Source organism: Ambystoma mexicanum, chromosome 10 (genome assembly GCF_040938575.1).
Source record: "Ambystoma mexicanum isolate Mex_15411 chromosome 10, UKY_AmexF1_1, whole genome shotgun sequence".
NCBI classification, from domain to species: domain Eukaryota; kingdom Metazoa; phylum Chordata; class Amphibia; order Caudata; family Ambystomatidae; genus Ambystoma; species Ambystoma mexicanum.
This window is the reverse complement of record NC_090932.1, coordinates 1,682,848,552-1,682,992,730: the sequence shown is the minus strand read 5'-3', so window position 1 is coordinate 1,682,992,730 and position 144,179 is coordinate 1,682,848,552. Positions and strand designations below refer to the sequence as shown.

Below are 144,179 nucleotides of genomic sequence, written 5' to 3'. Positions count from 1 at the left end.
TAAGGGTAACACTTGGCAGGAGTTAGCACAGGTGCCTTCACTAAAGCTCACACTTGCCAGAAGTTAGCACAGGAGCTTTCACCAAAGCTTACACTTGGCAGGAGTTAGCACATGTGCTTTCACTAAGGGCTACACTTGGCAGGAGTTAGCACAGGTGCTTCTACTAAGGCTCAGAATTGCAGGTGGCAGATGGTAGCAAAGGAGCATTCAGCAAAGCTCACACTTGCCGAATGTAGCACAGGTGCTTTCACTAAGGGTCACACTTAGCAGGAGTTAGCAGAGGTGCTTTTACTAAAGCTGACACTTGGCATGAGTTTGCACAGGTGCTTTCACCAAGGCTCACGTTTCGCAGAAGGTAGCACAGTTGCTCTCACTAAGGCTCACACTTGGAAGGAGTTAGCACAGCTGCTTTCACTAAGGGTCACACTTGGCAGGAGTTAGTAGAGGTGCTTTCCCTAAAGGTCACACTTGGCAGGAGTCAGCACATGTGCTGTCTCTAAGTCTCACACTTGGCAGAAGCTAGCGCAGGTGCTTCTACTAAGCCTCAGAATTGGCAGATGGTAGCCCATGTGCTTCTAAGAAGGCTCACACTTAGCAGATGGTAGCACAGATGCATTCAGTAAAGCTCACACTTGCCAAATGTAGCCCAGGAGCTCCCACTAAGGTTCACACTTCGCAAGATATAGCACATGTGCTTCCACTAAGGCTCAGTCACACTTGGCAGGAGTTAGCACAGGTGTTTCTACTAAGGCTCAGAATTGGCAGATGGTAGCACAGGTGCATTCAGCAAAGCTCACACTTGCCGAATGTAGCATGGGTGCTTTCACTAAGGGTCATACTTGGCATGAGTTAGAACAGGAGCTTTCACTAAGGGTCATACTTGGCAGAAGTTAGCACAGGTGCTTTCACTAAAGCTCACACTTGGCAGGTGTTAGCACAGGTGCTTTCACTAAGGTTCACACTTGGCAGGAGTCAGCACAGGTGCTTTCACCAAAGGTCACACATGGCAGGAGTTAGCACTTGTGCTTCCACTAAGGCTCACACTTGGCAGGAGTTAGAACAGGAGATTTCACTAAGGGTCACACTTGGCACGAGTTTGCACAGGTGCGTTCACTATGGTTCACACTTAGCAGGAGTTAGCACAGGTGCTTTCAATAAGGCTCACACTTGGCAGGAGTTAGCAGAGATGCTTTCACTAAGGCGCACACTTGGCAGGAGTTCGCACAGGTGCTTTCACTAAGGGTCACACTTGGCAGGAGTACGCACAGGTGCTTTCACTAAAGATCACACTTGGCAGATGGTAGCACAGATGCATTCAGTAAAGCTCACACTTGCCGAATGTAGCACAGTTGCTTTCACTAAGGGTCACACTTGGCACGAGTTCGCACAGGTGCTTTCACTAAGGCTCACACTTGGCAGGAGTTAGCACAGGTGCTTTCACTAAGGGTCACACTTGGCAGGAGTTTGCACAGGTGCTTTCACTAAAGCTCACAATTGGCAGATGGTAGCACAGGTGCATTCAGTAAAGCTCACAATTGCCGAATGTAGCACAGGTGCTTTCACTAAGGGTCACACTTGGCAGGAGTTAGCACAGGTGCTTTCATTAAAGATCACACTTGGCAGGAGTTAGTACAGGAGTTTTCACTAAGGGTCACACTTGGCAGGTGTTCGCACAGGTGCTTTTACTTCGGCTCACACTTGGCAGGAGTTAGAACAGGAGCTTTCACTAAGGGTAACACTTGGCAGGAGTTAGCACAGGTACTTTCACTAAAGCTCACACTTGGCAGGAGTTAGCACAGGTGCTTTCACTAAGGTTCACACTTGGCAGGAGTTGGCACAGGTGCTTTCACCAAAGGTCACACTTGGCAGGAGTTAGCACTTGTGCTTCCACTAAGGCTCACACTTGGCAGGAGTTAGAACAGGAGATTTCACTAAGGGTCACACTTGGCACGAGTTCGCACAGATGCTTTCACTACGGTTCACACTTGGCAGGAGTTAGCACAGGTGCTTTCAATAAGGCTCACACTTGGCAGGAGTTAGCACAGATGCTTTCACTAAGGCTCACACTTGGCAGGAGTTAGCACAGGTGCTTTCACTAAGGGTCACACTTGGCAGGAGTTCGCACAGGTGCTTTCACTAAAGTTCACACTTGGCAGATGGTAGAACAGGTGCATTCAGTAAAGCTCACACTTGCCGAATGTAGCACAGGTGCTTTCACTAAGGGTCACACTTGGCAGGAGTTAGCACAGATGCTTTCACTAAGGCTCACACTTGGCAGGAGTTAGCACAGGTGCTTTCACTAAAGGTCACACTTGGCAGGAGTCAGCACAGGTGTTTCTACTAAGCTCAGAATTGGCAGATGGTAGCACAGGTGCATTCAGCAAAGCTCACACTTGCCGAATGTAGCACGGATGCTTTCACTAAGGTTCACACTTGGCATGAGTCAGAACAGGAGCTTTCACTAAGGGTCACACTTGGCAGAAGTTAGCACAGGTGCTTTCACTAAAGCTCACACTTGACAGGAGTTAGCACAGGTGCTTTCACTAAGGTTCACACTTGGCAGGAGTCAGCACAGGTGCTTTCACCAAAGGTCACACTTGGCAGGAGTTAGCACTTGTGCTTCCACTAAGGCTCACACTTGGCAGGAGTTAGAACAGGAGATTTCACTAAGGGTCACACTTGGCACAAGTTCGCACAGATGCTTTCACTACGGTTCACACTTGGCAGGAGTTAGCACAGGTGCTTTCAATAAGGCTCACACTTGGCAGGAGTTAGCACAGATGCTTTCACTAAGGCTCACACTTGGCAGGAGTTAGCACAGGTGCTTTCACTAAGGGTCACACTTGGCAGATGGTAGCACAGGTGCATTCAGTAAAGCTCACACTTGCTGAATGTAGCACAGGTGCTTTCACTAAGGGTCACACTTGGCAGGAGTTAGCACAGGTGCTTTCATTAAAGCTCACACTTGGCAGGAGTTAGTACAAGAGTTTTCACTAAGGGTCACACTTGGCAGGTGTTCGCACAGGTGCTTTCACTTAGGCTCACACTTGGCAGTAGTTAGAACAGGAGCTTTCACTAAGGGTAACACTTGGCAGGAGTTAGCACAGGAGCTTTCACCGAAGCTTACACTTGGCAGGAGTTAGCACAGGTGCTTCTACTAAGGCTCAGAATTGCAGGTGGCAGATGGTAGCACAGGAGCATTCAGCAAAGCTCACACTTGCCGAATGTAGCACAGGTGCTTTCACTAAGGGTCACACTTCGCAAGATATAGCACATGTGCTTCCACTAAGGCTAAGTCACACTTGGCAGGAGTTAGCACAGGTGTTTCTACTAAGGCTCAGAATTGGCAGATGGTAGCACAGGTGCATTCAGCAAAGCTCACACTTGCCGAATGTAGCATGGGTGCTTTCACTAAGGGTCACACTTGGCATGAGTTAGAACAGGAGCTTTCACTAAGGGTCATACTTGGCAGAAGTTAGCACAGGTGCTTTCACTAAAGCTCACACTTGGCAGGTGTTAGCACAGGTGCTTTCACTAAGGTTCACACTTGGCAGGAGTCAGCACAGGTGCTTTCACCAAAGGTCACACATGGCAGGAGTTAGCACTTGTGCTTCCACTAAGGCTCACACTTGGCAGGAGTTAGAACAGGAGATTTCACTAAGGGTCACACTTGGCACGAGTTCGCACAGGTGCTTTCACTACGGTTCACACTTGGCAGGAGTTAGCACAGGTGCTTTCAATAAGGCTCACAGTTGGCAGGAGTTAGCAGAGATGCTTTCACTAAGGCTCACACTTGGCAGGAGTTCGCACAGGTGCTTTCACTAAGGGTCACACTTGGCAGGAGTACGCACAGGTGCTTTCACTAAAGCTCACACTTGGCAGATGGTAGCACAGATGCATTTAGTAAAGCTCACACTTGCCGAATGTAGCACAGTTGCTTTCACTAAGGGTCACACTTGGCACGAGTTCGCACAGGTGCTTTCACTAAGGCTCACACTTGGCAGGAGTTAGCACAGGTGCTTTCACTAAGGGTCACACTTGGCAGGAGTTTGCACAGGTGCTTTCACTAAAGCTCACACTTGGCAGATGGTAGCACAGGTGCATTCAGTAAAGCTCACAATTGCCGAATGTAGCACAGGTGCTTTCACTAAGGGTCACACTTGGCAGGAGTTAGTACTGGAGTTTTCACTAAGGGTCACACTTGGCAGGTGTTCGCACAGGTGCTTTCACTTAGGCTCACACTTGGCAGGAGTTAGAACAGGAGGTTTCACTAAGGGTAACACTTGGCAGGAGTTAGCACAGGTACCTTCACTAAAGCTCACACTTGGCAGGAGTTAGCACAGGTGCTTTCACTAAGGTTCACACTTGGCAGGAGTCGGCACAGGTGCTTTCACCAAAGGTCACACTTGGCAGGAGTTAGCACTTGTGCTTCCACTAAGGCTCACACTTGGCAGGAGTTAGAACAGGAGATTTCACTAAGGGTCACACTTGGCACGAGTTCGCACAGATGCTTTCACTACGGTTCACACTTGGCAGGAGTTAGCACAGGTGCTTTCAATAAGGCTCACACTTGGCAGGAGTTAGCACAGATGCTTTCACTAAGGCTCACACTTGGCAGGAGTTAGCACAGGTGCTTTCACTAAGGGTCACACTTGGCAGGAGTTTGCACAGGTGATTTCACTAAAGCTCACACTTGGCAGATGGTAGCACAGGTGCATTCAGTAAAGCTCACACTTGCCGAATGTAGCACAGGTGCTTTCACTAAGGATCACACTTGGCACGAGTTCGCACAGGTGCTTTCACTAAGGCTCACACTTGGCAGGAGTTAGCACAGGTGCTTTCACTAAGGGTCACACTTGGCAGGAGTTAGCACAGGTGCATTCAGTAAAGCTCACACTTGCCGAATGTAGCCCAGGAGCTCCCACTAAGGTTCACACTTTGCAAGATATAGCACATGTTCTTCCACTAAGGCTCAGTCACACTTGGCAGGAGTTAGCACAGGTGTTTCTACTAAGGCTCAGAATTGGCAGATGGTAGCACAGGTTCATTCAGCAAAGCTCACACTTGCCGAATGTAGCACGGGTGCTTTCACTAAGGGTCACACTTGGCAGGAGTTAGAACAGGAGCTTTCACTAAGGGTCACACTTGGCAGAAGTTAGCACAGGTGCTTTCACTAAAGCTCACACTTGACAGGAGTTAGCACAGGTGCTTTCACTAAGGTTCACACTTGGCAGGAGTCAGCACAGGTGCTTTCACCAAAGGTCACGCTTGGCAGGAGTTAGCACTTGTGCTTCCACTAAGGCTCGCACTTGGCAGGAGTTAGAACACGAGATTTCACTAAGGGTCACACTTGGCACGAGTTCGCACAGATGCTTTCACTACGGTTCACACTTGGCAGGAGTAAGCACAGGTGCTTTCAATAAGGCTCACACTTGGCAGGAGTTAGCACAGATGCTTTCACTAAGGCTCACACTTGGCAGGAGTTAGCACAGGTGCTTTCACTATCGGTCACACTTGGCAGGAGTTTGCACAGGTGCTTTCACTAAAGTTCACACTTGGAAGATGGTAGCACAGGTGCATTCAGCAAAGCTCACACTTGCCGAATATAGCACAGGTGCTTTCACTAAGGGTCACACTTGGCAGGAGTTAGCACAGGTGCTTTCATTAAAGCTCACACTTGGCAGGAGTTAGTACAAGAGTTTTCACTAAGGGTCACACTTGACAGGTGTTCGCACAGGTGCTTTCACTTAGGCTCACACTTGGCAGGAGTTAGAACAGGAGCTTTCACTAAGGGTAACACTTGGCAGGAGTTAGCACAGGTGCTTTCACTAAAGCTCACACTTGCCAGAAGTTAGCACAGGAGCTTTCACCGAAGCTTACACTTGACAGGAGTTAGCACATGTGCTTTCGCTAAGGGCTACACTTGGCAGCAGTTAGAACAGGAGCTTTCACTAAATCTCACACTTGGCAGAAGTTAGCACAGGAGCTCACACAAATGCTCACACTTTGCAGATGGTAGCACAAGTGCTTTCGCTAAGGGTCACACTTGACAGAAAGTAGCATGGGTGCTTTCACTAAAGGTCACACTTGACAAGAGGTTGCATAGGTGCCTTAACTAAAGTTCACACTTGGCAGGAGTCAGCACATGTGCTGTCACTAATTCTCAGACTTGGCAGAAGCTAGCGCAGGTGCTTCTACTAAGGCTCAGAATTGGCAGATGATAACCCATGTGCTTCTAATAAGGCTCACACTTAGCAGATGGAAGCACAGGTGCATTCAGTAAATCTCACACTTGGTGAATGTAGTCCAGGAGCTCCCACTAAGGTTCACACTTCGCAGGATATAGCACATGTGCTTCCACTAAGGCTCAGTCACACTTGGCAGGAGTTAGCACAGGTGCTTCTACTAAGGCTCAGAATTGCAGGTGGCAGATGGTAGCACAGGAGCATTCAGCAAAGCTCACACTTGCCGAATGTAGCACAGTTGCTTTCACTAAGGGTCACACTTAGCAGGAGTTAGCAGAGGTGCTTTTAATAAAGCTCACACTTGGCATGAGTTTGCACAGGGGCTTTCACCAAGGCTCACGTTTCGCAGAAGGTAGCACAGTTGCTTTCACTAAGGCTCACACTTGGAAGGAGTTAGCACAGGTGCTTTCACAAAGGGTCACACTTGGCAGGAGTTAGCACAAGTGCTTTCACTAAGGCTCACACTTGGCAGGAGTTCACACAGGTGCTTTGACTAAAGCTCACACTTGGAAGGAGTTAGCACAGGAGCTTTCACTAAGGGTCACACTTGGCAGGAGTTTGCACAGGTGCTTTCACTAAGGCTCACACTTGGCAGGAGTTAGCACAGGAGCTTTCACTAAGGCGCACACTTGGCAGGAGTTAGAACAGGAGCTTTCACTAAGGGTCACACTTGGCGGGAGTAAAACAGGAGATTTCACTAAGAGCCACACGGGCAGGAGTTCGCACAGGTGCTTTCAATAAGGCTCACACTTAGCAGGAGTTAGCACAGGAGCTTTCACTAAGGGTCACTTTTAGCAGTAGTTAGCACAGGTGATTTCACTAAGGGTTACACTTGGCAGGAGTTAGTACAAGTGCTTTCACTAAGGGTCACACTTGGCAGGAGTTCGCACAGGTGCTTTGACTAAAGCTCACATTTGGCAGGAGTTAGCACAGGTGCTTTCACTTAGCTTCACTTTTGGCAGGAGTTAGCACAGGAGCTTTCACTAAGGCTCACACTTGGGAGGAGTTAGAACAGGAGCTTTCACTAAGGTTCACACTTGGCAGTAGTTAGCACAGATGTTTTCACTAAGGGTTACACTTGGCAGGAGTTAGCACAGGTGGGTGTTTTCACTAATGGTCACACTTGGCAGGAGTTAGCACATGTGTTTTCACTAAGGTACACATTTGGCAGGAGTTAGCACAGGTGTTTTCACTAAGGGTCACACTTGGCAGGAGTTAGCACAGGTGTCTTCACTAAGGTTCACACTTGGCAGGAGTTAGCACAGGTGTTTTCTCTAAGGGTCACACTTGGCAGGAGTTAGCACAGGTGTTTTTACTAAGGGTCACACTTGGCAGGAGTTAGCACAGGTGTTTTCACTAAGGGTCACACTTGGCAGGAGTTAGCACAGGTGTTTTCACTAAGGTTCACACTTGGCAGGAGTTAGCACAGGTGTTTTTACTAAGGTTCACACTTGGCAGGAGTTAGCACAGGTGTTTTCACTAAGGGTCACACTTGGCAGGAGTTAGCGCAGGTGGTTTCACTAAGATTCACACTTGGTAGTAGTTAGCACAGGTGTTTTCACTAAGGGTCACACTTGGCAGGAGTTAGAACGGGAGCTCTCACTAAGGGTAACACTTGGCAGGAGTTAGCACAGGTGCTTTCACTAAGGTTCACACTTGGCAGGAGTTATCACAGGTGTTTTCACTACGGGTCACACTTGGCAGGAGTTAGCACAGGTGTTTTCACTAAGGGTTACACTTGGCAGGAGTTAGTACAAGTGCTTTCACTAAGGGTCACACTTGGCAGGAGTTCACACAGGTGCTTTGACTAAAGCTCACACTTGGCAGGAGTTAGCACAGCTGCTTTCACTTAGCTTCACTTTTGGCAGGAGTTAGCACAGGTGCTTTCACTAAGGGTCACACTTGGCAGGAGTTTGCACAGGTGCTTTGACTAAAGCTCACACTTGGCAGGAGTTAGCACAGGTGCTTTCACTAAGGGGCACGCTTGGCAGGAGTTAGCACAGGAGCTTTCACTAAGGCTCACACTTGGGAGGAGTTAGAACAGGAGCTTTCACTAAGGTTCACACTTGGCAGGAGTTAGCACAGATGTTTTCACTAAGGGTTACACTTGGCAGGAGTTAGCACAGGTGGGTGTTTTCACTAAGGGTCACACTTGGCAGGAGTTAGCACATGTGTTTTCACTAAGGTTCATATTTGGCAGGAGTTAGCACAGGTGTTTTCACTAAGGGTCACACTTGGCAGGAGTTAGCACAGGTGTCTTCACTAAGGTTCACACTTGGCAGGAGTTAGCACAGGTGTTTTCTCTAAGGGTCACACTCGGCAGGAGTTAGCACAGGTGTTTTCACTAAGGGTCACACTTGGCAGGAGTTAGCACAGGTGTTTTCACTAAGGGTCACACTTGGCAGGAGTTAGCACAGGTGTTTTCACTAAGGTTCACACTTGGCAGGAGTTAGCACAGGTGTTTTCACTAAGGTTCACACTGGGCAGGAGTTAGCACAGGTGTTTTCACTAAGGGTAACACTTGGCAGGAGTTAGCACAGGTGCTTTCACTAAGGTTCACACTTGGCAGGAGTTAGCACAGGTGTTTTCACTAAGGGTCACACTTGGCAGGAGTTAGAACGTGAGCTTTCACTAAGGGTAACACTTGGCAGGAGTTAGCACATGTGCTTTCACTAAGGTTCACACTTGGCAGGAGTTAGCACAGGTGTTTTCACTAAGGGTCACACTTGGCAGGAGTTAGCAGAGGTGTTTTCACTAAGGGTCACACTTGGCAGGAGTTAGCACAGGTGTTTTCACTAAGGGTCACACTTGGCAGGAGTTAGCACAGGTGTTTTCACTAAGGGTCACACTTGGCAGGAGTTAGCACAGGTGATTTCACTAAGGGTCACACTTGGCAGGAGTTAGTACAAGTGCTTTCACTAAGGGTCACACTTGGCAGGAGTTCGCACAGGTGCTTTGACTAAAGCTCACACTTGGCAGGAGTTAGCACAGGTGCTTTCACTTAGCTTCACTTTTGGCAGGAGTTAGCACAGGTGCTTTCACTAAGGGTCACACTTGGCAGGGGTTTGCACAGGTGCTTTGACTAAAGCTCACACTTGTCAGGAATTAGCACAGGTGCTTTCACTGAGGGGCACACTTGGCAGGAGTTAGCACAGGTGCTTTCACTAAGGGTAACACTTGGCAGGAGTTCGCACAGGTGCTTTGACTAAAGCTCACACTTGGCAGGAGTTAGCACAGGTGATTTCACTAAGGGGCACACTTGGCAGGAGTTAGCACAGGTGCTTTCACTTAGGGTAACACTTGGCAGGAATTCGCACAGGTGCTTTGACTAAAGCTCACACTTGGCAGGAGTTAGCACAGGTGCTTTCACTAAGGGGCACACTTGGCAGGAGTTAGCACAGGAGCTTTCACTAAGACTCACACTTGGTAGGTGTTAGAACAGGAGCTTTTACTAAGGTTCACACTTGGCAGGAATTAGCACAGGTGTTTTCACTAAGGGTCACACTTGGTAGGAGTTAGCACATGTGTTTTCACTAAGGTTCACATTTGGTAGGAGTTAGCACAGGTGTTTTCACTAAGGGTCACACTTGTCATGGAGTTAGCACAGGTGTCTTCACTAAGGTTCACACTTGGCACGAGTTAGCACAGGTGTTTTCTCTAAGCGTCACACTTGGCAGGAGTTAGCACAGGTGTTTTCACAAAGGGTCACACTTGGCAGGAGTTAGCACAGGTGTTTTCACTAAGGGTCACACTTGGCAGGAGTTAGCCCAGATGCTTTCACTAAGGTTCACACTTGGCAGGAGTTAAGACATGTGCTTTCCCTAAAGGTCACACTTGGCAGGAGTTAGTATAAGTGCTTTCACTAAGGCTCACACTTGGCAGGAGTTAGTATAAGTGCTTTCACTAAGGCTCACACTTGGCAGGAGTTAGCCCAGATGCTTTCACTAAGGTTCACACTTGGCAGGAGTTAACACATGTGCTTTCCCTAAAGGTCACACTTGGCAGGAGTTAGTATAAGTGCTTTCACTAAAGCTCATACTTGGCAGGAGTTAGCACAGGTGCTTTCACTAAGGTTCACACTTGGCAGGAGTTAACACATGTGCTTTCCCTAAAGGTCATACTTGGCAGGAGTTAGTACAAGTGCTTTCACTAAAGGTCACACTAGGCAGGAGTTGGTACAAGTGCTTTCACTAAAGCTCACACATCGCAGGAGTTAGCACAAGTGCTTTCACTAAAGCTCACACTTGGCAGGAGTTAGTACAAGTGCTTTCACTAAAGGTCACACTTGGCAGGAGTTAGTACAAGTGCGTTCACTAAAGGTCACACTTAGGAGTTTGCATATATACAGCGACACAAGCAGAGACACACGCATACAGCTTCTGTCAATCATTCACACGGCGCCCAGCAAAACACGTACTCATGTAGATGCACATATTCATATATACAGCAACACAAGCAGAGACACTCGCATACAGCTTCTGTCAATCATTCACACGGCGCCCAGCAAAACACGTACTCATGTAGATGCACATATTCATATATACAGCGACACAAGCAGAGACACACGCATACAGCTTCTGTCAATCATTCACACGGCGCCCAGCAAAACACGTACTCATGTAGATGCACATATTCATATATACAGCGACACAAGCAGAGACACACGCATACAGCTTCTGTCAATCATTCACACGGCGCCCAGCAAAACACGTACTCATGTAGATGCACATATTCATATATACAGCAACACAAGCAGAGACACATGCATACAGCTTCTGTCAATCATTCACACGGCGCCCAGCAAAACACGTACTCATGTAGATGCACATATTCATATATACAGCGACACAAGCAGAGACACACGCATACAGCTTCTGTCAATCATTCACACGGCGCCCAGCAAAACACGTACTCATGTAGATGCACATATTCATATATACAGCGACACAAGCAGAGACACACGCATACAGCTTCTGTCAATCATTCACACGGCGCCCAGCAAAACACGTACTCATGTAGATGCACATATTCATATATACAGCGACACAAGCAGAGACACACGCATACAGCTTCTGTCAATCATTCACACGGCGCCCAGCAAAACACGTACTCATGTAGATGCACATATTCATATATACAGCGACACAAGCAGAGACACACGCATACAGCTTCTGTCAATCATTCACACGGCGCCCAGCAAAACACGTACTCATGTAGATGCACATATTCATATATACAGCGACACAAGCAGAGACACACGCATACAGATTCTGTCAATCATTCACACGGCGCCCAGCAAAACACGTACTCATGTAGATGCACATATTCATATATACAGCGACACAAGCAGAGACACACGCATACAGCTTCTGTCAATCATTCACACGGCGCCCAGCAAAACACGTACTCATGTAGATGCACATATTCATATATACAGCGACACAAGCAGAGACACACGCATACAGATTCTGTCAATCATTCACACGGCACCCAGCAAAACACGTACTCATGTAGATGCACATATTCATATATACAGCGACACAAGCAGAGACACACGCATACAGCTTCTGTCCATCATTCACACGGCGCCCAGCAAAACACGTACTCATGTAGATGCACATATTCATATATACAGCGACACAAGCAGAGACACACGCATACAGCTTCTGTCAATCATTCACACGGCGCCCAGCAAAACACGTACTCATGTAGATGCACATATTCATATATACAGCGACACAAGCAGAGACACACGCATACAGCTTCTGTCAATCATTCACACGGCGCCCAGCAAAACACGTACTCATGTAGATGCACATATTCATATATACAGCGACACAAGCAGAGACACACGCATACAGCTTCTGTCAATCATTCACACGGCGCCCAGCAAAACACGTACTCATGTAGATGCACATATTCATATATACAGCGACACAAGCAGAGACACACGCATACAGCTTCTGTCAATCATTCACACGGCGCCCAGCAAAACACCTACTCATGTAGATGCACATATTCATATATACAGCGACACAAGCAGAAACACACGCATACAGCTTCTGTCAATCATTCACACGGCGCCCAGCAAAACACGTACTCATGTAGATGCACATATTCATATATACAGCGACACAAGCAGAGACACACGCATACAGATTCTGTCAATCATTCACACGGCGCCCAGCAAAACACGTACTCATGTAGATGCACATATTCATATATACAGCGACACAAGCAGAGACACACGCATACAGCTTCTGTCAATCATTCACACGGCGCCCAGCAAAACACGTACTCATGTAGATGCACATATTCATAAATACAGCAACACAAGCAGAGACACACACATACAGCTTCTGTCAATCATTCACACGGCGCCCAGCAAAACACGTACTCATGTAGATGCACATATTCATATATACAGCAACACAAGCAGAGGCACACGCATACAGCTTCTGTCAATCATTCACACGGCGCCCAGCAAAACACGTACTCATGTAGATGCACATATTCATATATACAGCAACACAAGCAGAGACACACGCATACAGCTTCTCTCAATCATTCACACGGCGCCCAGCAAAACACGTACTCATGTAGATGCACATATTCATATATACAGCAACACAAGCAGAGACACATGCATACAGCTTCTGTCAATCATTCACACGGCGTCCAGCAAAACACGTACTCATGTAGATGCACATATTCATATATACAGCGACACAAGCAGAGACACACGCAAACAGCTTCTGTCAATCATTCACACGGCGCCCAGCAAAACACGTACTCATGTAGATGCACATATTCATAAATACAGCAACACAAGCAGAGACACACACATACAGCTTCTGTCAATCATTCACACGGCGCCCAGCAAAACACGTACTCAAGTAGATGCACATATTCATATATACAGCGACACAAGCAGAGACACACGCATACAGCTTCTGTCAATCATTCACACGGCGCCCAGCAAAGCACGTACTTATGTAGATGCACATATTCATATATACAGCAACACAAGCAGAGACACACGCATACAGCTTCTGTCAATCATTCACACGGCGCCCAGCAAAACACGTACTCATGTAGATGCACATATTCATATATACAGCAACACAAGCAGAGGCACACGCATACAGCTTCTGTCAATCATTCACACGGCGCCCAGCAAAACACGTACTCATGTAGATGCACATATTCATATATACAGCAACACAAGCAGAGACACACGCATAGAGCTTCTGTCAATCATTCAGTGATTGACAGAAGCTATATGGGGGTGTGACTGTCTGCATGTATATATGACCGTGTATATATGTGCGAGTGAAGCGTTCCAGTGGGTGTCATGTACATGATTGAGAGAGGCTGTATGGGTGCATGAGTGCTTGTGTGAAGGTGCATGTTCATGTGTGTGTGTGTGTGTGTGTGTGTGTGTGTGTGTGTGTGTGTGTGTGGGCTTGAGCTTAAAGGGGGCATTGGAGAAGGGGAATACCAAGGTAAGAAATGATGTTCTTACTGACTGCGTGAACATGTTTTCTCCCCTCTATTGCCCTGAGCCAATGCCCCCTCTAAGCCCACACACACTCTCACATTCAAATACACATGCACACAAGCAGTTACACACCCATGCAGCTTTCTTAATCATTCACATGACACCCACTAGAACACTTCCTCATGCAGGCACACACAATCATATATCTGTGTGAGTGAAGTGTTCTGGTGAGTGCCGTGTGGATGATTGGGAGAGGCTGTATGGGTGCGTGACTGCTTGTATGCATGTGTGTATGAATGTGTGTCTGTGTGTGGGCTTGGCCTTGGAGGTGGTATTGGTGCAACCGTGGCAGCTCCTCCATAATGGGCTAGGGGGTGCTGACCCACTGTCACCCCAGCCCATTATCGAGGAGCCAGGAGGCAGCCCAGTGTAAACATTGCGTGCTCCCGCAGCTGTAGAAGACATCAAATTGCCTGTGGCGTACAGAATAACCGAGGACTGAACACATACATATATATATACACACACATTCACACTTAAAGGGATAGTTTGGTCTGACGTTTTATTGGCCAAGTGATCGGGCATGTATTTTAGATCATACATCGATCGTTCTTAAAAAAATATCCAATCCAATTTACCTGAGCTTTTCTCACTTTAAAACTTGCGAAAACGACGGGTCGGGTACCACAATCTTTTGCTAATCATATCCGTTGATCCATCCAAGTTCAAGTGCCCTTGCAGCACTATTTCAGATCACCCACCCCTACCGCTGACATCACTAGACGCTCATGCCCCATTTCACAACGCCATTGCATGTCCTCTGTGCGCAATCTATTGACGTGTCTCCATGGAAATGACAAGACGCCTCGTTCCTCGACAACTGTAAACAAAACCTTTCTGATCACATAACGTTGGAGTTTTCTTTTCCTTCGTTGCAGTGTATTTCATTTCGAGCTTCCCTGACTTGTTACTGCTCTGTTCAGCTATCTGCCAAGTACGACACACTGAGAATCAGTACTTATACTGCCTAAAAGGATTAACTCAGTAGTTGCTTTTCATTTCTTATATTACGGACAGATGTCTTTACCAAACCATATTTAAACATGTGTCCTTACGAACGTTTAATGTTTGAGCTATTAATCTTGTCTTTTCATGATGTGTTCTTGTAACATGGCTGTTTCTTCAATTGTCTTTCTTTAACATTCAATGCTAATGGGAAACCTCTTTTCTTTACTGTACACAAACAAAAACTTTTTTATTTACCACCCTGTTGATTCTGTGCTTCTCCACTATTCAGGAACTGTGGCAACAATACAGCCCTAAAAACGATCTAAGTAGTAAGACCAAAGCGCTACTCCCTTGTTGTATGTATTTACGGCCTAAAAACAATAATCCCTAACCGTTTGTCAAGAGTTTTTCATAAAGAGCAGTAGCAAAACAAATCATCAAATGCTTGATATATAGTTGATGCTTATTTCTTTTTAATGGTTAGCGAACGCGTGTTTCGATCTGAAACCACAAGTCTTCTCCAGGGCTACATTTTGCCAATACCAAACCAAAGAGGAATTTGAGTGATACCTATGAAACATATGCAAGACATAATATTCGATACATTACCAAATATTAGTATGATTGCATTTCCCATTGTATGTTGCATCCAGGTGTTGATTCTTTACGAGGTTGGTGAAGAAAGGAAATATACTTTGAGAACTAGCACTAGTTAAGTCCACCCTAAGGCATCATTATTAAGGTAGAATAGCACAACTAAAAAGAGTGCTCATCCCTGTGTCTTGTATTCCAGCAATGTTCTACATGCACACAGTGTACATGTGTCTATCAACACTGCAGCCCTTTTACAACCTCTCGTCAAAAAGCATGCGTTAAACAAGGACAGGGGAAAGTCCCATTACTAAGGTATGTGGGGCAATCTTAAAATTAAATAACCCAACCAAAATGTAGCCACTTAGTATTGGCACTTATCATTACAAGAACAGCAGTGTGCTACCTTACTCTATCAAAGACGCCATCCCAAAAAGGAGGCTATAATAGAAATCGCTATCACATGACCTTAACTTAATGTAACCTTAGTAGTTACTCAATTCCAAAATGTGTCAGTGGTGGTTCTACCTCAAAAAAATCAAGACTCAATGATGGGAATTGCGCCTTCCCAAAACTGTCCTGTAAATGCATAATATGAAACATTATATATTAGAAAGCTCTATGGCAAATAATAGGTGTATCAGGAAAACAAGTCTCAACAGAAATTACCTGTGTGCAGGAGCCTAGCTGCTCACTAATGATTGTGCAAAGTTCTAATTAGTACCACATGATCTGACGGGCTTATCCAAAACATCCAATATACGACCTATAAATGAACCAGAACACACTAGTGACCCCTTACAACATAGAATAATAAATTGATAGCTAACAATCACCTAATATAACCAACATGGTAATAGAATACCTTACCTTTCAATAATTGGGTAAGGTCACAAAGGTCAACATGAATCGGTATATTTCCTTTATTCAATGCTCCTTTATTCTGAAAAACATAAATAGGATAACCATCCCTCAGTCACCATACTATGTCCAAAAATATCAAATGGATGTTACCTGATTCTTAAGATAATTAGTGGTACACATAAAATCCACTGTTAGAAATTAAAGAGAGTGTGAACCGGGTAGCAGTCATCCATCTAGTTCCTCAAAATGCCTGAAGTCAACTCACTCTTATGATGGAGCGCCTTCCCTCCATCTACGGCAAATATTTAGCCAAATGTTCTTAAAAAAAAATTGCAATGCAACCTACCCAAGTTTTTCTCATTTCAACACTTGCAAAAACGACAGTTCGCGTACATCCATCTTGTGCTAATCTTATCTGTTGATTCATTTCCCTAAGTTCAAGTGCCCTCGCGGAACTAATTCAGATCACCTTCTGTGCGCAATCTATTGACGTGTCTCCATGGAAATGCCACTACGCCTCGTTCCTCGACAAGTGTAAACAAACCCTTTCTGATCACACAACATTGGAGTTTCTTTTTCCTTTGTGTCAGTGTATTTCATCTCAAGCCTCCCTGTCTTGTTACTGCTCTGTTCAGCGATCTGCCTAGTATATATTATGGATAAGTGTCTTTAAACGTGTCCTTGCGAACCTTTAAAGTTTGAGCCCATTAATCTTGTCTTTTCACAATGTGTTTCTGTAACATGGCTGTTTCTTCGCTTGTCTTTCTTTAATATTCAATGTTAATGGGAACCTCTTTTCTTTACTGTATACTAACAAAAACATTTTTTTTATTTACCTCCCTGTTGATTCTTGTGCTTCTTCACTATTCAGGAACTATAGCAACAATTCAGCCCTACCTGTACGAGCCCAAATATTCAAAAGAGGAAATCCTTGAAAGAGAACAAAGTCGAGCCGATGTAGAATCATATGAAAGTCATGAGGATCAATCGCCGGATCCTGAACCCAGTCACATGGAAGACATTTCCACCTGGTGTATCTGCCATCGTTGTGAGCTTATGCCTCCTCTGGTGGAGAACTGCTGTTGCAGAGAAAACTCTGGCTGCTTGGCCTACATTGCCGAAGAAGACACACCACCGCTATGCGTTACCGAGCTGCATGACTTAAGGGCCTCCTGTTTTACAAGATACGTGTCGCGAATGATGATGCACCTTATGCATGAACTTCGAGCCACGGTTCTCCCTCGCAATCAAAGTAAAGAGTACGTTCACTCTATATATGTTGTGTGTTTGATGATCGAGGCGGCTAACATAATATGTGTTAAAGATGGCGTCTCTAGGGCGCAGAGTACCTGAACTTCCGGTAGTTGATCGTGGTGAGGTCGCCAGGCTGTCCGACAGGTGACTGTAGAAAGAGTAACGCGAGAAACCGGTGCAGCCCTCTCCCTGATGTCAACAGGGCTAGGGGTGGACCAGTTCCCAATGCCACAAGTGAGTTCCTTCCTGAGACTCGTGGCACTGAGGCAGTCAGCAAGGTAGAACTGCGGACTGTATGCTGGGTCAATAGTAGAGCAGAGTAGAAAGTCCAAAACTGAGGCTGCAAGGCTGAGGGTAGGCAGCAAACAATTGGCAGATCAGGGATGAAAGTCCAGAACAGGATAAGGCTAGGTTGCAGGAAGGCAGAGGCAGGCAAGGCTGTAACAGGCAAGACTGTAGCAGGCAAGGCTGTAGGGCTAGGCAGTAGCAGGCAGGACTGTAGTAGGCAAGGCTGTAGGGCTAGGCAGTAGCAGGCAGGACTGTAGCAGACAAGGCTGTAGTGGGCAAGGCTGAAGGGCTAGGCAGTAGCAAAGCAGGCAAGGCTGAGGGGCTAGGAAGACCAACCCCAAGGAAGGTGAAGGGAAGGAGGAGCAGGAACCAACAAGGAAATCTGGAGCTTCAGAGGGCTGCAGGAGCGAAAACACGATCCGTAAACAAACCGCGTTGAGATGCGGTGAGCTTCAGGATTCCATCCCTTAAATAGGGCCGGCAGCACTCGGGAGGCTTGGAACGCAAGCCGTGCTGTCCCCGAGTGCTGCCGTGCCCAGAACGAGGCTTGGGAGGCAAGCTTGAGGCTTCCCAAGCGTCTCGTGGACCGCGCATGCGCGTAGACCAAAACGCGGCCTTCCGCGCATGCGCAAACCCCGAGACACGGAAACCCCGGAAGCGCCGAGTGCCGCCGACAACCGCGGTCCCCCCAGCCGGTATCGGGGATAACAGCGCCAGGATGGGGCACGCCGGGACCCATAGGTGCGCCCCCTCCGACAGGTAAGTGAAGTGGTAACACTTTGCCCCCTCCCAGAAAGGCCAGGAGCCCCAGGTTTCCAAGGAAAGCGGCGATAGAAATCACGGATCAGGCGGGGAGCATGCACAAAACTACGTGGTTCCCACGTTCGATCACAGGCTGGGTAGCCTTTCCAGTCCACTAAGTACTGGAGAACCCCTCACCTAATGCGAGAATCGCAAATTTCCTGTACCTCAAATTCGGGGGACCCCCGGACTACCACAGGTGCGGGACGAGGGGAAGACCGGCCAAACGTGTCAACCACGTAGGGCTTCAATAGGGAGACATGGAAAACCGGATGCACTTGCCATGTATGAGGCAACTGCAAACGAAATGCTACAGCAGACAGGCGCTTAGTAATCTTGAAAGGGCCAAAATATCGGGGAGCCAATTTGGTGGGCAAATTACGTATGGGAAGATGCCTGGAGGACAACCAAACCAGATCCCCCACCTGGAAAGCTGGTTCCGGGGTCCTCCCCTTATCAGCCTGTTGCTTCATCCATGCCTGTGCCTCCGCTAAAGTATCGCGTGCCAAGGAGTGTTGATCCTGGATGAGAGCGACGAGCTGATCAGCAGTGGGAACCGCACTTGAAGGTACAGGACAAAAGGGTACCAATCTAGGATGCAAGCCAGATAAACAAAAAAACGGACTCAGGCCAATAGCAGAATGAACTGTGTTGTTGTAGGAGATTTCAGCAAAAACTAGATGCGACTTCCAGTTATATTGAGTGGCATTGGCAAAACAGCGAAGGTATTGTTCTAGAGTCTGGTTAGTCCTTTCTGTCTGGCCGTTGGTGTGAGGATGATAACCAGAACTGAGTGCGCGATGAATGCCGAGATGACTGCACAATTGGCGCCAGAAAGATGACAAAAATTGAGACCCTCGGTCGGAAATGATCTTTTCCGGCAATCCATGTAGCCTATATATTTCCTGAAGAAATGCCGATGCCATCTTCGAAGCAGTGGGTATCTTGAAAAATGGAACAAAATGAGCTGCTTTAGAAAAACAGTCCACTACGACCATGATACAGGTATATCCTTCTGATGGAGGGAGTTCCACGATGAAATCAGCCGCAATGGTGTGCCATGGGTAAGGATGAATCTCGGTGGGATGAAGCAATCCCAGGGGCCTCTTTCTAGGAGTCTTCACCTGAGCACACACCGGACAACTCTTTACATAACGGTCAACATCATCGGCCCAGCCAGGCCACCAAAACTGTCTTGATATTACTTCTCCAGTTGCTCTCATTCCACGATGACCACCCACTCGGGAGTCATGAAACCCATGAAGCACAAGAGTCCGAAGTGAGGTTGTGGGGATATATAGCCTGTTCTGGAAGAAAAGCAGTCCGTTATCTTCAGTAATCTGTGAATGCCTTAGGAGTCCTTCCCGATCTGGATCAGAACTTGTGTCTTGTAGAATCCTCTGAAGATAAGGTGACAGTGCGAACAGAAAATGCCTTGGGGATATTAGTGGCTCATCCCGGTACTGACTTCTGGCTTTAACATCCAATGATCGAGACAAGGCATCAGCCTTTAAATTCCGAGTACTGGGGATGTATGTAATATGGAAGTCATAATGAGAGAAAAAGAAGGCCCATCGGGCTTGACGAGAGGTTCGGCACTGAAGAGACTTCAAATACTGTAGATTTCGGTGATCAGTACGTACTTCCACAGAATGCCTGCCCCCAAGGAGATGATGCCTCCACTCTTCAAATGCAGCCTTTATGGCCAACAATTCCTTCTCGATCACTGCGTAATTTCGTTCACTAGGAGTGAGCTTACGAGAGAAGTATGCCACAGGATGTTCCAAATCAGTTTCTGGTTCTTTCTGCAAAAGGACTGCACCGACAGCATAATCGGAGGCGTCGGCCTCTACAATGTACGGCATCTCATCATTAGGATGACGCAAAATGGGAGCAGTGCTAAAGGCTTGTTTTAAGATGTTGAAAGCCTTGGTGGCCTGAGAATTCCAAAGAAAAGGCGTTTTACTGCTAGTTAGTTGAGTCAAGGGAGCCGTGAGTTGAGAAAAGTGGGGTATAAATTGCCGATAAAAGTTGGCAAATCCCAAGAATCGTTGAAGGGACTTCAAATCAGAAGGTTGAGTCCAGTCCTGAATGGCTTGCACCTTGGCTGGGTCCATGAAGATTCCTGTGCCACTGATCACGTAACCCAGAAATTCCATTCTTTTCTGATGAAAAGAACAGTTCTCAGCCTTAACGTACAGTTGGTTCTGGGACAAACGTCGAAGCACCTCTCGGACATGTTCTATATGTTGCTTCAGGGAGACAGAAAAAATGAGGATATCGTCAAGGTACACCCAAACTGATATCCCGATTAGATCGCCAAAAATGCTATCCATAAAACGCTGAAAAACAGCCGGGGCATTACATAACCCGAATGGCATGACCCGGTATTCGTAATGCCCGAAAGGGGTCTTAAAAGCCGTCTTCCATTCGTCTCCGTCTTTAATTCGGATTAAATGATAAGCGCCCCCTAGATCCAACTTGGTAAAAACCTGGGCAGCTTGAAGGGACTCCATGATGCTCCGAATTAAAGGCAATGGATATCTATCTTTTCGTGTGATATTGTTTAATTGACGATAGTCAATGCAGGGTCGTAGGGTTCCTTCCTTCTTTTTCACAAAAAAACAGCGGGAATCCAGCTGGTGATTTCGAGGGAGTGATGTATCCCTTCTTGATGCAGTCTCACAAGTATTCTTGAAGAACCGCCTTCTCAATAAGGGATAAGGCATATACCTTCCCATGAGGTATCACAGAACCAGGTACCAATTCTATAGAACAGTCAAAATTTCGATGAGGAGGCAGTGGTATGTCTTCGGGTTCAGAAAACACTGTTTGAAATTCGGCGTATTCCTGAGGGACAGACGATAGGGAACAAAACCCAGGAGGACCAGTACCCCTCGTGAGAGGTATGGAGGAGATCTCCTTTCTTGACACGCCGGGCAAACAACAATCTTGGAGGCAATGAGCAGAGGAAAAATCCAGAATGCGAGCTCCCCAATCGATGGTAGGATTATGGTGAAGAAGCCAGGGCAAACCCAAGACCACGGGATAGGAGGGTGATCTGATGACATCCAAGGCGATTCTCTCCCCATGTTCTTTAATCTGCATCTGTAGGCCCATGGTTTGTTGGCAAATTGGACCTGAAGATAAAGGAGTCCCATCGATAACCTCGACGGGCAGGACACTTCTCCGGGCGAACAAAGGTATTCCTTGACAGACTGCAAATGTCTCATCTATGTAGTTTCCGGAGGCCCCACAATCCAATAAGCCTAGAACCTCTGCCTCTTTGTTTAACCATGATAACTTGATCCTCACCACCAGTAGAACTGCCGGTTGCATGGGCTGAAACAAGGAGTTGGAACTGGAAAGGACTGAGTACGAATTTGGACCTGTCGTTGCCCTTCCTACAGACGACAGGCCTACTAGTTTTCCGACTTCCTTTGTGGGCGTAGAGGACAGGTACCCAAGAAATGCCCAGCATCCCCACAATATAAGCAAAGTCTTAAACTTCTTCTGCGTTTTCGTTCAGCTTCAGAGAGCAGACCCCTAACGGCTCCCAACTGCATGGGTTCGGGGCTGGGGTCCGGAGACCCGGAATTTCCGGCTTGAGCGTTGGGTGGTCTTGTGATCATCCGTTCAACTCGTCGTCTCTCACCCCTCCGTTCTACCAATCTGTGGTCTATTCGCAACACTTGTTCAATTAATTGCTGTAGGGTGTCAGGCTCTGGAATATGTAGTAATTCGTCCTTGTACTCCTCCCTCAAACCTCTTCGAAACAAAGTCCTTTGGGTTATCTCAGGCCACTGGGAGTCTGTTGCCAATTGACGAAAACGACCAATGTAGGCTATGATATCCATAGAACCCTGTTTCAGATCCATCAATCGATTCTGGGCTGTGGCGGCCAGATTAGGTGATTGAAAAACCTCCAGAAATGCTTTTTCAAAGGCTGCGAAGTCGTTGAGTATGGGGCTATTGGCGGACACCAATGGGGCGGCCCAAGCCAGGGTATTACCAGTCAAATTTCCCAAAATATATCCTATCTTGGCTTTATCGGAAATGAAATAAGAGGCTCTAAAGAGGAAATGGATTCTACAGTGGTTGCAAAATTCTGCCACACGTCTAGGATCTTCGTCAAACTTGATAGGCGTGGTCTGTGACATAGCTCCTTCTCCCTGAGGTGTTGCCCCAGAGGGTTGTGACACCATCTGTCTTAGACCAATGTTCTCTTGACGGAGTGCTGTCATTTCGGCCCGAAGAACTCGCATCTCTTCCCGAGTTCTTGAACCTCATCCATGTCGGAGTCGGAAGGTAGGCGTCTCAATCTGTTAAAGATGGCGTCCCTAGGGCGCAGAGTACCTGAACTTCCGGTAGTTGATCGTGGTGAGGTCGCCAGGCTGTCCGACAGGTGACTGTAGAAAGAGTAACGCGAGAAACCGGTGCAGCCCTCTCCCTGATGTCAACAGGGCTAGGGGTGGACCAGTTCCCAACGCCACAAGTGAGTTCCTTCCTGAGACTCGTGGCGCTGAGGCAGTCAGCAAGGTAGAACTGCGGACTGTATGCTGGGTCAATAGTAGAGCAGAGTAGAAAGTCCAAAACTGAGGCTGCAAGGCTGAGGGTAGGCAGCAAACAATTGGCAGATCAGGGATGAAAGTCCAGAACAGGATAAGGCTAGGTTGCAGGAAGGCAGAGGCAGGCAAGGCTGTAACAGGCAAGACTGTAGCAGGCAAGGCTGTAGGGCTAGGCAGTAGCAGGCAGGACTGTAGTAGGCAAGGCTGTAGGGCTAGGCAGTAGCAGGCAGGACTGTAGCAGACAAGGCTGTAGTGGGCAAGGCTGAAGGGCTACGCAGTAGCAAAGCAGGCAAGGCTGAGGGGCTAGGAAGACCAACCCCAAGGAAGGTGAAGGGAAGGAGGAGCAGGAACCAACAAGGAAATCTAGAGCTTCAGGGGGCTGCAGGAGCGAAAACACGATCCGTAAACAAACCGCGTTGAGACGCGGTGAGCTTCAGGATTCCATCCCTTAAATAGGGCCGGCAGCACTCGGGAGGCTTGGAACGCAAGCCGTGCTGTCCCCGAGTGCTGCCGTGCCCAGAACGAGGCTTGGGAGGCAAGCTTGAGGCTTCCCAAGCGTCTCGTGGACCGCGCATGCGCGTAGACCAAAACGCGGCCTACCGCGCATGCGCAAACCCCGAGACACGGAAACCCCGGAAGCGCCGAGTGCCGCCGACAACCGCGGACCCCCCAGCCGGTATCGGGGATAACAGCGCCAGGATGGGGCGCGCCGGGACCCATAGGTGCGCCCCCTCCGACAGGTAAGTGAAGTGGTAACAATATGCTGTTCCCCAACACCATTATAACTTCGATGGATCACTGACGAAATAATTTTTCAGTAAATTGAATAAATTACTCATTATATTCTGAATCCAAAGTATTCATCTTTAGATTCATCGTCCAAACAAAATACGCTTCTTTCACTTGGAAGTATCTCCCAAACTGTTTTTGCTGGAATGTGCGTTCACATTTCTAATTGATTCCTACTTGAATTCACAATTACTGTCAGTACTTTGCACAAAAAGGTACTTTTTAAAGCATAACAATGTCTTACATTTTACAAGGTAGTGCAAACCAAAAAAAAAGCACTTATTTGGTTCATTCAAGTAAACTCTTTCTGTATCTCTTACACAGGTGGTACAGAGTTGTGGCATATCGTGCCTTTATATGGTGGATTCATGGAAGACTGGGATTTTGTGTTCAATGAGTAATACCAGCATGTGTGGTTCAAGCCATTTGTGATGAATTCCACAGTGACCATGGACAATACCGTGGATTTATACAGACAGTACCTCGACGGCAGAAGTATAACTGGTAGTGTCATTGCCATCCACTTTACTGAACTAAACAAAAAAATAATGAATTAGTTAAACTGAACAGTTGTTAGACAAAAATATATCCAAACATCTAAGATCATCATAAAAGATTGGTGTGCTTTAACAAGTTGGCTGGCTTATCACACTCCCCTCATCCACATCCATCCCCCCTCCGCTATCAATGGCTGTTCGCACATGTGGGCGTGCACTCACAAGGGGGCTGGGAGGATGGGAACAATCAAGGTGCTGAATACCATGTACACCACAAAGCGCTTTTTCGCATGGGGACCCTTATCCACATGGCCACCCCAGGTCCGGTGTCTCCACACTCCCCTTTCAAGACTCCATCCATGCAATCAACATGTGTTTGCATCCTTTGAATGTGTTTTGGGCTTATTGCGCTTGCCTCATCCACATCCATCCCCCCTATGCTATCAATGACAGTTTGCAACTGTGGGTGTGCGCTCGCAGGGGGGCTGGGAGGATGGGAACGCTCAAGGTGCTGAATACCATGTACACCACAAAGGGTTCTTTTGCATGGGGTCTTGTTATGTCAATTGATTGCAGGCAGAGACTCATTGAGCGCTTCAAACACCTTTATTTAAATAGGCTCAATCTCAAAGGAAACTACCCCCAGCCAGGGGCAGCTCAACCGTCCTCCTCTCTTTCATCAATCCATCTCCCTTTGCACTCCAGAACCTAGAAGGCTGAACAGTGACCAGCAACCAGGCTCCAAAGTAACCAAGGCTTGTAAGATGCACAGTCATTAAACTATATACAAAGAGAAGAAAATAATATACAAGACGGTGCAATGTAAATACAATGTCAATGTAATACTTATCCTAACACCTCCTCTCCTTAATCTTCAAAACTGAACTTTGTATAAAAAGATTCAAATAACATATTAATATGTCATTCACTCATCCTCTCCCACTTACACACACACACACTTCTCCTTGAATGACCTGAGAAGAGCCATTCTCTCTTTGTTCCAAATGCTACCACCTTTTACTAACACAGAATAACATAGGTCCTTCACAACCTGTTTGGTCTCAGAGAATAATGAGGCCCCTTTTCGCACTTTAGTGGCAATTTTGACTTTGATCCAGTCACCCTTATTGACTTTGAATTCTCTACAGCTATTATTTTGATCATATCGCTCTTTAGCTTTGGCCCCAGACTCAAATATTTCCCCTCTCATATTCTCCAGGTCCACCCCAACTAGCTTGGATCTACCCATCCAGCCAGGACATATGTGAGAATTGTGTCTTCGTCCTCGCAACACCTCAAACGGGGATATACCTGTCACACTGTGGGGAGCTAACCTGTACTGGAACGTTCTTTCCATCACTGTCCTTATCCAATCTCCACCAGTGGCAACGGCAATCCTAATGGCCTCCATAAGAGTTCTGTTAAAGCGTTCTACACAACCATTGCTCTGGGGGTGGTATAAGGATGTGTTAATCTGTTCTATTCCATGTTTGCTCAGAAAATCTCTAAACTCCTTAGACACAAGTTGCTAGCCATTGTCAGATAAACATTTTCTGGGAAATCCTTCCCTCCAAAATAACTGTTCTATAAATTTTACAGTGCTGTTGCTGGAAATGTCTTCAAATACACAAACTTCAGGCCACTTCGACAATAAATCCATAACTACCAACAAGTAGTTGTCTCTCCCACCTCCAATGTTGAATGGACCCAACAGGTCTAAAGCAATTTCATCCCATGGTACTTGAGGACATTCTCTCACTACCATCGGCACCTTCTGAACTCTGAGTCCTTTATTGCCTTCAACACATTCCATGCAAACTTTGACTTGTACTTCTGTATCTTTATCCACTCCCGGCCACCAAAACTCTGACCTCACTAAACCCTTTGTTCTTGCAAGACCTAAGTGTCCAACATGAGTCAAATCTACTATCAATTTTCTCATTTTAGATGGTACAACCATCTGATGTCCCCTATGCAGATAGCCATTCAGAACCCATAGTTCTACCTTCACTTTGGCAAATCCACACATATCACCACTGCATTTCTTTATTTTTCCATCCATCACTAATGCCAAAATCTTTTGGTAAACTGCATCTTCATAACAAGCAGTATCCCAATCATTCTTTTTTAATGTCTCATGAACTTGAAATATCTCTACAATTTCCTCAGAACACAGAGAATTCTCACTAGTTTGAATTTCTTTCTGGACTTATCTAGATGGGGCATCTGCCACCAGATTACTCTCACCACTAACATGAAGCATTGTGAATTGTAAACCTTGCAACGCAGTTATGCACTTCATGATGTGCCTCGATACTCCTTCCAAACCACCTTTGGTAAAAATCCCAACTAGTGGTTTATGGTCTGTGCAAATCGTGAACTCTCTACCCCACAGAAATCTTTCAAATTTTAAATGCCCCAAATACATGCTAGGGCTTCCTTTTCTACAACAGAATATCTACGTGCTGGTCCTTTCAGTGATCTACATGCAAATGCTACCGTATGCAATCCAATATGATCCTCCTGCATGACTACAGCACCAATGCCATAGTCGCTGGCATCCACGAAAAGTAATGTACGTTTCCCTTCTTCAAAAATATTCAATATAGGTGCATTAATAATGAAAGTTTTTATTTTCTCAAATTGTCCCTTGCACTGATCATTCCATTTAAATACAACTCCTTTGCGAGTAAGCATTCTCATGTTCCTTGACATTTCCAATAAACCTCTGATGAAATTTCCATAGAACTCCACCAGACCAAAAAAAGACAACACATCCCCCTTTGACTTGGGCGCTTCTATCTTCCTTATAGCTTCAATAGCTTCCTCTTTGGGTTTAACACCCTCACCTGAAATCTAATGGCCTAAATAAACCACTTTGTTGCCCTTGAATATACATTTCTCCAAAGCTACTGTAAAACCTGCTTCTTTCAATATATCCAAAACTCTCTTTAGCCGCTCATCATGTTCAACTTCATTGCTCCCACGCACAAGTACATCGTCTTGATAACACATTACACCCTTCTCTCCCTCAAGCAATCTATGAATTATGCTCTGAAAAGCACTTGCCACTGAAACCAATCCAAATGGCATGCGAATGCATCTGAATGGTGTGTTAAAAGCTGTAAGATCCCCAGAATCAGCATGTAATTGCACTTGATGGTAAGCTGATTTTAAGTCTAGAATGGAAAATACTTTAGAACCAGACACTCCCACCAAAAGGTCATCTATTCTAGGTAAGGGAAATCTGTCCACTACCACCATACTATTTAAGTGCCTGTGGTCAATACATAATCTCAAAGACCCATTGGTTTTCTTGACCACCAGTATGGGGCTAACCCACTCTGATGCTTCGATCTTTTCAATCACTCCATCCTTTTCTATTCTCTTCAATTTTTTCTCTACATCTTATCTGAGAGCTAAAGGAATGGTATGCAATTTTGCGATCTTGGGAATAGCACCCTTTTTTAATCAGATTTTACCCCAACTTGTTAGTGGTGGTATCCAAATGTACATCAGTGGTGCCCTCACTCTTCACTGATAGTACTTGCTCTGGATGACTCGCCTCAAGCCTTATTTTTAATTCTGCTTGATCGCTCCATGAAAGTAGCTCCCCCCCTCTATTGGTAACATATATGCTCCCTGTATATTTCCTGTCTTTAAATTGTAGTTCACCTTCAAAACTCCCTATAATCTCTATAGGAACATCCTCATATGCGTTTGTTCTGACAGAATTTTCCCAGAGCGTGCAAGAATCAAACTTCTCCTTCCATACTTGTACACTTATCAATGTGTAATCTGCCCCACTATCTATTAATATTGATACAGGCACTCCTCGAATCAACACAATGGCATAAGGCTTTTTCCTTTTTACCTTGCCATCAATAGCATTCACTGAAAACACTACTTCCCTACCATTTTCACTGTAGAATTCATCCTCATAATCTGCACTGACCTCATGTACTTGTCTTGTACTAGAATAAAATATTTTGCAAAACCGGGCAATATGCCCTCTCCTACCACAGTCATTGCATATAATATGTATTGTGAAACAGTCTTTGTCAAATACAAAGTGTGATAAGCTTCCGCATCTATAACACCTCCTTCCTTGAAGACCCCTGGATGGTCCAGCCTCTATGAAATCTCTAGAGGCATTTGCCTCCTTAGACATCCCTCTGGAATCCTTTACTGGTAGCTATTGCCGACCCCAATCTCTGCCAGCAACAGGCTTATTTTCCTGACAATCTTTAAATCTTTTCCGAATATATGCTGAACACCTTGCAGGTCCCGTCCCTTGTCTTTGGGTAACTTTTGACACCTTTTGGACTTCCCCTTCACTTTCCTCTGACTTGGGTCTGTCATTGGTCACACTGTCTGCCTGAAGCACTTTTATGCATTTTTCTGTGTGTTCCACAGTTTTTGCAATCTGAATGGCCCTGTCCAATGTAGGATTACTCTCTTTCCATAACTCCTTCCTGATGTTGTCATTGGAGCATTTGATCATTAACTGATCCCTTGTAGCCACTCACCAGTGAAACTCTTTCATGTGGAATGTTATTATATCAAACAGCCGAAATTCAGAATCAGCTTTGATCACCTCATTTCTCGTTGCCACCGACGCGTCACAGAGTGTAAACAAACAAATCCAAGATGGCCACCACGTCGTTGGGTCCTTTCCTCTGGGACTGTGATGATGTGCGGCTGCACAGAGAGTAAACAAACAAATCCAGGATGGCCACAGTGTCGTTGGGTCCTTTCCTCTAGGACCGTGATGACATGCCACTGTAGTCACTTGTGGAGCGTCGTCCGTGACGTTGCCTCCACCACCGGTAAGTATGAGCTGGCAACAAACACTTGATGTAAACAGAGCGTGTTGCAACACACGCAGAACCCAAGCCGCCGTCCTGCGGCTTGCCGGGATACCCAAAAATAAAACAATTCCACTGCTAAAACTGGTGGGGTTCCAGGAGCAGTGCTGATGGGCCCAGCGGGGTGCCAATTCACCCCCTTGCGGCTGGGTCTGTCAGGACGTAGCTCCTGCTTTCTCTGCCAGTTCAAGTCTTTTCCGCCGGGTCAGTTGGGATGCTCCTGCTGTCTCTGCTCTCCTTGCCACCCGCCTCATTTTCTGTCCGTGACTTTCCTTCTCTCCGGACTGGGATCTTCCAAAATATCAGCAGCAGCAGTGCTGTTCAGGGACACATTTCCCACATTAGGGTGCTGCACAGCACTCAGCTCCACTGTGGCAGGGGTCATCTCCTAGGACCTCGATCCCATCCTCGTCGGCAATTGTTATGTCAATTGATTGCAGGCAGAGACTAATTGAGAGCTTCAAACACCTTTATTTAAATAGGCTCAATCTCAAAGGAAACTACCCCCAGCCAGGGGCAGCTCAACCGTCCTCCTCTCTCTCATCAATCCATCCCCCTTTGCACTCCAGAACCTAGAATGCGGAACAGTGACCAGCAACCAGGCTCCAAAGTAACCAAGGCTTGTAAGATGCACAGTCATTAAACTATATACAAAGAGAAGAAAATAATATACAAGAAGGTGCAATGTAAATACAATGTTAATGTAATACTTATCCTAACAGGTCCCTTATCCACATGGCTACCCTAGCACCCTGTCTTCCTGCCCCCCCACACAGCCTGCACTTGCCCTTCCGGGCCCCTTTCCCTTGACAAGCCTGGTGGGGTGTGTATCGGGGTGTGTATCGCTACTGAGCCTAATCCACCCCGTCCTCATACTTTGCAAGTGGTCCTCACTCCCTGCTTCCCCTGGAACCTGCCCACCTCCTATTGCCCTGCCCCTCACTCCCACCTTAGCATTTTCCCTTCTGCACAAATCTACACATCCCCCCATCCCCAACCCGTCCCCCCATGCACTTCTTGTTACTGCTCTTGCATGATTCGAATGGCACAAGGCCTTGTAGGACCATTATTGTTTTTTCTTCCCTGCCCCCTGCAACCTTTTTTGTCTTGTGGCACTTTGAAACACCATTTTTTGTATAGGCACTTTACAAATAACCATTAAATAAATAAAAATAAATTAAGTCTAACTTTGCTGAAAAGTAGGAATCATGAAAAGGGGCTGCAGAGAGCTATAGACCAAAGGTTTATGTGCCACAGTGTTAGCCAACATTGAAATGATGAGACGAAGGAATATGTCTTTCCATTGTGCACTATGAACTTCCGCCTGTGGCCTTTGCACGTTTACATCTTACTGTGGAGGACAACCAGGCGCGCATGCATCAATACAGAAATCAATATGATTGCTGAAATAGATATACACAGAAGCCAGTAAGCACTCGAGGCATGCTGGAATTTTGGTGATGTCAACTTTATTTATTTTTTTCGTTCTTCATTGCACGTGTTCCCCCGGCTGCAACAGCCCATCCAGCCTGGTGCGAAATCGCCACTGCACCCCTCCCTTCCCGGTCCATTTGTGCCGTCTCTGTACATTAAACCAACGCTTTTGTATTGGAATTCTGTTTATTTCAGAAAAGTAGTGGGCCAATATGGCCCAAAAAACTGCCCCACACTATTATTATTATTTTTTTCGGAAATTGCCCTATTGAAGTATAGGGAAATCCGAGCCTGTCTGCACCTCACCTAGGGTCGTCTTTGAAAGAATAAGTGCATGTTGTTGGACCGGATGCATATACAGTTAAAATTGAAGTAAATGTTTTCATATGTGGAATACTTCATATTTCATTGTTTTTCACTGCACAGCTTGCCAGTAATATTGTTCAATTTTGTGGCATGTGTTCCCAAAATGAAACTCTCTAACACGCTGTGAATGCTGGACGAAGGGTGCATTGTTATGTGTCCTTGAATCCACTGGACTAACAATTTGAAGGCCAAAATGTGTCGAATACCCACAAAGAAGTGATAAGATCACTACATTGACATCTGATGTGGGAATGTTAAGATTCTGTTACTGAGATCTGCCTTTCGAAGCGGTTGGTAATCCGTCACATAGGGAGAATGGAAACTCAAGACACAATGTGAGCAAAGTTTTAAATAATATTCATGCAAGTGAGGATGGCAAGTGTGCTGTATGCTATATGATTAACGTTGTGACGGATGAATGTTCAATTTGACGCAAATAATAGACATTGTACATGTTAATTGTAACTTAAATTAATAGTTAACATAAATATGTACTGTGTATATACAATTATAAATTGAGGACTGAAATATATTTTTTCATTCATTTTACATAGATATATTATACTGATGTGCGCCTGTCATGGGTAAGGTTTACAGGTCGACGGCTTCTTCAACCGTAATCATCAATAATCATCAACAACGCATCTGTAATAGCCATTTTCTGGGACAATCGCCAGGCACCAATCTGTCCTTTTGTGGTTGCAGTTATAAAGAGCAACATGGCAGCATATAGGTTTTGAAAACGGGCAGATGTGAAAGTGTTGCCTTTAAAATTTAAACCACTAATTTCTTCTCTGTAATGGAACGCCATGTGCACCAATCAGAAATCAGCGATTGAAGATAATAACTTTCTGTGTAGACTGGGATTAATCGATCTCTGAATGGAATCAGCATTATAAGATCATCGTTCACACTTACACAAAAAATAAGAACTATGCAATGTTCACTATCTAGAACCTCGATTGGAAAACGTTAGCCATATTTTCCTGGACGTAATTACCTTTTTTCAGCGTTATGTAAAAATTAAAAGTACTTGTTACGCTCCGGCTATTGCTGTTTTCTTCAAAATAAACAGCTTTTTTTTATCATTTTAGTGAAAAGAAACACAAGTTTTGCGTCTGTTGTGGATGTGTGTGTTTATGTTCCTGGTTCTGCGTTAGATAACGTTATCACGTTGGTGATGACAGTGTACGTTTGGCTACGGTGCCCACTAGCGTCATTAAAATAGGTGGAGCTCATCATGAGCGTCTAGTGATGTCAGCACTAGGGGCGGGTGATCTGAATTAGTGCCGCGAGTGCACTTGAATTTAGGACGATGGATTAACGGATAGGATTAGTACAAGATGGTGATACCTGACCCGTAGTTTTAACACGTGTTATAGTGAGAAAAACTTGGGTAAGTTGCATTGGAATTTTTTTAAGAACGATCAATGAATGATCTAAAAACCTGCCTGATCGATTGGGCCAAGAATATTTCTGGCTGAACTACACTTTTAATGTGTATTTGAAGCCCACCCATGTACACAATATTCCCTTTTATCCTCTCCCATGAAGATACACAGTGAGTGAGTGCTTACATGTGGGTAGACCAAAAAGCTGGCCCCTTTTTAAGTCACAGGAGGCCTCTGCATTCATAAAATTATTCAAGCAATCGCTAAACTAAGCAAACTAGATCTACAAGTGAAACCTCATCACATGGCACCACCTCCCACAAATCAGACATTTATTCATGGAAGATCACTGGAATATAAAGTTCTGCCCACAAGCCTTCATTGCAGTCCAGAAGCGCAAGTCCTGTGCACAAGGCAGGACCAGAGCGCACTCTTCAAGGCATGACAATTACACACCGGCTATAGCACATGTGCCTTGATATCTGGGTCCACTTATCTACTGCACCCCCATAAACACACCCCCATTGTCCGATGGATCGGGTTAACATGCAAGACCAAACACCTGAAGAGACAATGCGTGCATGACCTGCTCAGTGGCACAGCATCTCATGGCCTTGGGGGCCTGACTGTCCCCTCTCACCTACAGAGCTATGATGAGAGATTACCTGTGATAAGACAGGTTATCACACCTTCACTCCAGATGTTTTTTAACACTATCTTTGTAATTGTTAGGGAGAATTCTCGAGAATGTGCTAATTTCCCTTCCCTTTTGAGACCCCCTGACACTTTGCTGGATTTCTAGGATTTGATTTTTTACCTGGGAAGAGTATGAGCCTTTTTTCTCACTCTTCTGTGTATTTTGATGTGCGGTTTACTTTTGTGTTCTTTAGATATGGAGTTTTAGACCACTCCATAGGCATCATCTTTTTCTTGTGTGTCACACAGCACCTTCTGTGCAGTGGCACAGGGATGTCTTTCAGACTTCCCAAGGTTTAAATACCTTCTCTGGGACTGACTACCGTCTTCTAGAGCATGTAAAGTTAAATTGACTTTACCAGTCGCTTTAAATGTACAGACCCGGCACACACTATCTTCTTATAGAGTGCTGGAGGGGTTGCCTAGCATCCTCTGTGTCTAAACACTCATGTAACAGTCAAATGTTCCCCTTTCCTCTTGAAATGGCTGGTGGCAGTGGTTTTGGAATGAAATACCATGAGTTTGCCCGACCGTGAACACTGGTAGCTAATAATCAGGTCAGCCATGTTTTTCAATACGGCACCCAAGACCTGTCTGTAAAAACAGACTCCAGTCATCTTTTTTTGCCATTTCTTTTAGGAAAGGTCCTCCTTGTGTTTAACTCTGTGAGCCAAACCAGGTTTGGTCCCTTTGTTCGATGGCCTTTGGCGGGCTTCAGTGCTGAAGCCCTCCTCTGGCGCCTGAGTGTCTCGGGTGGACAGCATGTGAGGGAGGTGCCCGAAACTCCCTGTGCGTAGTCTCCTAGAAGACCTGAATGCACTCTTGCGTGATTGGCTGGCTGACTGTCCGGCAAGGACAGCCACCCTGCTGTGTGAGTGACAGCTAGGCTGGAATGAATGGGAGAAAACTGGTTAAAAGCAGGTCTCTGGGACTTGGAAGGCAGAGTCGACCAATGGAACGAAAGAACTAAAGACGAGCTGAAGGAAGAGGACTGCTGGAACTCCTGGAAGTTGGTTTCACCGGTGAAGCCCTGCTGCAGGTCCGAATTGCCTGAAACTCCCTCGACAGAGAAGCCCCTTCAAAGGCGACTTCTTTCCTTGAGCTGGTGGGAAAAACCAACTCGCAAGCCACCTGGACACCATCCCTATACTGGTCAAATTTTCTTCAGAGTGCTGTCGAAAACCGGATAGCCAGTGAGAAGGATACCAGTTTGTGGACTTTAAGGCACTCACACCTGGGCATTGCAGGGACCTCCCGACATCCTCCTTTTTGTCCCCACAACTCAAGCTCAGGAATAGCGAAATCTGCAGGAACTGCCAGGAACAACTGCCTCAGCTGCAGCTTTTCTTCATCCATAAGGCACTGTGCAAACGTGGTGTGGAAATCCTTTCTGCAGCTGTGAAAGTTTATGAAACTTTCCCAACTTTGGAGTCTTGTTCGCTCCTAAACCCACATGTAACTCTTTTTCTGGCAAACTATTTCTAAGAACACTGGCAAGATTAACTGTTTACTACCAGAACTGTGCTATCCTATCCAAGACACCGAACCATTGACTTTGGCCCAGGCCTATTGAATTGAATTGCCTCTTGTAGTGAACTGAAACTATCTGCCCTGCCTATGAAAGTAACTGTACGTTGATTCATATAACCTTTGTCTTTCTACCCCTTTTGAAAGTTACTGAAGTGCCATTTTGCTCCCACTTCAGGGGAGCCTAACTTGTTCGGAAACTTATTGGTTGTGTACTGTAGTGTATTATAGTGTGATACTGAGCTGCTTATTACTAGTGGAATGTTGTCTAACTAAATGTGTAAATAAATGTGTATTCTTTTACCATGAAACCTTGAGTAAGTATTTGTTTGAAATATTGTGATTTCAAGTCCTTTGTGTAACATCTTGTACGGCTCACATCCCTCTTGAGATAAGTCTGGCTGCTCAGCCATCGCTACCACATAGTGGCCCTGATTCATGGATTATTTGCGCCGAAAGAAATGGGATTTGTGCGCCATTCTGCCGCAAATCCCTGTTTAATAAATGGGGATTTGCGGGCAGAATGGCGCACGAATCCCATTTTTTTTGGAGCTAATAATCCATGAATCAGGCCCAAGTGTAGTATAGGCTTGTATCAAAGGTGAGATTTTGCTTACACCTGTAGTCTTAATTGTGCGTAGTAATTCTGCCTAACAGTACTCAGCAGGGTATTTGACTAGCTCAGCACAGACAGCTTAATTTATCTTCCCACATAAACCCACGCATGCGCCTTCTTGCAAGCTATTAAACCTACGCGTGCGCCTTCTTGCAAGCCATTAAAGCTACGTGTGCGCCTTCTTGCAAGCCATTAAACCCACGCGTGCGCCTTCTTGCAAGCCATTAAACCCACGCATGCGCCTTCTTGCAAGCCATTAAACCCATGCGTGTGCCTTCTTGCAAGCCATTAAATACACGCATGCGCCTTCTTGCAAGCCATTAAACCTACGCATGCGCCTTCTTGAAATCCATTAAACCTACACAAGCACCTTCTTGCAAACCATTAAACCCACTCATGCGCCTTCTTGCAAGCCATTAAACCCACTCCTGCGCCTTTTTCCAAGCCATTAAACCCACGCATGCGCCTTCTTGCAAGCCATTAAACCCACGCAAGCGCCTTCTTGCAAGCCATTAAACCCACTCCTGCACCTTCTTGCAAGCCATTAAACCCACTCATGCGCCTTCTTGCAAGCCATTAACCCACGCAAGCGCCTTCTTGCAAGCCATTAAACCCACTCATGCGCCTTCTTGCAAGCCATTAAACCCACGCATGCGCCTTCTTGCAAGCCATTAAACCCACTCATGCGCCTTCTTGCAAGCCATTAAACCTACGTGTGTGCCTTCTTGCAAGCCATTAAACCCACGCGTGCGCCTTCTTGCAAGCCATTAAACCCACGCATGCGCCTTCTTGCAAGCCATTAAACCCATGCGTGTGCCTTCTTGCAAGCCATTAAACCCACGCATGCGCCTTCTTGCAAGCCATTAAACCCATGCATGTGCCTTCTTGCAAGCCATTAAACCCATGCATGTGACTTCTTGCAAGCCATTAAACCCACGTGTGCGCCTTCTTGCAAGCTATTAAACCTACGCGTGCGCCTTCTCGCAAGCCATTAAACCCACGCATGCGCCTTCTTGCAAGCCATTAAACCCATGCATGCGCCTTCTTGCAAGCCATTAAACCCACGCATGCACCTTCTTGCAAGCCATTAAACCTACGCATGCGCCTTCTTGCAAGCCATTAAACCCATGCATGCGCCTTCTTGCAAGCCATTAAACCCATGCATGCACCTTCTTGCAAGCCATTAAACCTACCCGTGCGCCTTCTTGCAAGCCCTTAAACCTACTCATGCGCCTTCTTGCAAGCCATTAAACCTACACATGCGCCTTCTTGCAAGCCATTGAACCTACACATGCAGCTTCTTGCAAGCCATTAAACCTACACATGCACCTTCTTGCAAGCCATTAAAACTACGCATGCGCCTTCTTGCAAGCCATTAAACCCACTCATGCGCCTACTTGCAAGCCATTAAACCTACACATGCGCCTTCTTGCAAGCCATTAAAACTACGCATGCGCCTTCTTGCAAGCCATTAAACCCACTCATGCGCCTTCTTGCAAGCCATTAAACCTACACATGCGCCTTCTTGCAAGCCATTAAACCCACTCATGCGCCTTCTTGCAAGCCATTAAACCCACTCATGCGCCTTCTTGCAAGCCATTAAACCCACTCATGCGCCTTCTTGCAAGCCATTAAACCCACGCAGGCGCCTTCTTGCAAGCCATTAAACCCACTCATGCGCCTTCTTGCAAGCCATTAAACCCACGCATGCGCCTTCTTGCAAGCCATTAAACCCACTCATGCGCCTTATTGCAAGCCATTAAACCCACGCATGCGCCTTCTTGCAAGCCATTAAACCCATGCATGCGCCTTCTTGCAAGCCATTAAACCCACGCAAGCGCCTTCTTGCAAGCCATTAAACCCACTCATGCGCCTTCTTGCAAGCCATTAAACCCACGCATGCGCCTTCTTGCAAGCCATTAAACCCACTCATGCGCCTTCTTGCAAGCCATTAAACCCACGCATGCGCCTTCTTGCAAGCCATTAAACCCATGCATGCGCCTTCTTGCAAGCCATTAAACCCACGCAAGCGCCTTCTTGCAAGCCATTAAACCCACGCATGCGCCTTCTTGCAAGCCATTAAACCCACGCATGCACCTTCTTGCAAGCCATTAAACCCACGCAAGCGCCTTCTTGCAAGCCATTAAACCCACTCATGCGACTTCTTGCAAGCCATTAAACCCACGCATGCGCCTTCTTGCAAGCCATTAAACCCACGCGTGCGCCTTCTTGCAAGCCATTAAACCCACGCGTGTGCCTTCTTGCAAGCCATTAAACCCATGCATGCGCCTTCTTGCAAGCCATTAAACCCATGCATGTGCCTTCTTGCAAGCCATTAAACCCACGTGTGCGCCTTCTTGCAAGCCATTAAACCTACGCGTGCCCCTTCTCGCAAGCCATTAAACCCACGCATGCGCCTTCTTGCAAGCCATTAAACCCACGCATGCTCCTTCTTGCAAGCCATTAAACCCATGCATGCGCCTTCTTGCAAGCCATTAAACCCTTGCATGCGCCTTCTTGCAAGCCATTAAACCCATGCATGCGCCTTCTTGCAAGCCATTAAACCCATGCATGCGCCTTCTTGCAAGCCATTAAACCCATGCATGCACCTTCTTGCAAGCCATTAAACCTACCCGTGCGCCTTCTTGCAAGCCATTAAACCTACGCATGCGCCTTCTTGCAAGCCATTAAACCTACACATGCACCTTCTTGCAAGCCATTGAACCTACACATGCACCTTCTTGCAAGCCATTAAACCTACACATGCACCTTCTTGCAAGCCATTAAAACTACGCATGCGCCTTCTTGCAAGCCATTAAACCCACTCATGCGCCTTCTTGCAAGCCATTAAACCTACACATGCACCTTCTTGCAAGCCATTAAAACTACGCCTGCGCCTTCTTGCAAGCCATTAAACCCACTCATGCGCCTTCTTGCAAGCCATTAAACCTACACATGCGCCTTCTTGCAAGCCATTAAACCTACACATGCACCTTCTTGCAAGCCATTAAACCCACTCATGCGCCTTCTTGCAAGCCATTAAACCCACTCATGCGCCTTCTTGCAAGCCATTAAACCTACACATGCTCCTTCTTGCAAGCCTTTAAACCCACACATGCACCTTCTTGCAAGCCATTAAACCCACTCATGCGCCTTCTTGCAAGCCATTAAACCTACGCATGCGCCTTCTTGAAATCCATTAAACCTACACAAGCACCTTCTTGCAAACCATTAAACCCACTCATGCGCCTTCTTGCAAGCCATTAAACCCACTCCTGTGCCTTTTTCCAAGCCATTAAACCCACGCATGCGCCTTCTTGCAAGCCATTAAACCCACGCAAGCGCCTTCTTGCAAGCCATTAAACCCACTCCTGCACCTTCTTGCAAGCCATTAAATCCACGCATGCGCCTTCTTGCAAGCCATTAAACCCACGCATGCGGCTTCTTGCAAGCCATTAAACCCACGCATGCACCTTCTTGCAAGCCATTAAACCCACGCAAGCGCCTTCTTGCAAGCCATTAAACCCACTCCTGTGCCTTCTTGCAAGCCATTAAACCCACTCCTGCGCCTTCTTGCAAGCCATTAAACCCATGCATGCGCCTTCTTGCAAGCCATTAAACCCACGCATGCGGCTTCTTGCAAGCCATTAAACCCACGCATGCACCTTCTTGCAAGCCATTAAACCCACGCAAGCGCCTTCTTGCAAGCCATTAAACCCACGCATGCGCCTTCTTGCAAGCCATTAAACCCACACATGCACCTTCTTGCTAGCCATTAAACCCACGCATGCGGCTTCTTGCAAGCCATTAAACCTACGCATGCGCCTTCTTGAAATCCATTAAACCTACACAAGCACCTTCTTGCAAACCATTAAACCCACTCATGCGCCTTCTTGCAAGCCATTAAACCCACTCCTGCGCCTTTTTCCAAGCCATTAAACCCACGCATGCGCCTTCTTGCAAGCCATTAAACCCACGCAAGCGCCTTCTTGAAAGCCATTAAACCCACTCCTGCACCTTCTTGCAAGCCATTAAATCCACGCATGCGCCTTCTTGCAAGCCATTAAACCCACTCCTGTGCCTTCTTGCAAGCCATTAAACCCACTCCTGCACCTTCTTGCAAGCCATTAAACCCATGCATGCACCTTCTTGCAAGCCATTAAACCCACGCATGCAGCTTCTTGCAAGCCATTAAACCCACGCATGCACCTTCTTGCAAGCCATTAAACCCACGCAAGCGCCTTCTTGCAAGCAATTAAACCCACTCCTGTGCCTTCTTGCAAGCCATTAAACCCACTCCTGCGCCTTCTTGCAAGCCATTAAACCCATGCATGCGCCTTCTTGCAAGCCATTAAACCCACACATGCGGCTTCTTGCAAGCCATTAAACCCACGCATGCACCTTCTTGCAAGCCATTAAACCCACGCAAGCGCCTTTTTGCAAGCCATTAAACCCACTCATGCGACTTCTTGCAAGCCATTAAACCCACGCATGCGCCTTCTTGCAAGCCATTAAACCCACGCGTGCGCCTTCTTGCAAGCCATTAAACCCACGCGTGTGCCTTCTTGCAAGCCATTAAACCCATGCATGCGCCTTCTTGCAAGCCATTAAACCCATGCATGTGCCTTCTTGCAAGCCATTAAACCCACGTGTGCGCCTTCTTGCAAGCCATTAAACCTACGCGTGCCCCTTCTCGCAAGCCATTAAACCCACGCATGCGCCTTCTTGCAAGCCATTAAACCCACGCATGCTCCTTCTTGCAAGCCATTAAACCCATGCATGCGCCTTCTTGCAAGCCATTAAACCCTCGCATGCGCCTTCTTGCAAGCCATTAAACCCATGCATGCGCCTTCTTGCAAGCCATTAAACCCACGCAAGCGCCTTCTTGCAAGCCATTAAACCCACTCATGCGCCTTCTTGCAAGCCATTAAACCCACGCATGCGCCTTCTTGCAAGCCATTAAACCCACTCATGCGCCTTCTTGCAAGCCATTAAACCCACGCATGCGCCTTCTTGCAAGCCATTAAACCCATGCATGCGCCTTCTTGCAAGCCATTAAACCCAAGCAAGCGCCTTCTTGCAAGCCATTAAACCCACGCATGCGCCTTCTTGCAAGCCATTAAACCCACGCATGCACCTTCTTGCAAGCCATTAAACCCACGCAAGCGCCTTCTTGCAAGCCATTAAACCCACTCATGCGACTTCTTGCAAGCCATTAAACCCACGCATGCGCCTTCTTGCAAGCCATTAAACCCACGCGTGCGCCTTCTTGCAAGCCATTAAACCCACGCGTGTGCCTTCTTGCAAGCCATTAAACCCATGCATGCGCCTTCTTGCAAGCCATTAAACCCATGCATGTGCCTTCTTGCAAGCCATTAAACCCACGTGTGCGCCTTCTTGCAAGCCATTAAACCTACGCGTGCCCCTTCTCGCAAGCCATTAAACCCACGCATGCGCCTTCTTGCAAGCCATTAAACCCACGCATGCTCCTTCTTGCAAGCCATTAAACCCATGCATGCGCCTTCTTGCAAGCCATTAAACCCTCGCATGCGCCTTCTTGCAAGCCATTAAACCCATGCATGCGCCTTCTTGCAAGCCATTAAACCCATGCATGCGCCTTCTTGCAAGCCATTAAACCCATGCATGCACCTTCTTGCAAGCCATTAAACCTACCCGTGCGCCTTCTTGCAAGCCATTAAACCTACGCATGCGCCTTCTTGCAAGCCATTAAACCTACACATGCACCTTCTTGCAAGCCATTGAACCTACACATGCACCTTCTTGCAAGCCATTAAACCTACACATGCACCTTCTTGCAAGCCATTAAAACTACGCATGCGCCTTCTTGCAAGCCATTAAACCCACTCATGCGCCTTCTTGCAAGCCATTAAACCTACACATGCACCTTCTTGCAAGCCATTAAAACTACGGCTTCGCCTTCTTGCAAGCCATTAAACCCACTCATGGGCCTTCTTGCAAGCCATTAAACCTACACATGCGCCTTCTTGCAAGCCAATAAACCTACACATGCACCTTCTTGCAAGCCATTAAACCCACTCATGCGCCTTCTTGCAAGCCATTAAACCCACTCATGCGCCTTCTTGCAAGCCATTAAACCTACACATGCTCCTTCTTGCAAGCCTTTAAACCCACACATGCACCTTCTTGCAAGCCATTAAACCCACTCATGCGCCTTCTTGCAAGCCATTAAACCTACGCATGCGCCTTCTTGAAATCCATTAAACCTACACAAGCACCTTCTTGCAAACCATTAAACCCACTCATGCGCCTTCTTGCAAGCCATTAAACCCACTCCTATGCCTTTTTCCAAGCCATTAAACCCACGCATGCGCCTTCTTGCAAGCCATTAAACCCACGCAAGCGCCTTCTTGCAAGCCATTAAACCCACTCCTGCACCTTCTTGCAAGCCATTAAATCCACGCATGTGCCTTCTTGCAAGCCATTAAACCCACGCATGCGGCTTCTTGCAAGCCATTAAACCCACGCATGCACCTTCTTGCAAGCCATTAAACCCACGCAAGCGCCTTCTTGCAAGCCATTAAACCCACTCCTGTGCCTTCTTGCAAGCCATTAAACCCACTCCTGCGCCTTCTTGCAAGCCATTAAACCCATGCATGCGCCTTCTTGCAAGCCATTAAACCCACGCATGCGGCTTCTTGCAAGCCATTAAACCCACGCATGCACCTTCTTGCAAGCCATTAAACCCACGCAAGCGCCTTCTTGCAAGCCATTAAACCCACGCATGCGCCTTCTTGCAAGCCATTAAACCCACACATGCACCTTCTTGCTAGCCATTAAACCCACGCATGCGGCTTCTTGCAAGCCATTAAACCTACGCATGCGCCTTCTTGAAATCCATTAAACCTACACAAGCACCTTCTTGCAAACCATTAAACCCACTCATGCGCCTTCTTGCAAGCCATTAAACCCACTCCTGCGCCTTTTTCCAAGCCATTAAACCCACGCATGCGCCTTCTTGCAAGCCATTAAACCCACGCAAGCGCCTTCTTGCAAGCCATTAAACCCACTCCTGCACCTTCTTGCAAGCCATTAAATCCACGCATGCGCCTTCTTGCAAGCCATTAAACCCACTCCTGTGCCTTCTTGCAAGCCATTAAACCCACTCCTGCACCTTCTTGCAAGCCATTAAACCCATGCATGCGCCTTCTTGCAAGCCATTAAACCCACGCATGCAGCTTCTTGCAAGCCATTAAACCCACGCATGCACCTTCTTGCAAGCCATTAAACCCACGCAAGCGCCTTCTTGCAAGCAATTAAACCCACTCCTGTGCCTTCTTGCAAGCCATTAAACCCACTCCTGCGCCTTCTTGCAAGCCATTAAACCCATGCATGCGCCTTCTTGCAAGCCATTAAACCCACACATGCGGCTTCTTGCAAGCCATTAAACCCACGCATGCACCTTCTTGCAAGCCATTAAACCCACGCAAGCGCCTTTTTGCAAGCCATTAAACCCACTCCTGTGCCTTCTTGCAAGCCATTAAACCCACTCCTGCGCCTTCTTGCAAGCCATTAAACCCATGCATGCGCCTTCTTGCAAGCCATTAAACCCACGCATGCGGCTTCTTGCAAGCCATTAAACCCACGCATGCACCTTCTTGCAAGCCATTAAACCCACGCAAGCGCCTTCTTGCAAGCCATTAAACCCACGCATGCGCCTTCTTGCAAGCCATTAAACCCACGCATGCACCTTCTTGCTAGCCATTAAACCCACGCATGCACCTTCTTGCAAGCCATTAAACCCACGCAAGCACCTTCTTGCAAGCCATTAAACCCACGCATGCGCCTTCTTGCAAGCCATTAAACCCACGCATGCACCTTCTTGCTAGCCATTAAACCCACTCCTGCACCTTCTTGCAAGCCATTAAACCCATGCATGCGCCTTCTTGCAAGCCATTAAACCCACGCATGCAGCTTCTTGCAAGCCATTAAACCCACGCATGCACCTTCTTGCAAGCCATTAAACCCACGCAAGCGCCTTCTTGCAAGCAATTAAACCCACTCCTGTGCCTTCTTGCAAGCCATTAAACCCACTCCTGCGCCTTCTTGCAAGCCATTAAACCCATGCATGCGCCTTCTTGCAAGCCATTAAACCCACACATGCGGCTTCTTGCAAGCCATTAAACCCACGCATGCACCTTCTTGCAAGCCATTAAACCCACGCAAGCGCCTTTTTGCAAGCCATTAAACCCACTCCTGTGCCTTCTTGCAAGCCATTAAACCCACTCCTGCGCCTTCTTGCAAGCCATTAAACCCATGCATGCGCCTTCTTGCAAGCCATTAAACCCACGCATGCGGCTTCTTGCAAGCCATTAAACCCACGCATGCACCTTCTTGCAAGCCATTAAACCCACGCAAGCGCCTTCTTGCAAGCCATTAAACCCACGCATGCGCCTTCTTGCAAGCCATTAAACCCACGCATGCACCTTCTTGCTAGCCATTAAACCCACGCATGCACCTTCTTGCAAGCCATTAAACCCACGCAAGCACCTTCTTGCAAGCCATTAAACCCACGCATGCGCCTTCTTGCAAGCCATTAAACCCACGCATGCACCTTCTTGCTAGCCATTAAACCCATGCATGTGCCTTCTTACAAGCCATTAAACCGAGTCGCCTAAACATCTTTTTAAACCGTCTCCTTATTTCCTTGATGTGTGCTTATTTGTGATGTCATTTCCAGTGATGCCAATGCATATGCAAATTAGGAGGGGCCTCACGCCACATAGCAATGCAAATACTAGAACTAGCCTTGCATGTAAATACTCGGAGTTAAATAAAACCACAATTTATGAATCGCTTCTAATTCAGATCAGCCATACGACAAGCCCCATTATCACAAGACGGTGCGACTAGTGCTGTCCTGCAAGCCAAGGTGGGTGGTTCGCGAATCAGGAACCTGACGGTGGAGGTGACCTCGTTGTGCACGCGCTGTGAAATCGTACATAATGTGTTGAGAGTTTCACAGAGCCCCAGTGCTTTAATTAACCCGGCTGAGGTTAATTATGCAGGAGGAACGATGTTTGAATCCTGTTTCCTGCCCCCCAGAGGATCAACTGCTGGAAATCCAGGTAGGATTTAAGCAGGTGGATTCGGGCCATGTGAAGCGGGCTGCAGCATGCCCCGAGCGCTCCCATCGAAAATGGCAGCCATTGCCATGAGAATGGGGTCATGGTATTCCCTGAGCAGGGTATGAGTGCCTGTCCCATAGGAATCTCAGGGGAAAATCCAATCAAAGATGGCCGACATACAGAATGATGTGCACAGCACTAAGAGAGGTCACGTCACTGAGTCTCGGGTAGGGTGGGGAGTGTAGGGGGTGTGGACCTAAGTGTTAGGGAGGAGCCATTCCCTGAAGAGGAAGGTCTTGAGCTCTTATAGTCCTATTTGGTGGAAGAGTTGTGATTCCTGTGGGATTTCTCTGGAATGAGTGAGAACTTTTTAGAAAATGGGGTCAATCAGAACACTGTATTCGGGAAATTATAGAGTTCCAGGGGGCAGCAAAAAGGTTTACACAGCCTCTAGATTTCTTTTGGCGAGGGACAGTTTGGTTCCGGTACCCACAGATAAGGACAGCGTGGAAGGGGATTGCAAAGGCCGGTCGGGATCGATGGCTTCATGGACGCAGCAAATGATCGGAACATCAGCCCGGCAGTCATGGGAGACCAATGGACCACGAGCAGCGTGGGGGAGGGGATCACATCCGTGTGGGTGCACAAGGCCACCCAGCCCTCCATAGTCCAGAAGCCCATCCATAAGGGTCCCTTGTGTCTTTACGGTGGGACGCACAGCCCCGCCCCCAGGCAGGGGTGGACTGGCCTACAGAGATCCCTGTAGGATTCCCTGTGGGCCTATTTTTTTGTGTGCTTACCTATTTTATTTCCAAAATGTCTTATAGCAATGGGGCTGGGCTTGCTCACACTGCATAATATGGGGCCTCTTTGACCATTCTTTCTAGGGCCTCTTTGCTTCCCAGTCATCCCCGGACACCTGGCTATTAATTGCGGGCAATGAAATTAAGTATTGATGAGAAAGAGCTAAACGATGCGTCTGGATATGGAACACCAGTCAGAAGGAGCTACTTCTCGAGAACAAGCAGTTATTTATTTAAAAATGATAGCGAAGTTATTGCTATATATCGTGCATCTGGGTACATTCTAGTTGGCTCTAAATGAAGACATGTTTAACTGATCTGAAAATTATCTAATACCGCTGTGAAGTCATGCTGATCTAAAGCAAACCTAGAACAAAATGAGTGACCAGTGGAACCTGCTCGGTCTTCTGACAGGACCCACACCTGATGATCCAAAAACAGCACAAGCTGACTGGGTCATCACATTGCATGAACAGGCATGTTTATAAAAGACATGTTAATCCCAATTAGAAATGCGATTATGCTTAATGTGTAGGGGAACCCCAAGGGCCCAACACAGGCGCAGTGCCGCAGCACCGGATGGCACCGGGTGTCTGGGGGTCAAGGGCACAGAAGGTTCTATACTCTGTGAAGCGACCCAGCCTCTTCTAGACTACACCAGAGAGCGGGGCGCCCCCCAGCTCTTGGCCCCAGGAGCCAGGTGATGGGATGAATAGAGCTGCTGGCATCACCAGGACCTCCCTCTGCCATGCCGGCAGCATAAATAAATGCATATATTGACTTTACCATAACCAGGACCCCCCCTGCCGTGCTGGCAGCAGAAATCCATGTATGTCTTAACTTTACCATCACCAGGACCCCCCCTGCCCTGCTGGCAGCAGAAATCAATGTATGTCTCAACTTTACCATAACCAGGACCTCACCCTGTCGTGCTGGCAGCAGAATTCCAGGGATATCTCAACTTTACCATCACCAGGACCTCATCCTGTCGTGCTGGCAGCAGAATTCCAGGGATATCTCAACTTTACCATCACCAGGACCTCATCCTGTCGTGCTGGCAGCAGAATCCCAGGGATATCTTAACTCTAACATCACCAGGACCTCACCCTGGTATGGTAGCTGAAACTGGGACCCTAGGGTATCCTGGCGCTGGGCAAGTAGAAAGTAAGTGAGAAATGCGTAACAAAAATAAAAATGAATAGAGGACAACACACTATTCACAGGATGGGAACAAGAAGGTTTTAAGTGACTTCCTAAAAACCAAATGACATTCAATTGCTCGAAGAGACAGTGGAAGGCTGTTCGAAAGCTTTGGCGCAGCCACTGAAAATGCATGGCCGCCAACCATGCTCCATTGAAATCTAGGCACTATCAGAAGGAGGCGGAACAAAGTGCACGAGAAGGTTTATATCTGCAGAGCCTTTTCTGGAGAAACACAGCACCTTTGCCTTTAAAGGCCCGGTGTAAAAGGCAAAGGGTCTTACATTTGATTTTACAATCAATAGGGAGCCAAGGCAACTTCCTTGGAAGTGGGGAACGGAAGTCGATTCAGATAGATTAGCTAGAAGCCACACAGCAGAATTCTGCAGGACTTGTGAACGGTCAGTATGGTCTTTGGGCTGAGCTAAGAGAGAGTAGCGTTACTGTAGTCGATTACTCCTGAAATAGAGGCCGAGATCAGGAGAGCGGGAAGCATTTCCTTCGAGTTTGCGCTATTTCAGGCGGCTAGCGCTGCATCAGGCACTGGTCTGGAGAGCAGGAGATCAAGACTCGGAGATTTGTATATCAAGATCATTTACAGATTGGACGGGGGCGGGTAGAGGACCAAGTTCCGCTGGCCAGAAATCTGAGGTCCAGAGATGTTTAGCCGAGGAGCAGCCAACGATCAGGACCTCAGTATGGTCCCGGTTTAGCTTGAGCCAATTCTGGTTCATCCATTGGCTATTTGCAGATAAGTAATTTCTGAGACATGAGGCCGACTCAGCAGAGTCACGATCATACGGAAAATCAGTTGCGTATCGTCTGCGTATGAGAAAAAAAGGCAGCCTAGGACAGCATGATGCGCATTAGAGGTTATATATATATATATATATATATATATGATCAATAGAATGGGTGAGAGGGCCAAGCCCTGAGGAACTCCCCACCCTAAAAATACCTCTTCCGCCTTATAACCTGGCAGGGAAGGCATCTGAGAACGGACGTAGAGAAATGATTTTAACTGCTTCAGGGCCAAGCTAGAAATCCCATTGTCATCTAGGCATTCAGAAAGGAGGTCATGATCAATAGTGTCAAACGCTGCTGACAGGTCCAGGAGTATCAATACTGCTGAAAGGTCCAGGTGTATCAATACTGCTGTCAGGTACAGGAGTATCAATGCTGCTAACAGGTCCAGCAGTATCAATACTGCTCTCAGGTACAGGAGTATCAATGCTGCTGACAGGTCTAGGAGTATCAATACTGCTGACAGGTCCAGGAGTATCAATCCTGCTGTCAGGTGCATGAGTATAAATGCTGCTGACAGGTCCAGAAGTATCAATACTGCGGTCAGGTACAGGAGTATAAATGCTACTGTCAGGTACAGGAGTATAAATGCTGCTGACAGGTCCAGGAGTATCAATGCTGCTCTCAGGTCCAGGAGTATCAATGATGCTGACAGGTCCAGGAGTAGCAATGCTGGACCTGCTGACAGGTCTATGAGTATCAATACTGCTGACAGGTACAGGAGTATCAATACTGCTGTCAGGTGCAGGAGTATCAATGCTGCTGACAGGTCCAGGAGTATCAATACTGCTGTCAGGTCCAGGAGTATCAATGCTGCTGACAGGTCCAGGAGTATCAATACTGCTCTCAGGTCCAGGAGTATAAATGCTGCTGACAGGTCCAGGAGTACCAATGCTGCTGACAGGTCCTGGAGATTCAATACTGCTGTCAGGAATATCAATGCTGCTGACATGTCCAGGAGTATCAATGCTGCTGACAGGTCCAGGAGTATCAATACTGCTGTCAGGTCCAGGAGTATCAATGCTGCTGACAGGTCCAGGAGTATCAATACTGCTCTCAGGTCCAGGAGTATAAATGCTGCTGACAGGTCCGGGAGTATCAATGCTGCTGACAGGTCCAGGAGTATCAATACTGCTGTCAGGTCCAGGAGTATCAATACTGCTGTCAGATACAGCAGTATCAATGCTGCTGACAGGTCCAGGAGTATCAATACTGCTGTCAGGTACAGGAGTAGCAATACTGCTGTCAGGTCCAGGAGTATCAATGCTGCTGTCAGGTTCAGGAGTATCAATACTGCTGTCAGGAGTATAAATGCTGCTGACAGGTCCAGGAGTATAAATGCTGCTGTCAGGTCCAGGAGTAGCAATACTGCTATTTGAGAGCTATCAGCTAATCTGGTCAAATCATCAGTAACCGCCACCAGTATGGATTCTGCGCTTGTTCAAGGCCGGAAATCAGATTGATGGTGACCTAGTATAGACCCTTTTTAAGGATAAACTCTGATCTGCGGGGTAACAATTGCTCCCAGCATCTTCATGAGGAACGTGAGCAAAGATATTGGCTTAAAGTTGGCAGGGACAGAGGAGTCCAGGGAAAGCTTTTTTAGGAGCGGGGTGACACGAGCGTGCTTCAGAGAGGGTGGAATATGACCAGAGCCAGCAGATGCAGCAAAGCCAACATGAATGTCTTTCAGGACTCTCAGAGGAAGAGGGTCCAGAGGTGAGGTGGAACTCTCAGAGGAAGAGGGTCCAGAGGTGAGGTGGAACTCTAAGAGGAAGAGGGTCCAGAGGTGAGGTGGAACTCTCAGAGGAAGAGGGTCCAGAGGTGAGGTGGAACTCTCAGAGGAAGAGGGTCCAGAGGTGAGGTGGAACTCTCAGAGGAAGAGGGTCCAGAGGTGAGGTGGAACTCTAAGTGGAAGAGGGTCCAGAGGTGAGGTGGAACTCTCAGAGGAAGAGGGTCCAGAGGTGAGGTGGAACTCTAAGAGGAAGAGGGTCCAGAGGTGAGGTGGAACTCTAAGAGGAATAGGGTCCAGAGGTGAGGTGGAACTCTAAGAGGAAGAGGGTCCAGAGGTGAGGTGGAACTCTAAGAGGAAGAGGGTCCAGAGGTGAGGTGGAACTCTAAGAGGAAGAGGGTCCAGAGGTGAGGTGGAACTCTAAGAGGAAGAGGGTCCAGAGGTGAGGTGGAACTCTCAGAGGAAGAGGGTCCAGAGGTGAGGTGGAACTCTAAGAGGAAGAGGGTCCAGAGGTGAGGTGGAACTCTCAGAGGAAGAGGGTCCAGAGGTGAGGTGGAACTCTAAGAGGAAGAGGGTCCAGAGGTGAGGTGGAACTCTCAGAGGAAGAGGGTCCAGAGATGAGGTGGAACTCTAAGAGGAAGAGGGTCCATAGGTGAGGTGGAACTCTAAGAGGAAGAGGGTCCAGAGGTGAGGTGGAACTCTAAGAGGAAGAGGGTCCAGAGGTGAGGTGGAATTCTAAGAGGAAGAGGGTCCAGAGGTGAGGTGGAACTCTAAGAGGAAGAGGGTCCAGAGGTGAGGTGGAATTCTCAGAGGAAGAGGGTCCAGAGGTGAGGTGGAACTCTAAGAGGAAGAGGGTCCAGAGGTGAGGTGGAACTCTAAGAGGAAGAGGGTCCAGAGGTGAGGTGGAACTCTAAGAGGAAGAGGGTCCAGAGGTGAGGTGGAACTCTCAGAGGAAGAGGGTCCAGAGGTGAGGTGGAACTCTCAGAGGAAGAGGGTCCAGAGGTGAGGTGGAACTCTCAGAGGAAGAGGGTCCAGAGGTGAGGTGAAACTCTAAGAGGAAGAGGGTCCAGAGGTGAGGTGGAACTCTCAGAGGAAGAGGGTCCAGAGGTGAGGTGGAACTCTAAGAGGAAGAGGGTCCAGAGGTGAGGTGGAACTCTCAGAGGAAGAGGGTCCAGAGGTGAGGTGGAACTCTAAGAGGAAGAGGGTCCAGGGGTGAGGTGGAACTCTAAGAGGAAGAGGGTCCAGAGGTGAGGTGGAACTCTCAGAGGAAGAGGGTCCAGAGGTGAGGTGGAACTCTAAGAGGAAGAGGGTCCAGAGGTGAGGTGGAACTCTAAGAGGAAGAGGGTCCAGAGATGAGGTGGAACTCTAAGAGGAAGAGGGTCCAGAGGTGAGGTGGAACTCTAAGAGGAAGAGGGTCCAGAGGTGAGGTGGAACTCTAAGAGGAAGAGGGTCCAGAGGTGAGGTGGAACTCTCAGAGGAAGAGGGTCCAGAGGTGAGGTGGAACTCTAAGAGGAAGAGGGTCCAGAGGTGAGGTGGAACTCTCAGAGGAAGAGGGTCCAGAGGTGAGGTGGAACTCTAAGAGGAAGAGGGTCCAGAGGTGAGGTGGAACTCTAAGAGGAAGAGGGTCCAGAGGTGAGGTGGAACTCTCAGAGGAAGAGGGTCCAGAGGTGAGGTGGAACTCTAAGAGGAAGAGGGTCCAGAGATGAGGTGGAACTCTAAGAGGAAGAGGGTCCAGAGGTGAGGTGGAACTCTAAGAGGAAGAGGGTCCAGAGGTGAGGTGGAACTCTCAGAGGAAGAGGGTCCAGAGGTGAGGTGGAACTCTAAGAGGAAGAGGGTCCAGAGGTGAGGTGGAACTCTAAGAGGAAGAGGGTCCAGAGATGAGGTGGAACTCTAAGAGGAAGAGGGTCCAGAGGTGAGGTGGAACTCTAATAGGAAGAGGGTCCAGAGGTGATGTGGAACTCTCAGAGGAAGAGGGTCCAGAGGTGAGGTGGAACTCTAAGAGGAAGAGGGTCCAGAGGTGAGGTGGAACTCTAAGAGGAAGAGGGTCCAGAGATGAGGTGGAACTCTAAGAGGAAGAGGGTCCAGAGGTGAGGTGGAACTCTAAGAGGAAGAGGGTCCAGAGGGTCCAGAGGTGAGGTGGAACTCTAAGAGGAAGAGGGTCCAGAGATGAGGTGGAACTCTAAGAGGAAGAGGGTCCAGAGGTGAGGTGGAACTCTCAGAGGAAGAGGGTCCAGAGGTGAGGTGGAACTCTCAGAGGAAGAGGGTCCAGAGGTGAGGTGGAACTCTCAGAGGAAGAGGGTCCAGAGGTGAGGTGGAACTCTAAGACGAAGAGGGTCCAGAGGTGAGGTGGAACTCTCAGAGGAAGAGGGTCCAGAGATGAGGTGGAACTCTAAGAGGAAGAGGGTCCAGAGGTGAGGTGGAACTCTAAGAGGAAGAGGGTCCAGAGGTGAGGTGGAACTCTAAGAGGAAGAGGGTCCAGAGGTGAGGTGGAACTCTCAGAGGAAGAGGGTCCAGAGGTGAGGTGGAACTCTAAGAGGAAGAGGGTCCAGAGGTGAGGTGGAACTCTAAGAGGAAGAGGGTCCAGAGGTGAGGTGGAACTCTAAGAGGAAGAGGGTCCAGAGGTGAGGTGGAACTCTAAGAGGAAGAGGGTCCAGAGGTGAGGTGGAACTCTAAGAGGAAGAGGGTCCAGAGGTGAGGTGGAACTCTCAGAGGAAGAGGGTCCAGAGGTGAGGTGGAACTCTAAGAGGAAGAGGGTCCAGAGGTGAGGTGGAACTCTAAGAGGAAGAGGGTCCAGAGGTGAGGTGGAACTCTCAGAGGAAGAGGGTCCAGAGGTGAGGTGGAACTCTAAGAGGAAGAGGGTCCAGAGGTGAGGTGGAACTCTCAGAGGAAGAGGGTCCAGAGATGAGGTGGAACTCTAAGAGGAAGAGGGTCCAGAGGTGAGGTGGAACTCTAAGAGGAAGAGGGTCCAGAGGTGAGGTGGAACTCTCAGAGGAAGAGGGTCCAGAGGTGAGGTGGAACTCTAAGAGGAAGAGGGTCCAGAGGTGAGGTGGAACTCTAAGAGGAAGAGGGTCCAGAGGTGAGGTGGAACTCTCAGAGGAAGAGGGTCCAGAGGTGAGGTGGAACTCTCAGAGGAAGAGGGTCCAGAGGTGAGGTGGAACTCTAAGAGGAAGAGGGTCCAGAGGTGAGGTGGAACTCTCAGAGGAAGAGGGTCCAGAGGTGAGGTGGAACTCTAAGAGGAAGAGGGTCCAGAGGTGAGGTGGAACTCTCAGAGGAAGAGGGTCCAGAGGTGAGGTGGAACTCTAAGAGGAAGAGGGTCCAGAGGTGAGGTGGAACTCTAAGAGGAAGAGGGTCCAGAGGTGAGGTGGAACTCTCAGAGGAAGAGGGTCCAGAGGTGAGGTGGAACTCTCAGAGGAAGAGGGTCCAGAGGTGAGGTGGAACTCTAAGAGGAAGAGGGTCCAGAGGTGAGGTGGAACTCTAAGAGGAAGAGGGTCCAGAGGTGAGGTGGAACTCTAAGAGGAAGAGGGTCCAGAGGTGAGGTGGAACTCTCAGAGGAAGAGGGTCCAGAGGTGAGGTGGAACTCTAAGAGGAAGAGGGTCCAGAGGTGAGGTGGAACTCTCAGAGGAAGAGGGTCCAGAGGTGAGGTGGAACTCTAAGAGGAAGAGGGTCCAGAGGTGAGGTGGAACTCTAAGAGGAAGAGGGTCCAGAGGTGAGGTGGAACTCTAAGAGGAAGAGGGTCCAGAGGTGAGGTGGAACTCTAAGAGGAAGAGGGTCCAGAGGTGAGGTGGAACTCTAAGAGGAAGAGGGTCCAGAGGTGAGGTGGAACTCTAAGAGGAAGAGGGTCCAGAGGTGAGGTGGAACTCTCAGAGGAAGAGGGTCCAGAGGTGAGGTGGAACTCTCAGAGGAAGAGGGTCCAGAGGTGAGGTGGAACTCTAAGAGGAAGAGGGTCCAGAGGTGAGGTGGAACTCTCAGAGGAAGAGGGTCCAGAGGTGAGGTGGAACTCTAAGAGGAAGAGGGTCCAGAGGTGAGGTGGAACTCTCAGAGGAAGAGGGTCCAGAGGTGAGGTGGAACTCTAAGAGGAAGAGGGTCCAGAGGTGAGGTGGAACTCTCAGAGGAAGAGGGTCCAGAGGTGAGGTGGAACTCTAAGAGGAAGAGGGTCCAGAGGTGAGGTGGAACTCTAAGAGGAAGAGGGTCCAGAGGTCCAGAGGTGAGGTGGACCGCAGCAGAGCTTGGAGCTAATGTCCAGAACTAGGGTTACAGTCGTAGGCCAAAGGGCTGACAGATATGTTGTTGGTATACTGGAGTACAGTTCTCCCCTGAGGAGGTGGGATCCATGGGCCTAGGGGGAGTCTTTGCAATGCTATCACGAATGTGCACAAGGAATCGCAGAGAGTTTGGGAAGCAGAGATTGGACTGGAATGTTGTGCCTGTGAAGATAATTCCCTGGCTATGGCAAATAGCTCCTTGGGAACATTAAGAATGGCTCGCGCTCTGTGTGAAAAGTACAATGCGTTAGGGTCTTTAATGGCATGGTGATAATTAGGGGGGTGTAGTTTCATTGTATTCTCATCTGAATCCTGTTCATTGATGCGCCAGTGCGTTCAGTTTGTTTGTATAGGAGCTTCGGAGAGCGTAACTGAGGTGTGTGGCCTGGCGCAGAGGGTTCTGCCAGCTTTTTCGTTAGTTTAAGAGTGGCCAAGGCCTCTGCCGCTCTTTCCATGGCTCTTGTAAAGCCGTTAGGGGGTCGCCTTCCCTTCCCTTCGCTGCCTGCGAATTCATGAACTTCTCTTCAATACACCCAGACTGTTCCGAAGGCGCTACATGCTTCCAAGCACGTCGTTTTTGAGTCAATGGGCGCAACGAGGGAGCATTGGTGGCAACAGAATAAGCGAAAGAACAATAAAGTGATCAGACCAAAGTCCTGCATAGGGGCCATAAGTAGGAACTTTTGCAGAATTTCCCAAAATTAAATCAGGCCTATGGCCTTTTAAATTCATAGCACCTTCCATAAGTTGAGTACATTGCAGGTCGGCCATGGCTACTTGCAGCTGTGATACATGAGTGCTTGAGGGATCATCAAACCTAAGTTTAAAGTCACCCAAAATGATGAATTGAGAACAAGTCAGAGCAAGTGAAGAAATGAAATTGAGAAATCTAACTACAAACATGGATTCCCATTTGGAGGGCGATAGACTATGAGGAAATGAGCAGTTTCTGCAGCGGAAGGAGAAAGTCTGTTTAATAAATGTTTGGAATTAGCAGAGGGGCTGGTAACTATGTCAGCGCACTGAAGAAGACTTAGGATCAGCTTGCAACATGGCATGGGTAGGAGGAAGCACTTCAATAATATCCGGAATCGCGTGGCTTCCGACAGACAGGCCTCTGTGACGCATAACAGGTCTCCTATATCTACACCATGAGCTGTGAGGCATCGAGCATAACATAGCAGGCCAGAGAGAAATGGCTGCGAGGGAATTGCCTCAGGAGGCGGGAAAATAACTAACCGTTACTTTTCTTCCAGTTGGGCGGCCAAATAGCATCAAACGGCGCCAGAGAACAGACCGTTGAGCGGTTGTATGAACGCAAAGGATGGTCAAACTTTGCAACATTACAAAAAGGTTGCACAGATTAAAGAATTGTAGCCCACGCCCACAGTCTGGCAGTTACCCCGACGAGCCCAGACAGGGTTGTCGTTAGCCCTCCTTTGGCGGGCCACAGCGCGCCTCTGCGCGTTCGCTGCTCGCAGCACATAAGTGCACACCAAAGGTATCCAGGTGACACGCTGTGTGCTGCGGTGGGACGCAATCATTAAAAGCGAGGAAAGACCAAAACGAAGTCTGACCTTCAATGCATGGACCGGATAAGTAGGGTGACCAGACGTCCCGGTTTTCCTGGGACAGTCCCGGGAAATCGCCCTCCGTCCCGGCGTCCCGGGAGTTTTTAACATTTTATATACCCCATCCCCGGATTGAAAGGGTGGATGGCTACGGTCCTGGTTTCCACAGCGACTCGAATTTGAAATCCCAAAATCTGGCCCGGCGCTACTCTTCCTGTGTGTGAATGGGGGCGTGAATGCTTTTCAGGCCCCCATTTCCTCTCCATCCCCTCCCTGGCCGCTCTCCTCAAATGAGAGGAGAGTCACCAAAGCCCGCAAAAGGCCAGTGACATAGAAGTAGGACTGCAGCTTTATTTGTGTTTAATTTAGTCCTACTTCTATGTCTATGGCCTGTCCCGTTTTTTGTTTTGTTTTTAATCTGGTCACCCTACGGATAAGAAAATAAAACCCATATACATATGTTTGGGGGTAAAGGTACACACAGATACACATCCCAAGAAGAAAACATTCTTAAAGGTATTCTAAATTCAGCAAACTAGGTACGCAGTGTAGCAGCAAGTTAAACACACGTCTGTTCCTTCCAAAATGCTAGCAGCAGAAAGCAAGGTACATCTCAGCTTTGTAAGACTTTCAGGCCCAGCAGATGTATAATGAACTCTTGTTTTACTTGTAGCAGGTATGACTACGCATGACGATGTCACCTGCAGACTTCCATGAACAGCTCCTGGGTCCTGGGGCTCCTGTTTGGGGAAAGCAGTCAGTGTGCAGTGTTACAGGTCACTGAGATTAGTATTTTCTGAACATAGTTCCTCTTCGGTTGTTCAGCTTCAAATATATCACATCTGCAGTTGTACACGAGTTGGAAAAATAAAACCCTACAGCAGTGCTTTAAGTGGGGTAAGAAATTGAGGGGGGCCCTCGTTTGGGGGCGCGGCTTCCATTGTGGGCGTGGCCTAAAACGTGCACAAATCATTGTAAGGTGCGCAAACAAATATATAAATGTATTTGAGCATTTATATATTTGTATGTGTACTACTATGGTTTGTGTACCTTTCAAGCCTTATAAACATACCAATGTTACGTATTTCTATGTTTATAAAAAGGTGGCTTGAAAAGTGCACAAACCATAGTAATTTACGCACACTTGTGTGCTTACCTTACTATGGTTTGTGCACTTTTCAAGCCACCTTTTATAAGCATAGAGATTTATAACATATTTCTATATTTATAAAAGACGGCTTGAAACGTAAACAATTCAAGGCATCTTTTATAAAGCGTTGAGGACGGACAAAACCCGAGGTTGCTTTGTCCATAGACAAAGCTTTATAAAAGATGCCTTGAATTGTGCACGTTTCAAGCGGTCTTTTATAAAGATAGACATTTTTCTACGTTTATAAAAGATGGCTTGAAACGTATACAATTCAAGGCATCTTTTATAAAGCTTTGCCGACGGAGATAGACGCCTCGGGCTCTGTGATCTCTGCTCAGAGCAGATAGATCACTGAGCCCAAGGCGTCTTTCACCCTCTGCGACCCCGCGGGCTCTGGGATCTAATCTGCATATTAGATCATGGAGCCTGCAGGTTCGCTGAGGGTCAGTGACCTGGCGAGGGCAAACAAAGGAACTGTAACTTCCCTGATGACCCCTCAGATGAGGGGTCATCAGGGAAGTTACAGTGACTGGCAGAAGTGCCAGCCAGCCTCAGACGCTGTGCCTGGCTGGCACTTCTGTCAGCTTGCCTGAAATTAAACTGGCGGGCGCATCTCCCGTCGCGGCCGCGGCGGGATAATGCATCCCGTCAATGTTGTGTGGGATGGGGGGCCCTGGCAGGGCCCCGGGTCAGTCCCACTTTTTGGAGACTGCCGGGGCCCGGCCCCGCCAGGCCCCGGCCCACTTTAAGCACTGCCCTACAGCAACATTTAGCGTGTCCTATGACCAGCATAGAGCGATACGATAACATGGGTGTGGCAGTACATGAGACTTCTACTTCCCCCCACGTGAGATAGAGTGCCCCTATACATCGTCTGTTGTCACTAAGAGAGCCAGCACCCCCCCCCGCACTTCCTCCCAGCATGCAACAGAGCCCTACAGACCTTGGTCACTGCTGTGAGTGACAGGTTGTGTTTCTGTGTCTCTGTCATTACCTCCACGTCCACTCTTCTTCGTCCCAGTACTTACCTCATGAGGCACCTGCCTTCGACAGAGGACCTTCTTCTATTTCTTTAAATCCCTATAACTCCTCCCCCACATCCACGTCACTCAGTTTAATTTTTCCTGCCTCTGGCAGGTTGGACTTTTTCTTCCCGGTGCGGGGCACTGGGGAGCACCGATTATTGGCCCCCTGGAGGGGTTGTATGGCAGGGCCTTCGGCTCCCTCGGGTGCGGCACTGCTCCTGGGTCCCCTGCTGGGCTTGTGGTCCCAGTTGAGCGGGATTGCCTCGCTCGGTTCTTTGCTGGGCTCTGAACCGCAGCGCGGGTATTGTGTCCCGGGTCCTACTCGGCCCGCGGGAAGGTTAGGAGACAGGAGGGGGCTCTGTGCTTGCTGTTTTTCCCCTCTCCTGCTGGTATGGCCATCTTGGCGTCCCATTCATGCCGGCTCCTTGGTGTGCCTTACCGAGGCTGATGCCTCGACCCAGTTGTGTTTTGCGAGGTTGCAGGCCGGCGCAAGGACATCATGGCCTGGGTCCTGCAGGACCCAGGATGCAGTAAGGAGTTGGGGGCTTTGTGAATGTTTGTGCACTGATTCTCCTGCCGTTGGGGCTGTGCAATGACATGCCTCCTGTTTTATGCGGTGTTGCCTAGGGGATTGTTTGGTTTGGTTTTCCCTATTGGTTGGTGCCTTCTGGAGGGGTACCCATTAGCTTGACAGGCCGTTTCCTCGTGCTCTGTGTACACATCTTTTCTGGGTGCATCTTTGAAGACGCTCTGACTGAGAAGTGGGGACATTAAGAAATAATGGCAAGCACTTGGCAGTATCGGCTAGCCTTCCCTTTGTTGTGAGGCCTCTCTGCTTCTTGTCGTGGGGTGACAGGGGCAGAGAGTCTTTGAAAGTGCGGGGGCTCTGATCTGTCGCAGGCATATCACATGCCACCCGCTCCTCAGACACACACAGCCCAGGATGCACCGGATGTTAGCTGCATTCTCTGCGTGCAGCCTTTGAAAACAGTGCAGATTTGCTGACGTCTGCAAGCACTAGCTTACGGCCGGAAGGGTAGCAGCCTGGCATAGTCTACACTTTGGGGGTTTGAGTCTCAGCGGGCCTGACTCGGCGCTTCATCCCTCCAAGGCTGACGCATTGAGGAGAACCAGAGCATGGGGCTACCAGCTACTTGATGCAGGGCTCAGGCCACCTCTCAGTCCTGTGCTGTGTATACAGGTGGCGAGTTAGTGGTGTGCTTGGGTCTGTGCTAGCTATGGACGCAGGCTCCTTGTCCTGTCCTCTTCCTATTAACTGCGCGGGGGACGGACGAAGGAGATGAATTTATTTTCCCTTGTCCTGCATGGAATTATAGAAACTGCTAATGCATCATGGAAGTAACGGCCATGCAGGGGATTCCCAGTGGCTCTTTTTTTAGGGCCTAGGTCCTCCGGTGCCGACGTGTTGCTTTCATGCCTCCTTTAGACGCGTGGAAGTAATATGGCAGATGGTGGCACATGTCCGCGTTTAAAGGGGTTCTCAGAGCCCCTGGTGCCGGTGGAGGGGGCTGTCCCTTCAGTGAGTTTTCCAGTATAGGCATACCCCAGGTATAGGGTTGCTTTTGGTGTATGCTATCCGGGATGGATAGCATTGCTCCGCTTTGAGACAGAACTCTGCCCATTGACGCCAGCCTGGTGGCTCCTCTGTCGGCTGAGGAGCCATGGTCTGCTGGACTACTGGGCTGCCCTGTATCTTCCTTGTGATAGGTCAGATCTTTTTGTGGGCTGACAAGCATGCTGTTATATTGCGGCGCAGGCCTGCTTCAACGTTCTGTGATTTTTCTCTGGTACAAGTGCAGTGACTGGCGGTTTTTCACTGGCTCCTCGTCTCTATCTTCTCAGAGGTGTATGGGACCAGTGGGGTTCGGCTTCCTGGGTAATGGGCTCCTTCCGGAGGTGGGTATCAGTTGCCGTTACTGTCTCCTCCTGTCCAGGTTTGCATGGTTAGGACTTTGGTATCCAGCTCATGGACCAAGTAGTTGGCCATGGGATCCATTCTCTCCGAATTGTTGTTGTGGAATACAATCTTGCCCGTTCCGCTCCCTGTTCAGGGTCAAGTTTTTCTACTCGCGGGTGTTCCTGGTCCCTATGCCTTCTAGGATGTGTCACCTGCTTATGGGTCTCGAAACCCTGCACTGCTTGTCCCGACGTAACGCTTCAACGTGGAGGCTTTGCAGAAGGTTCTCTGGATGTTGTACAGGGGGGATTGGATGAGATCACAGCGTTTTCGGTTCCGAGTGCTCCCTTGCGGGGGCAATCGGCTCCCGGAGTGTTCTCCATGCTGCTCACTCCCCTGGTGGTGCATTTGCATCTGCAGGGAGTGCATATTTTTTCCCTACCTGGACGATTGGTTGGTCGGGGAGTCCTGTCGGCAGGCTGTCCTCCCTCATCTCCCTTTGGTCTGCCAGGCATTGCAGGACTGGGTTTGCTAGTGAACTGGCTGAAGTCTCAGCTGGAGCCTTCTCAGGATCTAGTTTTTATTGGGGCACTGGTTTGAACCGGGATGGAGAGGGTTTTCCTGTCCCTAGGGAGGGTCCGTCGCTTGCTAGCTGTTCTTGGCAGGGTTCTCAGAAGGCAGTATGTTTCGGCTCTTCAGTTGCTGAAGTTACGGGGCACGTGGCGTCTTGCGTGTTTTCTAGTTCCTTGGGACCATCTTCAGTTATGTCCCTGGTGTTTTATACTCTCTCCCACTGTTTCCCGACGTCTCAGCTTTCGAAGCTTTGTTTTGTGTGTCCTCAGCGCTGCGAGTCTCCCTGCTATGGTGGCGGGGGTTCCAAATCTACTGGCTGAGAGAGGTGTCCATGGTCATTCCTCTTGTGGCCTCTCTTACTACCGTCACCAGCAGAATGGGTTGGGGGTCTACATTGGGGGTCCTCTCAGCTCAAGGGTTGTGAAGATCGAGGGAGAGCCGTCGATCATCCAATTGACGAGAGTTGTGTGCCATTCTCTGAGCTCTGGTGTACTTTGAGGAGTTGGAGGACGGTTGGGCGGTTTCGGTCTGGACGGACAATACAAGGGCCTTGGCATATGTCAACTGCAAAAGGGGTTCCGGCTGCTCCTTGAATGCTCTGGCAGCACTGATGGGCACCTGGGAGGAATCGCATCTGATGTCTCTGGTGGCCTCACATATCGGGGGGTGGACGATGTTCAAGCGGATCTTCTCAGACGCAGATTTAACTCCTCTGCGGAACTGGTCCTGTTGGCCAAGGTCTTTGCGGTGACCTGTGTCAGATTAGGGTCCCCTGTTCTAGACCTGTTTGCATCCCCGGCCTCAGCAGAAGTTCCCCTCTTTTGCTCTCGGTTTTCAGACCAACGGGATTGGGAGGTGGACGCCCTCTCTGTACAGTGGCCTTGGGGTTTCCTTTATGCCTTTCCGCCTATCCCCCTTCTGCACTGGGTGGTTCGGCGCTGTGAAGGGTTTTGACCCATGTTGAATCAATAGACTGGGTAGATGTGGGGATGAGCTGTCGCTGCCTACATTCACGCCAGAATCCAGGAGAACTGCGCAGTTGGCACAAGACCACTCCAAAGATACAACCTTCTTGTGGGGGGTCCACATCACCACTCTACTGTAAGGATGCCATCAAAACAATGTTAAGCAAGGGTCCTATACTATCAAGCAAAAGACCACTCTATTGAAATGCAGTAATTCAAGACAGATCCCAAAAATGGATGCAATACCGGTACTCACCACTATCAGAAAGCCGGCGTTTTAAAACCACCAGACTTTTGTGTAAAACAGAACAGAGGAACCCAAACCAGGCCAAGGAAAGACTTGCTAAGAGGTGGATACAATGTAAAACTATATTCTGAAATGACTTGAAGGAAGTAATTATTTAATGTATATGTAAAAATTGTAAGTTTTGATTTAAACTGGGAACTAAAGTGACATTTAGCTGAATTCTGCCTGCCAACTACCCCAGACAGGAGAAACCTGCTCAGCCACTCTTCCCAGGCCTGGCTGCATCCTGTTGCCCCCACCAAAAGGAGATCACACGTCTCTGATTGAATTAAGGGAGGTTGAACAAAGCCTTGTCCTGGACTCAGGCAAATGTTATATTGGGGGGGCCGTAAAGTGGCTTCCTCTTGGGAGAAACTGGGAGGGGCAGTGCCTGTGAGAGCCAGCTGAGCTTGGGGGAAGTAAATAAACCAGTTATTCCACCATGTGAGGTAGGAAGCCACAGCCCTTTTTGACCAGGGCATAATTTTAATAAGATAGATAACTCATAGTGCGGACTGGTCAAAATGATATAAATAATATCATTATTCTTGGGATTTTTCTGTGCACATTTTAAAACGTGTTAGGACCCTGTGGGATGTTCTTGGGGATAGTAGCGGAAAAAAGGTTGTTACTCCAAATGTATGCATGTTAAAAATCTGACACTTTATCATCTGTAACCCATATCCCTGGTGCATATTTGTGTAAAATCTGGAAAGGTTTAGAGGTCGTTATCTGGATGAAAAGGGGAGAATTCTGTCATCAGTGGACACGACATCGTACAAAGACAGGGATCGGATGGTTTGGTGCTACAGAAAATATGTTAACTGGACCTATAATATTAGAAAAATGGTACATAGATAAATATGTGTTGGGTCAGAAATAGATTTGTGTGCAATCTGACAAGGGGAGGTTCCTCTGACCATAAAACCTACAGCATCACTCTGATACTCCATTTCTTCCCCCCAATCAAGGGAGGGAGGATAGCTTGGCCAATGATAAGTGAGAGGGGCAGGCTTAGCTAGGCCCAGGCACACACCCATTTTCAAAACACATAAAAAGAGACTGCTGGGACAGGTAGAGACATTCACTTTCCACTTTCTTGCGGGACGCTTTGCCGGGAGACTCCAGACTTCAAATCCATCAACCTCCAGAGACCAGAGCTCCAGAGAAACCAGAGATCCAGAGAGACCAGAGATCCAGAGAGACCAGAACTGTGCAGTGCTGTGAGCAGAACCAGTGCTTGACAGACCCAGAGAGCAGAGCTGACCCAGATAGCCGGGACTTCAGAACCACCCGCCGGAAGTCCCGTCCAACCTGACCAGACCTTGACGGCTTATTTCAAAAATATAGTGTGAGTACTCACTGTGCCAAAACCAATCTCTTAGTTTAAAATAATCTAATCCAAACTATTTTAGCCTATTAGAACTGCCTCCTATAATCGTGTCATTCTGTCATCTTTAAAACTGAGAACTGTCATCTGTCATTCTGAGCTTTAAAATTTCAAATCCGAAAAACTACTTTCACAAAATCGTCCGTATCTCCGGAACCGTTTGTGCTAGGAACGAGATTTAACTTTCATCTTAAAGCTAAGATTCTAGGTATTCCAACGAACCTATAAACGACTTCCTTCCTACTCCTTATAGTGCCTCCGTAATTACGCTTGACATGCGCAAGTAAATTTGCAGCGATTTGACATTTTGCACAATTTCAGCCACGTGTAAAAATCAGCAGCTTCTTGCTTTCCTTTGCTAAAATTCGTTTTAACCTGCTGGTTACACATAGAGCATTGCTAAAGTGAGCCTGAACTAATATAAACTAGATATCACCCACCCTGAACCTCTAGAGGGAATTAAAAGCATTTTTAGCACATTTCTCACTTCATTGTCATCACATTCAAAGCATTTTGGGCCTGTGTTTCAAACCTCTACCTGTTTTCCTCTAAGCTTGCTGGGGGGGAACTGCATTTCGTATTGCATTTTGTTGGGATTCTTGAAGACTGTGTGCTCTCCTTCCATTTCTTACATTGCATAGGGGGGGAGTGAATTGTCAAGGAAAAGTGATTACATTGTCTTTTGTTGAATCCATATCAAGTTATTTCTGTACTGCATTTCATTCATCATTGCGTTTCCTTGAACCATATAAAGCATTCTTTCCCACCTTATTCTTCTGTTCCTATTCATAAGTTACCTCTTGCTGATTACTGCTCATATTCACAAGTGTAATATCCATTATCAATTTATTTATAGAAGTGTGATATATATATATTGTTTAAATTTTCAAATAAACCTTTACCTTTTAATTTGCAAAACAAACCTACTTCTTGGCTCAGTGGGGTCGGGGGATTCTAAGAGGGGGGTGTTATACAAGGGTTGTCATCCAGAGTACTGAACTGGACATAAAAATACATCAATAAGGGTTTTCCTCAGCATACCAGACTAGGCATTGACTTAGCTGTAGTGTTGATTGAATATCGCTTACAAAGTGGGGGCTCGTCCGGGATATTCTGGGTGAGATTTACCACTTGTGCAGATTAATACAGTGTGCCAACTGACCAGATACACATATCCGGTTAGATCACCACACTGTTTTACACTGTGAAAGCACCCCTCAAAGGAACGCTCTAAGGAAACTGTCTGTTTTGCAAAATAAAATACTAACTTCTGTAAGTCAGTAGGGAGATCAATCTCCAGCATGACGACCGTGGTAGATATGAAAATAGCGAGGGAGCACCTCTTACATAAGCTATTTCTGAGAGGTGAGTGTACTCATCAGGACCAGGCGGTCTGGTTGCAGGCGATCGCGCAACAGGTCACTGAAACAGGGTCAGATAAATGGAGAGATCAGGTTCCCCTACATGTGGCCCTGAGCGAACTATATATGGCCCCTAAGGCAAAAGATGAACACAATAAGATTGCCAGGATAGTGGCATATTTGTATCTATATATGGAAGTCATGCAGGACAAATGTGCTGAAGGCCAAGATCTGGCAAATAGGCAACAGATGGCGTTAGAAAAGGCCCAATCTGACCTGGTCTCTTCTGAGCAGAGGCTGCACGGGAGCCAGGAGTCAGAAAATGACAGCAGACAGTACATCACTAAAATAAAGGAGGATATGGATAGGCTGCAACAGGAAAAGGCTGACCAGGATACCAGATTTCTGGCCTTGCAGAAAGAGTACCAAGAAGGTTTGGACTCCCTTCTGCAGAGCCAGAAACAGCTGGAGCAACAACTGGACTTCAACAGGGCATGCACAGAGCAGGTAGCCAACCTGCAAATTCGATTAGACAGAGAGAAAGAGGAAAGCAATACATTGATTCTGAAAGACCTGGATACCCAGGCAGAGTTTGATCAGGAGCGCCAGAAAGCTGGTGCCTTCCAAAGGCAAAGGGACGACCTGGCAGCACAGATGCTGGCTCTTAGTCAGGAAAGGGATACCTTAGGCCAGGAAGTCTGCCTCTTTAAAAGGAAAATGGAATAAAATCACCTGGCCCTCCAGGGACTGGGTGACCTCCAAAAAGACCACCAGAACTTGTCAGAGCACACCAGGAGGGTGGAGGATGCTCTGGCAAGAAAAGAGCAGGCCAATAGGGACACAGCTCAGGAGGTAACCCTCCTGCAGCAAAGACCGGCCCAGTACTCCAGGACCAATCAGGAGGCACAGAGAGAGAATGAGGCTCTCTGCCAGCACAATGATAGGCTCCAGCAACAGGTAGCGATGCAGGAGAGACTGATAGAGTCTAGTAAGGCCTTAACTGAGGAACTGAAAGCGCAGGTTCTTGCACTGCAACAGGGAGAAGGGGCGGATAGAGATGAGGTTCGCTGGGAAAGAGAAACTCCTGAGCATAACCTCAGGAGCCCTAGTGCCAGAGGCCTTCACCTCTACCAGTCCCTGGACTCTGCCACCCCCATGTTCCCTGGCGCACATGAGCACGGGGCCACAGGGATGGCAGATTACTATCCAGCTAAAAGTATGGGGCTCATAGGCCAGTACCACCCAGGAATGGAGGGGCGGGCATCCGGGTATGGGCACCCAAGCACAGTGCAATTTAGTGGGGAACCCCAGGAGAGTAGGCCCACTAAGGGCATCCTGAAAACCTCTGCCCAGTTAGATCAGTGGGGGGGATACCCATCAAATCCTGGTAGCAAGGAGGGATCTGAAGACTCCTCTGAGCGTCACAGGACACAGGAGACCAGGTCCCCACATTCTGCCAGCCATTCCCAGGCTCGCAGAATCCGGGAAAACCTGGAAGATCACACGGGCACCTCTGGGAGCAGCGCTTCTGAGTCGGAGGATGAATGGACCAGGGTTACCCGAACCAAAAAGGCCAATAAGGCAAAAAGGGCCTTGTTTAAGGACCCATTGAAACAAATAAAGGCAATAAGGAGTGTCATCACGCCTTATCATAAGAACGCCAAGTATTCTGTTTGGGAACACTTGGAGTTCTATGAGCAAATGATGGAGACTTTCCATTTGAAGGACAGCAGTAGCTGCATCCAGTACATCAAATGGACCTTCTCACCAGAATACTCCCGTTTCTTTGCAGGGCTGGAGGATCAAAACCATTCAAGGTGGTCCACATACAGGGCGGCCATCTTGAAACATTTTTCTGTGCACAGAAATCCTCAAGAGGCTCGCAAGGCAGCCTACAATTTGCAATGTGGGGAGGATCAGGCCCCACAAGAGTTTGTGCAAGAATTAAAGCGTGCTTTTGCGCAGACCACCAGAAGGGTGCGCACCGATAGCAGAGAATTTATCAATACGTTTTTCCATGCCTTACCCAAATACATAATGACCCAGCTCGTGAGAGATTTTCATGAGAAAAGATCTTTAGACTGGGTCATTGAACAGGCTACCCGGATCTATGAGGTGCAGAAGCCCATAGAAAATAAAAGTAATGCGCAGAAAAACCCCAAAACCAACAGCACCCCTGCTGCTGCCAAGGTGGCGGAGGTAAAGGTTGCCCCCGTTTTAGATTTGGAGAAGGGGGGCCTAAAAACCTGCCTGCACCAAATAATTCACAGCCCAGAAGGCCCTCGGGCCAGTCACAGACAGGAAGTCGAGGGGGTAGTCCCAGAAATGGGGTCCCCCGCTCCCCTGACTATGTAAGTCCCCGCTACAAGGGAAACCGACCAATCCTGGGTTATGTGTGGACTCCTCCAGCCCAAGGGGGGGGATCCAGCCAAGCACCTGACCCAGGGAACATCCCTCCTAACTTCCCCCAAGAGGGCAGAAATTCACCAAACCCTGGGCAGAACTTTTTCCCCAGATATCCACCCAACTTCCAACCCCAAAACCATCCATCCTTCTTTCCCCAATTCCCTGAGCCCAGACAACCTAATCCGGGAGAGGGGAGGCCAAGGGTGGAGGGGTACCCGAATCTTCCCAACCCAGGGTATTACCAGAGAAGGGATAGCTACCCTTCCCGGGATCGGCCCAGGGGAGAAAATGGAGCCCCGTATCAGCCTGAGCGGGTTTCCCAGTTAGAGCACCAGGTCCAAAATATGGCACGGGATCTGGGTCACATACTGAGGGCTCAACAGAACCCTCAGATGAGCATGCCACCGCAGAATGCCCCAAACTCTGGACCTGGTGCTCCAGAACAATGACGGGAGCAGCACCCCGATAACCCACCGGTTCCCAGGGAGGAGGCACAAGGGGAAGGGGGGTGTAAAGCCTTAGAGGAAGCTTCCTTCCCAACTTGTAAACAGCCCCTGGAAAGCCAGGAACCAGAAACAAAATCTCCTGCCCCTGAAAGCCTGCCTCCCAAGGAGCAGAGGGGGGGTAGGAGAAACAAAGGACCCAAACAGACCCACTTTGTGGAGGAGGTATAGGTCTTCCAATTTGAGGGAGAGGGATCCTCAGAAGATCCTGGGAAAAGGATCTTCTCCTTCAGAGATGGGGGAACTCCTCCCAAGAGAAAATGGGTCCAAGGGATGCCAATTCAGACTGGGGAGATGTGGAGACTGAGCTACCGCCGCCCATCATCTTATCCCAGAACCGACAAAACCAAAAACCCGTGGGTCAAACCCATCCTGATGACTGCCTCCAAAAAGGGGGGGTGGCCCAGAACCCAAAACCATTTCCAGTTGCCAACGTTTTCTTTCAGATTCCCCAAGCTCTCCACAGAATTCTGCCTAAATCTCTTCGCTAGCAATGTCCAAAACCAGAAAGTTAGCCCACCAGTTGTCCAAAAACGTGCATTATCTGTGCCCCCTTGAGGAGAAGGAGGGAAGATATTATGCCCCGGTACAAGTACAGGGGCAGGGTACAATTTTGGCACTGGTGGACACTGGATCCCAAGCTACCCTTCTGTCCAAAAGGGCCTTTGATGAACTAAATGCAGGAAGGGGGGAGAATTACCATATTCCTCTCACCTCTCTTCCTGGGCAACTGCAGAACTTTGACGGGAAGGAAATTCCTGTCGAGGGGACTGCAGATTTGGACATTAAAATTGGGCGACACAAGGTGAAACACCCGGTCATAGTAGTGACTCCAGAGGGCACCCCTTGTTTACTAGGGAATGACCTCTTGAGAAGGTTGTCACCCCTAATAGATAGCCGACCAATAAAATTAAAACAGAGTGTCAACCATGTTAGTTTAAACGGCACCTGCCACATGGTTGAACAAAAATGTGACCAAGTAGAATTTCACTTCCAGAACAACCAAATTCCAGACGTGACAGTAATAGCAGTAGGACAACAGACTGGTGATGGGAGGTCCTCTCTATTTCTGAAAATCAACCTTCCTTCCAGTTTAAGGTGGTATTCCACACTGGAAGGAAATACTCTGAAATTCATTACCAATCCACAATCAGAAACTCCCACTCCTATTGTCCAGAAAGATGTGAGATCAGCTCAGAGCCTGGCTGATATTCAGCAAATTGGAGATCAGTTGTTCATCCCTGTTCAGTTAAATGATGGGAAGGACTCTGTTCTTGCTCGAGTGTGTGTGAACAACGGTAAGAGCTTCATCAGCGAAGCCATGATCCGCCAACTCCCAAAAGATCCAGCCATTCCCACATTCAAACTGATAGACAAATGGGAAATGGACCTGGAAGCACCTAATTCCAAACATCTCCTGCCAAGCAGGTGTATGCTCAAAATCTCCATTGGCAACAAGAGCATAGTCCATAATTGTTGGGTCGTGCGAGACGTCACTGCCGCCTTTTACTTAGGCAGTGACATTCTCAATCGCTTTGCCATTAGTTTGGACCTAATAAACTTCAAAGCTTGGTCCCGATTAGCGGATAATCCCATGGGCTTTGATGATTCAGAAAAAGCATTTAGGTCAGCTCAATTGCTACCTTATGCAGTTGAAATTCAGATTAAAGAGGAAGTCACCATCCCAGAAAGGACCCGACAATTCTCCCTGGAAGTGAAAGTTAAAAGAGGACAAAAATTGAAAAACTCTGATGCTTACATACATCTAAATGCTTCTCTCCAACAGCAAGGGTTGGGGGTAAACCCAACTCCATTAGTCAACATAGAACATGACACCATTCCAATAGAGGTGGATAACAGCGACTTAAAGAGTATTACTCTAGTCGCGGGCACCATTATTGGAATGGCGGTTGATGACCGACATTTTTCCATTGATCTAGGAAATGAACTGTTAGGACCGATCCCCAAGGACTGTTTTGACAGTGACAGTGAGGACAATACAACACCAGACAGGATTTTCACCCAGCATGGGGGGAACTTCCTGGTGTACACTTCTTGCCCTTATTGTAAGGAAGATGTGACTTGTGACTTCAGGAGGGATGAGGTGATTTTCCAGGTCCATGAGGGTGTGAAAACAAGGAAATAATATGAGGCAGGGTAACCAAAAAGGAAACACACCAAACACAGGTTACAAAGGAAAATACAAAGTACTTTATTTTATACTGAATCCAGTTACAAAAGAACAGAACAAAATTCAGATAGCTATCGACCCTCAGTACAACACAGCGAACTCCGGCGTGGTTCGGTGTGCTCAGTGAGTGCAAATATTCATTGAAACAGTCAGGCTTTTATACATTTCTCCAGCCTGTTTTCCAGCCTTTCTTCAGGTTAACCATTCCATAAATAGGTTACTGCTCTAGGGTCCCTTGCCAGGTCAAATCTAGTTCATCTTAGGTTTATACATTAACAAGAAGAAATGGTAATAATGTATGCTCTAGGCCTAACATTACAATGCGGGACTTAATTTATACAATATAGTTAAGCAGGTGTTCTCATTCAATTATAGATCAGTTTTGGTGATACAGGTAATCCATTGCACACCGGTCAGCAGAAGGACAAGGTCTCAGCTCATGACCCTAACAAGTGGCCTGCAGGCAAGTTATACATTAGCTGTACAGAGGTCATGACAATCGAGTTCTGTTCTGAATAACATAGGCCACCATTTTAGCTCACATGGTGACTTTATAGAGCAAGAAAACCTAAAATGGCGGCTTGACCCAAAATGGCCGTTTACATAGATTCTAAGGTCAGGACCTTGCAATGCGAGTTTATTCACATGTAGTTTATAAGCAGCTTGTTAGCAGCTTGGCGTAGGCCAATATTCATATTTTCATAGCAATAGGAGGCACGATATAATTTCTAGTTTGACAAACCCTCCTTTTGGCCTATGCCAAGTGCTAAACTACTTCTGATCTCCCTAAAAATAACTCCATGTGTCATCGTCCATGCACCCTGAATAGCTGTCAAAAATATCTATCACCATTAGATCTTTTACTAAGATCTCTTTCAGTACATACTCCTTAGAGGTTTTATCCGGGGCATACACTTTATGTCCTATTGTACCTATCGCCTGAGCGCAACATCCCCCTAGCATTGAACATATACTTGGTAGACATTGGATACAACAACAAAGAAATAGCAGAATTCCCAAAATAATCAGCAAGACTGAAAGCACTTTCCAACCCCAAGACCGCAAGAAGTCCCAGAACCAAGCGCTAAGATCCCAATTTCCCTCGGGAACATGCACTTCTGAACTAAGAATGTGCAGATTCTGTATTGCCTTAAAAATAGTTGGGGAGGAATCCGGTACTAGAACACAGCAAGCGGACCCCACTAGTTTACATACTCCACCACGTTCAGCCAAAATGACATCTAATGCCATCCGGTTCTGAAGCGCTACCAATCTGATCGCTTTCTGCTCTAAAGTCATATTATAGAGTATATCTGTGGTCCGGTTGATGGTTCTCTCCAGTACTCTCGCTAGTTTCCTGATATCCTCGGAATTCGCTATCTGCCCAAAGAATGGACGGAATGATTTCGCTACATCTCCTAAAACCTGTGCTGGAGTGTCGCCATTCTCGTCCCGCCGTGGAAGAGCCTTCGAAACCTCTACAGTACTTGCTATAAACACCCCAGGTAACAGGATTCCTAGATAACAAGTTCCCTGCCAATCCCTGGGCAACCATGGAAATGCTACATTACCGCAAACAAAATAGATAGGTTCGCCTACATTCAAAGGTCTGTCTTCCCCAGTCAAATTTGCAACGTTGGCACAACCTTTAAAATCTCCCATTGACCGGGTGCCATTCCTCTGGATGCAGAAAGAAACTGAATCGGGGCTATGGTTAACAGTATAAGAAGGAGGCACGGCATCCTTATTGCCTATCGGAGCCATTTTAAAGGAAATCAAAGATTGGAAAGGACGAGACAGTCTATCAGAAGGCCTAATAGAAGCAATATTGAGCTTACTCCTATTCGCGAAAAGCGAGCATCCCAGGGGAGTCAGAACACGTTTCTCGAAACTATTCAAATTAGTGCCATCAAAGTTCCCCGAAATGCTATCGTTCCATCGGCCAAAGAACAGTGCTCTAAGTGAAGCATAACAGCAGTTGTCAAAGGTAAAGGGTGAATATACCAACCTAGCCCCTTATCCCCATGTTGATGTAAATGCGAGCAGATCCCACAATTAGTCTTATTAAGAATGGCATGTGTTGCATTCATTATAAGCAACAAGGTATTATTGTGATACTTCTGTCTATGCTGTGAGTCCCTAGGTGACAGAGTATGCAAATGTACAAAAGCTGTAGGAACAGTGGGTACAATTTCAGTCAGCAGCAAAGACTCTAAAGGATGAGTTTCTTCGAAATACCAAAGGCCTAAGACAGTGACTATTATAAAACCAAATATTATCATAAAAACACAGCAATACGTTTTCGGGGCCCAGGCACATTGTTCATTGTCCGAGTTGGTCACCCCCTTATTTATAAGTCCAATACGAGTAGCAGCGATGGCGGTAGCAGGCATTGTACATTTTCAATTGATGACCCCAATGTTCGTTGCTGGCGACACTACGGTCGCGCGGCTTCTTAGTCCTTTCACAACCCCTAGCCAACAGAATCCCCTTCCTCAACTTTTTGGGCAAAAGCAAGCCCTTGATGATCCTTTCCTTCCTTGAATGCACAGCCGAACCGTGCCGTATGTCTATCAAATGCACAGCAAAACCGTGCCGTATGTCTATCTTCGTGGCCGGAAGTTGTATCTTGTTGTGCCTGGTATTGTTTGATTCGAGAACAAGATGTCGTCACTTCCCGTTGGAAGCAACGTACCAGAGGCAAGTGAAGTTGGAACAGCAATTTCCGGGAGCAAAATTTTCAGAGAGTGCGGAGACAAAATGGCAGCTTCCCCAAGCCTCACGGGCTCAGAAAGATTCTCCGACGCACTCTCAGTGCTACTCACTGCTTTGGGATCATTGGTTGCAGCATTAGCGAGGGGTTCTGTTTCTTCTGTAACGTGTGGCACTGGGTGAGGAAGTTTCTTGACATGCGTCGCGTGGATCCAATGCTTCCGGCCTGCAACACGCACCGCTGTTTGGATGACCAGCAGGACCTGGAACGGGCCCCGCCACCGAGGTGCAAGGCAGGAAGATCGGTCAAAGGATTTGACCAAAACCCAACTTCCAGGTTGTATACTGTGGCCTGGGCCCTCGTATCGCGCGGGTAAAGCGTCTCGTACCTGGTGATAAATGAAATACAGATTTTTAGTCAACTGGCTACAATAGTCTGAAAGCAATACATTTCTACATTCCTCAATGCCCTAGGCTTCGGAAGACCCCAGATATTGGCAGGTCTCCCAATTACCACCTCAAATGGAGAGAGCCCAATCTTAGTTTGAGGGGTTGTACGCATGGCTAGTAACACGATCGGTAAGGCGTCCGCCCATTTTAGTTTGGTGCCGGCACACGTCTTAGCGAGCTTGTTTTTTATGATACCATTGTGTCTTTCCACTAATCCGGCACTCTGAGCATGTCTGGCCGAATGGAATCGTTTGTCAATTTGCAATGCCGTACATATCTGAAGAATTACAGCAGCGATAAAATGCGGACCATTATCCGACCAGATAACTCTCGGCAAACCGAACCGTGGGAAGAATTCCTTTAACATGGTCTTTGCAGTGGTCATGGCTGTAGCGTCTTTAACATGGAAAGCCTCGACCCACTTACTAAAGGCGCAAATGACCACAAGGACATATTTTAGATTGTTACATCGCTCCATTTCAATAAAGTCAAAGTGAATCACTTCAAACGGGACAGAAGGAGGCCCAAAGCTACCTCTTGGAGTTCCTGTCCCCTTTCCCACATTGTGTTGTAGGCAAATCATGCAATTTTGGACATAATGCTGGGCAATTTTTGAAATCTTATCATTTACCCAGACTTTCTCTAACATTCTCGTGATCTGTTGAGCGCACACATGTGTGGGACCGTGTGCCATGGTAACTATCATTACTATATAGGCATTAGGAAGCAACCATTTCCTTTCAACCATGTCCACCCAACACCCATCATCATCGAGTTTCCCCAAGCCCTCAGCCCACCTCTTGGATTCTTCTAATGTGGCATCGGCTTGGATATCCAGTACAGACCCGACACCCTCATCCATTGCATAGGCATCTACAGTCTCCCTTGAAACATACATCTCTGTGAAGAGATCAGAGGCAGTTTGTCTAGCTATTTGATCAGCGAAGCGAAAGCATTCCCTTTCCCTACATCATCTATAATCTTGCGATATGCTGCGCACTTAATGATTGCTAACTGACTAGGGAGCGCAAGCGCTGAAAGCAATTGTACTATCAGGGAGCCATGTTGGATCTTGGTGCCATGCGAAGTTAAAAACCCTCTCTCTGACCAAAATCTCCCAAAGTTGTGAGCCACCCCAAAGGTATACTGGCTATCACTATATATGTTTACTGTTAGCCCTTCGGAAAGCTCACAAGCTCGAGTCAATGCTATCATCTCTGCGGCCTGCGCAGAGTTATGCGTAATTCTCTTGGTCTCCACAACCGTACTCAATGTAGTGACTGCATAAGCAGCTGTGGATGTACCATCCAGTAGTTTGAAGCAGGAGCCATCACAAAACAGCTCCCCTTGTGGGTTATCCAAAGGAGTGTCCCTCAAATCAACTCTGCCTTTTGTATCTTGTTCAGTAGTATACAGGCAGTCATGTGACTCTTCGTCACCGCAAGCAGTATTTTGCGGGAAAGGTAGGAGATCAGCCGGATTAAGAACGCAGCACCTCCTAATTTGAATGTGGGGAGCAAATAAGATTAATTCATATCTTGTCAGTCGTGCTGAAGTGAGGTGTTGCGTTTGGGTTTTGTTCAATAGAATATCTACAGAGTGAGGCACCATCAGGGTTAAATCATGGCCTAGGACCATTCCCTCACTCTGTTTTACAGACGCAGCAGCAGCAGCGACAGTGCGCAAACATCTTGGCAAAGCGCATGCAACAGGATCAAGGGCGGAAGAGTAGCAACCGCATGGCCTATTCTTCCCTCCATGTTCCTGCGTTAATACAGCCAAAGCACATCCATCACATTCATGCACAAACAACACAAAGGCCTTCTCATAGTTCGGTGTGCCCAAAACTGGCGCCGAACATAATGCAGTCTTGAGCAACTCGAATGAATGTTGATGCTCCGTATTCCATGGCAATGGCGAAGAAATACCCTTCTTCGTCAAGGCCAACATCGGTTTTATCACTAGTGAGAAGTTTGGGATCCATAACCTACAGTAAGAAGCCATAACTATCAAGGCTCTAACTTCCTTTTGTGTATTTGGGACAGACATGCCAGAAATGTGTTTTATTCTTTCAGGTGTCAATCTTCTTCCCTCCTTTGACAGGAGATAGCCTAAATAGGCGACCTCCTGGCAACAATATTGAAACTTTTTAAGCGAAGCTTTGTGACCATGCTTAGCTAGATGGATGAGCAACAACACAGTGCCCTCTTTACAAGAGCTCTCAGAGTCAGCGGCTAAAAGCAAATCATCAACATATTGAAGCAACGTACAAGTAGGGGGCAATCCAAGGGTATCAAGCTGCTCTTTCAAAGCCCTACTATAAATACTAGGACTCTCAGTATAACCTTGAGGTGCACGAGTAAATGTGAATGAGCGTCCCCCTAAGGTGAACGCGAACAAGTATCTACTATCCTCATGTATAGGAATACTGAAGAAAGCATTCTTTAGGTCCACAACACTGAAGTGAGTAGCCGTAGCTGGAATCATGGTTAATATTGTCGTCACATCAGGCACAATTGGAAATTGCGGAGCGACGACTTTATTGATGGCACGTAAATCAATTATAAAACGAAATGGAATTGCATTATCACCTTTTTTGTACACGGGTAAAATCGGAATATTGCACAAACTTCCTGCAATCTCCTCAATCACCCCACGATGCACAAAATCGGAAACAATGCTCTTCAAAGCTCGCTCGCCTTCAACTGAGATCTTATACTGTGGAATACGGGGCAGCTTAATTCCATGTTTCAAAACTATTTTAACAGGCTCAATCTGCAAAACACCGACATCATTGTCATCAACTGCCCACAAACACTCTGGTACATTACTGAATTCTGGCGGCAAAGGTCTAGTCAAGAATTGCGAAACAGAACATTGCTGTGGTGAAATCGTCAAACGCACTCCATCAGAAGAACAATGAATTACTGCATTTAATTCCTTCAACAGATTCAACCCCAGAAAATTCTCTCCACAATTGGAAGTCAAGAGAAATGGACAGTGGTCCGTAAAGGGACCCAAAGAAATAGGTACCGGAGAAGAAACCGGACAAACAACTGGTGTGCCAGAAAACCCTACAGAAACTTTGGTGTGCCCTGACAGTGGAATGTTTGGAACCCGAGAATGATCAATGGAGCACTTCTGTGCTCCAGTGTCTATCAAAAATTTATGTTTCCTATTTCCCACTACCATTTCAACGTAGGGACCTTTCTGATTAACGGGAATAGGTGTAGGTTTCAAACCCTGCTTCGGGCAATCCTAACGAAACAAAATATCATCAAAAGGAAGCTCTTCAGATAGATATGCAGCAGAAGGATGATCAAATATGTTTCTAGTATCCACACTCGAAGTCTGATTATCCTGTGAAAAAGGTTGTTTGGGATCCTGCGAAAACTGGCCTCTACCAGGGCCCCCTACACCCGGGCGACCTCTAGATCGTCGACCCATATTTCCAAATGTGTTATTCGACCTCTGTTAAAGGACGGGGCATTATGCACGCCAATGACCCTCCTGGCGACAATAGGCACACTGGTTAATATTCACAGGACCCAAGGGCATATTCCCTTGTGGAATATACTGACCTCTAATCTGCGAACTACCCTCTCTGGGGCCTCTAACAATTTGCTGTAACAATACTTTAGTCTTCAAATCACCTTTTCTCTTCTCGACTCTATCTTTTTCATTATTGACACGGTTCTCGTAGTACTGAGCCATGTGCAGTACTTCTGATTGGGATTTCGCCTGCCAAGCGCTCTCAGAAGACATAATTTGTGACTGGATGTCAGGCAGCAATCCACGTACAAATTTGTCCACAAATAATCTTTTCCCAGACTCTGTGCCTAAGTCTTGTCCACTGAAATCCGAGAATACCTGTTCGAACCGATTAAAGAACTCGGTGGCACCCTCAGATTTTCCTTGGACACAGGCCGTAAGCTTGTCCCAAATAATTCTCTTTTCGGGGATTATAGTTTTCAGTTTTGCAATGATTCTGTCAGGCAAAGTTAATATCACCTGAGGTGGTCTCTCACCAGCTGGCCTTTCCCCATCAAGCCTAACTATGTTAGCCCATGTATCTCCCAACCCTGGTACATTGTCTATAGTTCTAACTTGTTTCCACAAATCTACAGGCAGGAGTACAGGGAATAGCAAATCAATGTCGCCTAGGCTAAACACTGAGGACTGCAAAACGGACTCTATCTCTTTATAGAACCCTGTCGGATTTTTCCTAATGTCAGGAATAGTTTGTCTAATAGTATTCACTTCCTGTCGTGAAAACAGGACGTGAACAAACTGCGATACATAATGTGCAGGAATGTCCACAGCAGGTGTACCTGCTGCAGCATTAGCAGGAATCTCAACCTTTGGGACAAATGTCGGAGGAACCTCTCTCATAGGCAACTGAGATGTAGGCAACTCCGAACGCTTACTAAGCAACAGAGCTAAGTCGAGCGCTAAAACAGTTGAACAAGTGTCAAGTGAAAAAGCTCTCTTATAAATGCTCAATAACTCTGTGGGACAACTAACCTTTCTCTTTAAACATTCATCCTGCAGGTACTCTACCATTACCTGTATCACTTTCCTCTGCATTTCTAGCGTATATTGACTATATGTGTCATATACCTCAACTGGAGTTATCGATATGTCTGAAATCCATCTAATCGCATCTTTTGTACAAATTCGCGCCTCCTCAGATGTCGATTTACGACACAGAAGAAATCGTTTCTGTACATACATACTTTCTTCTTCGTCATCCTCATTCCGCAACCTTTCCAACTCCTTTCTATTCTCAAATATCCTCTCAACATGCTCATGTACCTTCTCCACAGTGTCTCTTGAAAACGCTAAAGTATTCAGGTCCCTCAACCCTTGTGGGAGGTCTGCATTATTCAATTTACCCCACATTACACATAAATGAATCCCTAAACCTTCAATGAAAACATTTTTCTCAGGAAAATTATCCATATTAGAAAGTGTGGCAAGAACATTAGCTCGATCATCTCTCTCCATACGATGCTTAGCCCATGCAAACAAATCCTGTTTCTTTTCTGTAGGAACAGTATTACGAGTAACAATCCTTGACCCCGCACCCTGATCAACTACAAGCGGTACAGAACTACTTGGGAGTGAGGGTGCAGGCAAATTCAATGGAGGTACTATTACTGGTGCAATGGGAAGAGGCAGAGGAGCAGGTGGAGGAACAACAACCGGAGGAATAGGAGCAACAGGTTGAGCAGGAAAAGCAGGAATAACAGCAGGAAGAGGTACAGCAGGAGGAAGAGGAATATACGGAGGTGGTGCAGAGGCACCAGGCCTTTGTTCATTTAACAATTTGTCGATAAACTCATCAGAAACATGAAGATCTTTAGAAGGATAGATTTTCTGAATACTGAGTGAGAAAGCCCTGTCCATATTCCTAACCGACTCAGACTGTTTGTCCTGATCATATAACAACGCCTTTTCAGCATTTGTTTTATGATGGCGCACATGTTTTTCCCTACTTTTAAGCTGCTGCAACGCTTCTCTTTTCCAATTTTGCAAAACATCAAATGCTGCAGGTCTGGCCTTCTTTTTTTAACAAGACTGACTCTAAATAATCAATACGAGGGATCTCAAAACTACCATTGACTAGCCACTGAAGTTCGGAGGCATGTCTGGTTTGTCTGTGCCAAATTTGATTAAATACTACACTTCCAATGCCATGCTTACTGTACATAGTACATGCCGGTGACCCCTCCTGTGGTGCCGGACGGCTAAATTCCAAAGATTGTCTATCACTGCGGAATAATGCCCTAAAGCAGCTAGACAATTTTCCAGGCATTTCTCAAATACTCAGTGTTACCTGGTCAATAATTGTGTCTGCAGATACAATGCGCCAAATTCAAATTGTCAGGGTTGAATTAAGAGTCGGGTAACGACTCACCTGACCAAACCTAAGGAGGAGCGATCGGTTTACAAAGGACTTACCTAACGAATTTTACCTTGTGTATGGTGATTTCGGCAAATCTGCCCGCCTCAAAAAATGGACCCTCGTCAAGATGCCGTCTCAGACCACACGGCTATCGTCCAGGGAACGGATTGTGCAGCGCTGTTGAGGTGTCGCGTCTCGTTCAGTCGGGCCCGTTATGTCACACCGTCCGATCCCGGTCCGATAGCGTGCGTCACCCTTCAATAATCCGGCATCAATCTTGAGGGTCCCTATTCGGGCGCCAACTGTGAAAACAAGGAAATAATATGAGGCAGGGTAACCAAAAAGGAAACACACCAAACACAGGTTACAAAGGAACATACAAAGTACTTTATTTTATACTGAATCCAGTTACAAAAGAACAGAACAAAATTCAGATAGCTATCGACCCTCAGTACAACACAGCGAACTCTGGCGTGGTTCGGTGTGCTCAGTGAGTGCAAATATTCATTGAAACAGTCAGGCTTTTATACATTTCTCTAGCCTGTTGTCCAGCCTTTCTTCAGGTTAACCATTCCATAAATAAGTTACTGCTCTAGGGTCCCTTGCCAGGTCAAATCTAGTTCATCTTAGGTTTATACATTAACAAGAAGAAATGGTAATAATGTATGCTCTAGGCCTAACATTACAATGCGGGACTTAATTTATACAATATAGTTAAGCAGGTGTTCTCATTCAATTATAGATCAGTTTCGGTGATACAGGTAATCCATTGCACACATGTCAGCAGAAGGACAAGGTCTCAGCTCATGACCCTAACAAGTGGCCTGCAGGCAAGTTATACATTAGCTGTACAGAGGTCATGACAATCGAGTTCTGTTCTGAATAACATAGGCCACCATTTTAGCTCACATGGTGACTTTATAGAGCAAGAAAACCTAAAATGGCGGCTTGACCCAAAATGGCCGTTTACATAGATTCTAAGGTCAGGACCTTGCAATGCGAGTTTATTCGCATGTAGTTTATAAGCAGCTTGTTAGCAGTTTGGCGTAGGCCAATATACATATATTCATAGCAATAGGAGGCACGATATAATTTCTAGTTTGACAAGGGCTGCCTTTCCCACCTGAAGCCTCCAGTCCAAATCAGCACTCTGACCAGGGACTTCTCCACCCAGCTGAAGGAGGCCGCTGAGATAGCCAAACCAGAAGTATTTCCAGGCTTCAGGCAGATGGTGGAAGAGAGAGTCAACCTAGCTGATGCCAGCGTGCCTGCTTGACTCTGGAACAGAAGCAAAAGTTGAAACAGGTTTTCTTGAATTTCCAAGATCTCTTTGCGGTAGACTCATATGACTGTGGTCACACCGACATCCACACCACAACAATTCCCACGGACCCTGGAATGACTCCAGTGTTTGTGAAGCAATATCGTTTGCCTCTCGCATCCATGGAGTCCCTTACTGAAATAATTAAGAACCTTGAGTCCCGGGGAATAATCTGTCCAGTCCACAGCACCTCTAATAATCCGGTGCTGGGAATATTGAAGCCAAACGGCCAGTGGAGACTCTGTGCCGACCTTAAGGAGCTCAGCAAACGGGTCCATACTTCCCGATGGCCTCTTCCCTACATTGACCAAGGGCTGGCCCAGATCCAGGGTTCACAGGTATTCACTGCAATAGACCTGACCAATGGATACTGGACCGTGCCTGTCAGTAGGGAGGACCAATACAAACTGGCTTTTACTTTTGGGGGCCAGCAGTACACATGGACCCGGACTCCCTTTGGATACCTCAACTCCGGCAATGAATTCAACATTTTCCTACATAAGGCCATGCCCGATGTGGGTGTGAGGGGTAACCTGGCTTATGTAGATGATGTCCTCATCAAAAGTTCATCTGTGGAGGAACACATAGCGGAGATCCGTTATGTTCTGACACAGTTGAGGGCCTCCGGAGCAAAACTTTCCTTTCAGAAAGCACAGTGGTGTAGAACCCGTGTTAATTTCTTGGGGCATGAGATTACTCCTCAGGGTCTCTGTCCCCAGGAAAAGAAAGTGGAAGCACTTCAGAAACTGAAAGACTCTACACCTCTGCTGGAACTAAGGAGCCTCCTTGGACTGACTAATTACAGCAGAAAGTTCATTGAAGGCTACGCAGAGATCACTAGACCCCTGATTCATCTATTGAAGGGGGGGGTCAAGTGGGGATGGGGTCCAGAACAATCCGAGGCAGTAAGACAACTCAAAAGAAGCCCCTCACAAGCACCTTGCCTAGCTTACCCTGTCAGAAACAAGGAGTTCTTCCTGGAGACAGGGTTCTCTAATACGTGCTTGACGGCAGTATTATACCAAAAGCATGATAAGGTCAATAAAGTAATCTCCTATGCGAGCAAAACTTTATCCTCTGTGGAGGAAAAATTCAACGATTGTGAGAAGGCACTCCTGGCAATGGTGTGAGCATTGAAGAATTACCGCCCGTTTATCCAGGGGGAACACATCATAGTGGAGCCTCTGCAATATCTCCAGAGTGACAGAATCCGGGCCGGAAATGTGAGTAATTCCCGAATTACTTCCTGGATTCTGTCAATGCAAGGCTTTCCTGTGGAGGTCAGATATGGCCAAAACAAGAAGAGCCCCCTCGCGCAAGGTCTGGCTGACTTGCATGATTGTGCCAGAGAAAACTATCTTGAGGACGAAAGTCTCAAAATAAAGGACAACATGGAGGCATACCTTAATTCCCCCCAAAAAGTCTTTGAAGAAGACAAGTGTGAGGGAATGCCCACTGTCTATGTGGATGGATGCTCTTACCATGTTGACAACCACGGGGAGAAAGAACTGGTGGCCGGCGTAGGGAATGCATGGGTGAAGGAGTTTCCTGAACCCTCCGCTGGGTACAAAATTGGTCCCCGAAGTAGTCAGGTGGCAGAGTTGATGGCTGTGCATCAGGCCATCCTCACCACTGTCCAACATCAACTCCACGAACTGGTCATAATCACAGACTCGGATTATGTACGGAACGGGTTTGTGGAGCACCTGGTTAATTGGAAAACCAGGGGCATGTTATGTGCTAATAACAAACCCTTGAAACATGGGAAGTTAATCCAAAACATTGATGATCTGGTCACCTCGAATGGGATGACCATCTACTGGAAAAAGATCAAGGGTCATTCCAAAGTAGAGGGACCAGACAAAACTGGAAATGACTTAGCTGATCAGCTGGCCAAAACCGGGGCCATCCAAGGGGATCTAATAGAGACAGAGTCCCTGTTGGGGGAAATCCAGGTCACTGCTATCACTAGGTCCCAGACAAATGCTCACAATGATCTTTCAACTGCCCAATGGAGTAAGGAGACCCCTGATGCCGGTTTAATCACGGCTCAAAAGGGGGATCCAATAATTGGTAAGTTTTACCAACACATTGAGGACCCTGAGAACTTTCCCCTGATGGATACCGATTACATTGGGAAAGAGGACCTAAGAGTGTTGATGAAATGTCCAAAGATGTTCCGGATCCAAGACGGGTTGTTGGTAAGGAAATCCCAAGCTGGCCATGATCAGTGGGTGGTTCCTATCTCATTCCGAAGCCTGATGTTAAGTCACGCCCATGATGCGGCCACAGCCGGTCATAGGGGGTTTCACACAACACTTGAAATCTTAAGAGAGGTTGCATACTGGCCACACATGGGCCAGGACCTCAACCAATATTTGAAGGGTTGTCTTGTGTGTGCACAATTTCAGCCATCATCTCTCACACACCATGCACCTCTCCAAAAGAGGGGGATGACACTGCCATGGTCAGATTTGCAAATCGACTTTGTAGGCCCTGTAATTCGCTCGTCTAGAGGAAACAAGTACATGTTGACCATTACATGCTTGTTTACCAAGTGGGTGGAATGTCTCCCGGCCCCAAACTGCAAGGCAGAAACAGCAGCTGCCCTGATGATTAACCACATCTTTTCCCGTTTTGGTCTACCTCAAAGGATTGAGTCAGACAGGGGTAGCCACTTCACCAGTGAAGTAATGACAAAGATGTGGGAGATATTGGGGGTCAAAAGGAAGTTACATATTGCTTACCGGCCAGTTTCCTCTGGGGCAGTAGAACGCTACAACCGAACCATTGTGAGCATCTTAAAAAAGTTTGTGGCAGATTCTGGGCCAAGTTGGGATATCCGATTACCTCTGGTCCTAATGGCCATCAGATCTACCCCTTCATCTGCAATTAAAATGTCACCATTTGAGTTGATGACTGGACGCAAGATGGTGCTTCCTCAGCATTTGCTCTACAGGACCCAAGAGCAGACACTGATAAATGCCTCCACAACTCATGAGTATGTGGAGAATTTAAGGAAACACCTCCAACATGCTTTTGCCTATGCTCAGCGGAATCTAGAAAGATCATCTGATAGCATGAAGACCCACTACGACCTGAAAACCACCAGGAAAGTATACGAGGTGGGGGACCAGTCTATCTATACAATTTCCAAAGGAACCAGGCCAAACAGCGAAAATTTTTGGATACATGGAAGGGACCGTTTGAAATTATAGACAAGATCTCCCCTGTAGCGTATAAGATCCGCATCCCCAAAGGTAGTTTGGCAGAAGGGGAAGACAAGTGGGTACATATAAATCAGCTAAAGTGTTGCCATCCCAGGCACACTCTGCAGCAACTGGAGGAGTCCTCTGCAATACCAGAGGGGGCCGCTCCAGAGTAATTCAGTTCCAACCCTAAAATATTCCACATATAGCATATACAATTCTGTGATTCTTGTATATATATGTTCTTGTCTCCTAATTAAAAAAAAATGTATATGTTCATATCTCGTGATTTATAAAATGTATATGTCGCCCCACTATATCAATAGTGGTGGAAAAATGTCTATGAATAGGTATTGCCGCTTTTGCTTTATCATCCTAGGAGAGATGAAACCATGGAGACTGACCACAGAAGGCGACATGGAGACCGGGAGCGAAGATCCGAGGGGCCCGGAGTACCGCCCGATCCTCCCATCAGGACCAGCAAGGAGAACTGATTGATCGACTGGAGGGAGGAAAAGATGCTGAACTGTGCCATCTACAGAATTGGAAGAAGATAATGCGGACATAGCAGCACAGGGCTCAAAACATCCTTGGCACCCGACTTCCCCTCGACTTGAATCAAAGCGCAGTCGGGCGGGGGGGTTTGTGAAGGGTTTTGACCCATGTTGAATCAATAGACTGGGTAGATGTGGGGATGAGCTGTCGCCGCCCACATTCACGCCAGAATCCAGGAGAACTGCGCAGTTGGCACAAGACCACTCCAAAGATACAACCTTCTTGTGGGGGGTTCCACATCACCACTCTACTGTAAGGATCCCATCAAAACAATGTTAAGCAAGGGTCCTATACTATCAAGCAAAAGACCACTCTATTGAAATGCAGTAATTCAAGACAGATCCCAAAAATGGATGCAATACCGGTACTCACCACTATCAGAAAGCCGGCATTTTAAAACCACCAGACTTTTGTGTAAAAACAGAACAGAGGAACCCAAACCAGGCAAAGGAAAGACTTGCTAAGAGGTGGACACAATGTAAAACTATATTCTGAAATGACTTGAAGGAAGTAATTATTTAATGTATATGTAAAAATTGTAAGTTTTGATTTAAACTGGGAACTAAAGTGACAGTTAGCTGAATTCTGCCTGACAACTACCCCCGACAGGAGAAACCTGCTCAGCCACTCTTCCCAGGCCTGGCTGCATCCTGTTGCCCCCACCAAAAGGAGATCACACCTCTCTGATTGAATTAAGGGAGGTTGGACAAAGCCTTGTCCTGGACTCAGGCAAATGTTATATTGGGGGGGCCGTAAAGTGGCTTCCTCTTGGGGGAAACTGGGAGGGGCAGTGCCTGTGAGAGCCAGCTGAGCTTGGGGGAAGTGGATAAACCAGTTATTCCACCATGTGAGGTAGGAAGCCACAGCCCTTTTTGACCAGGGCATAATTTTAAAAAGATAGATAACTCATAGTGCGGACTGGTCAAAATTATATAAATAATAACATTATTCTTGGGATTTTTCTGTGCACATTTTAAAACGTGTTAGGACCCTGTGGGATGTTCTTGGGGATAGTAGCGGAAAAAAGGTTGTTACTCCAAATGTATGCATGTTAAAAATCTGACACTTTATCATCTGTAACCCATATCCCTGGTGCACATTTGTGTAAAATCTTGAAAGGTTTAGAGGTCGTTATCTGGATGAAAAGGGGAGAATTCTGTCATCAGTGGACACGACATCGTACAAAGACAGGGATCGGATGGTTTGGTGCTACAGAAAATATGTTAACTGGACCTATAATATTAGAACAATGGTACATAGATAAATATGTGTTTGGGTCAGAAACAGATTTGTGTGCAATCTGACAAGGGAGGTTCCTCTGACCATAAAACCTACAGCATCACTCTGACACTCCATTTCTTCCCCCCAATCAAGGGAGAGAGGAAAGCTTGGCCAATGATAAGTGAGAGGGGCAGGCTTAGCTAGGCCCAGGCACACACCCATTTTCAAAACACATAAAAAGAGACTGCTGGGACAGATAGAGACATTCACTTTCCACTTTCTTGTGGGACGCTTTGCCGGGAGACTGCAGACTTCAAATCCATCAACCTCCAGAGACCAGAGATCCAGAGTGACCAGAGATCCAGAGAGAGCAGAGAACCAGAGAGACCAGAACAGTGCAGTGCTGTGAGCAGAACCAGTGCTTGACAGACCCAGAGAGCAGAGCTGACCCAGATAGCCAGGACTTCAGAACCACCCACCGGAAGTCCCGTCCAACCTGACCAGACCTTGACGGCTTATTTCAAAAATATAGTGTGAGTACTCACTGTGCCAAAACCAATCTCTTAGTTTAAAATAATCTAATCCAAACTATTTTAGCCTATTAGAACTGCCTCCTAGAATCGTGTCATTCTGTCATCTTTAAAACTGAGAACTGTCATCTGTCATTCTGAGCTTTAAAATTTCAAATCCGAAAAACTACTTTCACAAAATTGTCCGTATCTCCGGAACCGTTTGTGCTAGGAACGAGATTTAACTTTAATTTTAAAACTAAGATTCCAGGTTTTCCAACGAACCTATAAACGACTTCCTACTCCTTATAGTGCCTCCGTAATTACGCTCGACGCGCGTGAGTAAATTTGCAGCGATTTGACATTTTGCATAGTTTCAGCCACGTGTAAAAATCAGCAGCTTCTTGCTTTCCTTTGCTAAAATTCGTTTTAACCTGCTGGTTACACATAGAGCATTGCTAAAGTGAGCCTGAACTAATATAAACTAGATATCACCCACCCTGAACCTCTAGAGGGAATTAAAAGCATTTTTAGCACATTTCTCACTTCATTGTCATCACATTCAAAGCATTTTGGGCCTGTGTTTCAAACCTCTACCTGTTTTCCTCTAAGCTTGCTGGGGGGGAACTGCATTTCGTATTGCATTTTGTTGGGATTCTTGAAGACTGTGTGCTCTCCTTCCATTTCTTACATTGCATGGGGGGGGAGTGAATTGTCAAGGAAAAGTGATTACATTGTCTTTTGTTGAATCCATATCAAGTTATTTTCTGTACTGCATTTCATTCATCATTGCGTTTCCTTGAACCATATAATGCATTCTTTCCCACCTTATTCTTCTGTTCCTATTCATAAGTAACCAAGAACTGTGCTACTGTAGGATTACCTCTTGCTGATTACTGCTCATATTCACAAGTGTAATATCCATTATCAATTTATTTATAGAAGTGTGATATATATATATTGTTTAAATTTTCAAATAAACCTTTTAATTTGCAAAACAAACCTACTTCTTGGCTCAGTGGGGTCGGGGGGTTCTAAGAGGGGGGTGTTATACAAGGGTTGTCATCCAGAGTACTGAACTGGACATAAAAATACATCAATAAGGGTTTTCCTCAGCATCCCAGACTAGGCATTGACTTAGCTGTAGTGTTCATTGAATATCGCTTACAGCGCATCAGAGTGTCCAGGCTGACTGTGTTGTTGTTAGCTCCATTCGGGTCCCGCTGGAGTTTGTTCCCCTCTCTGTTGGAGCTTCGGTCCTAGGAACCTTGGCTGGTTCCGAGGTGGCCGCGTCCCCTTCAAGGGGATCTGCGGTTGGAAGTCTGCCGGATGCAAGGGGCAGTGTGGCTATTGCTCAGTCTAGGCTGATATCTCAGGGGTTCTCAGGTCCTCTAGTTGAGTCCGTAATGGGTGCTCTTAGACCCTCCACTCTGAAGGTGTTTGGCAGGCATTGGGGCCATTTCCGAGACTGGTATGGGCAGTCTGGGATCCCTGCCCTGTGTTCGACCTCCCCGCTATACTTCAATTCCTCCAGGAGTGGTTTTGACAAGGGCCTGGCGGTTTTTCCAGGCTACGCTCTCAGGAGGCCTCCATTAATTTCCTTTTGGGGGAGTCTGCTGATCACTTGGATGGCGAGGTGTTGGTGGGGCAGTTGCTCCAGGGTTTTCTTCTTCCCGTCCTTGTGCTGATAAAGGGCTTCCCCCTTGGGATCTCCCTCTTGTCTTACGGTTCCTTCAAGGGCCTCCTTTTGAGCCCATTTCCGAGATTGATATCAAATATCTTACACTGAAATCTGCTTTTCTTATTGCCATCACTTCTGCCCGTAGGCTTGGGGGGATTGGGGCTCTCTTATGTCACCCTCCTTTCCTGAGGGTGTTGCCGGACTCGGTGGTGCTGAGGTGTGGTCCGGAGCTTCTCCCTAAAGTTGTCTCTCGGTTTTCACACCTCTCAGGATCTGGTTCTCCCTGACTTCTTTCATGATCGAAAACGTCTGAGGAGGTGCCTTGGCATAACATTGATGTCCGGCGGGACGTGTTGGAGTATTTGGCTAGGTTTGCTCTTTTCCGCCAATCTGATAGTCTTCTGATTGCTTGCGGTCCGGCTGGGGCTGGGCGTAGGGCATCTGTGGTTTTCATTTTCTGGTGGTTCCGTGTTGTGATCTCCATGGCCTATGTGGCTTCTGGACTGCCTGTGCCTGCGCACGATCAGGGGCTGTCCATTAATTCCCTTCTGGCGGGCGATGCATATCCGTTAGCCCACCAGCCCAAGACAGGTAGTCAGCTCCCAGAAGTTCATTAAAAGCAGAGAAGTCCAGTAGCAGCCTAAGGAGCTCTGTAAAAGCAGAGAAAGTCCAGTAGCAGCCCAGGGAGCTCTGTAAAAGCAGAGAAAGTCCTCTAGCAACGGCAGAAGCTCTGTAAAAGCAGAGGAAGCCCAGCAGCAACCGCAGGAGCTCAGTAAATGCAGAGAAAGTCCAGTAGCAACCCAAGAATCTCTGTAAAAGCAGAAAAAATCCTGTAGCAGTCCAATGAGCTCTGTAAACCTAGATAAAGTCCATTAGCAGCCAAATGAGCTCTGTAAAACCAGCATCCAGCAGCAACCGCAGGAGCTCTCTAAACGCAGGGCAAGTCCAATAGCAGCCAAAGGAACTCTGTAAAACGCAGACAATGTCCAGTAGCAGTGAAAGGATCTCTGTAAAAGCAGAGGAAGTCCAGTAGCAGCCCAATGAGCTCTGTAAAAGTAGAGAAAGTCCAGTAGCAACTGTAGGAGCTTTATAAAAACAGAGGAAGTCCAGTAGCAGGCCCAGTGAGCTCTGTAAAAGCAAAGAAAGTCCAGTAGCAGCCCAAGCATCTCTGTAAAACCAGAATCCAGCAGCAAGCACGGGAGCTCTGTAAACGCATGTAAAGTCCAGTAACAGGCCAAGAAGCTCTGTTAGACCAAAGTCCAGCAGAAACTGCAGGAGCTCTGTAAATGAAGAGAAAGTCCAGAAGCAGCTCACGGAGCTCTTTAAAAGCAGAGGAAGGCCAGCAGCACCCCTTGGAGCTGTGTAAGAGCAAGGGAAGTCCAGTAGCAACCACTGGAGCTCTGTAAAAGCAGAGAAAGTCCAGTAGCAGCTCAAGGAGCTCTTTAAAAGCAGAGGAAGCCCAGCAGCACTCCTTGGAGCTGTATAAGAGCAAGGGAAGTCCAGTAGCAACCAAAGGAACTCTGTAAAAGCAGAGAAAGTCCAGTAGCAACCAAAGGAGCTGTATAAAAGCAGAGGAAGTTCAGCAGCAACCACAGGAGCTCTATAAACGCAGAGAAAATCATGTATCATTCCAAGGCCCTCTGGAACTGCATAGGAAGTCCAGTAACACTTCCAGGGACCATGTAACAGAAGAAAAAAGCCCAGTAGCACTCCAGAACCTCTGTAAAAGAGGACAAATTCAAGTAACAATCCCCGACACTCTCGAAAAGCAGAGGAAAACCAGTAGCACTCCCAGAGGCTCTACATTCTGATTGAAATGTTTTGTAGACAATATTCATCTCCCAGAAACACTAAGTGCAATTATCTGATTATTTACTGGTAATCTTCATTATTACTCCTAGTGCTTCTCTTCCTCGTCCGAGTACCTACCTTTGATGTGTCCATCCTCCAAGCCAGGAACCGTTTTCAAATTCTTTTTTTCAACCCTGAAACCTGGCTTGGCAGGTACACATCTTGCCCTTTTCCAATAGCACTCCTGTTATATTCAGAATCTGAAAGCAATGCCCCAGGGGGAGGGGCCTTCTGGATTATAAGTACTGGCACTAGGAAGAATAACACTAGGAAGTCATCGCCGCATTCCCCTCTCCCCCCACATTCCTCTTCTTAAGCATAGCCTTACCCCAGGTGAGCAACCCAACCCACTGAGCCCCTACATCACGCCCAGGCACACATCTCTGGAGGGAGTGCAACGGTGCATCAGTCAAGGATGCACTACAAGAAGCCAGAGAAAAGGGAAAGTTCTCATGGGCCCTAGAACAAGTGAAGGGGCAAGCGCGGCGCCAGGCCCCGGGCCACCCTACATGACATGGCACTCCCTCGCAGGACCCAGCCTGAATTCCAGAGCTGGTAAGAGGAACCAATAAGGCAGTCAGAAGGGTCCCGGTGTGGCCTGCATCCCAGCCCACATGGAAACAGGGGTCTACCATCGAAAGTCTACTGGGGGGAAAGGGAGCGGGCACCCAGTCTACTGGATCAGCAATTCCAGATGTGTTGGCAAGTGGCTCAGTACTCTGCATGTCAGGAGATTCAGAGCACCCATACCCCAAGGGGAACATCTGACCAGCACAGGGCGGGTCAAGTACAGCTTTCACCCCATTCAGGAGAGGGGGCTGTGGGCTGACGCCTAACCACTGTAACCGCTGCCAGGCTCCTCAAAGTAGTTAAGGCAAAACCCTGCAAGGGAGCAAACCCCTGGGGGTCAGCAGAGAGTTGCTTTGTTCTGAATGGCCAGATGCCAGCTGCTAGTATTACAGGTATAATGTGACAGCTCAGGCAGAAGCTGATCCCAGACCCCATTCATCCCACCCTCCGCTCCCCCCACCACCACCTCGATGCATGGAACTCAGACGCCACGAGGCAGTAGCGGTGCCCCATGCATCAGATTGGGAGGATCATGCTGCATGGGCAGGATTAGGCTGCATGGGCAGGATCATGCTGCATGGGCAGTATTAGGCTGCATGGGAAGGATCATGCTGCAAGGGCAGGATTAGGCTGCATGGGCAGGATTAGGCTGCATGGGCAGGATTAGGCTGCATGGGCAGGATCATGCTGCATGGGCAGGATTAGGCTGCATGGGCAGGATCATGCTGCAAGGGCAGGATTAGGCTGCATGGGCAGGATTAGGCTGCATGGGCAGGATCATGCGGCAAGGGCAGGATTAGGCTGCATGGGCAGGATTAGGCTGCATGGGCAGGATCATGCTGCGAGGGCAGGATTAGGTTGCATGGGCAGGATCATGCTGCATGGGCAGGATTAGGCTGCATGGGCAGGATCATGCTGCAAGGGCAGGATTAGGCTGCATGGGCAGGATTAGGCTGCATGGGCAGGATCATGCTGCAAGGGCAGGATCATGCTGCATGGGCAGGATTAGGCTGCATGGGCAGAATTAGGCTGCATGGGCAGAATTAGGCTGCATGGGCAGGATTAGGCTGCATGGGCAGGATTAGGCTGCAAGGGCAGGATTAGGCTGCATGGGCAGGATTAGGCTGCATGGGCAGGATCAGGCTGCAAGGGCAGGATCATGCTGCATGGGCAGGATTGGGCTGCATGGGCAGGATTAGGCTGCATAGGCAGGATTAGGCTGCATAGGCAGGATCATGCTGCAAGGGCAGGATCATGCTGCATGGGCAGGATTAGGCTGCATGGGGAGGATTAGGCTGCAAGGGCAGGATCATGCTGCATGAGCAGGATTAGGCTGCAAGGGCAGGATCATGCTGCATGGGCAGGATTAGGCTGCATGGGCAGGATTAGGCTGCATGGGCAGGATCATGCTGCAAGGGCAGGATCATGCTGCATGGGCAGGATTAGGCTGCATGGGCAGGATTAGGCTGCATGGGCAGAATTAGGCTGCATGGGCAGGATTAGGCTGCAAGGGCAGGATCATGCTGCATGGACAGGATTGGGCTGCATGGGCAGGATTAGGCTGCAAGGGCAGGATCATGCTGCATGGGCAGTATTAGGCTGCATGGGCAGGATCATGCTGCAAGGGCAGGATTAGGCTGCATGGGCAGGATTAGGCTGCATGGGCAGGATCATGCTGCAAGGGCAGGATCGTGCTGCATGGGCAGGATTAGGCTGCATGGGGAGGATCAGGCTGCAAGGGCAGGATCGTGCTGCATGGGCAGGATTAGGCTGCAAGGGCAGGATCATGCTGCATGGGCAGGATTAGGCTGCATGGGCAGGATTAGGCTGCAAGGGAAGGATCATGCTGCATGGGCAGGATTAGGCTGCATGGGCAGGATTAGGCTGCATGGGCAGGATCATGCTGCATGGGCAGGATTAGGCTGCATGGGCAGGATCATGCTGCAAGGGCAGGATCATGCTGCATGGGCAGGATTAGGCTGCATGGGCATGATCAGGCTGCATGGGCAGGATCATGCTGCAAGGGCAGGATCGTGCTGCATGGGAAGGATTAGGGTGCATGGGGAGGATCAGGCTGCAAGGGCAGGATCGTGCTGCATGGGCAGGATTAGGCTGCAAGGGCAGGATCATGCTGCATGGGCAGGATCATGCTGCATGGGCAGGATTAGGCTGCATGGGCAGGATCAGGCTGCATGGGCAGGTTTAGGCTGCATGGGCAGGATCATGCTGCAAGGGCAGGATCATGCTGCAAGGGCAGGATTAGGCTGCATGGGCAGGATTAGGCTGCAAGGGAAGGATCATGCTGCATGGGCAGGATTAGGCTGCATGGGCAGGATTAGGCTGCAAGGGCAGGATCATGCTGCATGGGCAGGATTAGGCTGCATGGTCAGGATTAGGCTGCAGGTCCTGCATTTTCAGTAGGAACATCTCAAATGTAAGAACCGTGACAAGGAAGAGGGGCAGGGGCCTTACAGTGCCCACACCCAACGCAATTCGCCATCTTTCGCAAGGTGCGGCCTTCTGGCCAGGAAGGAGGCAAACCCCGTGAACATCTGAAATCCATGTGAGATTCCAAGATAGTAAAAAAAATCCCAGAATCACACTATCCTTCAAAGTCCCATCTGCCCCCCCCCCCCTCTGCCATTGCTATCACCAACCCGATCACCAGTCCCACTTTCATTCTCCTCAGCTGAAGGCGCTTTTCCATACTATCTACTTAGATGGCAATGATGGTGAAGGGACGCAGGATTTTGCGACTTTGTTGTCACCCTAGAATTTAGGCAATGTTCGTCAGGTCCTAGCCGTGTGGCAGGACATCTTTTAGAAGTGATACTGGAATGTAATGTAAGACTTGGTGATCACACCCTTTACATGTGTCCGGCTCTTTCGGATTGCTTTTTCACGTGTCGATACGAAAGACGCCTGAGGTTTCTCCACCACATGTGAATTCTAGTGATCATTTTAGAGGTTGTTGCCAGCCTCACTTTCTTATTCCAGCAAACTTAGGCACTCTTTCTCGATCTTCTCAATCTCGGCTCGATCCTTCTCAGTACTCACTGAAGTTACTCTCTTCTTTAAATAGTACAGTTCTTTCCATTGTAGGTCAGGCCAAGTAACAGAACTTCCTATTAAACCCACTTCAGAGTTACGAAATCATTGTGCTGCATCTGGCCACATTGAGTTAAAAAGAGAAGATTGGCACCGGGAACACTGCTGGAGCACTTCTCTTTTGCCAGAAGATAAAGCCAAGAGTAGCCAAAATTCCTAAAATTCTTTGGGATATGATTAGAAGTTCTACTGTCCAATCGAATTTCTGCTGCACATTCCAAACTGAACTCAAAAGCTATTAACAGCATCTGGTTCCTCCGCGGGAGGCACCTCCGCAATCACTTTCTGGTACTTTGGCATCTTTTTTAAGTCTTCCATTAGCTCTTTGCATGATTCGATGGCTGCTGGACCAAGGATTTATAACCCTCCTCTGCCAGCCTCAACTAGGACATCTTCTGTCTTGGCCTCTCTGCAATCGTTCACTGGCGGCCTTGTTATTAGGATGCTTCAAGGACTGCAAGCTTTGTCGTCTTCTCTGGGTGTCTTCCAGAGAGATTTGCAAAAGACTGTATTCCAATCCTGTCCAATGAGCTCTTAGTTATTGTTAACACTTCTGCGCACAGAGATCGTTTTCCAAGTCCAAGTCAAAGTTTTTAGTCAACAACTCGCCTGAAAAGGGCAAACCAAGAGTCTAAGAACCTTGCTAATTTTAGGGCTGTCCCTAAACCCACCCTTGTGAGTAAAATCTTGAAGAGAGAGCTCACAGTATCATTGTCCAGTTACCTGGGGAGGGAAAGCTTTCTTGCCGAGAGTCAGTCGGGCTCCCGTCCTCTGCACAGCACAGAAAGAGAGACCTTTCTCATTCTGATTGTGCCTTTATCTTATTGGATTTCTGGCCAGCGTTTCCCACCATGCACCACGGCAAGCTGATCCACCACCTGGAAAATGGGCAGGGTCTAAAAGTAAGATGCAGGAGACGCGACGTTAGTGGGAACTCAAGTTTATTCCAGCAGGCCCACCGTCTGTCCCTAACAACTGTCAATAGTAAACATTCCACGATGACGTAATATAACAAACAATACAACATAAGGTAAAACTGATTAAAAAAACACTAATGATATCCTTACAGTATCAAATCACTACATTAGTAAATCACTACATATCTCCATCCCCAAACATTTTAACAAAAATATAAACAGATTTAAAACATTTAATTCTACAAAATCTTTCATCCATCCCGGTTTGTTTCTTGGCCTCTTAGAACCTAAACCTTCCTTGGCTTCAACATTTTTTTTTAAACAGAAGACTCCTCCTTAGAAACCTCATTTTTATTTATTTCAACACCCACAATTTGAGTCTCTACACTTCCTTCTTTTGTATTAGCTTCTGCCAACCTACCTTGTGACCACACTTCATCTCCTTCCAAAACGACATTTCCACGCACTTCAATAATTTTCTTTGGACCAATGTATTTGCTCTCTACACACTTTTGAGAGTACCTCGGGTTTCTAACAAAAACCCTGTCTCCTACATTCCACATCCTGTTTTTTACTCTTTCCCTCCTGTCAAAGGATTCTTTGTTGACATCCTGTGCTTCTCTAATGAGATTCACGATGGCCCCCCTATCAACAACTACAGTACTGGCCAAACCCAACCATCCAGGACAAAGTTTAGTTCCTGGTTCTCTCCCTTTAAGCGACACAAACAGGGATACCTTTGTCACTGAATGTGACGTGGTTAGATAGCTCCATAACATGTGATTTAACAGCTCCTTCCAGTCTTGGCCCGAACTTAAAGCCAACTGAATCGCTCCCTTCATAAGTCTATTAAATCTCTCCACTAATCCATTTGCTCTTGGGTGAAATAGTGCAGTCTGGATGTGTTTTATTCCATAACCCACCAAAAATGACCTCATGAATTGAGATACCTTTTGCCATGGTTGAATTGGTACAGTATTAGGCATCATTGGTATCTCACGGACAATTTTCGATTTGTCACTCTGCTGACACGCATTGCAGTTTTTCACATAATTCTCCACCATTTTGTCCATTTTAGGCCACCAGTAGCTCTGCCGTACCCTTCTCTTAGTGGCACTTTCCCCTAAATGACCTTGGTGAGCTAACTCTATGAGATTTCTTTACACACTTTCTGGAGGAACTACACAGTTGCCCCTTCTTAGCCTACATCCCACAATTCTCATCTCATCTCTTATTTCCCACCATACTTCAAATCTCTTTTCAAGAATTTCCTTATCCATCCGTCTCTGGTCCATTGTTTAATACATTCCAAATCCTGACCAGTCTCTTCAGTCCTAACCCACACTTCCTTGTCCACACTCACCAGTTCACTTACCACATATCCTTCCTCATTACTTTATCCATTGTCGCATCGTTATCAATTGGCAGCCTAGACAAACAATCCGCTACTACATTTTTCTTCCAGGTAGATAATATACTATGAAATTCTACGCTTGAAGTCCCAAACCCCATCTACTTATTCTCGGAGAACCTAATGCCCACCTGCCACCATTGAACAATTGAACTAAAGGTTTGTGATCTGATCGCACACAGAACTTCCTTCCCCACAGGAAATACTTGAAATGATTTATGGCCCAAAACATGGCCAGTGTCTCGCGTTCTATGACTGAGCAGTTTGCTTCTGCTCCCTTGAGAGTTCTGGAGGCAAATGCAAATACCCTCTCCCTCTTACTAGAATCATATTGCAACAAGGTATCCCCCAAACCTAAAATGCTGGCATCAACTACCAGCACGGTACGGTCATCATCACTAAATCTTCCAGTGGAGGGTGCACACACAATAACATTTATAATGTTTCTAACCGCTACCTCACATTGAGTGGACCATTGGAATTTCACCCCTTTCTTCAATAAGGCCCTTAAAGGTATAGATATGATTGCAAATGTTTCCACAAATTTATGATAGTATTCTGCTAGACCAAGAAATTATCTAACTTGGTCTTTGTCTGATGGGCATGGTGCATTTTCAATTGCATCAACCAAACTCACTTTAGGATTTACTCCTTGGTTGGACACTACATGACCGAGATATTACACACTCTCTACTGATATTTTGCACTTATTTCTCTTGACTGTTAGACCCGCCTCCCCCAATCTTGTCAAGACCATCCTAAGGATCTGGTCATGCTCTTCTTTGAAATTAGCATACACTAACACATCATCTTGAAATATTACCACATTTTGAACACCTTCCATGATAATTTCCATTACCCACTGAAATACAGCGGCTGCCGAAGCTCACCCAAACGGCATCCTACAGTACTTAAATGTTCCCTCTGGTGTAATGAAAGAGGTAAGATGTTGACAGTCCCCCTAAAGAGGGACCTAATGGGATGCCTGCGACAGATCAATGACTGAAAAGATACACGCACTACTCAATGTTGACAACTTCTCACTTTTGTTCCGGAGAGGATGGCGGTCAACTAATATGTTCTTATTAAGTTCTCTCAAGTCTACGCATAGTCTTATGTCACCACTGGGTTTGGTCGCTACTACCATTGGTGATAACCATGCAGCACCTTCACTCTCTCTATGACGCCACCTTGAAGCAGAGAGTTTATTTCAGATTTCACTTTACCCCTAAGATGTTGTGTTACCGACCTAACCCTACTTATTTTTGATACAGCATCTTTCTTTAGTTTAATTTAATGCTCATATCCTATTAGTCTTCCAAGGTCATCAGTGAATACATTGGGAAACTCCTTCTCCCATTGATCTCTAATTTCAGCAACCATTACTGGACATTCCGAATTGGCTTGTATTCTTATTCCTAGTTTTTCTGTTCATTCCAGCCCAATAAGGATGACCCTTCTTTTGTCACATATATCTCAGCTTCACAGCTTCTTCCCTTGAACTTGATAGTGGCGGTGTACTTTCCAAGTAGCTCAATTTTAACATTTCCATAGGCATACGGTTCAATTGTAGGTTTACATAGATCCTTTCAGTTGCCCTTAAAACAATTAAAAAATGTCTTTTCAGACATTTTTGTCCACGGTGAGCAACTGTCCACCTTCATCATGACCACTCTGTTGTTAACCATGAAAACATCTACAGGACCTTTTTCCCCACCCGAGACATCTCCAATCTCTAGGACGTGTTTGGTTTGTATTCTCTGCTGCTCCACACTATTCCCCTCTTGCTCAGGACTTCCAATGCTTGTTTCGATATTTTCCACCGTCGAGTTATCCCTGCAGACTCTCGCGAAATGTCCTCTCCTTTTGCACTTGAGGCAGCTGGTATTTCTTGCGGGGCAGAACGGATTTGAAAAAATATGACGGTTACTCCCGCACTTAAAGCACTTTACGCTTTTACTTGTGACTTGTCTCTTCCCACTCTTGATTGCCGCAACCTCACTGTGACTCTTATCTGACTTCATGCTGGCCGTATACTTAGTGGTTTCTTCCTCTGGCTACTTCAACTGACTGTTCTAAGGATAATTCCTTAGACAATCATTTTTCCTGTATCCTGTTATTATTAGTACAGCGTACTAGTTGATCATGAATGAGAGAGTCAGTTAAGGGTCCAAAATCACACGAGTGACTTAGTGTGTGTAAGGCTGCAACAAATGCTTATACTGGTTCACAGGATTCTTGGCTTCTGGAGAAGAATTTGTGTCTCTCAAAGGTGATATTTTTCTTTGGCTCGAAGTGTATTTGCAGTTTCCTAATGGCTACTGTGAACTGGTCTTCCTCACCTTGACCTAAGTCTGTGGAGTCAGATAGTCCATCAAAAACACATTGCTCTCCTGTATCTAGATTATGCAATAATATCGCTTCTTTCCTTGCAGGGGAATATTTATCACCCCCAAAAGCTACCAGGTATGTGTCAAAGAGCCTTTTCCACCTGTCCCATTTTATAACTGGGGTACCAGGTTCTGACAAAAATGGTGGGGGAGGGGCCATGCTTGCTGCTGCCATTTTAAATGCTTGATACAAAATTCACGCTGTAGTACTTGTGGAAGCTTCCTTCAGTTCGGTCTCAATTTATAAAGGCAATATTCTCCTTCCTTTTATTCTTTTTTTAGTTCCCCACACAACAGCATATTGCTGCCCACTCTTATAACTTGTACTGTACTTTAATTTCCTCCAAGGCACTCTATCATGGCACTTCTCAAGAGCTGCTGCCCCACCTCAGCGGTTTCTATGGTATTACTCCTTTCAATGCATGTTAGCACCATACTATTATGAAACTGCTGTCCTTCTCTAACATGTTAGACGGTAGCTTCCTCTGAGGCCCGTCTCTCATGTTGATCTTTGCCGGCCGTTTCTACGCCCCAAAAGTGAACGGGGGGCAGAGCGGCCTGTCTCTCCAGAGTTAACCGGAGATGGGGTGGCGAGCAGGTGTTGGCCGTTTCTACGCCCAGGGGATCGGAGGGCGGAGCAGGCATTCACTGTTTGCCAGCTCTAAGCCAGCAACGTCGCAGGCTGCACACACTCCACTGATCTGGCTGGGGTGGAGGCTTCTGTCGGACACGGACCTCCCGGCACCTCGCCTTATGGTGCATGCCTCCTCCGGATTGGCGTGCAGTGGGCCCGCTGAGATGTGGTAATCCTCATCGCCAAATGTAAAAGTAAGATGCAGGAGACGCGACGTTAGTGGGAACTACAGTTTATTCCAGCAGGCCCACCGTCTATCCGTATCAACTGTCAATAGTAAACATTCCATCTCCACGAGCTCTATGTTAGAATGAGCTCGTGCAGATGGAACGAGGACCTAATATAACAAACAATACAAGATAAGTTAAAACTGATTACAAAGACACTAATGATATCCTTACAGTATCAAATCACTACATTAGTAAATCACTAGAGAGACCTAGCTAGGAGAGGAGACAGAGGGCAGAGCTAGCTAGCAGTGGAGACAGAGGGCAGAGCTAGCTAGGAGAGGAGACAGAGGGCAGAGCTAGCTAGGAGAGGAGACAGAGGGCAGAGCTAGCTAGGAGAAGAGACAGAGGGCAGGGCTGGGCAATGTTATCTCTTCCAGCTATTCGATTCGACGTGGAGTCCCTCAGGGTTCCCCTCAGTCTCCTCTTCTGTTTAATATCTCTGTTCCCCCTTACACTTAGTTGTATGCTGTGTTTAGACTGTGGTTGATGTCTATGGAGGGTCTGAGGATGCTTTGTGGGGGCCCTAGGGATGGCAAAGTGATGGATGCAGGAAAACTGTTTATGCCTCAATGGCAATAAAAGTAAGCCCTGCTCATCGGCCGTTCCCCTGGTGCCCCACCCCCTTTCAGTGGCCAACACATCTGGGTCTCCTCCACCCCCTTGGAATTGGTCGGGAATCTGGGGGTCCTTTTCGCATTAGATGGATGCAGTTGTGATAACTGCATGCGTCTATATACCTTGCTGATAGAAATCCCATGGGACACTAGTGCAAGCAGTGCACTATTCACAATACAATAGTGCATGTCCCTCTTCTTAGGCAACAAACTTCAGACTCTTCAGAATCGAGTGATTCGAGGGATTTCCTTGCCTCTCAAGCCCGTTTTATCGTGGGCTCGCTCCCTACAGAGGATCGCACCCGTGCCCGGCCGATGCTTCAGATGTGGACAGTCTTGAAGGGGATTGCTTGTGAGTATCTGTCTTGGTGGAATGTTATGTCCTTAAAGTGGTGCTATATCTAGTGCTTTGAATGTGTTGCCATTGAGTAAATTCCCTAGAACCCAGGTGGACGGGAAATCCTAAAAGATCTTGGACGCCGTCTCTCGAATGCACGGTCGGTCTCTATTCAGAATTGCTCCACAATGCAGATTTTAAAGTTTTGATTAAAGCAGCATTTATTGGCATTGAGAATGCCATCATTTATTTGTATCTGCCATGTGAGCTACATTTGTGTCAGTGGATGGAAATGGGTGAATGTATTAATTATGAGGAATGTTATTTGCCAAGTGTGTCTCTCTGTGGATCTCCATGAAAAAGGCACTGCTAGTTGTTTGCACTCAACAAGAGGCCTTAACTACTGTTACTGTCAATCCCAGCAAACATGCCACTCTCCGCAGCCCGCTACTCCCAGCCATTGTTCTGACTCACTGTTCCCTCCAAAGCAGGGCCGGGAGGACAGTTTAGGAGCAACGCAGAGCAATACAGGTATGAATCCCGGTGCCATGTCTAGAAACTGGTCTCCCGTATTAAGCACGTAATAAATGATGAATTATTATGCATACCCTGTGGGAGAGTGGTCAAGTTCTGCTGGTAAAGATGGGGTTGTTGAAGGAGTAAGAAGGGGCTTCTTTGTCTTCCCATCCTGCTTACTGCCCATAAATAGAGGAGAGCAACAGACATGCTTTGATGGCCACTGCCTAGTTGCCTGAAGAGAAGGATGAGCTGCTGAAACAGAGCATATTAGGACCCAGATTCCACAATAACCGTGAAAACTGTGCTAAATATCATGGGCAGACTGTTCCAATCCATGGACGACCACGAAAAAAACACATACAACCATGGAAAATATCAACAGGCAATTGTTATTCATAGCTGACCATAGAGAAGCCGCAGATAAAACTATCATACTATATAAAGAAAGGCCAGATGTATGTTTGCCCAAAGCCATCATGTGCCTGTTTCACCTGTTATCACTGCTAGAGGGAGCTGTTACCTAATGCATACACTAATAAAACTTCAAGTTCATCTTCCAGGTGAGTAAAATGTGCATTACAACAATGATAACATGCAATTAGCTGCAGAAAAGTCCCAAGACAGTGATACCACTTTAACAGCATACTTCAAGTAGCACACACTAAGAAAATATATACATTAAAAAAAACATGTAAACAGAAATTCATTTGATTAACAACTATTTCTCCAATAAAATAAATGTCTTTTTTCCCATACAGAGAGAGGGCTTTCTGTAAATACAATTATTTTCATCATATCACACATCCCCAATGTCTCTATTAACACTCTGAAAATGTCTTTCTTCACGCATTTTGTCACGTGTACACGGGCTCTTCCACTAGGGACATATAATGGATCATCCATGACTGACCAGGAATACCCACAGGTAACAAGGGTGAATAACTGAATGAGGCTTTGTCATACATGGCTGACCACGAGAACCTGTCTGTAACCATTCTAAATATCATTAAAAAGCATGGCTACACATGCTGAAACCACAGATAACCGTGCTGATTATCATAGGCTAATCTTTGTATTTCCATATGGGTATTCTATAGGGCAAACTGAGCTTGGAAAAAACAGAGCTCTGTATATGCCATTGAGGTTAACATATGAGGTATGATGGGGGCTAATATATGTAGCATGGGATTTTCAAGCCGTGGGGTGGGATGTAAGGCGCGGACACAAGAAGCTTAAGCAGCACCTAGGCATTGACTGAAGTGTAAGGTCCAGAGTGCCATACTGAACTACTGGAGGATTGCCACTGGGCTGGGGTTCCAGTAAACAGAGGCATTTCAAGAGAAGTCCTGTTTCCTGTTTTTCCCTCGTGTGCCACTTTCATCATGAGTCTGGGGTTGGCCTGGACACCGAAGGAGGGGGAACCACGTGAGCTACAGAGTTTGCAGCTAGATAGGCGGGTTTACAAGCAGTGGTTGCCTTATAGTAATGTAGCCAGTCTTAATGGCGAACATTCTGTCTGGGTGGGAAGGCAGAGAAGCTTCCTTAAGATGGGAGAAATGTGGTTCAAACCATTGTCACTCATGACCCACCACAGAGAAACCACAGATAACACTCGAAAATGTCATTGAAAATTCATGGCCAACCTGGCTGAAAAAACGCATGACCATGTTAAATATCCAACGCTGATGTTTCTATCCATGCCTGATTGTGAAGAAACCACTTTACAAGAGGAGCCAAATGCCTCTACAGGAAGTCCCACCCCCATGCTACCTGTTTGTTGGGAACCAGAAGTTGTGATGTGCATAACACCAGTAACTGTAACTATTCCAAGGAGAGTCTTCGAGACAAGGTATGCACTAAGAAAACATGATCTGATGTATCCCCGGAGAACTGACAGTCTGTGGTCTGTCTCCTAGAAAAGCACTTGTCTAGAAAACCTTTTACCACCATCTAAGCGCCTGCTGTCTTGTCCAATTGTCAACTTGTCTCGTCTCTCTCTGTCTCGTTTGCTTGCACCCTGCCCTGTGTCCTTCCCTAGTGTTCTCCCCTTCCCCTTTCCACTCCCTTCCGCTTCTCTCCTTTCCTTACCTTCTCTATGGTGCTCTCTATCTCTCCTATCTTTTCTAACTGCTTCGCTATCGACTATCCTGCTCTCCACACTAAATCTGGTAGGAAGAAGTTTAAAAAGGACATCCTGGTCTCCAACCCAGGCCTCTCTATCGCTGACTCCTAAACGAGAGCCTCCTCCAGGCAAATTTTCACCGACATACTCTTTGTCGTTCCCTTGCCAGACCTATGGACTCTACATATGTCTCTGTGCTCTCTGCCTTCTCTTCCTCTCCCATTAATGGTGGCAACCGGTGGGAGACCCTCCTGGACCCCTTCTACTCCTCTAAGGTCATCATTAATGTTTAATTGAATGGTACCATCTTGGTCCAAGGCCCTCAAGCCAACCTTCTCCTCTTTGATAGACGCTTCCCACACCTCATTACGTTCCTTTGTTCCCTTGCTGTCCGCGTTCTCCCCTCCACGGCTCCCTCACCTTCTCCTCCTTGGCTACCTTGCCCTCTCCTTCTTCCTCTTCTCCCCACCTCCCGCTTCTTCTACACCTTCGCAGGGCGTACCTCTGATTTATACCCCTCCTCAGAAGTCTTTCAAGGATGGCAAACTTCTCCATATTGTCACTTTAAACTCTCGCTCAGCTGTCAAACACTCCTCTGGCATCTGCCGCCTCCTGGAGCAACTTGACTTCGATGTCCTCTGTCTCACCGAGACAAGGTTCAAGGCCAGCTCTGTCACAAGCTTTGAGACTCTCCTCCCTGACGGCTACAAGATCCTCTCTGCACCCAGATCCAACCGTTCCAGAGTGGCTGAAACCCTGATCTTCCCTTACAATCCCACATACATTTTTCTTGTTTGCCACGTATTGTGACCTCACGTCTGATGAATTTTTGCTATGTTAGAATGCTTCTTTATGAAATACGTTGAGACTATGCTGTGCGCCGTCCATTGATGTAGAACCCTGTTTTAGACAATTGAAAATAAAACAGTCTGACGAGACATTTGGCCAACTTCCTGCGTCAGTCTTATTATCTGGTGTAAGAGTTATTCTGCATTCCATCCATCGTACAATGTGTTACCTCAATTAAAGGACCATAAGGGTTCACTTGGCAGCATGTCGAATGGTTTGGAAATAAGATCCATCGACCTGTAGACTCCAGCGTTTCGGATGATCGAACATCCTTCGCCATCTAGCTGGAAGATCACAGGGTTTCCTGTGGCGAGCGGCCGATATAGAATTCTTGCAAGAAGAATCGACACGGTGGATAGGGTCCATTCTTGACGAAATCCCTACCTGGTTTCCACAGGCCCTCTGCGGATGGAAGATGAAGTGGTCGACTGGAGAAGGATTCGATACCAAAGGCCTCGAGCCAAGCACATCGAATGGTGAGTAGATTGAGGGGAATGGTAAATAGGGGGGGTGGGATTGTGGTAATTTAGATAGTAATGGGCAACTCATGGGAAAGTAACGGGGAGACTTTTTTTGGGTAACGAGAGGGATAGAAGAGCAGGCCAGAGAGTTCTACCCCAAGGTGTTTTAGAAGAGATTGTTATACACTTCAGTTGAAATAGACTAGGCTAAGTACAGGACAGGTCCATATACGTTAACAATCTAAACCCTGTAATCAGGGTATTATTAGGGGCAGAGATTAAGAGTGATCACTGACGATTAATATGAAGAGTAGACTAGCCTGTCTGTTTGTGTTTTTGTGTTGAAATCAAAGTCTCGAAGAGCGAGAAACAGTCAAGAGGTTATATTATTTATCTAGGGAAACTGTTGGTACCAACCCAGAGGTAGATTGGGCTCATAGGGATATATAGAGGTTTTGAGCTGCGATTGTTGGACGCGCTCATATTTGTTGCTTTTGTGAAGGAGTTTTAAAAGATCTGGTAAGTATTGACAGTCATTTGACACTAGTCACAATGGGAGATGTTACTCCTCTGATGCAGTTATATAAGAAATTACCAAAGCACATGCCCAAGCACAAACAGTATAGTACGGAATGGGTGAAAGGCACGGCAGATAAGATGTTCATGCCATGGCCACATGGGGGATGACTGTCAAAAGCAGTATTGCAACACATGACCACATACTTGCACATTGCATACACAGGGAAGAAATTGGAAAAAAGGTTAGTTTTTTTAGAGCTCTGGAAGATGTACCAGGAAGAGAGAGAGGATCCGCCACCTGAGGAATGGATGCTTAATCAATGTAAAGAGGAAGGTGCCAAGCCTTCTGCTCCCCTTACCTCGCTTCAAGTGAAAGGCGTAGAAATAAAAGATGAAAGGTTGTATCCCTTAAGGGAACTGGAATTGGCAATGGGGTATAGTAATTTGATATATGAACCACCCAATTATAGCAGTGATGATAGTCCAGAGGAGAGTAAGAGTAGAGAAGAGATCTTTAAGATCATACAGGGCAAAGAAGAGAAGAGTGAGCGATCGAACGTATCAACAGAAATATAATGAGAGATCAAGCGATGGAAGGGAGAAAAGGATAAAGCTGCTGAGGTAACGCTTGTACAGAACAAATGGATGGGAAGCCAGATATTACTCAAGCTGGATGGGAAAAGCATTGAGGAAGTAGGGCAAACGGAAGACATGGACGAACAAGATAGAAAGGACAGGGAACGAGAAAAAAGATGGAAGGAAGTCAAATGCAAAAGAAAGAGCAGACAGCGGCGAGAACAAATGTATCAGGAACGGGCAGAGGAGCAAAGAAGGTATGAAAACAGACAGAGAGCGATAGAAGAACAGGATAGGCAAGAAAGGAGAAGAGGAGGAAGCACAGAAATTAAGGGACAACAGAATACAGAGACAAAAAGAAGAGGAGGAACAGGGGTAAGGAGAGAAGAGGTTAGACAAGAAGAGGAAAGAGTTAGACAAGAGGTGAGAAATTGAAGAGAATTGGTTGAAGAATTAGAACAAAAGAGAAGATAGTGGGAGCACGAGATTAACCTCATTCAAAAGGAGCTAATGGAACCAATTCTGGTGATACAATAAGGCAGTATAGAAGAGTTTCTCCCGTTACAGGGAGCAACATCAGAGCCATCTAGGGTAACCGTAGAAGAGAACCTTGACATGGGAAGCACACTGGTACAATCCACCCTAACCAACAAAATCCAGAACCTTAGAGATAAAACCATCCTCAAGAAAGCACAGATCCCTCAAGCTGAACCCTCCCACCATTCATCCTCCCCACCCATAGCCACCATTTCCCCCTTCCAATTGACCCCCATCACAATTGCTAAAAATATTAGCATCATCCAACACCTCAAAGCCTCCAACTGCACTAGTGAACTCTGCCCCGCACACTTGATCAAACTCTGTGCCGAGCCCCTAGCCCCCAACATTACTAAATTCATCAATGCCTCCTTCAGTAATGACAACATACCTACCACCATCAAACAAGCCTGGGTCAAACCGCTGCTGAAAAAACCTTCCCTTGATCCCACTCTGCCCACCAACTACTGCCCCATCACTACAGTCCCATTCCTCTTGAAAATCCTTGACTGCACTGCCTACCTACAATTACAAACGTACCTAAAAGCCCACTCCCTACTCGGTCTACGCCAATCTGGCTTTAGACCAAGACTTAGCACGGAATCCACCCTCCTCGATCTCAAGATACAACTTAACCTCATTTGCGACAAAGGAGACCTTGCCATTATCATGCTACTCAACCTCTCAGCGGCCTTCAATCTCGTAGACCACGATATCCTCTGCCACTGCCTCACCACCTCCTTCAAATTCTCCCAAGAAGCAGCAAAATGTGTCAAATCCTTCCTGAGCAAACGAAACTCTAGGGTCTTCGCCGGCACGGAAGCAGCAGACTCCATCCCAGTTCCCTATGGTGTCCGACAGGGATCCTGTGTCTCACCTACATTCTACAACACGTAAACTAAGGACCTGTTTGATCGCCTTGACAACCTCAATATCCCTTACACACATTTTGCTGATGACACCCAGATCCTCCTTAAACTATCTGGCACCTATGACCTCGACTGCGCAAACATCAATCACATCTACAACATCATTAAGGCATGGATGGCAAACCACCACCTCTGCCGCAATGATGATAAAACTGAGCCACTCATTGTCGGATCCCCCTAAAACCTCAAATATTTTGATTCTGCCTACTCCTCCTTCATCATTGATGGAAACAGCATCCCTGTCTCCACTCATGTAAAAACACTAGGAGTCTTCCTAGATGCAGAACTCGACCTGAACAAACACGTGAAAGCAATTACCTCCTCTGCTGTATACTCCACCAAACTGCTCAATCTCGCTAGAAAATTCCTCACCCCTAGCAACTGCCTCACTCTTGCTAGAGCAACCGTCGGTAGCAAACTTGACTACTGCAATGCCATCCTAGCAGAGACCTCCAACAAGAATCTCAATAAACTACAACTCACACAGAACAACGCCCTCAGAGCAGTTTGTGGCCTCAAACGCTCAGAGCACATCTCAGATGCGAAGCCCACTGTCTTCCCATCAAAGCAGGCATTGATTTTAAAATACTCTCAACCACTCACCACTGCCTCTGCAACACAGCCCCCCTCTCTCACACAACGCATCTCCAAGAAACCCAATCTTTGAACCTTACATTTAACCTCCTCCATCTCACTTACTACACCAAGATTCACCTGAAAATCATCAGGGAGGTCCTGCAGGGGGGTCCTGCTTCACTGTCATTGCGCACACATTATGGAACACGCTCCCTCCCAGAGGTTGACTTGACTATAGGAAACTCTGGAGATTTTCCGGTGGGCCTCTGCACCCTGAGCATAGGTGGACTGGCCTTTAGGAAACTCTGGAGATTTCCTGGTGGGCCTCTGCACCCTGAGCCGTGGTGGACTGGCCTATAGGAAACTCTGGAGATTTCCTTAACGTTTTGGGAAGAGACTTAATGACAAACCTTAACATGATGATTTCTTTTACTGACGAAGACATTGTGTGTTCCACTCCTGGAATACATTCCATGAATGTCGGTGAATTTTTATTGGCATTCATAGGGCAAGTGGCTCTGTGAAGTGTACCGATGGAGCCAGACGTTTTTCTTTATGGAGTGAGCATTCTGTTAACATGGCTACCTGGCTTAGTGGGAAGAGCTATGACTATACCAGACGAATTTCTATTTAGGCCACAGATACCTATGGATGAAGAGGGGGACAGACTATCCCCCTAGAATTAGATGTAGCCAGAGTATGAGGGGAAATGGCAATGCTTAAGGAACAGATGATGAGGATAGACAATGGAAAACAGTGATTGCCATTGGGGAAGGGTGCAGATTGACTGATGTCACTGATAATGACATTTTTAGGGATGGCCCAATAGATGATGAAGTGGTGTTTTTTCTGAGTTTTACATATTGGATTAGACTAGAGAAAAGGGAGATCCCACACTGAATGGCGATAATGCGACAGCTTCCAGTATTTTTTGACAAAGTCTTGGAGAAAGTGGCAAGCACTTTATGGACTACATATTAAGAAGGTATGATAAATAAATGCAGATTGCATTTCGACTGTGGCTTGGACACTCCTTATAAATATTATAGCAGGAGTGCAATTATTTGCTTGCGCCACAGGAATCTTTAAAATAAACTTTAGAAAGTTGTTGATGTTTCAGGAAAATGCCTAAACGAGATTTCGAATTTGGATTTGATAAACGGAAGCATGAGTAGTATCCCGACTCGTTTTTCACTGAGCGTTTTTTTACTAGCCCTATGGTCCTGACCAATGGAGATGACCATAGATGTCTACTTGCTGTCTTTGTGTTCATTCTTCAAGCTTATCCTTATTACCTTGTTAGAAGAGATGTAGTCATTCGTACTTTCTTACATGCTCCTAAGAATGGCCCAGTAATCAGAAGGCTGCTTTTAGCGATAATAGAAGAAATCCTGCAACTACCAGAAGCAAACATGGCATGGTTTTAGAGAATGAGCAGAGTGTCGCCAATGGCGGGGATTGATATGTTGGTTTATGATACACATATGTGTCACCATACTGAGTGTCTTTCTGTTTCTTCTGTGTAGCATTCCCTAATACAGTAACGCTCCTGTTGAGACGGGGACTACTACGATTCCTACTACTACAAGCACTGCTCTTGTTTGAGTTGCTTCCACTAAGGTAGAGACTCCTATGGTTCTCCCCAGAGAGAGAACTCTTTGTGATATACTTGATGATATTATTTGAGCACTGATTTGGTAGTAGTGAGAATCAAGATAAATACAGAGGAAGATAATGAAGAGATTAACCCATATCTAGACAGTACAGCACACTTGGGTAATGGAATCAGCACATGAAAAAGGTGGGAGAGAAAACATCTAAGGGGTTTTGCTATGTCTGCCATGGATGCAACACAAACTTTCATTCCGAGAGAAAACCCCGACTACGATGCCAGATGTCTCTTTCTTCTTGCAGCATGCATGCCAAGAGGCCAATTTCAAGGAAGCTGGGCCACATTGCGATGGAAATCGAAATGTTAATTTCCATTCCAGGATGATAATATCAAGACTACACAGATGGAAAATGAACCTGCGTGGAAAAGCAAGATGCTTACATATCCCGAGAAAGGACATGAAGAAGTAGTAGTTACGGGAATGAAGAGACTGAATTGCCCTGATGAAGCAGAAGTAGCAGGATGGCCTGGATTTTGGGAACAAACACAAGTCTTGGTTTATGGACAAGTGAAATCCACAAAAGGATGGAAAGGAGGCCTGATGTCCTGCACCGCTCATCTATTGAAGTCAGAATATTTGCCAGATGTACAGAGAGTAAACAATGCTTGTTTAAAGTCATGGGCTAACTACGCCAGACTGTTGACCTGGGTAGAAGATGAATCAGGCCCGATGATGGTGGTTCCATTGATAAATGAAACATTTTGCTTTCAAAGAAAGGGAAAGAATTATGTGGGAAGAAATGAAGGCTGCAAGACTACAATCAAAATCATTAGAATGGGGGCAGGGACAGCCGTCCTGATGGATTGATATTGGGTTTGTGTGTCGAGAGCGTATATGAAGCTGCCCAAGGATTGGGGAGGGACATGTTCCTTAGAACTCATACATGTTCCAGCGTTAGTGATTCCAAAAAAATTCCCTGAACATTTGAGAGTTTCCAAAAGCAGGCGCCCACTTGAGCAAGAGAAAATCACTTGAATTTCTCAACCGGACAAGGAGAGAGAATTACTTTTCAGCAAAATCAATAGAAGCCTTCAATGCTATTCCATATGAGCACAGGTTGTTCAGCCAGACTTCAGCAATATTCACGACTATCTTTATGCATGGGATCCAAACGATGGCCAATGTGAAGTGGTTGAAAACAACTTGCTGGGAGCTCCTGCAGATGATCAACACTACCATAAAGGGATTCAACGCTATCAAGGAAGGATTGAGGGCCATACGGTTGATGACCCTCCAGATGTTCTTGATATGATAACAGCAATGGATGGAGGCGTTTGTGCCAGAATCGGGCCATCATGTTGCACATTCATACCTTCTCATGATGACGAGAATGGGACCTTGACAGAGGCCATAACGTTGTTGACGAAATTGCATGATAAGACGGAAGATGAGACAGAAGATATTGCAGATGACAGTTGGTTTCCATCAATCTTCTCATGGTTTCCACAATGGATGACAAATATCTTCAGATTTCTTGGAGCAGTGTTAGTGATGATAATGTTTGGACTCTGTGTGATCAGGATACTAATTACACAGTGCAAGAAGACAGCAATCAAAGCTGTAGGAATGAAGATCATGATCGATGTTGAATCAGGGTTTGGACCCATGGAGTTGACCGATGAAGAAGTCATAGAGTGCATAAAGACCAGCATCATAGCACCTGAGGGAAACAAAGTTCCTGTATCCAAGGAATCACAAGAACTACCTTAGTCAATGGGTCTACTGTAATCTGAATGGCCAGATCAGCTACATGATCTAGAGTGTTGATGGACATGTAAAATTAGCAGGATCCCTGAAGGGGGTAGTAAAGATCTGGACTCCGAAGAAGCACTTCTTCAAGAGGGGATGTCTAGATGTGGAGACCGGTGAAGGTGTAGTAGATGGATCAACCAGAGGGGGAGTATAGAGGAGGAGCCAAATGCTTCTAGAGGAAGTCCCGCCCCCTTGCTACCTGTATCTTGGGAAGCAGAAGTTGTGACAAGCACATCACCAGTAACTGTAATTATTCCAAAAAGAGTCTTCCAGACAAGGTATCCACTAAGGTAACTCAATCTGATGTATCCCCGGAGAACTGACAGTCTTCTGGAGGAAATCCCTGAAGGAATATGAAAATAAGATAAAAAGAAGCTGGTGGTGTCACAAGAAGTGAGCGAGAGGCACTGAGAAAAATGGTCAAAGAAGAAGAAGATGTATAGACCATATAGAATCTGATGACGAAGTAAATAATCGAGTAAACTTCCATCTGCAGATTGAAAATTGCATGTGTGAAGAGCACTGCAGAACAGGCAAGCCGGTTTATAACTGTACAGATGCTGTAACGCAAGCATAAGTAATCATCAGGCTGGCTATACATAGTGAAATGGCTTGCAGGCGGTGCCGCCATCGTATAGAATCTGGCTGCTCGATCCATGGAGAAAGAAGGATGGATAGCTATGTGTGTGTCACAGCAAAGAAATAAGCTGGAGCTCAAAGCAAGACCAAGGAAGGCTGTCTGGCCTGATGTCAAAGGCCGAAGCAGCCAAAACTGGTTATCAGTCCTTGAAGAACAGTGAATGTGAGATGCCGAGTCATCCCTTGTTACGTTACAAAGAGAGAACATCATGGTTGTCAAGTTTCTTGATGTGAGACAATTAAATGATATAAAATGGGCCGATTCACGGTCTCCTGTCACGTGAGTCCTGGATGAAAATAGAAGTGGGCATCAGACCTGAACATTGATAAGAATGTGCTCACATTCCCTTATATTCCTAGAGACGAGAAGCAACTACAAAGCCAAGATCAAAGACAATCTGAATGGAAGAATTCATGAGCAATGAGAGATATGGGGCTAATTCAGCGGGGAGACACAGTCAAGTCCACACACTGACACCCGGGGTACCAGCTTACACGCTGCTAGTGAATCAAATGTCCTGGAAGGGTACAAGTGTGCTAACCAATTGTAGAAGGCCATGTAACGAAGGGCCTTATAGTTTTAAGAGCCAATGATGTACCGTGTAATAACTGTCAAAGATGACTTGCACTGGGTTGGGCATGCGTTGTCCATCTGACTGTAGAGACCCAATCACAGTCGCACCCAGTATGGCAAGTATACTTAAATGTTCCCCTTATGCCAAGCACAATCCCACATAGATTATTCTTGTTTGCCACATATTGTGACGCTACCTATGAAGAGTCTTTGCTTTGTGAGAATGTTTTTTATGAAATACATTGAGACTATGCTGTGCGGCATCGGTTGATGTCCGGTGTAACTCCCTGTTTAAGAAAATTGAAAATAAAACAGTCTTATGAGACATTTTGCCAACTTCCTGAGTCGGTCTTGTTAATTGGTGTGAAAGTTATTCTGCATCCCATCCATCGTACGATGCGTTACCTCAGTTAAAGGACCCTAAGGGTTCACCAGGGATAACCATGGTAACTATCGGGCACAGACCATTGCCATTTGTGTCATACCATGTAGAAACCAGAGAAGGCGGTGATCAATTTCATGGATAAGACATTGCTATCCGTGGGCAAACACTGATATCCGTATCCACCGAGGAGACTCCGGAATATTCCACACCACTGATGGTTCCAGCACATGGCTTTGGCCATGTAATGTGGGCGCTGTGGCCCGCGGACAGGGTTGGCCATCGCCAGGAAGCTGCAGAGACCCCCCAGCTCTGCTGGAGCCCGAGAACCAGGCTCTGTTTCCAGAAGGGCCACACACTTCACATTCCCCCATAGATTCGGGGGTTCAGTTGCGGGCTGAGTTATGCTAATTGCTGAGAGTTTAATCATGAAGATTAGGTTTTCTGCATCAAATCGTCCAGGGCAATTATGAAATTCATTTTCAGCTGGAAGAGGTTCGCGCTAAGTGTTGTAATTTTCCTTTTTCGAGCGTCGACATGAAAAGCAACATTGATACTTTGTGAAAAAGAATCGAGAAGACTTGGGGATTTGAATTAATGATATATTTCATCATTTATTCCGGGGTTGCGCGGCTGATCTCCGCAGAGAGGGTGGGCGGCTCGACACCTGCAAGTCGCTTCCAGAAAGCGGCACGCGAGGCACGAACAGGGGCCCAGCAGAAAAAGAGACTGTCAGTCTGAAAAGCGCCCCCCCCCCCCCCCAGACCGCTGGCTGGCATAACTTTAACACAAAGTGGGGGGCAGCGGGGGCGGCGGGGGCGGGGGAGAGGGGAGGCGCGGTCACCTGTATAGTGGAAATGGTCGCACTCTCAATAAGTGTGAGCGCCCAGGACCAAGCCAACAGGAACACAGAAGACCTACAACTCCCTGGCAGCTCCTACTCAGTCTCCACTATCTATGCTATGGCACGTGCACCAGCCTGGCAGGTCCTACTCAGTCTCCACTATCTATGCTATGGTACCTGAACCATCCTGGCAGCTCCTACTCAGTCCCCACTATCTATGCTATGGTATGTGTACAATCCTGGCAGCTCCTACTCAGTGTCCAGTACGTACACCATCCTGGCAGCTCCTACTCAGTCTCCACTATCTATGCTATGGTATGTGCACCACCCTGGTAGCTCCTACTCAGTCTCCACTATCTATGCTATGGTACGAGCACCATCCTGACAGCTCCTACTCAGTCTCCACTATCTATGCTATGGCACGTGCACCAGCCTGGCAGCTCCCAATCAGTCTCCACTATCTATGCCATGGCACGTGCACCACCTTGGCAGCTCCCAATCAGTCTCCACTATCTATGCTATGGTGTGTGCACCATCCTGGCAACTCCCAATCAGTCTCCACTATCTATGCTATGGTACGTGCAGCACACTGGCATCTCCCAATCAGTCTCCACTATCTATGCTATGGTACATGCACCATCCTGGCAGCTCCCAATCAATCTCCACTATCTATGCCATGGCATGTGCACCACCCTGGCAGCTCCTAATCAGTCTCCACCTTGTATGCTATGGTAACTGAACCATCCAGTCAGCTCCTACTCAGTCTCCACTATCTATGCTATGGTACTTGCACCATCCTAGCAGCTCCCAATCAGTCTCCATTATCTGTGCTATGGTATGTGCACCATCCTGGCAGCTCCTACTCAGTCTCCACTATCTATGCTATGGTACTTGCACCATCATAGCAGCTCCCAATCAGTCTCTGTTATCTGTGCTATGGTACTTGCACCATCATAGCATCTCCCAATCAGTCTCCATTATCTGTGCTATGGTACGTGCACCATCTGGCAGCTCCCAATCAGTCTCCATTATCTGTGCTATGGTACGTGCACCATCCTGGCAGCTCCCAATAAGTCTCCATTATCTGTGCTATGGTACGTATACCATCCTGGCAGCTCCCAATCAGTCTCCATTATCTGTACTATTGTACATGAACCATCCTGGCAGCTCCTAATCGCTCTTCACTATCTATGTGTAACGCTCACCTGATATCCATAGGGATGCCACTCAGTCTGGTTGGACCACTTCCAACCTCGAACCCTCTCCCTTGGACTCTTGTTCGACCTAGGACCAGGTCTGAAAACACAGGAATTTGTGTTTATCTTATTGTCTCTTCCTGCCTGGAGCCCACCTCCCTTGGGGACCCAACTTTCCCCCTAGTGCTCTCCTCACCTTGTTTTATTGTATGGTGCGCTCTCCGTCCTGCTTCTCTTTGCAGGGGTGCGTTGTTGGATGGGTGCGTTGCAACCTAGTTGCCTCACTGTTGTGGGCCCTCTGAGTCCAGATCTGCTGCGACTTCAGTTTGTCCAGGTAAGACTTCTGGTTTGGCAGTTTTGTCCTTTATTTTGCAATTTCCCCTATTAATGTCTCTCCTCTAGTGGTGCCGTGCTGCTTGGGGTTGCGCACGAGATGGTGAGTGAAAGCGCAATGCGCAGTGCTATGTGCCTTTTCTTATGCTGACCTTTTTGTTCTCTCTTCCTTGCAGACCACTGCGATGTCCCCGAAAGGATGTTGCTGAGAAGATGGAGCGCGATGAGTAAAGCCGCCTTCTTGATCTTTTGTGTGCTAATTGGTGTTTCTTCTCTCTTGCAGGTCGATGGTCTTGATCTTTTGTGTGCTAATTGGTGTTTCTTCTCTCTTGCAGGTCGATCTTATGGCCCGAAGAGGACGTGGGCCGTGGGCGATTTAAACCCAGGTAAGCGTGCAATATTTTGGCTATTTACAGTGTTGGAGAATGAACGCTTACTAATGCTGTTTATCTGTCTCTTTCTTCCCACGTTGCGGCTTCTTCAAGATCGAGGGAACATCGCCGAGATGGAAGATTCTCAGGACCCAGGAGCGGAGGACAGGAGCAGGATTCACTCACTGGTAAGTGTAGACTAACAGTGTTCTTGTTCTTGCAGGTAACCGGCTCCGGAATGCTGGTGAAGATCCGAGCTGACCGTGGTGAGCGTCACGCTGCAAGTGCAGAGTAACACGAAGCATGTTTCTCAGGCTGGGCGTGGCTTATATGGCCCCAGGTATCCCAGGTACCCCTAGGTCTGACCACACCTAAAAGACTAGACCGCATAGCTCGGTTCTAGGACTGAGCTATGCGGGGGCCTCCATGTTGTGCCATAGGCTATTGCCAAGCCAAGTCTCAAGTTATTTTGCTTCACACATGAGCCTGGCGCCAAAGGCGCCAGGACTGGCTCCAAGAGAGCCTTGGACGAGATAGTGAGGCCTTTAAGGCCATGGTGGAAGTTCGTGGCACAGCCCACATGGCTGGCCTATCAGGGCCAGGGACAGGGGTCATGACAGCACTCCCCCCTAAGGCCCCTCTCAGAGTAGTTCTTCCGTCTGGTCCTGGCTTGGCGGGATGGTCATGATGGAAGCGCCGTATCAAACATGGTGCATTGATATATTCACAAGGTTCCCATGTCCTGTCCTGCGGGCCATACCCCTTCCAGTTCACTAGATAATATAGTTTAGATCTGACATATTTTGAGTCCAGGATGTTCTTGACCTCGAATTCTGGTTCTCCATTGACCATGACTGGTTTGGGTGGCATTGTAACTCGAGTTCCTGGTTGGACAGGTTTCAAAAGAGACACATGGAACACTGGGTGAATGTGCATGTTGGAAGGTAAGGCCAGTTTAACAGCAACTGGTTTTATAATAGATTTGATGGTGAAAGGACCTAAATATCGTGGGAAGAATGTCCGGGTTCCTTTTATAGACACATGTTTTGAAGCCAACCAGACTTCGCCTCCAACCTGGTAGTTGGGAGCCCTTTCACAATGCTGGTCAGCAAATTTCTTTTGGCGATCTTTAGCCTGGTGTAAATGTTCAACTGCCTTTGTGAAGGTCTGGGAAATTATGGTGTGCAAAGTCTTAATGGCAGGCATTTCCAGAGTAGTAGGAACGTCCAGTTCGGAGGTGCATGGATATCTGCCGTATATGGTGTAAAAAGGAGTCTGTCCCGTACTGCTGTGCAAGGAGTTATTATAGGCATATTCAGCTATCCACAGCAAGTCTTTCCAACTTCCTTCCACTTGAAGTAGCATACAGCGTAGGTACTGTTCGAGTGTTTGGTTTGTTCTTTCTGTTTGGCCATCGATTTGGGGGTGGTGGCTCGTGGATAGTCGGATATCGATTTGAGCCATGGAACAGCATCTCCTCCAGAAGTTGGATACGAATTGGGTACCTCGGTCTGAGATTAGTACCGAAGGAAACCCATGAAGTAGTACGATATGTTCGAGGAATACCTTTTCCAGGCTAGATGCATTCGGGAGACCTTTAAACGGCAGGAAGTGTGCCATTTTTGAAAAAAAGTTTACGACCACTAGAATGGTATTATATCCTTGACTGGGCGGTAAATCGGTGATAAAGTCAAGAGATAATATATGGCAGGGCACCGGTGGAATTTCCAATGGCCTAAGGAACCCAGCTAGTTTTTGTTTTGATGACTTATTTTGCGCACATACGCTGCAGGAGAGGATGAATTGAATGGCGTCCTTACGCCACGTGGGCCACCAGTAGCTTTGTTTTACCTTGGGTAGAGTCTTAGCTATCCCAAGGTGACCCTCAATCAAAGAGTCATCATACCCTGAGATGACCTGTTCCTGTAGTTCCTTTTTGGGTAAGAATAAACGGTTCCTGAAATATGGAAGTTGGTCCTTGATTATATAGTGTTCTCCCCATGTATTCCATTCTTGTAACAGCTCGGGACTCATCAAATGTCAGATCTCTTGTTGTAGTTCATTCTGAGTCATTGTTGTTGTAATGCCCAGGAGCTTGTCACTTGGAATGATAGCCACTGGATCGGGGTTCGTGTACACCTGTTCATCAATACCCATACGGGAAACGGCATCAGCTTTTCCGTTTTTAACCCCAGGCCAAAACGTGATTACGTAATCATACTCAGTGAAGAAAAGGGCCCAGCGTAGCTGTCGTGAGGATTGAGCCTTTGCTGTTTTTAGATATTGTAGAATGCTATGGTCAGTTATCACGGTGATGGTATGCCTGGCACCTAGGAGATAGTGTCGGCACGAAGAATAGGGGAGATGCTGCTGATGACTTTGAAGGGCAGATGAAACCATTAGCCAGGTATTGATCTAAATAGGACTTCAAAAGTTGGTTCCCAGGTTCAGTAAGTGCATAGATTCGACCACAATGGATTTGTGCACCAGGTACCAGGTCGATCTGGCAATGATATGGCCTGGGCGGTGGCAAGGTGTTAGCTTGTTCCTTCTGAAACACATCTTGAAAGTCCTGGTATTCACTTGGTAGGGTACCGGTCACACCGAGAGTTATTGTCGCTGTTCCATGAACAGATGGGCTTGGATTCGTTGACTTATTTCCTTTATAGTAACAAGTGTGAGTACAGCCTTTGGAAAAGACCAACTCCCTTGCACGCCAATCTATATGCGGATTGTGAGCTACCACCCACGGCATCCCGAAGACCAACCGAAACTGGGGTGCCTTGATGAGCTCAAAGGCAATAGATTACCGGTGACCATCCTGACACAGAAGGGTTAAGACTGTAGTGCATTGAGACACTGGACCGGAAGCTATTTTCATAAATCAATGGTGGTAACTATTTCAGTGGTCGCCTTAGGGCATAGAGGAAGCCCCATCTTTTCTGCGAGATTCTGGAGCCATGTGCAGCCCACCTGGCTTTCCTATTAGGGCCAGGGGCAGGGGTCATGACTCTATGCTATGGTATGTGCACCATCCAGGCAACTCCTAATCGGTATGCACTATCTATGCTATGGTACATGCACCATCCTGGCAACTCCTAATCAGTATCGCTATCTATGCTATGGTATGTGAACCATCCTTTGTGCTTCCGATCTGTTGGTATTTTGTGAGGCTGGTTACTCCCCATGTCTATGCTGGGGTCTCTTGGCATTTGCTCCTTTAGGTATGCAGGGGCATTACCATGAATGCATCTGTGGGTAAAAGTGAGTGCTTTAAAGCGTATTCTTGCAGATACGGTCAGCCAGTGCAGATTCTTCCTATCACACAAGATATTCTCTCTCTTGGGAATATCACAGATGAGGCGCACAGCTTAGGTTTGTAATGTCTTTTACTGCTGCAGTTTCGAGCGCCAACCAAGAGGGCCTTGCAATAATCATGGTGGGGCATAATGATTGCCCCGACCAGCGCTGTCCGCTTTTTCGGAGACAAGAGTGGTTTCCCCTGTCTCACCACTCTAAGATGATACTGTGTGCTACTCACCACACCATCAACATGAGCTTGGGAACTCCCAGACGCATTCATGTGTACACCAAGGGTTTTCACTTTGTCCTTGACTTTTATGCAGTTGTTTTTAACGCTCATATGAGAATATTCTGAGCTTAGTTTGGTTCTAGCTTGCATTCCACCAAAGATCCTAAATTCTGTTTCGGCTGGATTCAGACACATCCAATTTTGAGTCATCCAGCCCTTAAAAAGGCTATGGATATAGATGAGCTTTACTAAGTCGAGTTTGTGGTTCCACTCAGCTTCACAAGGAGCTGAGTGTCATCCGCGTAATTAGTAAAGTGAAGGTCTAAAGAGGTAAGGAGATTGTAGAGGGGCTTAATGTACAGATTAAACATTGTAGGAGATAAGCATGCTCCCTGTGGGCGCCATCGTCTATACGTTCAGATACTGAGGATGCATCAGCCCAGCACGCTCTTAATTTCATGTGATTTAGGAAAGAGCAGATCCAATAAGTCGCTTCTTTGGAACATAGGCCGAAAGTACATAGACAATTTAGTAGGCTTGTATGCTCTAGCAGATCAAATGCCGCAAACAGGTATAAGAGTATTAGGAGCCCTGATTTACTTTCGTCCTGTGCTCGGGTATGTGGAACTTCCTCCGTGCTTCCGATCTGTCTCCGGTATCAACACTGAGTTACGTTTGCATTTTGGGAGGCTGGTTACTCCCCATATCTATGCTCGGGTATGTGCACCTTCCTCCGTGCTTCCGATCTGTCTCTGGTATCAACATACGTTTGTATTTTGCAAGGCTGGTTACTCCCCATTTTACACCCCTAACTATGATCGGAAACCAGTCAGCTTGCACGCACCCATAAATTCACTATGCAAACCCTTCTCCAAAGTTGTGAATCCTCCACGCATGTCTGTATGCCTGCTTTCGGGTAGCGGAGAGATCGAGGGCTTTGCGTGGCCGTTTTGCAGGCGAGAGGTTGTGCGATCACATCCATGAATACGCTTTGTCATGCGCACTTGTGGGTGTGCCAAACCTCCGAACGCCCACTTTTTGGCATGTTGTTTCCCATTTTCTGTGCTCCGCCACAACTCCACCCTCTGCGTAGGCTTCGCCCACTCCATGCATGGTCTCTCGCACAAGGCACTCGGTCACACGCAGAGACGCACGGAGCATGCTGGTAATCCACGTAAGTCGGAAAAATATCCCACACAGTTGATTCCGTGAATCGACGGATGGAATTCTGCATGCATTTTTTTACGCAAATCCAGTATTTTCCACGTAAACAATTCCATGAAACAGGCCCTTAGTGTGCAAATTTGTGCTCTAACTAATTGGAATCAACACAAATGACACAGGTGCCAAGTATTGTACCAGCGATATATTGATGGCTCTCTTAAATACTATACCAGGAATTATAACACGTCATTGGTCCTGTGCTATGCAATAAATAAACTTATAATTACCACAAAATAAAAAAAAATATGAATTGCTTTTGTTTGTATGGGTGTTTCCTCCAAGTGCATGCTGCTTAAATATCCCTCTGTGCTGCACATAATATGTTGCCCACTGTGCCAACTTGCCAGTGCTGCCCTCAAATGTGTCAGTGTTGAATTATTGCTTCAGAGTCTCAAAAATGAGTGCAAATGAAAATGTGCAGAGGATGCACCTTTTTCATTTGCGCCCATTCCAGAAAGGCGCATATTGTCTTATTCTGACAATACATGACGGCTCCCAAATACATGCTAAATACTACGGATGACTCACATTCTTATCCTATTCAGGGCAACACCAGGGACGTCATTTCACCAAAATGCCAAGGGTAGCGGAAGTGACAATACACGACCCTTGACGACATCACACGAAGTGATGTCATTTGACCCAACCCCGAAGTGATATCTCGGGAAGAGATGGACAACAACCTTTCACCTGTTGACAAAACAGGAAGTGGCATCACATGGCATTGTACACTACGAAAAATATGGTTACAATATCACTATAATGTGATGTACATTTCATACAAGAATGGATCGCCATATGTATCGTTAATATCAGTGTGCATAGGCCCATATTACCAAATTACTGTGAATGCAAGCAGACGTCCATGACCAAATGATAATGATGTGTTATTATATAGCACTTACACTTAAGCGCTTTATATAGAAAAAATATACACCCGATATCACCCAACCTGTGTTGGTATTCATTTATCGACCTCAGAAGGATGAAAGGTGTTTAAAATAAGACTAAATCAGTGACTAAACCCCTGAAGTGTGCCTGAAATAAACCTTTAGTGAGTTTAGCAATTATTGTATAGAATTCCAGAAAGACACAATATTTGGTATTCCTATTCTTTCTTATTTAGGGTCACTGCTGAAAGTGTTAGACTGAACAAGAAAGCCAGCCACTCTACAAGTAAAGAGCCACATGGTGCTGGCCACAGCCCAGGAGCTTGCATTACAAACCCCCCGATTGTTTTTTTTCGGTTTGTTTTTTGTTTAGAGGTCGCAAGGGAGACCACAGAGGTCACAAGGGAGACCTCAGAGGTCTCAGTTGCGACCTCTGGTGACCCCTAAATGACGTCCCTGGGCAACGCTAGACTTTATCGTCTAAGATCACGCACCAAAGAGTGCACTCACCACCATAACTCAGCCACAACTACGCCCAAACAACCCCTACCTTTACAACAAACATCACAAGACACCTGCGGTAGTGATTACCAAACAATCTTCCAGCTGCCCAGACACACAGTTTCTGACTTCACTGCACCCGAAATTGAGCCTCCAGTTAACTCTAAAGGTGCCCTTATCAATGTCTGGTCACTAGGAGCCCACGCCATTGAGATACATGACCTCATTTTTGAACAACAATTGGACCTCCTAGTAGTCACCGAATCCTGGCTTCACCAAGCATCGGGCCCACTGCTAGCTCTCGCCATCCCACCAGATTACATCATCCTCAGGAATGACAGATCCAATACTCAAGGAAGCGGTGAAGCCATTATAGCTAAAACTAACTTACAATTAAGATCTTGCCCCCTCGAAGATACAGAAGGCTACGAACTCCTCCTACTCAAATTCGCAACCAACCAGAAAACCATCATTGACTTTGTGGTGATATATATATCGCCCAATTCCAATACCCATCCAGACGTAGACATACCTCTGCTATTAGCCCCGTTCATTAAGCCAAATACTAAATGCATTATCCTTGGTGACCTTAATCTAGGTTTTAATGAAAAGCAAGACCACAAAGCAGAGGTCCTTCACACTGCACTTAAAGATATGAATTTCACACAACTTGTGAATGCCCCCACCCACATTAAGGGCAGATCTCTGGATTTGGATACTCTCACTTAACGCTACATAAGCTATTGAGTCAATTACACCCCTTGATTGGACGGACCACTACAGTCTAAATTTCAACCTTACTTGCAACGAAATATGCCCTCCCAAGACCAACACAATGGATACTTATGAATCTGGAAACATTCGTAAGCTTACAGTTGAGACCTCAGCCCCCACCCTTAGCAAAGCCTTAGCAAAGCCTTAGCAAAGTCTTAGCAACTAACTTGGTCTCAAGTGACAACCCATGCCTCCCTGCAGACACCTACCACAAGTGCCTCAGCTGCACTATCGATTCGGTAGCACCTTTAACAACTAAAATGCTACATGCTGATGGTTCAACAACGAACTAGTATCGCTAAGGCGAACTAAACGATCTCTTGAACACATTCATAAAAAATCTCCCACTACAGACTCTGCTAATGCCTTTAAAGTTGCAAACAAAACATACAAAGTGGCAATTATTACTCACAAAGCAAATGCACACAACACTCGCATTAGCAATGCCTCGTCTGACTCACAAGACATTTCTCCATTCTCAGAGAATTGGGAAACCCTACCCTAGTCACCAGCCCAGCTAACGCCAGCAAAGAATGGTGCACCATCTTTCAAGATGCGTTATCCTACAAAATTGCTTTGTTACAAAAGAAAATAAAAATAAAAGAAAAAAATAGTAGCTGGAAAAATGTCCCTAATACCACTCTCACAAAATCCAATGGTAATGCTAACCTACTATTCCACTTCACCCCAGTTACCCAAGAGCTAGTGACTAATACTATTTCCAAACTAAAAGCCTCAACTGTAAAGGGGATTACGTCCCAGCCCACTTAGTTAAACTATGTGCTTCCACCCTGACCCCTATCATTACCAATTGTGTTACTCCTTCCTTTAACAAAAACATGGTCCCGGCCAGTATTAAAGAAGCTTGGGTCAACCCACTTCTGAAAAAACCAGCCCTTGACCCGACTGTTCCCACAAACTACCGACCAATCACCACGGTCCCATTCTTGCTTAAGATCATAGATAAAATAGCATATTCACAAATCCAAGCCCATCTCCAACAAAACCAGCTCCTTGGAGCCAGACAATCTGAATGTAGGCCTAACCATAGTACGGCAACAGCACTCCTCGACCTGAAAATCCAGATGGATACCATCAGGGACACAGGAAAACTCTGCATACTTCTGCTGTTAGATCTTTCTGCAGTGTTCGACCTTGTGGAACACAATAAACTTTGTACTACCCTAGCTAATGATTTTAGTTTTTCTAAAAATGCCACCCTTTGGGTGAAATCCTTTCTAGCCAAACGCACATCCAGAGTCTCCATCGGTAAAGAAGCTGCTGACCCCATACCAGTCCCCAAGGATCATGTCTTTCACCGACCCTGTATAATGCATATACAAAGCTTCTCTTCTCGGCATTAGACAACATGGGTGTCATCTACACCAATTTCACAGATGACACCCAGATCCTCATACCAATCTCAGGGAACTATGACCAGGACACATTGACCATCAACAAAATATATGCTATAATCCAAAACTGAATGGCTTGAACAGCCTTTGCCTCAACTATGAGAAGACAGCGATTCTCATTGTGGGCTCCCAAACCAAAATTGGCACCCTCGACTCAGATTATTCATCAATCAACACCGACGGCACATCGATTCCAGTACTCTAGGAGTGCACCTAGATGCCAATCTTACCCTGGCTAAACACATAAGTGCACTCTCCTCGTCTACATCACATACATCTAAATTAATTGCTTTAAGCCGCCAGCTCCTCACATCCACAAACTGCATTACTTTGGCCAGGGCCCTGATTCTATGGAAGTTGGACTATTGCAATGCTCTCTTACTAGGGACGTCCAACGTCAACCTAAGTAAACTACAATTAATGAAAAACAAAGCATTACGAGCAGCCCTAGGAATACAAAAGTCCGACCATATCTCCAACATAGGAGAGAGACCCACTGGCTACCCATTAAGGCCAGAATCATCTTTAGAACATTAAGTGTCACCCACATATGCCTCGCCAAAAAGCCCCTATCTACATGAATAACGCCATAAACAAAAAAGAATCCATCAGATCGCTGAGATCCAACAATAACTCGCTCCTTGTGGTTCCACACTACAAATGTACTAGAACAGGGGGTAGCAGCTTCCAAGTTATGGGCCCCAAACACTAGAACTCCCTCCCATTAAACATAAAAAATGAGGAATCCTTCCACTGCTTCAAAAAAACGACTACAAACCTGGTCTAGAAAGACGCCCACTTAACGGAGGCTCGCTCCAGAACATGTAAATAATGATGACTCCTGTATTGTTTCATCCTATGTATACCAAAAGCCTATGCAACAATGTCTTTTTTTGTAACACTGTCCATCCACATGTATGTACTTGAATATTCCAGATCAATGCCAAAGATGTCTGTAACTACGCCGTGATACCCCAGGGTTTGTGCGTGTAACAAATGTAATAAATAAATAAATACATTCTCAAAGGCGAACTGCATGTCTTTTTTTGAGGGGGGGGTTGCATATTAGCACAAAGATTTGCTGTTCAGCCCCCTTGTATACAAGAGTAGACTCATGTATAAGGCTGGCTCTGAGCAAGCACGTGGTTGCTGGGAGCCCCTAAGGGACCTGTCACAGTGAAACATGCAAAAAATAAAAATATTTCTGTCCCTGTTTGGGGGATAAAAATTCAAGCTGGACCGCAGCAGGTGATGCACACACCCAGATGCCCTTTGTGGATTGGGCTGCTATTATTTGTGGCACAGGTGGTGAGACACATTAGTACACCTCATCACTTGCACCAAAACAAGTTTGGAAATCTGCCCCAATGTGTCATCCTGTCAGTTTCCATATCGTCATGACTACTTCCACATTGCCTTGTCAATTGGTAATTTCCCTAGTTAGGCACATTTGTCTTCATTATGAATTTGTGGCTAATTCTACAGGTTGTAGAGGAGGTCCCAGACATGGCCTGCACCCCTTCCTCTCATTTCGAGGTACCAGGAGCGTACTCGCCAAGGTATGTGACGTATGAAGAGCAAATGAACCTACAAACAGCTGCACTGGGACTCTGCCCAGTATACATTAGAAGATCCATACCGGTTGAAGCACCCATAACCAGACAACCCTGGGCAGCACGGTACCCTATTAGACAGCCATACCAGCCGCTGATACGAAATGAGGAGTACGTACACACGGTCCACAAAGAGACCCCAAAAGCCTTAATGGAAGGCCAGTGGACATGACACAAGGGCCTGAACAGACCCGTGAATGAACAAAAGCAGCTGTCGAATATAACACGCCAGTGCGAGTAACTACGAAAATGAATGGAATAGACACAGAGAGGAGACAATGTTACAACGTGAGGAAACAGTGCTATGAGACAAGATGAAAGCAACCGTCCTGTCAACGTGTGTAAATAGGCTTGAAATGCAAGATGCTAAGAAATCGATATTGCTTGCAATGCTTAGTAGAAGATAGAGCGGCTAGCGCCAACCGTATGTCTACCTCAATAAGGCACACTATACAAGTGCGACTCCATTTTGTAAAAGCAGAAAGGTACCCAGGCAGCCAGAGGCCTGACAGGCCAAGTTTTGAAACCCAGCCAAATGCAAGAGAAGGAGCGGAATCAAAACTCAACAAAGAGCGGCTCATGCCTAGGAAATCGAGGTCAACCAGAGAAGGGGAGGAGAGCGTCAGCTCACAAGACTCCAACTTCAGAGCATACCAGCCTGCCTCATGAAGGTCAAGATAAGGGGGGCCCTTGCAAGTGGCTAGGCTGACACAGAATTAAATGCACTAAAAGCTGGAAACTGAAGCAGATTCATGGTGAACTAACACGTGTCCAGCCAGGCACGAAGAAGTACCATCGCCTGATGTCATCCAGGACCCGAGGATGCCATAACTTTTCCCGATATGAGACTACAGTTTCAAGGCCATCCTTAGCCAACTAATTGACATGGCCCCCTAAAACACTGATTGATGGAAGGGAGGCAGGGTGAAACTTGGGACACCAGGAACGGGGTGACCATTCTGCATGCTGCTAATTAAAAGTGGAAACTTATGTCTAGGGGTGTAACCTGCCCAATCACGATGGACCTATTTATCTGGAGTCCTATAGATATTGTAACCAATAGGACGTCATAGTTATAGTGACGTCTATCACGCGTGATGTAGAGGGATGGGCGTAGACGCCCACCCGATAAGAGTTATCCAATACGCATGCCCTATTATCATATACAGATATAACACCTTTACTTAAGTTACCTTTCCTAACCAATTATATTGCATGATAATTTTTGTAAAGTTCGACGTCAATGTTGATGAGTTTTATGCATACAAGTGGCTGTTCAACTGAAGTTCGAGGAAGTCGGAGCGAGACAGGTGATCGCAACGCTGCTGATTTCCATTTGTTTCTCTGTTTGATGTACTTGTCATTAAACAGACTTCCCTTTGCCAACTTACTGAGTCCTCATTATTGAGTCGTGTCGGAGTAAGTGAATCCTGCACCTCCTGTCCTCACATGGTGCAGCTATCTTGTCTTACAAGTACTAGGTGCTGCGCACTGATCTATGGGCCCGTCAGTAACTTCTTCCCCTCCTGAACAAGGTGTACCCCCAAACTCATCTATTGCTACCCCGACTCAGTATGGTGAAATTATCGCCAGCTCATCCGTCAGTGGTGTAAATTCCTGTTTTGGGGTCCGTTAGACTTCATGGAGATCTTGGAGGATTTATGCTGCTGTAAATCCTCCATTTTGGGGGTAGACTGGAGGAGTTTCTTCTGGAACTGTGTTGGGGGTATATCTTCCACTTGACCTACAAAGTCGGGATTTGGTGGCGCAGGAAACTGGCGGGAAGGTCTCAGTAAACCCATAGCCCGTCATTTTACCTTTATCATTTCCCCCACCACTCAACCTGTAATGAGGCTTGCTGTCATGCTGCGGCCGCACTGGTTCAGTAACTATACAAGTTACCATAAACAATTATTTTAGCATAAAGAATTAGAAACACAATCAACCACATTCAAAGTATTTTATATTAAATATAATTCAAAATACTTCTCCAATAAAGAAAGTATTCATACAAAAACAATTCAGTGTATAGTCAGTTCAAACACTGATAATTCAATGTGCATAATACAAACTATCAATCAATATCAGCGTTGTACAAAACATTCAACGGTGTAAAAGTCCAATAACATAATTCTATGTGTTTCGGGAGTGTCTCTTCATCAGGAGTAAAGAACTTGTAAACTTGCTAAAATAAAAACAATCATAACCTTTAGAAATAATTCTATATTACCATCTATTCATCAAAAGTCAATCACATTAATCTCAAGACAAAACTGGTGTTGACTTTTTTCAATTGTTGGCAATGTAAACATGACATTCTCAAGTCAATACCACTTTCTGGACCCTATCCCTGGTTGTGCAAAAAAAAATGTAAAAGGAATAATTACCTGGAATTATTTTAAAAACCAAACCAACACACAAAAACACTCAAATCATAATAGAACCTCATGAAGAAGGTAAACACTCGTTGCAAAATGACCTGGATACTGAATGATCAATGCCATTCGGTGTTGAGGTTGACAATTAACCTTTAGTAACAAACGAAAGTAAAAATATGTAAGAAATAAAATAAAATTAAAAGCTGGTTTAATATACCGACCCACCTTATATTTTCAGTGCCTATATATATATCATAAAGTTATGAGTTAAAAACAGATTATTAGAGAACTCACTGAATGCATGTGAGAAACACTGAAAGTACAGGAGCGTTCCTCCAATCCTGCATAATTCTCGTAAAAATCACACCCAGTCGCTGTTTGGAAACAAAATAAAAGGCAGACCAAACCACCCACAAAGATCATTTTAAAAATAATCCAATGAAAAAAGATGTGCTCAATAAAAAACCTATTAAAAATAAATAAATTGTACAGCAACTGGACCGGAAGTGATGTCACTTCCGGTTAAAATGCATAACGTAAATCATAATTAGAGCACATCAAGTCATAATCATGCAGCAAATAAACAGTGTGCAATGGCAATTCAGCAATTCATAGAAAGCAATTCAGATCACTTTCCACATTCATGTCGCTAGGGCTTAGGGTAGATAAAGTGTCAATCCAGTACATTTCACGCTCTGGTAATATGCGGTGTACGGCGCCTCCTCTTTTAGGAAAGGAAACTTGTTCTAAATTGCTGTTGTGCAACAGAGTGATGTACATACGCAAAATGGGCTGCCACATGTGATTTCAGGTTTTTCGTGCATATTTGTGATTTGTGCTCAATCCACCTTGTAGTAACCTCCCTGGTACTCAAATCCCACAGGATAAACCACATGGGCATTTAAGTCCATACATGACATTGGAAGAGTCACATGTTGCAAAGTCCCACAATTTGTTCTGTCCCGTATATGTGCGCCTGATAGTTGGACATTTTAAGATGTTATTAAGACCTTGACAGAAATAACAAGGAAAAGTACCAAATGTGAGGCATGGTCCTATTTCAATTTGCTCCAATGCACATTTTTGAGTGCATACCTGCCTGTTTTCAGGATGCACTGTCGCCAGCATATATTGTCATGCCTGTGGAATCCACCTGAGATGACCACCTGGGAAAATCAAGTGGATTCTACAGAAATCCACTGCAGGTCATGTCCCTGGTGCAGAGAGGCAGATCTACACCGTCTTCTCTGGTGCCCGCCCCCTCACCTCCATCATTCTGAAATAGCAGCAAGAGAGCACTGTGTGTGACAACAGCCATCGGCCCAACACTGCATCGAAAATACGAGGGACGTTTTGCACTCAGACAACCGTATCGAACGTCCCCTCACACTGATGTGGTGGAAGGATGTCGCCATGCACCACTGAATATAGAAGAGCTGTAAGATAAGTGAGAAGAGATGCAGTAGATGTATATACGCAGAAACGCAAAGTAGATGAGACATATAGAAGCTTGCTGCAGGAGACTATGTAACGCAGGTAAAGCAGCCATGATGGAAAGATGGATGTCAACTCTGTATGAAAAATAAGCAGCAAGCCTTGCAAAGAAAGACCATGGCTGCAGTGCTGACAGGTGCTGGAAAACAGCTCAGTGCGAGGAACAAAGAGTATCTGTTTGGCTTGGGATCAAAGATGCCACATCAAGAGGCAACTGCAAGGCAAAAGGGGAGTCAAAGAGGTTAAACTGCATACGCAGAACATATCTCTCTTAGATTAAGTGAAGGAGAAAACATTTGCAAGTGCCAAGTATTGAACAAAGAAAGATGCAGAAAGCCTATGCAAGATGGAGCAACCAAGTCTCCAGAGGCCAAGGGGTGTAATAGCACCCTGCATAATTGATTTAAATAGCACTAAATAAAAGGTCAAAATGGATAAAAATGTAGTCTCCTCATACGTGATTCAGGACTGGAAAAGAAGGCCTATTCATTAGGCTCCAACTGAAGATAGCAATGTACCTACACTCCCTTAAATGTCCCAAGGAAGAGAACAGACAGCAAGGTCACCTACAAAGAAGAATGCTTGGTTAATGGCCTAACAGATGAGAGATGGTAGGCTAATTGTCCAAGTGGGCAGAGGTCTGACGTTATTCCCCGCATCTGGGTTTCGTTTTACTTATGTTCTGCTAATGAGCCTAATGTCCAAGGTTAGGAAAGAATGTTAACCAATCATGAAGGCCTATGCAGTGATGAACCATACATTGTTGCAGGGGCCAATCCACTGCTGTTATTCTGCTATTAATCTGTGGTATAAGTATTTAGAGGTAGTTCAAGGCGTGCCTACCAGATAACGGGCAGCCAATTAAGTTACTAACACCTAAACAATGTACAGGTACATATGTTCCCTTAACTAATACCTCTTTTCGATAGGTTTTACTGTTTGCCACATAGGATGACGCCATAGCTGACATACATCGAGGTATAAAGCCTTTGCGTATTCAATATATAGCCAAGAGTGAGTGAGCTGCCATCTGCTTGTTCACCAGGTTTCCCTACTTTATTTGTGCTAGTAATAAAGTAGTACTTTGCCACCGTCTCTGGGTCTGTCCTGTTATTTAGGTCAGAGATCATTTGATGGTCATTCCATCTGGCATTTGGAATGCTCCAGGCGCTACTGCATACTAGTCTCGTGGATCGGTAAAAGTGGGTGCAGAAAACGGCGGTACACTTTCATCACAATCCTTACAGCTCAGCGGGATTTCCTTCAATTTCCCAGGCAGAGTTGTGGCGCAGGACAGACTTGCTCTACCAGCTATGCCCGCCTAATGTGTCTGCATGCGCGCCAGCATGGGGGGTCATGCCCATCAAATGTTAATTGCCCGCAGGTGTCTTTCTCAGCTTTGTAATATGATTGGTTTGCTTAGTTTATTATAACCTTAAACACAATAAAAACTCAATTCGTTAAAAAAAAACTATGAAATAAGCTGCAATCAATACTAAAAGCAATATTAATGCAGATCCAACTGTATTGGTAAAAAAAATAATAAGGAAACGATGACCACAATTTTCCCCAACATTTACATGCAGTGTTGGTCTTCGGCTTACAAATACTTACCTGTCTATCGTTAGTAATGTATTAGACTCTGTGGAGGACCCTAGGCAGTCAAAATTTGGCCTCCCACGCCAAGCAAATTATCTCCTAATGCCTTTTAAATTTTGGATATTTTTGGGTACAATTATTGCCCAAGAGTGCCTTTTTGCACGTGTTGTACAGGCTTGTTACGTGATGTCACAACTATAGCACTTTGATACAGTACATATAAAATGACAAAAGTGTACGTTTTGCGAAATGTATTTTGTAACCAAGTACTTTAAATCACTGCCTGGATTGGTTGAATTCAATTTCAGTGGCACTCCTCTCCCTCACCGTTTGTTTTTCTCCGGCTCTACAAGAAATGTCATCAGGCCTAGTATGGTAGTCGCCTGTCTGTCTCCATTTCCTTCACACTCTCCCCCTCCCATCCTTATCTATGTCTTAGCTCTTGCACTATCTGAAATGTCGTCAGGCCTAGTACAATAGTCGCTTGTTTTGTTCCTCCCCTCCCTTTCTGCACCCCTCTCCCTCACCTTTTGTTTTTCTCCGGCTCTACCAGAAATGTCGTCGGGCCTAGTATGGTAGTCACCTGACTGTTTCCATTTCCTTCCCACTCTCCCCTCCCTTCCTTATCTATATCTTAGCTCTTGCACTATCTGAAATGTCGTCAGGACGAGTAAGATAGTTAATTTCACATCCTTACTGTTCATGGCCTGTAAGAATTGTATTTTCCCTTGTTCCCTCCCTTGCCTTGAGGCGCTTTGAAACACATTGTGTATAGGTGCTATAAAAATAAACGATCATATCACATCATATCGAGGTCATATTTTAAGACTTGGCCATTGAACACTTCCCGTTCTGTGGCTCTTTTCAAAACGGACCCTGCTGTATTGGAGCTGGTGCGTTTGGAGTAGATTTACGCATACAATTTGCGCATTTCTAATTAGAATAATGATTGACTTTGTACCCTGAAAGTGCATACCAAATATTTGCAAATAATCTCCATATTAGGACACGTTTTGCACAGAGCAGCGTAAAATCTTGAAAATGGTGATTTGAATAAAACAGAATCTCAGAGGGTTCGTTGACACGATGTATTATTTAAAATACCCGTGTCATGAAGACAACTTTGCAAACAAAGACACACATTATACCACCATTCTGCAATCCCACCCGCCACCCAACAACTGGCAGGGGCCAGGCGTATTCAGCGATAGCATTGCAGAAAAGGCCTAGTAGGAGCTTAGGCCAGACCGGGCCACTTACTAGATCAGGGTAGTCTGTCCGAGTAAGGGCGGTGCAGTAAACCCACCCAGGCAGGCCACACAAGGGAGTCTCTTTCACTGCGGCCTGTCCACCACTGGCCCATGAGTTCAGGAATCCTACTGTAGGATGACCGTGGCCGAGCCTAGCGGTGGCAAACGCTGATGCCGCCAGCGTCTCACGGACCTGTGATGACTCCTCCTGCCGGTGCCCCTGGCCTGCCTCCCGTCGCTGAGTCTGTGCTTGGGCCCTGGCTGGCAAGCACTGGCACGCATGTAAACAAAATAAACTTTAAAAAAAAAGTGAAAATGCAAGTTGTACTTAGCAGGAGGGCCTACACGCGGACGCCATGGGCGAAAGACCAATATGATTTTGAAAAAGAAAATGGCAACACGGCGCAGGCTGCCAGGAAGGTGTGTCCAGCCCCGGGGCACAAATACAAAATCAAAACTAAGCACTGGCGGGGCCCGGGGCCACTAGAAGCAGCGGGGCCCACAGGCGGGCGCCTCCTTGGCCTATTGGGTAATCAGACACTGGTCACTGATGTCGATCTTCCAGAGGGATCATAGAGTCAGTCGCTCTCCGATTCTGCCCCTGCACATATCGCCCACAGGTGTATCCATTATCCGACCCCATGCATCGCTACGATACCACATAAGCACTTAGGTTTAATTCAGAATACACCGGTATGTTTGCTGTCTCTCGATTTACCCCTAGAAGTTGCATAAACTAGCCTCAGAGTCAAAAGAATGAATTGGCCTCAAGCACCAACCTCTTCCCCCCAGAGCACACTCAGAACACGGCCTTAACATTATGCACCCTCTGTATAGCCGCCTGTTTTTCTATTCACGCAATGTGCCACCTGATATTTGGGTCAGCCTTTGTTGACCCCCTAAGTTGGTCAAGCCAGGTCATGTAAGATGCAAAGAATATCCCTAAGTATTGAACATTTCATGAAGTTTCCAGTTTGCCGCCTTTACTGTAAACACACTCTTTACTATCAAGAGATGTGGAGTAAGGCTTTGCTGCACTCTGTTACGTTTTTCTTGGAAGCCCAATTGGCAATTAGATCAAATATTGGGTTTTGTTTTGCAATTCATTCTCAGTTTCATGTGCAGCCCTCTTTTCAGTACCGTAGCATGGGCGTCTATCAAAGGGATTGGTCTGTATGATCCTGCTTCTGCTCTGTACCCTTTCTTATATCCGGGGACACTTAGAGCATGTTTGCAGGAGTTTGGGATACTTTGATCCAAGGCTTCACTTAATATGGTGCAAGAGTGGCGGGGGAGTGGTCTGCTGTGATTTCTGACGAGGGATCAAGTCTTTCCACTGGCTTCATCGTAGAGGCGGCCCCAGATACGTGAAGCCTTTGAATCCCTTCAAACACAGCACACACGCATAAAGCGCGACGTAAGAGTAGCAGTGAAGTGGTAGGCTGTGGTCCTTCGTGGGACTGGTGAGGAACCGGGTAAGAGGCGTATACTTATTTGACTGCTAGTTATTAAGCCTGTATGGCTTGCACGTGATCAAAGATTCTCCTCTGACTTTGAACCTTGTCGACTGCATCTACGGAGGCAGCCTATTGGGCGCCGTAGTAAGCGTTATACCTATTCAGCACATCCTTTCCCTCCATTCTGACCCTCACACTGCCGCACTGACTAGACACTGCATTTAGTGAAAGCATGAAACGTACAGCAAACCGTAAGTACAGTCTGCGCAGTGCCTCAGTGCGAGACGCCAAAAGGCCGCTAAGTCTAGAGCCTACAATCGAGTTGTCAAAGAAGGATTGTCCCGACATTGAAACTGGTATCCAGACAGCGATCACTTGGTACTTTAACTCTCTAACGCCCAATCTTGGCTGCCCAATGGAGCTCACACTTCCCCTCTGCAGCGACCTCCTAACAACCTCATCTCACCAATGATTGGTAACCAACATTCTTTATTGAATATGTGTATCGGATTGCAGAGGAACTCTGTGGGAGGGCTAAACGATGCTGCACCACCATCTGATGATACTGAAGAAAATCTTACTGCCACTATCCCATCAGCCTCCCCCGACTTATCGAGACTGAAGTCCCCGCCTGAAATCACCGTACTGACCGCGTCGTCCGATTCCTCAGCTCTTGAAGACAGTGAATCTGATAGTGACAGCGAACCTGCCTCATTATCAACTCCTATCAGGAAGGCCGCGACCAGCGACTCAACCGTAAACGCAATATCCGCTCGTGTTGAAGCCCATAAGAAGAGGGAGAGTCTAAGCATGCCTCGGCCAGGATTGCCAACTATACTAGAGATTTCCCCCCCGAACCTCAAACCTGCCTGCACAGAAAACTTAATGAGGTTGCCAGTATCCATCAACCTATCAGAGGAAACCAGAGACAGGCTACTCACCGCAACACTAGAAGACATCTTGGCAGGAACGAGGGCCCGCAGGCAGCCTCCGGGGCCTCTTCAGCTCATATGGAGGATAGTGACCAGGACTATGAAGAGCTATCCATATCTGCACTCCCTAATGCCCAAATGACTGCCCTGTCTCCACTGGGCCTCCTCACTCTCCAGCGGTGAGAACAATGTGCAAGATGATAACAAAATAATAAGAGCGTGCCATTAAAAGCTAACCCGCTACATCAGGCCGGGTCCTCCTCTGCAGCCCTTGCCCCCCCATACACTGATGATCACCCGGCTGCGGGGCCAAAGGCTTTGGTAACTCACATTCTGTCTGAGCAGACAAGCACAACTGCGCGGCCCTACGAATAAAGGGCAGCCGGGCCGCATTGGCTCTCCCAGCCGCTAATACTCCGTTTACAACGGCTCTCACTGGAGTTCCATATACTGATGGAACCAGTCCTGCCTTGCCACCGTTCCTAACAGACAACAGGCAGGGTGACCATCTACCCTCTCGGCCGGCCTTACCCTCTTCCTCTTCCATAACCACCCAGGCAGTGGCTATTCCATGCAAGCTTTGAACAAGGAGTCCATAGTCTACGAAAGTGGGATTGCTTGGCAAATGGGCGAAACTACAGGAACTACATCCAACATCATGTAGCCCATTCCTAAACATGAGAATTGTGATAGATATGTTCTCGCAAATACCCAGTCTTAATCTGCTAAGTACGTCCGACATCTTCTAGATAGAGTTACCCAAGCTTGGCAGCTGCTCAAATTGGGTGATATTGGAATTGACATCTCCTTTGATGATTGCTTTGTTGAAATTCTGTGCCGCAGAACTGGAGTCCATGGGAATTAGACTGACTATCCGTAGGCAGCAGCCTGCGCCCAGACACCGAGAGCCCTTCCAACAGGTGCCATACCTTGTCTCCTAGAGGCTTCCTATGTGTACCCCAGCATTTACCTCCTACTCAGAACGCTCTCTATTACTGGCCTCCTGTCTTCACAGCATTAAGAGCACAACGTTCAAGAAACCTACAACTCAGTGGCATTGCGAGGATGTTACCCCACAAGCACTGCCTGATGGCCGGGCCCCTCATCTACGTCATCCTGGTTAACCTGGAACACGCATGGAACACGCATGGCTACAATACTTTTGTAGCCACCCACTGGGTCTTGCTAGAATCACTGCACCTGACGTTTTCCTTCTTGAAGAAACTTGGCTCACCACTAAATTGTGCATGGATAGATACAACATCATCTGCAATTTTACAAGGACATCTTGCAGAGCCCCCCCCCCCAAATGGTGGATTGGCTACTGGGGCCTATTCCAAACTTCTACTATCTCGCTACCATTTAAGCACTTCTCTTCCCTATGTCCTCTCAGCTTATTTAACATTGCCTGAAACTAAGGAACTGTCATTGATCATCAACGTACGACCATCCTAATGACCTTAAAAATACAATCTTTGATTGCAAAGATCCTACTGATTTGGTATAACAACCATCCTAAATGTATGGTTTTACTTGCTGGGGATCTTAACGCACACGATTGGCACCTATTAATTTCCAATGACACTGAGAGGGACACCCACGTTACTGGCAATCTATTTATCCCAGGTGTGGCCACTCGGTGCTGGACTTCCTTTTTTGTAATCATGATCTTGCCTATCTTCCCTGTGCCAAACTCGAGCTTCCAGCCTCCACATACACCTGGACTAATGGTCGCTCTGCGTCATACGTCGACTACGTGATATTGAATGCTAAGACGTTTAATGGTTGCACTCAACTTCATATTGCACACAACACCATAAGCAACCACGCCGCACTTACTTGGTCCTTTGCCATGGGAACCTCGGTCGAGATATCGTCACATACCCTGATAGTGAGAGTGAACCTAACCGGGAATCGCATTATATGGTCAGAAAGAACGGCAACTAAGGTTAGTGACATCATCACGACAGAACAGGACCATTTAGAATCGTGGCTCTCATTAAATTCATGGGATATTGAATAGTTTCTAGCCAAATTATTCTCCGTGATAACCTACAGAACCCATGCTCATTCGGAAGAAAAAACGGGAATACCTTGATTCATACAAAGTGACTTTACCCCCGGGCTAGGGCACAAGTTAGAGGACACTCCCTCCTTTCCATTGATGAGAAACAGTCCATCCTACTGATCCTCGCCATCTGGCGCAAGAATTGGCTAAGGCAACCCAAATTTTCACTAAATAGAATCCATTGGTTGACCATGTCGAGAGTATTAAAATCCAGTGATAACCAGAGGTTCTGGTCTCATTTTAGGGAGCATATGGTTGAAGACGCACCCATCGAATTAAATCCTATATCTTAAATTGAATGGATGAATTGTATTTCGAAATTGTATTATTTAGACAGGGAGGTCCCTTTGGCTAATGACGTCTACGCTCACTTTTTGGTAAAGGCTGTGATATCGAACATATAATCCATATCATCAGCAAATTAAAACCATCCTGTGCGCCTGGCCCTGATGGCGCGGCTAACGTCACCTTGAAGGCAAATCCAATATTCTGGGCAAAAGTATTTATAGGACTGTTTGTAACATCAAACAGACCAGGCACGTCGTTGATAGTTGGTTAAAATCTATACTGATTCCTGTTTCCAAGAAAGGGGGAAGGAGCGACCCAGTGAAATACAGATATTTGGCTGTGTTCGATTCGAGCTTGAAGATATTTGCTACCATGCTCCTTGATAAGCTAAAGCGGTGGGCCTTAGAAAGAGATCTCCATAAACCCTTTCAAACGGGAGTCAGGAAATCGCATGAAATACTAGACAACAGCTGCGCAACTTACGACGGACTCTATCCATCATTCGGGCTCCAACCGTCATTATTGTCTGATCGACTTTAGTAAAGCATTCGACATGGTATCACGTCCACTTCTTTGGTCGAAGCTCGACTCTTGGGGAATTGCAGCGCACTTGTATTTCATCAAACTATTACGTACGAATACGACTGCCACGGTGCGCCTTTACCAAGAAGGAGCAGTTACTGACCCAGTAAAGACTAACGTAGGACTAAAGCAGGGGTGTGTGTTTGCACCCCTGCTTTTTAACCTTTACTTAGCCGGCAAGCCCAGCTACCTGTAAGTGCGAGAAATTTTGCCCCCAAGGTAAATGGTAACCCTATCACATGACTCGGGTATGCCGATGACACCATCCCTTTAGATCAGACCCCCATTGGACTCCAACGCATTCTAGATGCCCCGACCAACTTTGCACATGACAACCCCATGATCATTAACACTAATAAAACAAAGGTCATGTGACTTGGGGGATGCCTATAAAAAAAAACTGGGATTCACCTGGAAATTGGGGAAGGAAACTCTGGGAGTAGTGGATTCTCATGTCTACTTAGGATTCCCATCGCAGGTAAATCCCTCGTCTTACTTCGCAAAAGATTCCGTAATTAATAAGATCTGGAAGAAATGTCTGGCTGATGAGCGATATGGTAAAAGTAAAGGGAAACCACCTGGAGGGCCTCCTGACTTTCTATCGCACTAGTATTATCCCATCTCTCTTGGGATCGAGTGAAGTGGCTCAAAGGATGTGAAGCAAACATTTTGCACTCAGTGATGAGTCTTGCGAGCTGTGGACCTGTAGAAGTGTTAAGGATGGAGTTTGGTGTTTACTCTCTTGGCTTGTCCAGCGCACTATCCCGAATCCCACGTTAACTGGCCCCGTTGTGGGATTTGGTGCATTAGGTCACAAGGGGGAATACGCACATTCCGGAAATTCGCTTTTGTCTTCATTGGCCACACCGTCGCACTCTGCCCCCACTTTACCTAACATTGAGCACATTTTAAAACGGAAGTCGAAGGACTGGGACAGGAAGTGTAGCTGAGACAAGCTTGCTACAACGAAACGTTACAGGGCGCATGCCTCACAAGGTTTCAAACGTAACCTATCGGCTAATTACCTCACGAAGCCACGAGGAATTAAGGCGATTTATAATATACCGCAGTTTTGACCTATTTCCGACACAGGAATGTCAGGGTGCTGGCCAGAACGTTCCTACTGCCCAAAGACTCCGTCCACTCTGTGGCACAGGAACCGAAATGGACCGCCACATAATGACGTTGTGACCCGTTTAGAGTCTTTAAAGAGTTATGGGAAATGTGTGCAACATAGCGACCATGTTAAGTCCGATCCATGTTGGAGTAGCCTATATGCAGCCACATCCCTAGTCATCCCTGCTGCAGCCCTCCATATATGCAGCCACATCCCTAGTCATCCCTGCTGCAGCCCTCCATATATGCAGCCACATTCCTAGTCATCCCTGCTGCAGCCCTCCCTATATGCAGCCACATCCCTATCCCTAGTCATCCCTGCTGCAGCCCTCCATATATGCAGCCACATTCCTAGTCATCCCTGCTGCAGCCCTCCATATATGCAGCCACATCCCTATCCCTAGTCATCCCTGCTGCAGCCCTCCATATATGCAGCCACATCCCTAGTCATCCCTGCTGCAGCCCTCCATATATGCAGCCACATCCCTAGTCATCCCTGCTGCAGCCCTCCATATATGCAGCCACATCCCTAGTCATCCCTGCTGCAGCCCTCCATATATGCAGCCACATCCCTATCCCTAGTCATCTCTGCTGCAGCCCTCCATATAAGCAGCCACACCCCTATCCCTAGTCATCCCTGCTGCAGCCCTCCATATATGCAGCCACATCCCTATCCCTAGTCATCCCTGCTGCAGCCCTCCATATATGCAGCCACATCCCTATCCCTAGTCATCCCTGCTGCAGCCCTCCATATATGCAGCCACATCCCTATCCCTAGTCATCCCTGCTGCAGCCCTCCATATATGCAGCCACATCCCTAGTCATCCCTGCTGCAGCCCTCCATATATGCAGCCACATCCCTAGTCATCCCTGCTGCAGCCCTCCATATATGCAGCCACATCCCTAGTCATCCCTGCTGCAGCCCTCCATATATGCAGCCACATCCCTATCCCTAGTCATCCCTGCTGCAGCCCTCCATATATGCAGCCACATCCCTAGTCATCCGTGCTGCAGCCCTCCATATATGCAGCCACATTCCTAGTCATCCCTGCTGCAGCCCTACATATATGCAGCCACATCCCTAGTCATCCCTGCTGCAGCCCTCCATATATGCAGCCACATCCCTAGTCATCCCTGCTGCAGCCCTCCATATATGCAGCCACATCCCTATCCCTAGTCATCCCTGCTGCAGCCCTCCATATATGCAGCCACATCCCTAGTCATCCCTGCTGCAGCCCTCCATATATGCAGCCACATCCCTAGTCATCCCTGCTGCAGCCCTCCATATATGCAGCCACATCCCTATCCCTAGTCATCCCTGCTGCAGCCCTCCATATAAGCAGCCACACCCCTATCCCTAGTCATCCCTGCTGCAGCCCTCCATATATGCAGCCACATCCCTATCCCTAGTCATCCCTGCTGCAGCCCTCCATATATGCAGCCACATCCCTATCCCTAGTCATCCCTGCTGCAGCCCTCCATATATGCAGCCACATCCCTATCCCTAGTCATCCCTGCTGCAGCCCTCCATATATGCAGCCACATCCCTAGTCATCCCTGCTGCAGCCCTCCATATATGCAGCCACATCCCTATCCCTAGTCATCCCTGCTGCAGCCCTCCATATAAGCAGCCACACCCCTATCCCTAGTCATCAGTGCTGCAGCCCTCCACATATGCAGCTGCATCCCTATCCCTAGTCATCCCTGCTGCAGCCCTCCATATATGCAGCCACATCCCTATCCCTAGTCATCCCTGCTGCAGCCCTCCATATATGCAGCCACATCCCTAGCCATCCCTGCTGCAGCCCTCCATATATGCAGCCACATCCCTATCCCTAGTCATCCCTGCTGCAGCCCTCCATATATGCAGCCACATCCCTATCCCTAGACATCCCTGCTGCAGCCCTCCATATATGCAGCCTCATCCCTATCCCTAGTCATCCCGGCTGCAGCCCTGCATATATGCAGCCACATCCCTATCCCTAGTCATCCCTGCTGCAGCCCTCCATATATGCAGCCACATCCCTATCCCTAGTCATCCCTGCTGCAGCACTCCATATATGCAGCCACATCCCTATCCCTAGTCATCCCTGCTGCAGCCCTCCATATATGCAGCCACATCCCTAGTCATCCCTGCTGCAGCCCTCCATATATGCAGCCACATCCCTATCCCTAGTCATCCCTGCTGCAGCCCTCCACGTATGCAGCCACATCCCTATCCCTAGTCATCCCTGCTGCAGCCCTCCATATATGCAGCCACATCCCTATCCCTAGTCATCCCTGCTGCAGCCCTCCATATATGCAGCCACATCCCTATCCCTAGTCATCCCTGCTTCAGCACTCCATATATGCAGCCACATCCCTATCCCTAGTCATCCCTGCTGCAGCCCTCCATATATGCAGCCACATCCCTAGTCATCCCTGCTGCAGCCCTCCATATATGCAGCCACATCCCTATCCCTAGTCATCCCTGCTGCAGCCCTCCACGTATGCAGCCACATCCCTATCCCTAGTCATCCCTGCTGCAGCCCTCCATATATGCAGCCACATCCCTATCCCTAGTCATCCCTGCTGCAGCCCTCCATATATGCAGCCACATCCCTATCCCTAGTCATCCCTGCTGCAGCCCTCCATATATGCAGCCACATCCCTATCCCTAGTCATCCCTGCTGCAACCCTCCATATATGCAGCCACATCCCTATCCCTAGTCATCCCTGCTGCAGCCCTCCATGTATGCAGCCACATCCCTATCCCTAGTCATCCCTGCTGCAGCCCTCCACGTATGCAGCCACATCCCTATCCCTAGTCATCCCTGCTGCAGCCCTCAACGTATGCAGCCACATCCCTATCCCTAGTCATCCCTGCTGCAGCCCTCCACATATGCAGCCACATCCCTATCCCTAGTCATCCCTGCTGCAGCCCTCCATATATGCAGCCACATCCCTATCCCTAGTCATCCCTGCTGCAGCCCTCCATATATGCAGGCACATCCCTATCCCTAGTCATCCCTGCTGCAGCCCTCCATATATGCAGCCACATCCCTAGTCATCCCTGCTGCAGCCCTCCATATATGCAGCCACATCCCTAGTCATCCCTGCTGCAGCCCTCCATATATGCAGCCACATCCCTAGTCATCCCTGCTGCAGCCCTCCATATATGCAGCCGCATCCCTAGTCATCCCTGCTGCAGCCTTCCATATATGCAGCCACATCACTATCCCTAGTCATCCCTGCTGCAGCCCTCCATATATGCAGCCACATCCCTATCCCTAGTCATCCCTGCTGCAGCCCTCCATATATGCAGCCGCATCCCTAGTCATCCCTGCTGCAGCCCTCCATATATGCAGCCACATCCCTATCCCTAGTCATCCATGCTGCAGCCCTCCATATATGCAGCCACATGCCTATCCCTAGTCATCCCTGCTGCAGCCCTCCATATATGCAGCCACATCCCTAGTCATCCCTGCTGCAGCCCTCCATATATGCAGCCACATCCCTATCCCTAGTCATCCCTGCTGCAGCCCTCCATATATGCAGCCACATGCCTATCCCTAGTCATCCCTGCTGCAGCCCTCCATATATGCAGCCACATCCCTAGTCATCCCTGCTGCAGCCCTCCATATATGCAGCCACATCCCTATCCCTAGTCATCCCTGCTGCAGCCCTCCATATATGCAGCCACATCCCTATCCCTAGTCATCCCTGCTGCAGCCCTCCATATATGCAGGCACATGCCTATCCCTAGTCATCCCTGCTGCAGCCCTCCATATATGCAGCCACATCCCTAGTCATCCCTGCTGCAGCCCTCCATATATGCAGCCACATCCCTATCCCTAGTCATCCCTGCTGCAGCCCTCCATATATGCAGCCACATCCCTATCCCTAGTCATCCCTGCTGCAGCCCTCCATATATGCAGCCACATCCCTATCCCTAGTCATCCCTGCTGCAGCCCTCCATATATGCAGCCACATCCCTATCCCTAGTCATCCCTGCTGCAGCCCTCCATATATGCAGCCACATCCCTATCCCTAGTCATCCCTGCTGCAGCCCTCCATATATGCAGCCACATCTCTATCCCTAGTCATCCCTGCTGCAGCCCTCCATATATGCAACAACATCCCTATCCCTAGTCATCCCTGCTGCAGCCCTCCATATATGCAGCCACATCCCTAGCCCTAGTCATCCCTGCTGCAGCCCTCCATATATGCAGCCACATCCCTATCCCTAGTCATCCTTGCTGCAGCCCTCCATATATGCAGCCACATCCCTATCCCTAGTCATCCCTGCTGCAGCCCTCCATATATGCAGCCACATCTCTATCCCTAGTCATCCCTGCTGCAGCCCTCCATATATGCAGCCACATCCCTATCCCTAGTCATCCCTGCTGCAGCCCTCCATATATGCAGCCACATCCCTATCCCTAGTCATCCCTGCTGCAGCCCTCCATATATGCAGCCGCATCCCTAGTCATCCCTGCTGCAGCCCTCCATATATGCAGCCACATCCCTATCCCTAGTCATCCCTGCTGCAGCCCTCCATATATGCAGCCACATCTCTATCCCTAGTCATCCCTGCTGCAGCCCTCCATATATGCAGCCACATCCCTATCCCTAGTCATCCCTGCAGCAGCCCTCCATATATGCAGCCACATCCCTATCCCTAGTCATCCCTGCTGCAGCCCTCCATATATGCAGCCACATCTCTATCCCTAGTCATCCCTGCTGCAGCCCTCCATATATGCAGCCACATCCCTATCCCTAGTCATCCCTGCTGCAGCCCTCCATATATGCAGCCGCATCCCTATCCCTAGTCATCCCTGCTGCAGCCCTCCATATATGCAGCCGCATCCCTAGTCATCCCTGCTGCAGCCCTCCATATATGCAGCCACATCCCTATCCCTAGTCATCCCTGCTGCAGCCCTCCATATATGCAGCCACATCTCTATCCCTAGTCATCCCTGCTGCAGCCCTCCATATATGCAGCCACATCCCTATCCCTAGTCATCCCTGCTGCAGCCCTCCATATATGCAGCCACATCCCTATCCCTAGTCGTCCCTGCTGCAGCCCTCCATATATGCAGCCACATCCCTATCCCTAGTCATCCCTGCTGCAGCCCTCCATATATGCAGCCACATTCCTATCCCTAGTCATCCCTGCTGCAGCCCTCCATATATGCAGCCACATCCCTATCCCTAGTCATCACTGCTGCAGCCCTCCATATATGCAGCCACATCCCTATCCCTAGTCATCACTGCTGCAGCTCTCCATGTATGCAGCCACATGCCTATCCCTAGCCATCACTGCTGCCGCCCTCCATGTATGCAGCCACATCCCTATCCCTAGTCATCACTGCTGCAGCCCTCAACATATGCAGCCGCATCCCTATCCCTAGTCATCACTGCTGCAGCTCTCCACATATGCAGCCGCATCCCTATCCCTAGTCATCACTGCTGCAGCCCTCCATATATGCAGCCACATGCCTATCCCTAGCCATCACTGCTGCCGCCCTCCATGTATGCAGCCACATCCCTATCCCTAGTCATCACTGCTGCAGCCCTCCACGTATGCAGCCGCTGTCATGCCCGCGCCGCTGGCGCACGCATTGGCAACCATCATGGACCACTTGGTACTCATTTATCCTCCTAATCCTCTGTGAACAACTCCTATTCACGCCTTGGTCTTTTTTTTCCATTTGCTCAACTTTGGTTCTTTCTTGTTTTATTCAATTAACTACATTTCCTATAATGCACCTGGCTACAGTCCTCAATTCCTGGCTATTCTCATTCCTCGTTATTGGTACCACAATCCCCAGAAGCCCTAGCAGCCAGTGCTGCTTCCACCTGCTCAGGACCAGAGAGGGAGGAGGCAGATTGTCTTCAGGTGTGCGGCTCCAGGTGCTGTCAATTAGCCTGCCTCAGAACAGGGCAGGGCTGTATATAAGCAGCTGCCTGCAGGAGCACAGTGTCTTGCATCTTGAGATCTCCCCGCTCCTGTTTGCCTTGACCCTGAAGTGGGAGAATGGAACAACAGGCTCCCGCCAATCCCCTCTCGCCCTTGGCCTAGAGGATCACGGCCTAGACACCCGCCACGAGATGAGTTTGCCCATCTACCAGACGACCAAATACCTTGGTACAGGAACCTACGGATGTGCCCACACACCTGCCCTACCTGCCCAGCAGCTCGCCCTACCCAGGCCGACACCTGCAACATGGATCAAATCGACTAAAACCAACACATCGTTAGAGATGCCATGACGACCTAGCCAACGGTCACACCTGTACGACCATGCACCCTGGACACTCACACACCAACCTACACGAAGAATATACTCAACGCTATGACGTAGGTGATGGACACATCCACGGACGTGCATCTTTATTATTTTTCACATAGGCTTTTTAAAGATGCAGGAACGCAAGACGCACGATGAACTTATCTAAATGGCTTGCTTACCCTTCACATAAACCCTATAACCTAAAGCGCCTGTGCACTCAACGACTCCATTTATGCACCTGATTCAAGTAGGCCGCAAGCGAGAGCTTCCATGAACATTAAAATGAACAAAAGTCCGGTTGCTGATCCTGCAGAATTAGCTCGGCGAAAGGCAGACAACCAAGCCACAATGTTGCAATCTCGCACACCGCACACCAACGTCAAGGTCGCACCTGCAAATTAAACAAGGCACACAGTGGGAAAAACAATATTAATTGTGCAGAATTCGGCCTCAAACACGGTCCCGCCTCACGTGACCAAGCCACACCTGAACGGATGCCAAGGCTAGGAGAATGGAGGCGCCTGGATCTCTCGTTACGAGACACAAGCAGATACAAATAAAAGACTCAATGGACATCTGCGACAGTGGGAGTAGTCGGCCTTCCAGCCTATGAATAAGTCCTCGCATTGTCTGCACGTACCCATAGTGAAACATTGTTGCAAATGACAGGTACACCGCGAGCTGGGAACGGCGATGGTCCCAGGCTGGGAGGCTCACGAATGCACCAATCAGAACATGGGGCTCTTATCACTGACGCCATTAACATGGACCAATCCTCAGGGGTCTTCATGTAACAATTCTCATGTATCTAATTGCAGGGACAACCCAGGTATACCACCTGACTGACCCTCAGCCACTAACACCCTTCTCTATATGTATGCTATACTAACCCTACCACTCAAGTAACCAATCCAAAGTGGAGATAGGTTTTTTGCTAACTTTTCGAGGTGACGCAAGTAGCGCGTCATACCAAGGTAAAAAGGGCCTGCGAGCCCCACGATTATGTGTGTGTCAGGACGGACGCGTACGCTCCTTGACCCATCCCTGCCGTTTGTATAATAAACAGCAGAACCACCTTGCAACTTGTGTGCGTCTCATACTCATTTTTGTGATACGCGGGAGGAATTGGGGCCTCCCTGCCCGGAGGTCCGCGGACAGCCCAGCTGACCCCGGCAGAATTTCCCCCCGACAAGTTGAAGGCACTGCTGAGATTTGTTTAAGGTCTGCTTTTATTTTATTTTTCCGAGTGCTCCCGCTGCGAGGAGGCCCGGCGGCGCGGCCCCCTCTGCCGCTGCCCCCTTCTGAGGACTACAGGACCATTGCGGAACTGCAAGAAGACCGGACGGCGCAATCCGGATATTGGCCTTCGGGAGCCGGTTGAGAAGTATCCCGCCCGCGGTTGGCGAGTGTCCAGACGTGGTCCAGACGAGGGGAGGTGGCGAGCCGCTTGGAGGGGTGCACGCAGTCGAGCGACCGCGCATCGAGAGAACTTGGTGAGTATGCCACACCCAACAAGCAATGTGAAATTGTGAGGGAGGGGGGAGGAATTAAATAAGGGAGGTGGGAGCTGTTACACAGGTGCGCGGCGAAGGCTTGACAATTTAGTGTTGGCTATGAAATGAATGGTAGCCGAACGAGTGCGAGAGCAGTTGGCTACGCTACGCGAAAGAGGGGGGCGGAGCACGAAAACATCACGTGCGGCCGCTCGTGGACACTGATTGGCCTAGGTCGCGACTACGTGTACGGGTGTGTGTATGTGC

The 144,179-nt window shown here is 47.2% G+C and overlaps 1 protein-coding gene across 1 annotated transcript; it reads right to left on the bottom strand.

Annotated features, from left to right (window-relative positions):
* Nucleotides 1–47,505: 47,505 nt before the first annotated feature.
* Nucleotides 47,506–93,967, bottom strand: LOC138493102 (uncharacterized). The gene is made up of 2 exons (XM_069620315.1): nt 93,939–93,967; nt 47,506–48,589 (listed from the first exon to the last, which is right to left on the bottom strand). Exons 1-2 carry the CDS (start codon nt 93,965–93,967, stop codon nt 47,506–47,508), a joined length of 1,113 nt encoding a protein of 370 aa, XP_069476416.1.
* Nucleotides 93,968–144,179: the final 50,212 nt, after the last annotated feature.

Excerpts from the sequence above, each read along its gene's own strand:
- LOC138493102 (XM_069620315.1), bottom strand. The coding sequence starts at position 93,967 with ATGGATAAAGTAATGAGGAAGGATATGTG. Across the intron at positions 48,590-93,938 it reads GTAATGAGGAAGGATATGTG|CAGTATTGCTACTCCTGGAC; the intron begins GTAAGTGAACTG and ends GCTCTCAAATAG.